This window comes from Nycticebus coucang, chromosome 7 (assembly GCF_027406575.1).
Source record: "Nycticebus coucang isolate mNycCou1 chromosome 7, mNycCou1.pri, whole genome shotgun sequence".
NCBI lineage: Eukaryota > Metazoa > Chordata > Mammalia > Primates > Lorisidae > Nycticebus > Nycticebus coucang.
The window spans coordinates 82,786,875-82,931,053 of NC_069786.1; the positions used below are offsets into that span (position 1 = coordinate 82,786,875).

Genomic DNA, 144,179 nt, shown 5'->3' on the forward strand with positions numbered 1-144,179 from the left:
CTGTATTCAGGGGTGGGTGGCGAGGGGGGCAAAGCAAAAGCCAGAGGGGCATACTTTTCAAAGCTTTTCCAGAAGCAAACATCTACTGACATGTTACAAATCTGTGTCCAGAACGTGGTGCATGGCCACACTAGCTGCAGGAGAGTCTGAGGAGGTGAGTAACACTTCTCTCAATAAAATTACTTATAGTAAAGAAGGGAAACACTGGAAATCACAAATGCAACCAGCATAGTCTGCCTAGCGTTAAAAATTCTCTTTCATAAGTTCATTCTGTGTTCCTCAGTGCAATCATAATATTAGAATTTCTTTTTATCTAGCAATAGCTTATGCTTTCCAAGGAATACAAAACAATCAGTTCTGCAAAAACATTACTCTCTAGGCAAAAATCTATGTAAGTCCACCCAAGTGTACCGTTCTTCTATCTGAGGACATGCATAAGTCAATATTCCTAAAACGCTCTGCATCTTTAAGAAAACTTAAGTGGATACAAAATCAGAACCCAGGTAAATTGATTTCCCAGGTTATTCTTTCCTCTGGACAATCATATTTCATCCACTCCAAAGCCTTCCCTCACAGATCTGAACTGTAAAATCCTCCATCTTTATCTAAAATTTCTTAGGTATGTTAGTAAGCTGCATTGTGAGAATTTAAAACTGTAATTTGCTTTATACATAGACATTTCCAGTATTGTAAAGTTCTGCTACAAAAAAGAACATTCATGATGTGTTTTAGTGAATTGTTTAAAATGTATAATATTTGGGTTATTATTTGACTGTTATTTATTATTCTTAATCTCAGCACTCACTTTTTCTTCATTTTTTGGGAGCTGATATAGCAAACAGTATGAAAATATAATAAACTTTTGACTCAAAGATTTTCTTCTTTATAATTTTCATCTCATTTGGCTATTTGACTATGGTTCTTTGTTTTTACTAGCTTTCCCATTAATTAATTTTTCCTTTTTCTGGATGCATTTGGAACTAAATGCAAATATCAGTATATCTACCTCTGAATACTACAGTAACGAGAGCATCTATTTTTACACTTGATCTTAGCCAAAAGGCTGAGAAGTGATGAGAGAGAATTTATTTTTATTTGAGTTTTTTATTGGTTGGTTGATGTAATGTTTACATACAATAAAGCACACAATTCTTGAGTTTTGATGAATGAATATTCCTATATGACTCAAATCTCTATCAAGGTAGAGATTATTATTATGACCTGAGACATTTTCTTAACTTCCCCTTCCAATCAACTCTTATCCACTCCCCTTCAAAGGAAATTATCATTCTGATTTTTCCCCCATAAATGTCCTTTTATATGTTCTAAAAATTCATAAAAGTTAAATCATTCAGTATGCATTCTGAAGAAAGCTTATCTTATGCAACAAAATATTTTCAAAACTTATTCATGTTGCTGTGCTGTATCAGGAACGTGCTCCTTTCCGTTGCTGAGTTAGCATGTCATTCTATGAATTAACACATTTGTTTAACAGTTCTATTGAAGGATACCTGAGAGCTTTCTATTTTTATTTTTTGCTTTTAGCTATGATGAAACAAAGTTTTTGTGAAAATAAATTTTTATTATTTTAAAATATTATATATTTTAAATAAATGTGCACCAGGGGCCTCGTTGTTCCATGAATTCCTATCAACATTTAATGTCAGCAGTCATTTTCACTGCTGACATTCTGATGGCCATGTAGTAGTATCTCATCGTGGTTGTAATCTGTATTTCTCTAATAATTAATGATATTGATCAGTGCTGCCTTCACTTGGCCTCAGGTATCTTGGTCCAGAGTCAGCCAGAGATTTTATCAACATTTATACATAGAATTTAGAACTCTTCATCTCTTATTTTTAAATCTAAGACTTCCAATAAATTCTCTTTTATATTTGCTACTCCTCTGCTGATATTTTTCTATATTTTCACTCATTACAAGAATATTTTCTTTCACTTCAAAGAACCTAGTCAAAATAGCTGTTTTAGTGTCTTTGATAATTAAAACATCTGAGTTAATTAGCAATTACCATCTGTTGATATTTTTCCTTTGCTACCAGGTCACATTTTCCCAGTTGTTGAATAATTTGATTTTGTTCTGAAAACTGTGAATAGAATGTTGAGTATATTCTACATTCCTTTATATTGCTTTAAAAAATATTGATGTTTTTTGTTGTAGTAGGAAATTAACTTATTAGACAAATTTCCAACTCTTGTGGATGCACTAAGTGGCAATTCTTATCTTCACTTTGTTCCTTATACTTTTGTTACAAACTGCTTTCAAGTTGACCTTCGGCGGTCTGGTTCAGGGATTGTGCAGTGACATGAGTTGGTGAAATTAATTGTCTTTCCCTCTTCTTACCAGGGACTCCTGTCCTTAGTTTCCAGTGGTTCTGGCTTCCTGGAGCTCCTTCACTTGGTTCCTCCAGCTTGAGAGACACTGTTTTATACTTCTGAAACCACATTTTGCCATTTTCGTGACTGGGTTTCTTCAGAAAAAAAAGCCACAAAAAAACACGGAAATCACTCCATGCTGATTGATTCTTCTAAGTGCTGCCTCCCCACCCACTGCTTTTCCCCTAAATTCTCTACTTTTCTAAGCTGCAAAATTCTTGGGTAGTGTTCTGCTTTGCTTGATTTTCCCCCCCAAATTGTTAATAACTTATTTGTGAAGGGGTTATATGTTACATGCTCACTCATCCATCCCACACATGAAATTCTGGTAGCATTATGTATAGACTTAACTGTGTCTGATTAAAACTCTGACACATAAAGTGTGACAGGTATCAGCCAGTAAGTAAAGGAGAGGCCTTACATAAAAATATTTTTACAAGTCTTTATCTTCTATTTAAATGACATTTTTGAACCAGTATTAAATGAATTCAGGGTATTTTTCCTATATCTGCTCTAAGCAACACCTGCATTAGTCCAATTATTCCAGTTATCTCTTTCATTTCAATTCTTGTACTGTTTAGACAAGTAATAAATTTGAAAAAATGATATATGAGTCAACCTGGGAGTCTAGATAAAACATCATTGTGTCTCCAATGTACTAAATGTTCTGTTAGAGAAACGAACCCCAAATATTTTCTCTGCCTAAGTTTATCCTAGCTATTGAATCTTTCTACATGGCTCTGATTAATGAAACCCTGGATTTTGAGTGCTCAAATATGATTTAAGCTAGCATAAGTTAAAAAAAAATTAAAAGTTCTCCCGTGACTGTCAAATAAAAATTTGCCATAGTAACTTTGTTTTGGAAAATAAAGTAAGTTGGCACTTTAACATAATTCAGAAGTCAGAAGAAAAAATAGGTGTATATATGCAAAAAGTGATTTGGGAAGATATGATTTTCTATGTTTGTACATAATATGATAGTAAGAATAAATATGTTTTAAATTTTTCCCAGGTTATTATTTTATAAATTTTTTTAACCTGCTAGTTAAAATTAATTTCAAAAGTCCTCTTTGTTTCTTTTCAGTTTTGTATTAAATGGTTTTATAGCTTATTAATTAGTGATTACACATCTACTTCAGATTTTAGAAATAATAAATATACATTATTTAAATTAAATAATGACTGAATCTAGATTCTCTGTGATTATTGTACAGGGATATCATTATATATTTTGTAATAAATTGAGTTAAATGAATGCAATTATTCTTTCAGGTTACTCTGTTAATATTTTAGTCCATTGAAAATTACAATAAATTTAATATCAGTATTTTCTGTTTAATGAAATCCAGTCATTCTTTACGATTCTGACAACTTTCATAAAGCCTTTCCCACATGCTCACCTCGTCTGATGGCATATCATTCATGTAGAATCCATGGGCTAGCTTTTAACATCACTTTCATTTATAGTATTATTTTCACTTTCTCAGGCATATCTATCTAAATTCCCCTAAATGAATTTAAATCTCCTCAGAAAGATTATGCAGCACTGTAAGTTATTCCTATCCAAGCCTATATAGCAAACATACAAACACGATCTGTTCTCTGCATACCAAAATGAAATATATATCTCTGTCTAAAAATAGGAAATATCTATTCCAATAATAGTTTACAATGGTTACATAAATTACTGTAAGTGAAAGAAAAACATGATTTGTTAATTGGTACTAGGCTAATGAAAAGGTTTGATATATGTAGATCGTTATGAAAGTTTTGAGACAGACTGTGGATGGTCCATTGTTTCACTTCGAGAAACACATTTAACAGTGTCTTTTCTGATTCACCTGTGCAAGTTTCAACTTGCTCAGCTTATCGGTGTTGCTGGGAGGGCTTCATTTATTTTCACCCACACCGAATTTGTCTCTTGGTTTTTGCATATCTCGACACTTTCAAATGATCCATGTTAAGTCAATGTTCCAGAAGGTACATCACAGGGAAGAGACCCAATCTGTCATTTCTAGGAAAAAAGACTCAAGGAAGTCAAGAACCATACTTTAAATCCGGAGATAAATACTTGTCTTATTCAAAAATATTACAAGTAAGCTCAAAGTCCACTAGATATTTCTTTGGAAAATAAACTAATAGGATAGAGTATAACGTTATTTTAAGACTTTTGTCTGAGTAATTCACAAATTCAATTTTTTCTGATTGTTTATCACTCTGATTAATAGTGATTCACACCAAAGGGGCCATAAAATTATACACAGACATACATTGCATAAGGAAGTTTTAGCCAGTGATGAACTTCATCTATGATGGTGGCCTCATAAAGTTATAATGGAGTTGAAAATTTCCTATTGTCTAGTGATGTCATAGCTGTCATAACATCACAACTTAATACATTACCTTTTTGTACTGACGCTAGTGTAAACAAGCCTGCTGTGATGCTCATGGTATAAAAGTATAGCAGTACAATTATGCTTGATGGGTAAAAGTTGGCACTGATAATAAACTAGATTACTATTTTAAGTATTTACTGTACTATCCATTGGATCATTATTTAAGAACTTACCCTTACTTTAAAAAGAGACAGTTAACAGGCTCACAATCTGGTACAGTTCCCTTAATCAGCTCCTCAGGCACCACCCACGCCAGCATTTGGTCATGAAGGCAGAGGACCTTTCCAGCAGATCAGATACTGGAAGTCTGCCGCAGACATGAAAGGAGCCAAGACACTTCAGCCAGCCTGTACGTGTTGTGCCACGTCCCTCGGGGCTCCTCGTCAGTCTCTGCCAGCCTCTCGCTTTTTTCCTTTTTGTGCCCCAGTTACTTCCCATGAGTTCTCTGCTATGCTCCAGTGTCTCCCCCACCCGATATTCTATTTGATAGAATTACGCTTAATTCTAAATCATGCTCAATCACTTGTAACTTTGGTTCTTTCTGAGGACTGATATCTTCCATCTCTATGAAAACTTCCAGACCCCATACCCCATCTTAGTTTTTAATAAAAACATTGAAAATGTAAAAAAAAAAAAATTGCAAAAATAGATAAAATCTTATATAATAAGGGTATAGGAAAGGAAATATTTTTGTACTTATTTATGTTTTACTACATGTTTACTACATTTAATAACCTAAGAGTTAGTACAAAAGGTTAGAAAATTTAAGAAAATAAGTATTGTAAACTAAGATTTATTATTAAAATGAAGATGTCTCAAGTTGACAGTATTTATGAAGTGTACAGTAATATCCTAAGCTTTCACTTTTACTCTCCACTCACGTATTCACCCAAAGCAACTTCCAGGCTAGAGAGCTCCAGTCATGTAGGTACTGTACATAGATGTACCATGTTTTGTTTTTTATACTGTAATTTTACTTTTCTGCTTAGATAGATTTCGATACGCAAAGATATACCATTGTATTCCACTTACCTATAGTATTCAGTACACTAACAAGCTGTACAGGTTTGTAGCCTGGGAACAACAGGCTATACCATATAGCCCAGGTGTGACGTAGACTGTACCATCTAGGCTTATGTAAGTACATTCTATGATGTTCATGTAATGGCAAAATTATCTGACAGCACATTTCTTGGAATCTACCCCTGTTAAAGGTCTGTGGATGCATACAACAAACCATGTTCTTATACTCTTAAAATATAAGTGAATATTTTGTTCAATAAAATATAAAATGTTAAAATATTACTAATTGTAAATGCCTGTCATTCAAAACGTTTTCCTTTAACTAGCTGAATTAAAATTTCAAACCACAGCATGATAAATCTTTGGGATATTTTGATATTAAAAAGTCCCATGTTTGGGTGGTGCCTATGGCTCAAAGGAGTGGGGCACTGGGTCCATATATGGGAGTTGGCAGGTTCAAACCCGGCCCCAGCCAAAAACTGAAAAAAAAAAAAAAAAAGTCCCATGTTTAAAATATTTTGAAATCAACTCTATTTTCTTTTTATCCCCAAGTGACTTTGATTATTCTTTATGTTATTTAGCTACCCATAAAAATTTAGTATTGAAAATAAAATTTAGAAATGTCATAGTTGGGCATATCAGAAAATTTACCTTTAAGAAAAATTAAACAAAATATGATGCTTTAGAATCAGTGGTTCTCAGCCCATGGGTCACGACCCACAGGAACTTTATTAAAGTGCTGTGGCATTAGAAAGGTTGAGAGCCACTGCTTTAGATGTAAAGTTTCTATCTGCATCTAACCTGAGGACTGCAAAAATATTTTTCTCTAGAAGTAACTGTAGTTATTTTGAGAGAAATCATTTATTCTTTTGATATTAAACAATATATCTTTTGAAAATCATTTTCTATTATAGAATAAGGACACTATGGAGAATTAGGTTCTTGGCCAGGTACAGTAGCTCACGCCTATAATCCCAACACTCTGAGAGGCTGAGATGGGTGGATTGTTTGAGCTCAAGAGTTTGAGACCAGCTAACCAGTTGGAACAAGAGTAAAACCACTTCTCTACAAAAAATAGAAAAAACTAACCAGGTGTGGTGGTGCACACCTATAGTCCCAGCTACTCAGGAGGCTGAAGCAAGGGGATTGATTGAGCCCAAGAGTTTGAGATTGCTGTGAGTTGTGATGATGCCATGGCACTCTACTGAGGGAAATAGAGTGAAATTCTGTTTCAAGAAAAAGAAAAGAGAAAAAGAATCAGGTTCATGCATCAGGTTCTGTGGGAAGGTGGTAATGATGAATATAAATGAAGAGATAGAAAACTGATTCTTCATGAGTAAAATTCAACTCCAAATGTTTTCAGTAGGGATACATATATATGTACGTATGTATATGTATATATATGTATATGTGTGTATATATATATATGGATGGATCTTCAGATTAAAGCAGCATTTTTTTTGTTTTAGAGAACACAAAAATAAGCATTTGCTTTAATCTATATTCTTAGAAGTGTAAAATTCATTTAAAAAATCAATTCCTTGCTTCAATAACTACATGTTGCATTTGTTTTTGTAAGTGGTTAATTTCTGGTATGCATAGTAGAGATTTAATGTCTATATTACACAAAAGAAGATCTGTTCTCATATTTTTCTCATTTAGAACTATGCCTAAAAGTGAGAAGTAAAAAGTTATGCTCCTCTACCCACATAAAAACTTGGCTAATTTTCTAGACTATGTACAAATAGCATATGAAATTCTGAAATATTATTGCTAAGTATACATTCATTGCTCACTTCTGTTAAAAAGTGCTGATAGATATTACTTAAAATGTGGATATTATAAAATGAATGTCTTTCATCATATAAAACCTCTCACAAACTACACATTTTAACAAAATAAAAATAAACTTGTTAAGGTTTTTCTTCACTATTGCTCATATCTTCTCATCTTCCCAGATTTTTAAGGGGTATTCCTAAATTATAGAAGAGCTCTGTGGTTACTCTTCTCTATAGGTCAGAAATTACAGTGTAACTGCTACAATAAAACTAAGATTCCTAAATGCAATGGGAATAATAATAATAAGATCCTAAGTGGTGGGGTCCAAGTGGCACTCAAGTACCAAACATAAGGCAACTGTGAGTGCAGCAGATACAAAGCAGTGATGAGAATAGACTTAGAGAGACTTAAGAAGTTGGCTGGGTGTTCATGGTTTCCCCAGGAAAAAATTTAGATATAAAATTCTTACTTGATCAGTATAAGTAGAAGATTTTTAGATTCAATGAACAGAAATGAAACCAGAGTCATCAAAGCAAACTCATGGCCCCTGAATCATTTCTAGAGTTGAGCAGTTTACATACCAAGAACCTGTTAAATGAGGGCACAGGTGGGTCCCCTTAAACCACTCACTCACTTATTCCCAAAGCAACCTCCAGGCTGGAGAGCTCTCTGCTCTCCACTCAACAATTAAGAAAGACATAACTGTTTTTACAAAATTAAATACCTACAAAAATAATAGGGTTAGTGATTATCAAGGTCACTGAAACCAGAACACAATAATTTAAAATGAGAATAAATCTAAGACATATTATCTATCTATCTATCTATATATATATATATATATTTAGACAGAGTCTCACTAAGTCACCCTGGGTAGAGTGCCATCGCATCACAGGTCACAATAACCTCAAACTCTTGGTTTCAAGTGATTCTTTTGCCTTTCCCTCCCAAGTAGTTGGGACTACAGGCTCTAGCCACAACACCCAGCTATTTTTTGGTTGCAGTTGTCATTGTTGTTTAGCTGGCCCAGGCTGGGTTTGAACCCTCCAGCCTTGGTGTATGTGGCCAGCACCCTACCCACTGAGCTATGAACACCTACTACTGAATAGTAAGATATTATTTGAAATGAAGTGTCTATGAAAATGAGGACACATGGCATATTTAATACACAAATGAAAACTTTCAATGAACTTGCTTGTCTTTCTGATGTAAAGAAAACATTTTATCTTATGTATCTTCAAAAACATAGCAAGAAGCAATAGCTGTGATGATCTTTCAAAACTGGCTAGACTTTTAAAAAATTACTCCCTTTTCAATATGTACTCCCTGGGCAAGAATGAAACTATTAAGACCACATCTTTGTGAATTAGTACTTAAAAATAACTTCCTTTTTACTTTTTCTGTAAAGATGTCAAAGAAATTTAGAAAAAGCATCTACAAGGCAGCTAAGACCTTTAACAGAGAGAAAGGTACCTAAAGAAACTTAGTAAACATAGCATAAAATAATTTGACTAACATATATAGTATTTATGTTAATTAAATTAGAACGGGCAAATTTATTATATTTAAAAAAATAAGATTTCAAATTAGCACTCATAGTAAAACATGACAGCTTTCTCTATGTAGGTAATATATCCATAACAAAATGATTCAAAAGATTTAAAAGAGTTAGGAAATATTATGACAAACATGTGCAAATTCTAATACAACAAGGGTGAGCTCCTAATCTCAGACAAGGTAAAATTCAGACAGAATTTCCTGTAAGGGGGTGGGGGGAGAAATCTCCAAAGGTGTTTTTTATTCCCACTTTTATTACTTTTGAAACCATACTAAATATAAAGCTTTTCTCAAGCTGTTCATTAATTAGATAAAAAAAATTAATCAACCAACCAACCAAACAAAATCCCCATAACTGATAAGCAGCTTCCTGAAATAACACTGCGATTCCCTCCAAAGCTAATATGAACAACCAGCTGGGAGAAGATGATAAGGATGCAGTCGTATTCTTAATTGGTGCCTGTTCTAAACATGTATATTAGAATAGTTACAATACCAATTCCATGAATAAGTGACAATTATTACACGTTAACAAAATGCAAATTTCTCTTAATTCATTACTCAAGTATAAAAAGTATAAAATTGATATAATCACAGAGACACCTTTTGAAAGGAATGTTTATTCTTTAAAAAAGTTGAAAAGAACAAATAAACTTCTATGGTAATTGCACTTAGTATAACAAGGGAGCAAGGGGGGGGGAGGGAGGATGGAAATTCTTCAAAGAACAAAAAGTAGATCTACCATTTGATCTACAATCCCACTACTAGGTATTTACCCAAAGGAAGATAAGGCACTTTTATCAAAAAGGCACTTTCCTGTGAATATTTATTACAGCACAATTCAACATTGCAAAGATGTGGAATCAAACCAGTGCCCATGAATTTATAAGTGGATTCACAAAAGGTGGTGTGTATGGTGTATATATACACACACACACATATATATATGTGTACAACACACACACACATATACACCATTGAATACTACTTAGTCATGAAGAAAGATGATGTAATCCCTTTTGCAACAATTTGGATGGAACTGAAGACCATTATCCTAAGTGAAATATCTAAAGAATGGAAAAACAAACAACACATATACTCACTGTTAAATTACAACTGAGGTGGCACCTGTGGCTCAGTGAGTAGGGCACTGGCCCCATATACTGAGGGTGGCGGGTTCAAATCCAGCCCCGGCCAAACTGCAACAAAAAAAATAGCTGGGTGTGTTGGTGGGTGCCTGTAGTCCCAGCTACTCAGGAGGCTGAGGCAAGAGAATTGCCTACGCCCAAGAGCTGGAGGTTGCTGTGAGCTGTGACACCATGGCATTCTACCGAGGGTGACAAAGTGAGACTCTGTCTCTAAAAAAATTAAAAAAATAAAAATAAAAATAAATAAATTACAACTAACCGGTCAGCACTCATGTGCATAGGCAGAAGGAAGTAAAACTCAACAGAAATCCAGCAGTTGGAAGGGGGGCAGAAGGGATGGGTGAAATAACACCTAACAGATACAATAAACATTCTCTGGGTGAAGGGCACAATTATAAACCTGACTAAAGCATTACAAATGCAGTCCATGTAACCAAAAACATTTTTACCTCATAATGTTCTGAAATAAAGGATAATAAAATGTTCTATGAATTAAAAAAATATAATAACCTAATCAAACATGCTCGTTTGCTGAATATTTTCTAAATTTTTTTAAACATCCCCCCACAAAAAAACCTAACATATGGTAATAGTGACTGAGACTGGGGGGCAATGCACTCCATTAATTATAATGTAAAGAAATACAACCATAAAAAAAAGTCTAGCCCAACCACTTACAATTTTTAAGCTAGAAAACAAGAGTCAGGAATGTATGGCCCTGGGGCTGATTGCTCATCATTTAATCATTGTTCCTATTGATGCTGCTCAATCAAAGATATCACATGGTATAATTTTAGAGAGGAAGAAACTGAAGCCAAGAGTTGAAATAAACAGGATTTAAACCAAAGCAGCCTTACACCTATGTCTGTACTACGAATGTTGTGCTATATGCTCCTAATGCCTCTTAATACCAAGAAATTTTTCCTACCTGTGATGGGTTATGTGTCTGGCTACCTTAAACTTTGATCCCACATTGGAAGTTTTTTTATGTTTAAAAATTACTTTTTATCTTTCACCTGTATTTGTTCATGTTATCACCTAACATGTATGTATGGAGAATATACGAAAACTCCCTTTCATTCTTTATAGTCTGAACTACTTAACAAATCAGAAATCTGTATCCATCAGTATCCATTTTCAACTTCACTAAGATAGATATGATATATATATTTAAAGAACAACACACAGTAAAACGCAAAGTGTTTTAAAGAGTGAGTTGTTGGTAATGTCATGTTCCTCATAGTATGATAAAGTACTGTGAGGATCTTACTAGACTTTTAATGTAAATTTTAATTTTCTCTTTTGTAACAATGATAATTATTTGAAAAATACCTGTAAAAAATCAACAAAGAAGTTATTTTATGAAAATACAAAAAAACCCTCCAGCTACTTTACATTTGATAAAATATGCATCTTTACTAGATGATTTACTTCAAACTTTGAGTTGGTTATGTCAGAAATTTAAGAAGTGGTTAATCAGAAGCAGCAACTAGTCAGAAGCTAAGATTCTATCTGGAAGAACAGACTACTTCAGGGAATACAGGTGGAGGATATTCATTTATGCTTTTTGCCTACTTTTAGAGGATCATATAAAGGAGGTTTGATTTCTTTCTATCTTCTCTTTCTACAAGTTCTAGGATCATTTAGAACCTAACATATATCATGAATATTTTGATATCTACATTTTTGTTATTACTATATAGGTTCTTATGTTGAGCCCTCTGTCAGACAAATATCCTTAAGAAAGCCTTTCTTGACATGCCAGTATATAAATCTAACACTTTGTAACACTTTGTTCTTAGTTGAATGGTGTCGTTCAAAAATTCATGTTCACTTAGCACCTCAGAATGTGAGATTATTTGGACATAGAATATTTATAGATGTTATCTGGCTAAAATGAGGTCATACTAAATTAGCACGGGCCCTAATCCAATGATTGGTGTCCTTATTAAAAAAAGAGAGAGAGAAATTTGGACACAGACACACACACACACAGAAGACATACATGTGAATGCAGAAGCAGACATTGCCATTTTTATATATCTCAAAAAAATACCAATATTGTTATCAATTGCAAAATCGATAAAGACAGAAGGAAAGATCCTCCAAGAGAGCCTTCAGAGAAAGCTTGGTCTTAACCAATACCTTTATTTTTAACTTCAAGATCCAAAACTATGAGAGAAAATAAATTTCAGCTGCTTTATGATATTCAGTCAGTTATACTTTGCTGCAGCAGCCCTAAGAAACTACTACATGGAGTGTATAAACACATAAAGCATTCTGGTTATTTCTTGACAAGGTCTATATTATTCTTCCCTTTATTGTATCTACATATACCTATTTTACAGCATTTCATTATATCCTAGTATTCCATTTTAATTACTATAGATTTATAAATCTCTTTTCTTTTTCTCCTCTGCCTGTTTCTCAGGCATTATTTGACTAAACTTCACATTGTAGTCAGAACTATACATTTCTGGAAAGAAGACTTAAAACGTTTCTTAAAACTTTCGCTGGAACATATTCTTCTTAGTAAAGTATCTCAAGAATGGAAGAAAAAGTATCCAATGTACTCAGCCCTACTATGAAACTAATTTATGGCTTTCACATGAAAACCATAACCCAGTTACAACCCAAGAATAGGGGGAAGAGGGAAAGGGAGGGAAGGGAGGGGGGAGGTGGGCAGAGGAGGGGGATTGGTGGGATTACACCTGTGGTGCATCTTACAAGGGTATATATGAAACTTAGTAAATGTGGAAAGTAAATGTCTTTGCACCATAACTAAGAAAATGCCAGGAAGGCTATGTTAACCAGTGTGATGACAATGTGTCAAACGGTCTATGAAACCAGTGTCTGGTGCCCCATGATCACATTAATGTACACAGTTATGATTTAAAAAAAAAAAAAAAAAAAGCTTTCTGGGTTTTTTAGAGTCATTTCGTTACTTTGCTTATCTTTGCCTATTTGTCAGAAAACTATGCAATGAAACCACTGTATGCCTTGGAAAGGACCTCTCAAAAAGAGATAGTGTTGAGCTTTCACAAAGTGCTTGTTCCCACCAGCCACACTGGAAAATCTCCTGACTGATAGATCATTGGTATGATATACAAGAAGGTCTTGTCTGACAATGAAGTCATAACTAATCCTACACTGAAGACTATTCTGGTCTTGTCTACTAGCTCTTAAAAGGAAGACCCAAGAGGAGCAAGCTGTTTACTGATAACTTTAGAAAGAGGTGATCCGGCTATCAGACTTCAAGTCTTCCAGGTGAAGTTCCAAACATCATAGAGAAAAGCAAAGTGTTTCCTCTGCGCCTCTTCTGAATCCCAAACATTGGAATTTACGAGATAAAAAGAGCGATTAATGTTGTTTCAGCAAATAGTGGTAAAATCTGAAAGTTTAGGGAGAATTTGTTACTCATTTACAGATTATTAGTGCAACTTCATGTTAAGTTCACAGGTCTTCAAATTGTTAAAGGCAGCACCTAAAGGATAAGGTGCTTCACCTAGACATAATTGTAGATTACAAGATACCAAATTTTAAGCCTTAAAATTATTGAATGAGATTTTGGGTAGTCTTTGGAGGGCATGTTTTAAATATGGGAGGAACATGAATCATTTGGATCGGAGTGTGATAGAATTTTGCTGCAATGACGGCCGAGGATGTAAGCATTGCTGTATATACAGAGTAGTTTCTGCCTATGCTTACTTTTTTCTTGGCTATGTAACTTGCTTTGGCCAATGGTATGACAGCAAATATGATGCAATCAAATACTCTAAAAGTACAATAAAGCCCATTAATGTTCATTTCTTCTTGATGCTGAGAATCCTGAGACTACCTTTAAAAAAAGTGTTGCCTAACCTCTTGAAGGATAACCAGCCTTTTCAGGTAAGGGCCCAGACATGTGAGTGAAGCCATGATAAATGATCCAGTTCTAGCAAAGCCTGGCCAGACCCATATGTAGCCTGCCAACTCAGAGAATTGTGAGAAATAATAAATAATTGCTTAAAGTCACTAATATTGGGAATAATTTGTTATGGAGCACAGGACAATAAAGTATTTGAAAAGACCTTCAAAGTCTGTAAAACCTGAGATACACACTCTTCTAACATTTTCAGGATTACAACAAATCCTTCTTTACATGTAACTACCACAGGCTTCCTGCTTGTAGATGTCTTCCTTTCCCATTGCTTTCCTTACAAATGAGCTTACCTGTTTGATGTGGGTTTATTTATTTGAGAGTTCGTTTATTCTTCTAGGCTACCTAATCCCTCTAGAATCTGTGTCTGTTATCCAAGTTTGTCAGCTTCCCACAGCAACCATTCCCCCCAAATCTGCTTTTGTAAAAGTGGATGAAATGAGGAGGATCCCAAAGTGTTGAAATATTTCTTCTTTAATGTTTCTCATATCCATTCTCTATGTGACTACAAGTTATCTAGTATCCCAGGCCTTTACTTTCACCTCCACAAAACTACCCTCTATAGCCTTGCCAGAGTGTTCTTCTATAATTAAAATTTACTCAAAATCCTTCACTGGGTTCTCATTTATGTCTAACTAGGTTAGACAATAAAAATATACTTAGGGTTCACTAAGTGCCAGCTAGCCTGTAAGCAAGGTGCATGTTGAATAAGCCAACTCTGCTATCAAAGAGTTTACATTCTAGTAAAGAGACACTGACAGGTAAATAGATATTCTGCCTATAATGTGATAATGCTAACATTGAGGGAAACAGAGAGGAAAAGAATTTGTCAAAAGCTTAGAATTTATCAAGAAGACTTTCTAGAGGTAATAACATTTGAGCTGTCTTAAAGGCTGATTGAAATTAGCTAAGCAAGGAAGTACAAAGAGCTGTCAGGTAGAAGGGACTGCATGAACAAAGATGTAAAATCAGGAATCATTAGGCTCTACATAGGGAACTGACCACAAACAGTTCTGTGCAATTTTGAGAGGTGTGTCTCAGTTGTGTCTCAGTGAATGGGAGGAGGGCTGTGGCAGGCAATATGATAGTACTTCAGAGATGTCTATTTCCTAATTTCCAAGACCTGTGAATATGTTATGCTTCATGGCAAGGAGGAGTTAAGGTAGCTGATGAAATTGAGGTTGATAATAAGCTGATTTGAAAATAAATAAGTGAGCTGGGATCACCTAGGTGGGCCCAATGTAATCATAAAGATACTTTAATTGTAGGAGAGAGGGAAGCAAAGGTCTAAGTCAAATGTTTGAAGATGCTATGCTGCTGGATTTAAAGTGGGAGAAAAGAAACTTTTAGAAGTGAGAAAGGGCATTGATTAGAGGTCTGCCAAGAATACAGTCCTTCTAACAACTTGATTTCAGCCCAGTGAGATTCAATTTGGACTACTGACCCCATTTTTGAAAGATAATATATTTGTGCTATTTTAAGTCACTAAATTTGTGGTAATTTGCTATAGCAGCAATAAGGTACTAATATAGGGACCAAGGACAAGGCATTACATACTTTGTGTAAGTCATCCTGAAGGCAATTAGCGGATTAAAACAAGGAAAAGAAATGGTCAGTTTGTTATTAAAGAACAAATTGATAAAAGATGGATTTGAGGGGTGGATGGTGGCAGGGAGATGTTGCAAGGTTGTGGCAATGACACAAACAAAAATCTGATGAGTGGCCTAACTGTGGGAGTAAATGTAGGAATAAATAGGGGGAAGCTAATTCATTTCAGTGATAAAAATCAACTGGATTTAGGAATCAATTGAATATGGGGGATAAGGAGAAAGGAAAATATCTGTAAGTACTTCTTAGTTGCTAGCTTGAGAAGCTGCTGGTATTATCACGCATGGGAAATGCAGGAAGGAGAATGAGGCCTTTGTTTCCTCCTTTTTTTGTTTTGTTTTGTGAAGGGAATGTGTGTGGATGCGGAGGGCTGCCAATAGACCATATTCCAAGCTCAGATTTCTAATTTAAGAGTCCTAAGCACATGACTGGAATGAAAACAAACAGAATAGACTGTACAGAAAAGGAAACGGTCTTTGGGGCAACTGTTTTTTAGCAAAATCAAATCTTTGGGGGAAAAAGGGTAATTATTGATAAGGCTGTTATAAGAAATAGATGTTTAAAAGGGTGATTAGCACAGTATCTGGAGTTGACAAATTCTCAATAAATGATGGGTGTTATTACCAGGCGGTCCAGAAACACCAAGGAATAGCAGCAAGCCAAAGAACTTAAGTGAAGGCCAATCTTGTGGCAGATCAAATAGTCTCTGCCCTGAACTTTGAGACAGTTAACTTCTCAAAGGCAGGGGCCATATTTAATCCACTGGCTGTATCCCAGTACCAAGCTCAATGGCTGGCCCAAAGGAGTCAGATGCTCTATAAATTTTGGCTGGATGGTCAAAAAGAGAAAGAGAGGAAATTAGAATAAAGCAGTGAGGAAGGTGTGAGATAGAGAGGTGAAGAGAGCTGGAAGGATAAAAAGACTAGAGGAGGGAGGAGGCAAGAAGAAAACAATGTTCCTATAAGGAAGCCAATGTAAGCTGTGTGCTACATGGGAACAAACAGTGGGAGCCTGGGGATGACGGTGCTCACAATGTCGGGGGTGGGGTGCTAAGATGTAGACAGAGCCCTACAAGTACAAACACTGGTAAATTTTGTGGAACAGAACCACACCTCCTTGGTGGCCAGAAGAAATTAGCCAGCTACTCACCAGCAAAGCTTTATTATACGTTTTTGGTTAAGACTGAAGGGGAATGATGAGAGAAACTAAGTTCCCACCGCAGTCCTCTTCCATAGGGCCTCTAGGTCCGACTTTCTCAACTCTGCAGACCGCGCCCAACCCCCCAAGCACCAGTCAGTGCCCCTCCCTAAGGGGGCGACGCCCTTCCGGCGCAACGCACTTCCGGGGCACCGGCCGTTCAGAGGCTGGAACACAGCGCGAGGGTCCCCTCAGAGACGGGCTCACTGGTCATTCTCAGTAGGGTTGGGAAGACCTAGCAGGGGTGTGAGGGAAAACAAGAGGGGAGGGCAGAGAGGGGGCAGAAGGGCTCGAGCCTGCCATGGAGCTGTACCTCAGTGCCTGCTCCAAGGCTGCCAATTTCGCCAACACCAAAACGACCACCAGCGGCCCGTCCACGGACAGCCAGCAGTGTGGAGATGTGAGTGGCCGCAAGGCTGGTGGGGAGGCGGGCCGGGCTTGGTACGTGAGGGTCAAGGGGTTCTTAACTGTCCAGCGTCTGGTCTCCTCTACCTGGCACCCGTGGGAGAAGCTGGGGTGTGCTGGCCTTAACTGCTGGGGCGCAACGTGGACAGCTGGTGACCTGGGCAGTGGCAGGATTTCGGAGTGTCCGAAAGGGCAGTCCCCTTCAACCCAACCCTGATTATTCTGTGTCTTTCCTTGGAGTGGGAGTGGATTGGCCTCAAGTAAACAAGTGCCATGTAAAAGGAAAGGCAAACCTCTCCAACTGTATCTGACAGGGCCCACACAAAGCCCACTTCGTGGGGGTCGGACCAGCTCAGCTACTGGACCTGCCTCTGGGAGTCAAGCTGCCTATGATCCCAGGAAGTGATACTGTCTTCTTTACTACGAAGTTAAGTGAAAAGGTAAACTTACTTCTGTTGTCTTAACATTCATTTCCTTTACCTTTTACTACTTGTTGTGAAATTCAGAGCCCACATTATACAAAGCCCATTAAGGGAATTTGCTCTAATATTCAGAGGAAAACAATAATCTAGTCCATGCCTAACTGAAGATATTGTTTAGAATGAATATGAAGCAATTTCATCTAATGTATTCGATTTGGACAGACTCGTGGGCCAGAAAGTAGTTCTTAATCCTTTCATAATTTACAGTTTGTGTCAGCAAATTAACATTGTTTTGAATAAAACTTTATATATACCTATTTAGTGAGTTTTGGTTTACTTAAAAACATGTTTGAAAGGTGAAAGATTATCATTACTGACTGCCATTTAATTATGTGTTATTTTAATCAGTAGTAACTTGTACTAAGCTCTTTAAAGATGCCTTTCTATGATTTTGTTATGAGCTGAATTCTATTCACAGGGTGAGGGAAAAAAGTGGAGTTTAAAAAAGTAGAGTTAAAATGAGTTAATGTATTTAGTACTTTAACCTCATTTTGAAGAAAGAAGGCCCTTCCTCAATGAGGAGATAGAATGATTTTTCCCAGCCTCTCCATCCAGAAGCCTCAGCTTCTTCCAGCCTAATGTCTTTTGTACATACCCACCCATGCATACCACACCAGTACTATCTGTGCTTTTGTGTGTGTTCCCCCAAACCTGACATACTCTGCCTTCTTCAATCTATGAATCTCAGTCATCCTCCAAGATTCCTTCTGAACTATTACAGCCCCCTTCCCAATTAGTTTATCTTTGCTTAGAATTCACATTACCCTTGGTTTGTATGATCTCACTTGACACTTTAGTGTGTTCTTCCCTTTTCATGTTTTTAGTACTCAGTGCTACCCTAAGCCCCAAAGCTCTTGGTTAAGTAGCCAGCTCTGAAGGAGGTCTAGTACATTCTTGTTGAGTGGTTGCTTGGAAATACACACATTGCAAAAAGTTCTACAAGAATGAATTCTCAGTGACACATTTACTCTTGTACTGTCTATGATGTCATCAATAAGTAGGATCCCTTGGTATTTGATACTTGCCTAATGTCTTAGTTAGCTTAGGCTGCTATAACAAAGTACCCATAGACTGGGTGACTTAAAAACAAAAGAAATTTACTTATCCTCTTCTGGAGACTCAAAGTCTAAGATGAAGGTGCCAGAATGGTTCTGATGAGGGCCCTCTGTGGTCTTCTTATTGCATTCTTGCATGGTGGAAAGAAAGCTAAAGAGTTCTCTGTGGTCTCTTTTATAGGGCATTATTCCCATTCATGAGGGCTGCACCCTCACAATTAAGCCCCAGTTCCGAATGCTATCACAGGGAAGGTGAGGATTGCAACATATGATTTTGAATTTTAGGTGAATTCAGTACATAACACCTAATAAACACGATTTCTTAGAGTAAATATTGTGTGTGTGTGTGTGTGTATATATATATATATACATATATACATATATATACATATATATATATATAAAATTTCCCTTTTCAAAAACATCCTTTGTCCTAGAATGAAGCAAGCTAACTAAAAACATGCTAGTCTCACACAAGTTGAGTCACAGCCACACAAACTTTCTTGTTCAAATATGTTTGTAACTTATTTCATTACTAGTGATCTAGTTTCTTTTGGGGGTATAAGCTTAGCTTTTTGTTTTTTCCCTTTCTCAAATATGTTGTTTATTGCCATTTTCTCTATCAAGCATTAATTTACATGTCTACCTTTTTTAAAAAAGATGTTCTCTTCTTTATTAACTCTCCTCAAACTTATCCACTTAATTATAAATTTGAAACAGACTGGTTTTTCTGAAGACTGACTTTGTGAAATTTTTTTGTCTCTTTCAATGTAGTCTCCCAGATGAAGTAATATTTTATACTTACAGATTTTAAGGGAGACCAATTATTTTAATTGACAGCAGTATGGTTACCTTGGCTCTAATAAATGGATTTGTTTAAAGGTATTCTTTGTTTAAGGGTCAGGAGCTCAGGTTTAATCTTAATAAACATACCTGTCACAGCTAAAAGTGGACATGTAAAAGAAGTTAGCAGCTAAATGCCAACATTTAAAAGAGATAATGAATCTACTCCTTGACTTATTATCATTGATTATACCACTTCTAGGAAAGATCTGGGCTTCATGTCTGGTCTCACTGAATTCAAGACTTTACCCTATAAACTTCCTTTCTTTGCCCTCTCAAGGAAGCATTGGTAATCAAGGAATCTAGTTTCTTACTAAACCCTTTGGGAGGGATTAAAGTGTAATTTTAAACAAGAGGTCTGAAACTCAACAAAGACTCTTTTGAATGCAAAGTGAGAATGAGGATTCTGTCCTGGTCCTTCTATCTGCCATTTGCCTGTATACAAAACATCCTTCTACCTATCTTGGGGGAGTTCTTTTCAGGGTCTTCCTCAGCCAGTCTTCATAATGTTCAAGAATTGCACTGCAATTGTGCATTTGTGGGCACAGGCAGAGTAGCTCAGAAGTAGCAAATTGGTATCTGTAGGCAAGTCTGGTTTGGTGCTCAGTGTTGTGGTAGCATAAATCAAACTGAATTCCTGCAAACAGGTTCTGTCTGGTTTGCCATATCTCCCACATATTCAAATTGTCTTTGACCTGAAGGAGCTTCTGATTTGATATTACTCTGAAGTAAAACTTACGTTGTTCTGGCCAACCAAACTCAGAAAGAATGCAAAGACAGCTTTAACACAACTTCCACAACTACTTGCATCCTCCACATTTTTCTATTCAGAGGTGGTTCTTAAGTGATTCACTGAGAAATTCCATCAAAAACATTCATGTTAGTAGTGTTTTAATTCATAGTTTCCATGAATCACGGTGAATGCTCTTCTTTTTTTTTTCCTTCATTTTTGGATGATTGATGTATAAAATCATAATTAGGGTTTTCCCTTTTGAGTATTTTATCTTTTGAGTATAGTGCCTTGAGCTGTGGGAGGAAAGAGGAAAAAGAGAATTTAGCATTGGCTTTATATCATACAACAAATTATTTTCTATACCCTTTCTTTTCTCTCCTCTTTTCTTATTGGGCTCAGAGCCAGGAATTGATGAGCAGTAGAGGAGGAACTAATGGAGTGAGGGTGAGTCTTTAGAATAATTCATGTAGATAAGGAAAAGAGGAAGGGAGAGGCAGGCTACCCAGCCTGAATCTTTTTTGTTTTCTTGATGTTTTTTTCTACTTCAGATTCTTGCTGTTTTATTTTTAATGAACAATCTAGTCATTTCAATAGATTATGTAAAAGTAAAAATGGATTAACTTTACATTTTTAATATTTTTGAATCTGTGTTTGCAGCTTTTTCGGCCTTCTTGTGGTTTTAACCTGACTGATCCTTACTGTCGACTTTTGGAAAACCAATATAAAAGTCTCCATGATCCACACTTACGAGCATACTATAAGCGCAAAGACATCCTGAGGAGATTAAAGAAAGGGGGATACGTAACCAGAAATAATAAAGTGGGTTGAAGATTATTTCTTTTTTAATCAATGAAAACCTTTAAATTTTGATAAAAGCTTGCTTCTCCGTTTTACTGGGGGACACATAACACATTTAACTTGGTTGCGATACTTAGTGGGCAATTCCATAAATTAATCAGTATTTCAGTTAAGGGAAATCAGACAACAGTTATTTCTAAATGAAACCAACTTTTTTCTTTACGTTTTTTCCTTTGTAATATAGAAAGGTTATTGACATAATTTGAAGGTGTACATTCCGAAAGATTTGTTCATTTTCACAGGAGTATTTTAGTCGTCTTTCTCTGTTTCTAATAATGCATTTGTGAAGGATTATGTTTCATACGCTTTTAAAAAACTTGAAATGAAGTAGTAATCTAGCAAAATTTATTCTGTTAGAATCCTGATAGAATACATTTTTCTGAGGTTGAACAATGTTATTACATTTATAATTATAATTCTATTGTAACTATACTAAGCATTGTACTAATTATTATAATATGTGTTATAAAAACTCTAATTATGTATATTAAACTATTGGTTATGGTATAGGTCATATTAATAAAGTAATATTTTGTATAGAAATTTATTTTTGATTAACAAACCTAGGGAGATACTATTTACAAAAATGTTTGCTGTGTATTTCTCTTGATAACAAAATGTCATCAAATTTTATGTCATTACTCTTTTTTCTCTGGAAAGTGCTCTGATTTTTAAATATTTATATATTTTTGTTTGTGTTTTTAGATTGTATGTACCTTGAGAGAATTGAATAAATACAGGCACTATCTTACCAGTTTAAAATTAGACTTTGAAAGAAACTATGTGAGAGAACAAGTGAGTTAAATACTTAAATTTGATTTATTTACATAAGATTTGAAAGAAATGGTTATAAGTAGAGTATGTTTTTAATAATGTTATTACCTTTAATTTATTGACAAAGTAACTAGATATTTTTCCAAATGAAAATTTAGAGCAGGAATAAACAATATTTGAAGGTTGCTATATTTGGCCAAGAAGGGAAAAGGGAATAGGTCATCCGTCATTATACCAGTGGTAATGAACATAATTCTGTAGTTAAATTGTTAGTTTACCTGATTTGTAATCAAAAGTATCTATTGTGGCAGCAAAATTCTTAGACTGGAATTCAAAACATTTTGAGCAATGGGAGAAGAACAGAATGAATAGCTGTAGTGTGCAATAGATGGTTCAAAGAACATGTATACTCTGTCTTTGTATCTACACGTATGAGCTGCGTTCATTCAGTAAAAAAAGTCCCTAAACGTGAAATGGAATGGTTAGATGTAGAATGAGAGGTTATAGATAGTGACTTCCTTTCAATTTTTAACTCAAAGTTGTGGGGTTGTGTGTATGAGAGAGAGTTAATTCAGATTTGAAGGTCAAGAGAATTGGCTCAAATAAGAAAAGTGTGCGCGTGTGTTTTTACCAATTATGTTCTAAAGGTAATATTTGGGTTGGATAAAAATGAGAATGATTTGCCTAAACATCTATGTTTTTCCCACTTCCCTTTTCTGTGCCCAGAGTTTCTCTTCTACTTCTTGAATATTTTCACTTAACTTTATTCAGAAAAGGTAGACAAGTAAAACAAGTAAACCGAAATATTTATCTTGTATTTTCAGAGAGACAAATATTTATTTTGGTGCAGTTATCCACGCAATTAAACAGAATCAATCTTTTCTAAGACATAGAAATTTAAATGGTTCTATTTCTGGGAAATTTAAAACTATTGCATATATATAATATACAAATTTCTTAAATAGAAAATGCTTGCAAAACAACTACATAAGCTACAGGAAAACAATCAAATTCCTGATTGTTCTGATGTTGCACAGCTCCAAAACTGGTTGCTAATGGAGACTCCTCAATCTATGAAGGACCAGGAGAGGTTAATAAGGCACAGGTAAGATTAAAGTTAATGCAAATTTTATATGTAAATGTGTGGTCCCAAGTAACTTGGAAAAATACTGGAAAGAATTAAAAGCAGTCTTTTTATTTTCGAAGTACTAGACACTAATTCCCTTGTAGTTCTCAAAGTGGAGAGCAAGGAAGGGAGACCAGACCAAGAGATGCAGGGCCTGGGAAACTTGGAGTCAAGGCTATGAAAGGTAATTTCTCGCAGAGAAGTCAGGCTTTCTGGGAGCTCAAGAGGTGAGCCAAACTGATAATAAAATGAAAAATCAGATCTAAAATTCTTTCTGTAGTGTGAGAGGGGGAAAGGTATCTTTAGGACATGCCTCAAACATAACAGGGTTTTGTACTTCATCGTTAAGGACTGAAAGCATTAAGTTTGAGGAAGTAAGTGTAAAGTTAAAAAAAAAAAAAAGGATGCTTTCATTTAACTATATGCCAATGTAAACGTGTTCTCTCTAAAAATGTGTGTTCAGCTGTTACCCAGTCACATTCAATCATTAACATTCCTTGGTCAAGCCCATTTCTCAGAAGTGAAGGGTTGTTATAGTTCTTTTTCCTTTACTAGGGTGGGATGAGGATTGGGCTGCATTACCTGACTTTTGTAATTCCATAGTTTCATTTTATGGTAGTGTCATAATACGTATTGATGTACGTGTACCAGAGACACAGACTACAGATGGAAGATTAGTTCAACTTACAAATTGCAAAGAACCTTATACCACTTTTTTCTTAGAAAATTCCAATTACTATTTTGCTTTCCCACATTTCTCAAGTTACTATTTCAGTTATTTCAGACTTCTTTGCAGACTCGTGTTCTTAAACCTAATGAGTTAGGAGTGCTTCTTGTGCAGAAGGCTTTTAATCACTTCATTCTGTGTTTTACTATTTGTCTTGGTCATGGTAACAGATACTTATATAGTTGAGAGATCTTATAATAAATGAGTAAAACATGGTGAGTTATTGGGTATTGGGTTAGGCCGGCTTAAAGGTTCATGAACAGGATTGATAGAAAAACTGTAGAAGTCCTATAGTTTAAAAAATGAAAAGCAAAGAGGTGGTTTGGGAATATCAAAGTAGATGATGCCATCATAAAGGAAACATCGTTTATTGTCAGTAATATTTGCATTCTTACCTAGATACCTGGATATGATAAGTAAGGAACTAGAACAACTTGAGCGCACAGCAGAAGAGCAACGTCTGCTCCTGATGAACAGAGAAGAAAGACGACAGCGGGAACACACGAGAAGAAAACTCAATCTCCGTCGAAAAATGGAAGAAGTGAGAGATGGCAAATTAAAACTACATAGAGAATAATCATGTACAGACATTTCATTTATAAGTAGTTATAAATGGGAGTAAATTCTTCAGTTCTTAAGAATTTGCTCCCATTAAACTTTCTCTATAGCTTTAGTATACAAGTTGTTACATAGAATAATGAAGCAGATGCCACAGTATATGTGTATGAGCCAATTTATGCCCATAAAGAACAGTTTAAGAAAGTTGTGAGACACTGTTTAACTCCCTTATAGCCTTCTATATGGACAGGACAATTTTTAAAATTTAGCTGTGGTGAAAAATAATCACATCTGCATTCCTAATAAAAGTGCAATAAGAAAAGCATATTGTTGGGCAGCGCCTGTGGCTCAAGGAGTAGGGTGCTGGTCCCATATGCCGGAGGTGGTGGGTTCAAACCCAGCCCTGGCCAAAAAAAAAGAAAAAACCTCGTCTCAAGAAAAGCACATTGTGAACCCCATAAATGACTTCTGTCATGCTTGACCTGACTTGTTATTCCCTGACTTGTCTAATTTGCTTGTTGGTAAGACAGAATATGAAGATATTATGGTGAAGGGAACACACACCAAGTACAGTAACATTGTGCTTTTCAGGAGTGGAAAACAAAAGAGATGTTACTTTTGACAAAGATTGGAGAAGATGTTAAAAGAGAACAAAAGATAGAAGAACAACGACGCAGAAGCAGAGAAGAGAGTGACAGGAAGGTAGGGTTAGCCTGAACCTCCAATTCAGGCTATTGCAAGACAATCTTTTATGAATTTTTATTTTTCAAAGTAAAAATTATTTTGTGAGATGGCTGTGGATCAGTTACCCCAAATGATATGCCTTATCCAGAACTGAATGTTATGAACAGTTTTTCTCTATTTTGACTATAACATATTTTGACTATAAAAAAGTACTCCCCTATTATATGATATATCTACTTAGGTTTATTTTCCTATCATTTTTCTCCTCTCCTCGGGTATAATAGGCTGCTTAAAATTCTTACATCTCACTGAAATATCATTTGTTTCTTTCCTCAGTGGTTTGTGTGTGTGTGTGTGGTTTCTGCTGCTGAATTCACATTAACTAATCTCTTCCACTGTGATGTCTATTCTGCCATTAATGAATCCATTGTACTAGTTGATTTTGATCCTTTTTGTATCTTCCATAGTTTTTCTTTACATTGTAAACATACAAAATGTAGTTTTGTTAACTGAATTAATTCATTTAATGTTGTTGTCTTTATTTCTAACCTTTGCGTCATTTCTGAGTTGCTGTTAATTGATTTACTTCTTTTATGGGTCATATTTCCCCGCTTTTTTATATGCATGGCATTCTTTGATTGGATGCCAGATATTATGAATTTCACTTGATGTAGTGAATTTTTATATTACATATTCTTTAGCTTTTTTGGATATAGATAATTTATTTGAAAACTTTTATCATACAGGTATTACTTTTTAAAACTTACTAGATAGGTCAACAGCCATGTTTAGTCTAGTATTTCCCTACTAATGATACAAGACCCGTTTATTACTCTACCTAAAACCCTGTGACTCATGAAGTTTTTCTAGTGAAGTTGGTGAGAATAGATGTAATTTCCACCTCTGGGGTGGTCCTTTCTGTGGTCTTTGGTAGTTCCCTTATACTCATGTGCTAATCCGTTTCTTGATGAATGTTTCATAGAGCCCTCTAAGGATCTCCATAGTTCACTGCTTAGTAAATCTAGGGCCAGTAGTAGCATGGGGATTCACAAAAGGAAGTTACATTTCTTCTATTATTTTATATTTGTTTATGGTAGGTCTGATTGACATTTGGTTAAGCCTTCAGGAAATCTTCCAATTGAAAATGAGAAATTGTTTAAACTTGCCCAGGATACCTGTGGGTGAGAGCCTCATTTTTATCCGAAACTGTCCAGTAAGATAAACTGCAATAAAGTGTTAAATATATTCTTTGTTGCCAGGTGCTATGGCTCAATGCTGTCATCTCAACATTTTGGGAGGCTGAGGTGGGAGGATCGCTTGAGTACAGGAGTTTGGGGTTGCAGTGAACTATGATGGCTCCACTGCACATTAGCCTGGGCAAGAGAGCCAAGACCTTGTCTCAAAAATAAAGGAATAAACAAGTAAATAACTTCATTGTGTTTAATCCCAGATGGAAAATTATCCTATTTCTACCCTCCATTTTTGTGACTTTACTAGCCACAAGATAGGAGTAACTGTCGAATTTCCAATATACAGCCACATTTAAAAGATTTATTTTACATTATTAAATGGTAAGTTGACGTTAACCTGTTTTCTTTAATTTTGTAGAAACAAGCCCTTCTAGAGAAAAAAATGGCTTATCATTTACAAAGAATGCAAGATATTGGCTTTAAAGGAGAAGATGTGGAAAAAAATACAGTTAAATACAAAGGACAAGATGGAACACAATACGACTGTGAGAAAAGTAGAAGATAATGTAGCTAAGTAGGAAATGCTTATCTATGTGAAAGTCCTTTTATAATACTCTGTGTACTTGAACTTGCTACACTTTGTGCCAGATGCTGTTGTAGGCATTCCCATTTTACACTCAAATTGAAAAGCGGACATATATGTAACAATTTTAAAAGACTCAAACAATCTAATCAAGTGGCTCAGGAGACAAGCAAGATTACCTGTGCTGCAGTTCTAACCAAATCCCTTAATTATATATATAGCTATTATATGTCAACAAGGTGTTCTACTATGTTGATAATCAGTAAGAATGAATAGTACCAGATAAAAAAGAAGGGAAGGAGGAAGTGAAAAGTTAGAGAAGGAGGAAAAAGAAGGAAGAGAAGAAGAAATAAAAAAAAAAGAAAATGACAAAGTTTAAAAGAAGTTATATGGAGCCACGACTTTTGCTATGTCCAATCTCTGCCAGCTTCTTTTCTATAACTTTATAAAACATAATGCCCCCCCCGACCAATAACAGTTAAAACTTCATTGCCAGAATGCAAAAATGTGGACTTGTTTTAACTGTTTTTGACTGTGAAGTACCAGGAAAGAAAATGATCATTTTCCATACAGCTATTGTCATAGTGTCCCATCAATTCTATTTCTGCTCCATCAAATGTATTCCTATGTCTGGACCCTCTGTGTCACTCCAGTATGTATGTTACTCTGTGATCTAGGCTGGTCCTTATTTTTTACTTACCTCAAAGTTATTTTGTGTACTTCTTCATAATTACACTTAAAACTCTGTTCTGATGGTTTCTTGCCCCTACCACTGTTACCTGTTAAATGAAGTTACAGTGCTTATGAATGTCCAGAGTCCAGTCTCCACCTAATTTTTTAAATTTATTTCACACTGCATCTTTTAAGATGACGGCTATGATCTAGGTGGGATCATCACAGGCCTCAAGCCAGTCTGCTAAAATTAAGTCCCATTTTATTACTTTCTATTCATGTAATGACTTGGGAAAATTATTTAACTTCTCTGAGCCGGTTTCATCAGCTGAAAACAAATCTAATACTCCTAAATAATTACCTAAAGAGCACAAAGATTCTAACATGTCGTAAAAACTTCTTTTATTTGTTGTTTAGTCAATGAGACTACTGGCCATTTCTTAAACACAGATTACCTTTCCAATTTTTCTGCCTTGCTTTATCCAATTTTCGCAGGTTAGAATGACCTGATCACTGCCTTTGTTTAATCAAATTAGTACTCTCTGCCTCATAAATGCATCAATGTACACAGTTATGATTTAATGAAGGAAAAAAAATCCTACAATTCTTTATGCCCTATGGTAAAGTACAATCTATAAAATCTTTCTTGATAACACTAATTAGAAAATCCCTCTCCTTTGCGTCTCTTCAGTAGTTTATACCATTCTTAATACATCATTATGTACTTCCCATTGCCTTAATGACTTATACTGGTAAATTCACATCTTTATGTTCAACAGAGAAACAAGAAAAATATATTATTTACTAAGTGCATGTTTGCCAAATAGATTAATTTAATCTGTTTGGTTTATTGAGGCAGAGGTAACCACATCATGCCTTAGATAAGAAATCAGATTAGGCTCAGTGCCTGTGGCTCAAGTGCCTAAGGCTCCGGCCACATACACCTGAGCTGTGGGTTCAAATCCAGCCCGGGCCCGCCAAACAACAATGATAGCTGCAACCAAAAAATAGCCGTGCGTCGTGGTGGGCGCCTTTAGTCCCAGCTACTTGGGAGGCAGAGGCAGGAGAATCACTTGAGCCCAGGAGTTGGAGGTTGCTGTGAGCTGTGATGTCACAGCACTCTACCAAGGGCGACAGCTTGAGGCTCTGTCTCAAAAAAAAAAAAAAGAAGGCAGATTAATGACTGTACATATTCCTACAACTTTATTAACTTTATCATGTAATAGGAAGAGTTTCAAATAGATAAACTTTTTTTACCTTCAATTCTCTTTTGAAGAATAAATCGTACATAAATTTAAATATTGGCAAAGTGATGGGAGAATAAGCATATTTATGGCACAAATTAAATTGAGTTATACCCTGTAATGCTGTTGTTATCTTCTATCAAGCATACAACTTGGAGAAGGACAGAGAGAAAGGGAGTATCAGAAGAATCTGTTTAGTGAGTAGTGAATGGAAAAAGGAAAAAGCAGATCAATCTTAGCATTTTACATCTCTACTAAAAGCTCATTGAGCACACATATAGTGAGGATCCTTTGCCACTTTTATATTTTATAGTCAGAAAAATATCCTATAGTCTGGTGGCTCTTCAGCCCAGTCTATTTGTATGCATCCCCACAGAGAGGAAATTACATTTCCCAGTTCAGGCAAGTATAGATTTTCCTTTCTGACAGAAAAAAACATATATTCCTTCAAGTATATCTTTTAACATGTAGTATTTCAAGAATACCTTCCCTAACTTATCCTCTCAAATCCCACATTTAGGTTAGCATCTGGCTCACCTCCTCTTTGGCATGAAAGGATAGTCTATTTTGGATAATTCTGTCATTAGTATTATTAAAAATAAATATTTTATTACATTTCTTTAAGATTCTCCAAAGAAGAAAAAGAAGTCTTCTGATGATATAAAGTTAGTTTATTCTGTTCCTGACCAGAAATCATGTAAAGGACCATATGGTAATGGAATATTGTAATAAGAAATACTAAATAGAAAATGCTATTTTGGGAAACAATGAGTTTGGTAGTGGCTTCTTTCACTTAAATGCAAATAAATCATCTGTTCTCTTTTTTGTCAAATAACTGGTTTGGAATGATGTTTACCAGCAACGACACAACCTTTAAAGTTTTCAGAATATTATCCCTAGATAACAGAATTAGTGTTTTGAACTTAACACTTTACTATCCTTTGAGAAAAAAAAATTTTTTAAGAGATATTTATTTATCTAAATTTATTTGCAGTTTTGGCTGGGGCCAGGCTTGAACCTCCACCTCTGGTATATGGAGCTGGCGCCCTACTCCTTGAGCCACACGAGAAAAATTAAATGAAGAGTTTGTTACTACTAAATAGATAATACAGGGTACCTAAAATATTGTAAAACAATTTTTAATTCTAAAAATGATTTTATAAAACTCTGAATGGTTCAGAAATTAAGTACTTAGCTGCATAGCCCCTATGGACCTTACTGAAATATTATTTTCTTTGTTATTTATACTTTGTCACTTAATGTTGTTCAAGAGAACTCACTTGATTAGACCATGAGCCCAAATAACAAAATAAAAATCCTCCAAAAATAGGGCGGTGCCTGTGGCTCAGTGGGTAGGGCACTGACCCCATGTACCATGGGTGGTGGGTTCAAACCCGGCCCAGCCAAACTGCAAAAAAGAATAGCCAGGCATTGTGGCAGGTGACTGTAGTCCCAGCTACTCGGGAGGCTGAGGCAAGAGAATCACCTAAGCCCAGGAGTTGGAGGTTGCTGTGAGCTGTGCGACCCCACGGCACTCTACCGAGGGCGATAAAGTAAAACTCTGTCTCTACAAAAAAAAAAAAAAAAATCCTCCGAAAATACGTTATTAAAAGTATAATATTATTCAATATTGAACAGTATTACTTCCTTTTTGTTATTAAATTTCAAAAGAAAAATAGAGGTATAAATATTAAATTGCTTTGTCCTTATAGGTTACAATCTAAAGAAAATAAAGTCCAAAATCTTTCCTCTCAGAATATGCAGTTTGCTTAGTCTCATCAAGACTTAGAAACCTGGGAAGAGATAGGATCGCCTTCCTTTAGGCTTTCTTCTTCCCTCAGGACCTCTAAGATTGTGTTTGTTTGACCCTAAAATTCATGGGTCTTATTTTTATAGTCCAAACAGTTTTTGCAACCCGCCAAAGGGTTATTATAGGTGTGCAAAATTATGGCAACATCAGCTCTACATCTTATAATAAATGTGGATAATAAAACCAAATTATCAGTTTTTGCAATGGTTATCTCAAAGTGGTCTTCCAAAAGTCGGGATTTTAATGTAGCCTAGATTTGTCTTGCTGTTGTTAAAGAATCTCTGTGTTATCAGAGGAAAAGATGGTAGATGGTAAGTACTGTTTTCAGTTTCATTAAGCTAGCCAGTTTGTCTGTGAAAGTGTTCAGAGACCAGACCTATAAATTTAATTAAGTATAGTTGGGAGATATAACTTATTGAAAGATCGATTGTGAAATAACATTGATTTATATCTGAGGGAGGGAGGATCTATCTGTAGCTACTCTCCACTCTCACTCAGCAAGTGGCATAAAAGTCATTCTGGGCTTTTTTGGTGAATTTTAGAAATGCACATTAGTGACCCCACAAATCATCATATATTATCATTCCATTCAGCATAATCAAAGCTTCTTGTTTTCCATGTCATTATTGAACTGTGAATGTGATTTCTGTTCAGTGCCCGTTTTACAGTAGGCAATTCTACAAGCAGAGTTTAAAGCCCTGAATTTCCGACAGCCACTGCTTCTGATCTTGTCTCTGTCTTTTTTGTTGTTTTTGAGACAGAGTCCCACCCTGTAGGGTGCAATGGCATCATATCTCACTGCAACCTCAGACTCGGGTTGTGGGCATCCTGCTGTCAGCCTCTGGAGCAGCTTGCTGTCAGCCTCCGGGCTGCGGTGCCCGGCTGGGTTTTTTGTTTTGTCTCTTTCTTTGAATTGGGAACTTAACAGATCCTGAGATATTAAATTTGGTTTTAAAATTACCCTAAAGCAAAATGAAAAATTTTTTTGTTTGTACAGTTGCATGTACAAACACATTATGGATTTGTGTAACTACTACCACCTCATGTACAGAACAGTCCCAGTCCAGCATTCCAAACACCTCTCTCAGCCTCTCCCTGTGCAGTCACTAACTAATACCCCTAACTAATCACGCCAGGTAACACAGATAAGATCTCTGATAGTATAGCTACCCTGTTTCCCCGAAAATAAGACATCCTCCGAAAATAAGACCTACTTACAGGAAAGATAAGATGTCCCCTGAAAATAAGACCTAGCGCATCTTTGGGAGCACACCTTAAAATAAGACACTGTCTTATTTTTGGGGAAACAGGGTACTTTTTTTCCTTTGGAGAATGTCACATAAATGGAATCACACAGTATTGAAGTTTTTGAAAATGGCTTCTTTTACACAGAATAATGTCTTTTATCCAACTTATTGAGTATTTCATTAATTTGTTCCTTTTTATTGCTAATGAGTGTTCTGTTTTCTGTACACACCAGAGTTTGTTTATTCATCCTCCTGTGGAAGGAAATTTGAGTCCTTTCCTTATTTTGGAGATCATGAATAGAATGACTAGAAGTGGAGTTAAACCTTGAACTTGAACATGGGGGTTTGGGTACTTACTTTTTTATTCACTCAAAAATCCTTGTATCCTAAATTTTGACTTCCTCAAAAATTTAGCTACTAATAGCCTACTATTGACCAGAAGCCTTACCGATAACAACTGTTGCTTAACACATATTTTGCATTTTTTTTTTTATTAAAAATCATAGCTGTGTACATTGATATGATCATGGGGCATCATTCACTAGCTTCACAGACCGTTTGACACACTTTCATCACACTGGTTAACATAGCCTTCCTGGCATCCTCTCAGTTACTGTGCCAAGACACTTACATTCCACATTTACCAAGTTTCACATATACCCTTGTAAGATGCACCACTGGTATGTACTAGATATTGTATTTTTACAAAAAGTAAGTACAGAAAAGTAAATATTACCGAGACAACAATGAAGAATAGAAAATATATTTACTATTTATTAAGTGAAAGTGGATCATCATAAAGGTCTTAATTCTCATGTCTTCAGGTTGAGTAGACAGAGGAGAGGTTGGTCTTGCTATGTCAGAAGTGGCAGAGGCATATAAGTAGACACACGCAGTTCAAACTCATGTCATTCGAGGGTCAACTGTGTTTGTATGTATTAGATTAGACCTTTCTTTGTGCATGAAGGGTTGTTGGGCCATATGCTAAGTGCATACTTAAATTTATAAAATATTGTCCAACTATTCTCTAGAGTGGCTGTAACATTTTGCATTCTCATCAGTAGTGCATGAGGAATCCATTTGCTATACATTTTTCCCATCACTTAGAATTTTCAGTGTTTTATTATTTCGTCATCTTACCATAGCTTTCCTTTGCATTTCTATGATGGCTAATGATGATGAATATCTTTTCATATGCTGTTCACCTTCTTTTGATCCCATTTGGTGAAGAGTCTGTTGAAGACTTACTTATTTTTAATTGAGTAGTTTTCATACTGTTGAACTTTGGGAGTTCTTAATATATTCTATATACGAGTCTTTTTCAGATATGTGAATTACAGATTTTTTTCTTGTCTATAACTTGCCTTTTCATTTTCTGTTTCACTGATGTATGTGTCTATCCTTTTTTCCAATAACTGTAGCATTTTATTATCTTCCCCCCCTTCCCACTTTTTTTATTGTTTGGGATTCATTAAGGGTACAAAGAGTTAGATTACACTGATTGTGGTTGCTAGGCAAAGTTCCTCTTGTGATTATGTCCCACTGTCAAGAGGTGTGCTGTACACTGTAACCTCCCATCCCCCTCCCTCCTCCCCCTCCCCTATCCGTCATTCCCTTACCCCCCACTTGTATTAGATCCTCTATTGCCTTCATATTAGAATTGAATACACTGGATTCTTGCTTCTCCATTCTTATGATGCTTTTCTAAGAAGAATGTGTTCCACCTTCATCCAAGTTAATACAAAAGATGTAAAATCTCCATCTTTTTTAAAGGCTGAGTAGTATTCCCTGGTATACATATACCACAGCTTGTGAATTCATTCCCGGATTGGTGGGCATTTAGGATGTTTCCACATTTTTGGTGATTATAAATTGAGCTGTGATAAACAGTCTAGTGCAAATGTCCTTATGATAAAAGGATTTTTTTTCTTCTGGATAGATGTCTAGCAATGAGATTGTGGGATAAAATGGGATGTTAATTTGAGTTCTTTGAGGTTTCTCCATACTTCTTTCCAAAAAGGTTGTATTAAGTTTGCAGTCCCACCAGCAGTGTAAAAGTGTTCCCTTCTCTGCACATCCACGCCAGCACTGCAGCTTTGAGACTTTGCGATGTGGGCTAATCTCACTGGGGTTAGGTGATATGATATCTCAGGGTGGTTTTGATTTGCATTTCCTGATGATCAGGGATGATGAGCATGTTTTCAAATGTTTGTTAGCCATTCATCTGACAAAGGGTTGATAACTAGAATCTACAGAGAACTCAAATTAATCAACAGAAAAAGAGTAAACAATCCCATCCACTTCTGGGCAAAAGATATAAACAAAACCTTTTTTGATGAAGACAGATGAATGGCTAACAAACATTTGAAAAAATGCTCATTTTGTTATCTTAAAATAAGGTAGTCTTGTTTCCCCAACTTTATTCTTTTTCCAAGATTATTATGGGTATTTTAATTCATTTATCTTTCCATATACATTTTATAGTTAGCTTATCTACCTTTTAAGAAATCATGTTAGATTTTTAAAAAATAAAGTACATTAAGTATATAGATTAACTTCAGGAGAAAAGACAAAGTCTCGGTTTTTTTTTTTTTTTTTTTTTTGAGATGGGAGTCTCACTCTGTTGCCCCAGGTTAGAGTGCCCTGACATCACCCTAGTTCACGGCAACTTCAAACTCCTGTATTCAAGTGATCCTGCCTCAGCCTGCCAAATAGCTGGGAGTACAGGTGCCCACCACAACATCTGGCTAATTTTTCTGTTTTTAGTAGAAACAGGGTCTTGCTTTTTCTTAGGCTGGTTTTGAACTCCTGAGCTCAAGTGGTCCTCCTGCCTTGGCTTTCCAGGGTGTTAGGATTACAGGCGTGAGCCACAGCACCTAACCTACACAGTTTTATAATTCATGAATATTGTATGCTTTTCTTTTTAAGTCATCCCTAATTTTTTAATAAGTGCTTTGTAGTTTTCAGTGTATAGATTTTAAATATCTTGTTTTATATTTATACCTAAGTACTTTCCTTTTCTGGTACTGTTGTACACGTTTTAAAAATAATTTGGTTTCCAATTTCCCAGAGCTTTTGTTTTTACTGTGTCTATTTATTTAGTTTTGTAATGTTCATTCTAGACTACAATGTACATAGGTCTTCCCAATCAACTATAAACAAATATTTTACCTCTTTAAGTGGAATGTAGTTATCTTACATGTCTCTTTTCTCCTTCCTCTTTTATAATTGTTTTAAGTATTACAGCTACATACATCAAACATTCAGCCCATGTAATAAGTTTCACATTTAATCGTCAAACATATTTAAAACAACTCAATAGGGGAAAATAGTCTTTACTATTTACCCAAATTGTTACCCATATGGTTTACCTTTTAAATCCTGAGGTCCCACATGTCCTTCTTGCATTATTTTTGTTCAGTCTATAGAACTTCTCATAGAATTCCTTCTAGAACAGATTTTATGGCATTGAGTTATCTTTTTTTTAATCTAAGAACTTTTTTTTTTTGAAACAGAGGCTCACATTGTTGCCCTTGGTTGAGTGCTGTTGGCATCACAGCTCACAGCAACCTCAAACTCTTGGGCTCTAGTGATTCCCTGAAGGACTACAGGCACCCTTCCGCACCACAATGCCTCACTATTTTTATAGGCGAGGTCTCCCTCTGGCTGAGGCTAGTCTCAAACTCCGCCTCCCAGAGTGCTAGGATTACAAATGTGAGCCAACACACCTGGCCTAATCTGAGAATATTTTTAATTTATCTTCATTCCTGAAGGATGTTGTTTTCATTTGACATAGAGTTATAGGTTGAGCTGTTTTATTTTTGGAACTTTAAAAATGTTGTTCCACTTGACTGTTTTCTCCAATTTTTTAACAATATTTTAACTATTGTTTATTTATGAAGAATGTGTCATTTTTTAACTGTTTTCAAATGTAGGGGGTTAGTTTTCAGCAATTTGACTACAGGGTGTCTAAGTGTGAATTTCTTTGTCCCTGTTCCCACTTTGGGATTCACTGACTGAGATTCTTTTTTTTTCACTGAGATTCTTTAAACCGTAAATATTTAAACTTTTGACAAATTTCCCTGAAACAGCTTCTTTTTCTCACAGAGGGAACTGCTATCTAAATATGGTTATTGGCATAATCAATTATATATATAATATGTATATATACACACATACATACATATATACATATGTATTTTACAATGTGTGTATCTTTAAGCTGCTTATATAGAGATGCACATATAGACACCATTATTAAGATGTTTTAAGATGACTGATACGATATTGTACTCAGTTTTCTGTGACTAACTTTTTACAATCAGCATTATGTTCCAAAAGATTTTTCCATATATTGCCTAATAGTGTATTTCACTAATCGCCATATCCTGTTGTGTGAACATACCAGTTTATTATATATTTTAAAACTATATACAATATGTGTAATATATATAAATAATTATATATTATATCATAATATATGATATGATATATACAAAAATATCTATAATATATTATATGATATATATATTTTATATATTATATGATATATATTTTTTATATATATATAATAAACTGTGGTATATTCACACAACAGGATATGGCAATTAGTGAAATATGTAAAAATAATAATAAATGCATATATAATATATAATAAATATACATATATAAAAATATATAATGTATACATTTTTTGATGGAAATATTTGTTATTTTGACCAACAAAGCACTGAAAATTCTTGTATGTATAGATAACCTGATACACATGGACAAGTGATTCTCTAGGAGTTTCTGAGTAATGTTTCTTCTGAGAAATTACTAAAATTACCATTTCTTATATCTTGGCCATTTTCGTACTTGGTAGATTTTCTTATGGATTTGGAAGAATTTTTAGTCATAGCAGATACTCATCAGTTGGATACATATGTATGGTATGGCAAATATCTCCCTACAGTTCCTGGCTTGTTTCTGTTCTCTCTGTAATCGAATGTGCAGAAGTTCTTTATTCAATATAATAAAATTTAACTTTTATTCCTTCATGATTTATATATTTATATTAGAGGTCAATTTCTATGAACTCTTTTGGATATGGCAAATACATTAATCTTTTATCTGTGACAAATATTTCCACATCTTTTTAATGCTATGTTAATATTTTCTTATTAAACATTTCTAACATAAACAGGAACAGAATAGGATAAGGAACCCTTATCATTCAATTTCAACACCTCAAGAACAATTTTGTATTGCCTGTGCCCTCAACAATTCTCTATTGCCATGTAGTTTTCAAGTATATTCCACATATAATATTATCTCATTCATCAATATGCCAATGTGTATCGTTAAAAGATAAGGATCATTTTTAAAAAATACATCACCAAAAATTGCATCACTACCATATCAGTATCACATTACTCAAACTAATAATTTCATAATGGTATCTATTCGAATGTTCAATAACTTTGTAATTGTTCCAAAAACAGTTTAATGTTTGAATGTACATTGATACACATTGCAATAGGTTGATATGTCTTTTCAGAAACATTTAATCTATAGGTTCCTCTTCTATACATGTCTCCCTCCTCCTCATCTTTCTGTCCTTTTTATTACAATTTTTTTGTTCCATTGAGTTTCTAACTTTTGCTGATTGCATCTGTATGATATAGTTGTTTATGTTATCTCCACTGTATTTCTATAGGCTTTTTGGTTGAATTTCTTTAGCTAGCCCGATTCATAAATGATGGTCTACCACTCCATCAGGAGACATGTAATATCTGAGTTTGTTCTTTTTCTCTTTGATTTATAAGCTGTTTGTGCTCAAGACCTAAATCTTTGAGTTAATTAATGGTAGCAAAATTAAGATATTTTAATTCTGTCATTCCTTCTTCATAGATTAGCTGGAATACTTTAACAAAAAAATTCCCCTCAACTACTATTTGGTTTCATTATGATACAGAGCAGTTAGGAATAACAGTTACATGTTTAATATTTTACTATCATTTGTCAGGTTTTTTTTTTTTTTTGAGACAGAGTCTCACTATGTCACACTTGGTAGAGTGCCATAGTGTCACAGCTCACAGCAACCTCAAACTCTTGGGCTTAAGCAGTTCTTCTACCTCAGCCTCCCAAGTAGCTGAGACTACATGCACCTGCCACAGTGTCCAGCTATTTTTGTTGTTGTTGCAGTTGTCATTGTTGGTTTAGCTGGCCCGGCTGGGTTTGATCCCGCCAGACTTGGTGAATGTGGCTGGTGCCTTACCCAGTGAGCTACAGGTGCTGCCCCATTTGTCAGTTTTCAAAATAATAAATTGTTTCAATGCCATCCTTCAACGGTGTACAGTCAGTTTTGTTTAGTTTCATAAATTCATGGATTCAAATAAATTTGATGTGTTTTAATACATTATAGTTACTGTGTTTATCAATGCTCAAATTTTCCATTTTGCCAGTGGAAACCTTCTCATGATAATTCTAGTCTTTTGTGGCATAACTCTTCAGGGTCTTTGATAGTTTTCCTTGCTATCTGGAAAAATAGGAAGATGCAAGTTTATCTTGTACACATACGGGCCTTTAACCCGTTGAGTTGCTTTGGCAAATTTAAAAGGCAAAATGCATCATAGGTAGGTGGGCTTACTTCTAGATGTCCTTTTCTGTTTTGTTGATCTGTTTATCTGTCCCTATTCAAATTCAGCATTCTCTTTATTACTGTAGCTTTGTAAGAAGTTTTACAATTTGGCAGTTTGAGTTATCTAATGTTTGTTGATTTTAGAAACACCTTGACAATTTCTACAAAATAAATCTGCTGGGATTTTGTTTGGCTTTACTTTATATTTCTGTTTCTCACTCGTTAGGACCCTCAGCACAGTGTTGAACAACAGTGGTGATTGTGTACTTACTAACGTTGTTCCAAAATATAAGAGAAAGTGAGCAACATAAATCAGGTCATTAGCTATAGAGATTAGAAGACCGCCTTTGTCAGAAAAAGAATATCACCTTTTATTCCTAGTTCACTAAGAGTTTTTTTTTTTTTTAATCATGAATGAGTGTTGAATTTTATTATATTTTTCCTATATCTCTGAGATAATTGCATGAATTTTCTCCTTTTTTCTGTTAATACAAAAATAACTTTGATTTTTGAATGGTAGATCAATCCTTCTTGAGATAAAAGCTATATATTCACAATGCATTATCTCTATTATATATTATTGGATTTTATTTGTTTTTGCTTATAATTTTTGCATCTTAGTTCATGGGATTGAACAAAGTTTCATTTTCTCATTATATCTTGTAATGATATTTTGTCTAAAATTAATCCTCTGAAAGTATACATTGGGAACTACTTACTCTTCTTTGGAAAAATTTGTGTAGAATTAGTTTAATTTATTTTTTAGCTGGTTAGTGCAATTAAGAAATGAAGTCATTTAAATAGGAGGCTTATTGTTTGTGGATAACTTTTAACTTGATATTCAATTTCTTTAGAAGACAGCTTTTGTCAGGTAGCTATAATGTTCTTCATATCATCTATTTGTGAATTAAATTTGGTAGTTTGAATTTTTCTAGGTAATTCTTCCTTGCATGTTTTTCAAATTTATTGTTATATATTTTCATGCCATTTTTTATTATAACTTTTAGAAATCATCTGTAGAGTCTCATGCTGTTTTGTGTACTCTCTTTTTCTTGATAAATCTGTCGTATCACTTTACTGCGGTGTTTTTCAACCTTTTTTTATCTCAAGGCACATGTGAACCTATAGTTAAACTTGCTTGGCACACTTAAATTATGTTTATCAATAAAAGAGTTTTTTTAAAAAGGGAATATACTTACTGTGCTTTCAACTTCTTTCAAAAATAATTTAATTAAAGATCTTTAAAAATTTTCATGACATACCTAAGATCCCATACCAATTGAACATCACTGTTTTACTGAATATCTTAAACAGCCAGCTGTTTCATAATTTTCTCTCTTGTTTTCTTCTGAATTTCTTACATTTGACTTTTATCTTTATTATTTACTGTCTTCTGTATACTAAACATTAGCAAGAATGTGAGAAAACTGAAACTCGGATGCACTGCTGATTGTTACGCACACTGCTGATTGATAGTAAAGTGCTATAACCACCTTGGAAATATGTTTGGTGTTTCTTTAAAGTTAAACATATGTATACCACATTACTTATGGTATTCATTCTACTTCTAAGTATTTGCCAAATAAAAATGAAAAAATATATCAACATAAAATTTGTGCCTGAAAATTCAAAGTTTATTTATAAAAGACCAAAACTGAAACAACCAAAATGTGCATCAACAAATGAGTAGATAAAAAAATTGTGACATATTCTAATATGATAGAACACTTCTCAGAAATAAAAAAGAACAAAATGTTAATAATTGCAACAACATAATCTTGAGTAAAAGAAGCCAAGAAAATCAAAAGAGTACATACTATATGATTGATTCCATTTTATTCTAAAAACTGCAACTAATCTTGAGTTAGAAGTGCAAATCATTATTGCTTGAGTATGAGAAAAGAGAGATGGATAGATTACAAAGTCGCATTAGAGTGTAGTGATGATTTCACAGTTATTACATATTTCAGAATTGATTCTAAATAATTACATTGTATTGTACTTCACTTATACTTAAATCAAATTGTTAACAAAAACTATAGTTTCTCTTCCATTTACTTTTAGCAAATGCTGTTCTTCAGTCTCAAACTAGTTCAAAGAATGTCATGAAAAAATCAGCAACATCAGTTTTTCATCAGTCAGATGTACAGGATAATGATACATATCAAAAGGTATAAAAAGACATTTCAATGTTTCATATAGTTATTATAAATGTATCTCTTAACTTTACTTCTATGAGTCATTTTCTTTAATATTAATAACATGGTACTGAATGTTTAGGAATATTGGGTTCTGTTCATGAGACCTACTTCTCATTTTCTGCAGAAGGTATCAAGTTACCTTTATACTAAATGCTTTGTGCAATGTAGGAGAAAATAATCCAAACAAACATTTAGCAATTATCATAATAACAATAGCTTATTGAGCATGTGATGTTGACCAGGTGCTATACTTAAGACAGAACGAAGGAAAACAAACAAAAAAATAAGTCACATAAGATACAAAGATGCATAAGACATTATCAATCTCTTCAAGAACTCATTGCCTAAACAGACAAAAAAACACTGGGGAAAGGGCACCCTGTTCAATAAATAGTGCTGGGTAACTGGATAACCACTGAGGAATAAAGCAGAATTCCTATTCCTTATTATATATAAAAATTAGGTCAAGATGGATTAAAGCCCTAAATATAAGGCCTGAAACCATAAAACTTCAGGACAAAACCATAGAAAAAGCTCTTTTAGACATCAATCTAGGTGAAAGCTCAATGACTAAGACCCCCAAAGGTAAATACTACAATAACAACAAGAAAAATAAATGGGACTTAATTAAATTAAAAAGTTTCTGCACAGCAAGGGAAATAATCAACAGAGTAAGTAGATAACATGTGGAGTGGGAGAAAATATTCACAAACTATACATCCAAAAAAGGGCTCATATCCAGAATCTATAGAAAACTGAAACAAATTAGCAGGAAAAAGCCAAATAACCTCATTAAAAAATGGGCGAAAGAAATGCAGGGAGTTTTTTCAAATGAAGATACACAAATGGCCAACAGACCTATAAAAAACACTCAGCATCACTAGTTTTCAGGGAAATGCAAATTAAAATCACAGTGAGATACCACCTTACCCCATTGGAATGTCCATTATTAAAAAATCAAAAAACTGGTGGCATGGAAACAGTGAAAAGGGAATACTTATACACTATCGAAGGTACTCTAAAGTAGTACAACCTTTATGAAAAACAGGATGCGGATTCCTCAAATAACTAAAAGTAGAACTATCATTTGATCCAGTAATTTTAATACTGGTATCTACTCAAAGGAAAATAAGTCATTTGATTTAAAAAAAAAAAAAATGCCTGTATCTGAATGTTCACTGCATCACAATTCACAACTGCAAAGATGTGGAGTCAACCGAAGTAGCCTCAATTAAGTGGATAAAGAAAACGTGTTTGTGTGTGTGTATGTGTGTGTGTTAAAAAATGTATGCATTTTAGGCAAGGGAAAAACTATTAAAATTGAAATATTCAACATATATTAATAATGTTATTACCTTGTCTCTTATATCTCTTCTAATTGCGGAAGTCAAACAAATATGACTTGGGTATTACAATCTTAATAGATTTTTTTTCCCTTTGTTAAAATGTGTATACATATTGTTGGAACCCTTTGTATATACCATAGAGTACTACTAAGACATAAAAAGGAATGAAATAATGTCACTCACAACAACTTGGATATTATCCTAAGTGAAGTATTTCAGGAATGGAAAAACAAAGACTTTACGTTCTCCCTGATGAATGGGAGCTAAATGATGAGTACGCATGGTATAAAGGACACTGGAAACTAAGAAGTGGGGAGAGTAGGAGGAGAGTGAGGGATAAAAATTACTAATTGTGTGTATTATACACTATTCTGGTGACGGGCACACTAAGAGCTCTGACTTCAGCATTATACTGTTCATCCATATAACAATTATAAGAACAATCATACTCCCTAATATTTTGAAATAAAAAGGAAAAAAAACTCACTGTGTAGTGAGGCAATAGATACACAAATATGTTATAACAAAATGTGTCTAGAATGATACATTTGTCTTTGGTTCTAAGCAGTGTTTTTAATAACACATTTCACTGGATTGGGTAGGAAGAGGGTGGATTGAATTCTGATGTAAACCAAATAGCTCTAAACATTTAGGAATGAACCATTGAATGGATTACTATGCCTTTAGACAAAATAGGAGATACTGGAGGAGGAGTGCTACAAACATGCTACATATTGAAATCAATTTTAAACAAGCTAAATTTGAAATTCTGTGGAAGATATCTGGAAAGTTGATAACATGTATCATTCTTTAACTTTTTTTATACCAAAATTAAAAGATAAAGGAGGAGAAAACATCTGTACTCATTTAGTCGATGGCAATAAGGCAAAAATTTCTTTTGGAAGCACATTTAGTAATAAAATTTTTCTCTTTCACATTGTACCATTTAGAGAGATGGAATGACAGCTAACAAATCAAATATTTTTGATGATAGAGGTAAGAAAATGGAAAATAGTCATAATTTTTCTGTTAAGTACATAGTTATAGTTTTATAGTTTTATCATATGGTTATATAGTTTTTAAAGTTGTTTTACATAATTATAAAATCATTCTTATTCTAAAATGAAAAGATGATATAGTGGTATTTATGAATATAGTCTTATATTTATCTCATATATTGAATGATTGCTTGATGAGTGTGCCCTTTATAATTTGCTAAGTGTGGAAAAATTAGTGCTCTTCCTGTGACTAGTTATAGTGATAGTTAAAGTAAGATATTAGATTCAGCAGGTTGCAATACAGAAAGCTGTTCCTAAGAATGTCCTTATACTCTCATCAGTTTCCCGCAAAAATACACCCTTTTCTCCATTTTCCTTTAAATGAGATATACATTACCAAAGGTCTTTGTGCCTTGCTAGCTTCCTTCAAGTCACTAAATATGCTCTCATGCATATTGTACATACATAGACAGAGAAAATGCTAGGTATGTCTAGCCAATGGTTAATGGTCACCTCAAATTCGGTACAAAACCAAATTCTTTATCCTCCTGACCCTCTTACTCTTACTAAAGCCCAAAGCCAAAGTTATCTTTAACAATTCTTCTTTCTTATATTTTGCATCTGAAATTTACCGCTTTTTGTCGAATCTACTTCCTCCTGAATTTACCTTGTCCTCCACTCTTTGCCATTCCCACTGTCCCTGCCCTTGTTTTCTCCCTTCTTTACTACTGAAATAACCTTTCTCCAATCTTTTCTTTCTCGCTCTCTCTTTTTTTGAGACAGAGTCTCACTTTGTCGCACTGGGTAGTGTGTGCACAGCTCACAGCAACCTCAAACTCTTGGGCTCAAGTGATTCTCTTGCCTCAACCTCCTGAGTAGCTAGGACAACAGGTGCCCGCCACAATGCCCGGCTATTTTTAGAGGCAGGTCTCACTCTTGCTCAGGCTGGTCTCGAACCTGTGAGCTCAAGCAATCCACCCGCCTCGGCCTCCCAGATTTTCTTTTTCTTTTTAATCCACTATAAATTTTGCTGTAAAAGCTATCACCTAAACCAAAGCTTTGTGTATTCTCCTATACAAGTCATGAGAAGTTTCTCATTGCTTACCGTGTGAATGCAAACTGTTCATTCCGGCAGTAGGCTGTGGTTCATGGTGGAAGATAAAGCTGGCATAATAAATAAATTAGGATCAGAGGTTAAGGATTTCAGACTTGTCTCTGTAGGTAATGGTGAACTGCTGGAAATTTGTAGGCAGCAAAAATTATAAAATCTTGTTAATTTTAGAGATTCTTCCTTAACTCAAATAAATCCCAATAGTGGTAATTACAATTACTGTGGCAGCTCAGCGGAGAGAACTTTGAAGCAATGCTATAGGTTAATATTCACCTTTGTTCCAGGAATATTATATTCTCATATTTAAATTTTCCTTGTTTTTCTCTAGGAACTGTAAACATGTCAGCTCAAAATTCAGTTGTTTCACCTAAAATTTCATCCTCAAGAAATTTCTCCAAATATATACCATCATGTACAGATCCTGCAAAGGAAGAGGTACATAATATTACTTTTACTTTAAATACAAAGAAAGTAAGTGAGGTATGGTTTTGTGGCCTACACTGATAGGTAAAAATACAATTTTAAGTGACTATACAGTAGCATTTCATTACTGAAATCAGTCATACTGTGAAAAAAATTTAATAGCTCTGAGACAGTTTGTCTCAATGTAAGTCACAAGGTGGTAGTTCACAGTATGTACCCACAGTCTTTATAGATTGGCCTTGTCCCTGTACTGATTCAGCACTTCTTGACCGTGATCATTTGCCTCTTGCTGGAAAGTTATTAGCAAAGAATCAAGATGTGACATGAAGTAGATATTCTGTGTGGGTTTCCAACTTGTTATTATTGTTGGTTTTATTCGTAGCATAATGTTAATAGCTTCAACTGTGCTAGGGAGTTAATTTGGTCTAAAATAGATTTCAGTAAACTAGAAATTTGCTAAATTATTTCTAAATGAATTCTTAATGTTTAGGGTAGAAAATGGTATCATTTTACATGTTTCATAATGCATAATAATTGATATACTAAATTATGCATAACTCCTGAAATGTAATATTTTGCCACAACATGCTTCTCTGTAGTGTAGTTTTATTATAAATAAACATTTATCAAGTGTGTATTGGTCTTACTTCACCACTTTACCATGGCAGCAGCCACATTAAATATGCTAAGAATCAGGACAAGAAAACTTTAAAAATTTTGACATTTCATGTAGTCATATTGCCGAACACATTTCAAGTTCTTAAATTAATAATAATAATAATAATAATAAAAACTCCTTTGAAAACCATGTCTAAATGTTACAAACCTCTTTTGGAGTAATGTATGTAGTAACTTTGCCATCCATGTTATTCTCAAATGAGTGCCTGATGTTCACAAATATCTAATTTGTTATGAAAGAAAGAATGAACATTTTTTTTTTTAATTTTTTTATTAAATCATAACTGTATACAATGATATGATTATGGGGCATCGTACACTCACTTCATAAACCATTTGACACATTTTTATCACAGTGGTTAACATAGCCTTTCCGGCATTATCTCAGTTACTGTGCCAAAACATTTATATTCTACATTTACCAAGTTTCGCAAATACCCCTGTAATATGCACCACAGGTGTGATCCCACCGATTCCCCTCCCTCTACCCACCCCCCCCTTTCCCACTTCCCCCTATTGTTAAGTTGTAGCTGGGTTATAGCTTTCATGTGAGAGTCCCAAATTAGTTTCATAGTAGGGCTGTGTACATTGGGTATTATTTCTTCCATTCTTGGGATACTTTACTAAGAAGAATATGTTCCAGCTCCATCCATGTAAACATGAAAGAGGTAAAGTCTCCATCTTTCTTTAAGGCTGCATAGTATTCCATGGTATACATATACCACAATTTATTAATCCATTCGTGGATCGATGGGCACTTGGGCTTTTTCCATGACTTAGCAATTATGAATTGGGCTGCAATAAACATTCTGGTACAAATATCTTTGTTATGTTGTGATTTTTGGTCTTCTGGGTATATGCCCAGCAGAGGAATTACAGGATTGAATGGCAGATCTATTTTTAGATCTCTGAGTGTTCTCCATATATCTTTCCAAAAGGAATGTATTAATTTGCATTCCCACCAGCAGTGCAGAAGTGTTCCATTTTCTCCGCATCCACGCCAACATCTCTGGTCTTGAGATTTTGTGATATAGGCTAGTCTCATTGGAGTTAGATGATATCTCAAAGTAGTTTTGATTTGCATTTCTCTGATGATTAAAGATGATGAGCATTTTTTCATATGTCTGAAGGCCGTGCGCCTGTCTTCTTCAGAGAAGTTTCTCTTCAAATCCCTTGCCCAGCCTGCGATGGGATCCCTTGTTTTTTTCTTGCTGATGCGTTTGAGTTCTCTGTGGATTCTGGTTATTAAACCTTTGTCAGAGTTATACCCTGCAAATATCTTCTCCCATTCTGAGGGCTGTCTGCTTGCTCTGCTTACTGTGTTCTTAGCTGTGCAGAAGCTTTTTAGTTTGATCAAGTCCCAGTAGTGTATTTTTGAAGCTGCTTCAATTGCCCGGGGGGTTCTCCTCATGAAATACTCACCCAGACCAATTTCTTCAAGGGTTTTCCCTGCATTCTCCTCTAGTATTTTTATAGTTTCATGTCTTAAGTTTAAATCTTTAATCCAATGAGAGTCTATCTTAGTTAATGGTGAAAGGTGTGGGTCCAATTTCAGTCTTCTGCAGGTTGCCAGCCAGTTCAGCCAGCACCATTTGTTAAATAGGGAATCTTTTCCCCACTGAATGTTTTTAATTGGCTTGTCAAAAATCAAATAGCGGTAAGTAGCTGGATTCATCTCTTGGTTCTCTATTCTATTCCAGATATCTACTTCTCTGTTTTTGTGCCAATACCATGCTGTTTTGATCACTATCGATTTGTAGTAAAGTCTGAGGTCTGGTAGTGTGATTCCTCCTGTTTTGTTTTTATTTCTGAGTAATGTCTTGGCTATTCGAGGTTTTTTCTGATTCCATATAAAACGAAGTAATGTTTTTTCAAGATCTTTAAAATATGACAGTGGAGCTTTAATAGGGAGTGCGTTGAAATTATATATTGCTTTGGGTAGTATGGACATTTTGATAATGTTGATTCTTCCTAGCCATGAGCATGGTATGTTTTTCCATTTGTTAACATTTTCAGCTATTTCTTTTCTTAGAGTTTCATAGTTCTCTTTATAGAGATCTTTCACGTCTTTTGTTAGGTAAATTCCCAAATATTTCATCTTCTTTGGCACTACTGTGAATGGGATAGAGTCCTTAACTGCTTTTTCAATTTGACTGTTGTTGGTGTATATAAAGGCTACCGATTTATGAATGTTGATTTTGTAACCTGAGACGCTGCTGTATTCCTTGATCACTTCTAGGAGTTTTGTAGTAGAGTCCCTAGTGTTTTCCAGATACACAATCATATCATCTGCGAAGAGCGAGAGTTTGATCTCTTCTGACCCTATATGGATACCCTTGATCGCCTTTTCTTCCCTAATTGCGGTGGCTAAAACTTCCATTACAATGTTGAAAAGCAATGGAGACAATGGGCAGCCTTGTCTGGTTCCTGATCTGAGTGGAAATGATTCCAATTTAACTCCATTCAATATGATATTGGCTGTGGGTTTGCTGTAGATAGCCTCTATCGGTTTAAGAAAAGTCCCTTCTAGACCAATTTTCTTGAGTGTTCTGATCATGAAGGGATGCTGGATATTATCAAAAGCTTTTTCTGCATCAATTGAGAGAATCATATGGTCTTTGTTTTTTAATTTGTTTATGTGCTGAATTACATTTATAGATTTACGTATATTGAACCAGCCTTGAGACCCTGGGATAAAACCAACTTGGTCATGATGTATAATTTGTTTGATGTGTTGCTGGATTCTGTTTGTTAGGATCTTGTTGAATATTTTTGCATCTATATTCATTAGTGATATTGGTCTATAATTTTCTTTTCTTGTTGGGTCTTTTCCTGGTTTGGGGATCAGGGTGATATTTGCTTCATAGAACGTGTTGGGTAGTCTTCCTTCTTTTTCTACATTTTGGAACAGGTTGAGTAATATAGGTACTAATTCCTCTTTAAAGGTTTGGTAGAATTCTGACGTGAAACCATCTGGTCTCGGGCCTTTCTTTTTAGGGAGGTTTTGTATAGTTGATGCTATTTCTGAACTTGATATGGGTCTGTTCAACATTTCCACTTGATTCTGGTTAAGTCTTGGAAGGTGGCGTGCTTCCAAGTATCGGTCTATTTCCTTCAGATTTTCATATTTCTGAGAATAAAGTTTCTTGTAATATTCATTAAGGATTTTTTGGATTTCTGATGAGTCTGTGGTTATTTCGTCTTTGTTGTTTCTGATTGATGATATTAGAGATTTTACTCTTTTTTTCCTGATTAGGTTGGCCAGAGGTTTATCTATTTTATTGACCTTTTCAAAAAACCAGCTTTTTGATTTATTGATCTGTTGTATTATTCTTTTGTTTTCAATTTCATTTAATTCTGCTCTAATTTTGGTTATTTCTTTTCTTCTACTGGGTTTGGGGTTGGAATGTTCTTCCTTTTCCAGTTGCGTGAGATGTCCCATTAAGTTGTTAACTTCCTCTCTTTCCGTTCTCTTGAGGAAGGCTTGCAGTGCTATAAATTTCCCTCTTAGAACTGCCTTTGCAGTGTCCCAGAGGTTCTGATAGCTTGTGTCTTCATTGTCATTTTGTTCCAAAAAATTGGTGATTTCTTTCTTAATCTCATCTCTGACCCAGCTATCATTCAGCATAAGGTTATTTAACTTCCATGTTTTTGTATGGGTATGCAGATTCCTGTTGTTACTCAATTCAAGTTTTATTCCATGATGGTCCGAGAAGATGCATGGAATAATTTCTATTCCTTTAAATTTACTGAGGTTAGACTTGTGACCTAAAATGTGATCAATTTTGGAGTAAGTTCCGTGGGCTGATGAGAAGTATGTGTATTCAGTTTTGTTGGGATGAAATGTTCTGTAGATGTCTGCTAAATCTAAATATTGGATGGTTAGGTTTAAATCTAAGATTTCTTTGCTCAGCTTCTTTCTGGAGGATCGATCCAACACTGCCAAGGGAGTGTTGAAATCTCCAACGATTATGGAGCTGGAGGAAATCAAGTTACTCATGTCTGTTAGAGTTTCTCTTATAAATTGAGGTGCATTCTGGTTGGGTGCATAGATATTAATAATTGAGATCTCGTCATATTGAGTATTACCCTTAACAAATATGAAGTGACCATTCTTGTCCTTCCTTACTTTTGATGGTTTAAAGCCTACTGTATCTGCAAATAAAATTGCAACACCTGCTTTTTTCTGATTACCATTTGCCTGAAATATGGATGACCATCCTTTCACCCTGAGTCTGTATTTGTCTTTTAAGTTGAGATGTGACTCTTGTATGCAACAAATATCTGGCTTGAGTTTTTGTATCCAGTCAGCTAATCTATGCCTCTTTAGAGGACAGTTTAAGCCATTCACATTGATGGAGAGTAAGGATAAGTCTGGTGGAATTTTGGGTATCGAGTTTTTCAAAGGTCCAGTGGACATTTTTAATCCTTTCGCCAGTGTGGAAGTTGGAGTTTGATCCGAAGTTTCTGAGTGAGTTTACTTTTGTGGTATAGGATTGGGTTGGTCATTGTGGAGGATAGGTCTGAGAACATCCTGAAGAGCTGGTTTACTTATGGCAAATTTTTTCAACATATGAATGTCATTGAAGTATTTAATTTCTCCATCATAGATGAAACTCAGTTTAGCTGGATACAAGATCCTGGGTTGAAAGTTTTTTTGCTTTAGGAGATTAAAAGTTGATGACCAGCCTCTTCTTGCTTGAAAAGTTTCAGCAGAGAGATCTGCAGTTATTCTAATATTCTTACCTTTGTACGTTATAGTTTTCTTTCGCCGGGCTGCTTTGAGAATCTTCTCTTTCATGTTAACTTTAGTGAAGCTAATTATGATATGTCTGGGAGATGGCTTATTGGGGTTGAATCGTGCTGGGGTTCTGAAGCTGTCTGCTATCTGAATTTCAGATTCTCTAGGCATGTCTGGAAAATTTTCTTTCATAATTTCATGTAGAAGGGCCTCTGTGCCCTTGGCTGCAACTTCATCAGTCTCCGAAATTCCTATAACTCTTATGTTATTTTTTTTCGAATTATCTGAGAGCTCTCTGAGTGAGTGATCCGTTTTTGCTCTCCATTTCTCTTCCTCTTTGAGAGATTGGGAGCGTTCGAAGACTTTATCTTCAATGTCAGAAATCCTTTCTTCTGCTTGCTCCATTCTGTTACTGAGGGATTCTACTGTATTTTTCATATCTTTGAGGGCTGTAAGTTCTTGTTTCAGTGTGTCTAAGTCTTTGGTGGTTTTGTCTTTAAATTCGTTAAATTCTTGAGACAGTTTTTGAATTTCTCCTCGAATTCCTAATTCCATTTTATTAATCTTGTCTGCAAACCAAATTCTGAATTCGACTTCTGACATCTCAGCCAGTTGTTTATGAATGGGATCTTCAATCACATCTGCCGTATCTTTTCTTGGGGGGGTTGATCTATTCTGGTTATTCATGTTACCAGAGTTTTTCCGCTGATTCCGCCCCATGGTTTACTCCCTTTGGTTTTTCCCCTGGGGTTTTATCGAGGGCCCGTACAGTGTTGTGGCCTGAGAAACTGGGGCCCTGTCTGGTGTGGTGGAGCAAAGTGGTTCTGTCTTGTTTTCAGCTGGTTTCTGTTCGATCCTATTGCAACTTCTACTCTGGCTTGAAGTCTCAGCTGTGTGGAAAAATCAGCAATTAAGTCACCCCGCCTGCCCACCTCTGGCCCCAGTTGGAAAAGGAGAATCAAACCTTCCTACAATCGCACACCCAGGGCACCACCTGAAAAGTCCTCAGTCTATTAGCCCAGTTCAAAAGGTCCGAATCAACTGTCTCAATCGGCACTTGTCTCAGGTGGAAGGGTTCAAGAGGTCTCTGGGAACTGGATCACAGGGGCCTGGTGACTCCTCTGAGACAGTTCACCCCAGTGCAGCGTGGAGTCAGGAGGAGCCACCCCGCAAACAGAGCAGTCTGGGAAGGTTGACGTCTCCTTCCCCACTTTGCCCCTCCGTCGGACCCAGTCACTGGTATCTCTGCAGATGGCTAACCCAGTTGCCTGCAGTGAACTGACACTCCAGGGGTTTGCACCTGCCTGAATCGCAAGGAAGTCTGCCAGGCCCCCGCAGACTGCCGCTATCTAGCAGGAGGAGATGGGGCCTGACATCTTTGAGTGTTTGATGCAGGTGATGGGAAGGAGGTGTTCACTCAGGCTTAGCCCCGTCCCTGATGGATGCTGCTAACAGAACAGAACAGAACAGACAACTTTGTGAGGTTCTGTCTCTGTTCCTGTCGTCGCCTACAGGAGACGGGCTGTTTTGAGTTCAAACGTCTTTGCTGCTGGAGAATTGCGTCTGAACACCTCTCTGGGTCGGCCCCGCCCTGGAGGCTTCCGGGTTTGTGAGCCGTGTCACCGGTGGCCTCCTCTGGTTGCCCAGGGAGACAGGGGGTGTGGCCTCAGAATATCCAGAAGTGAGCGTTCTGCCGTTAAAGAAAAAACGGCTGTTGATCTACCTCCAGGGAACTGCTGCTCTGGTGTGGGCACTCAGGTGACCCTTTTCTCCTCTGTCCCGCGCCCCAGAGTCAGCACTGAGCGGCCGCAGTTTGTGCTGGGTCCACACCCCTTAAGAGATCCCCCAAGAATCAGAACTCTTGGGGGATGGGCCCCCAGACCCGGATTGGGAGTGGGGCGGGGGGAAGCTAGAGTTTCATTCAGTTTCACGCAATACTACGGTCTGGGGAGGGCTCCTGCACTGCACCGCAGGGAAGTGCCGCCAAGGCTTGATTTCCCCTCAGCGGAGTGCCCTCTCCTCGCTCACGTGTCCCAGAGTCAGCGCTGACCTGATGCAGCTCAGGCACTGTGCACTCCCCTCGAGAAATCACCCAAGGAGCCGAACTCCTGGGGGATAGGCCCTCAGACCCCGAGTGAGAGTAGGGGTTCTCAGCTCTCTGCAGGGAGGCCAGAGTCTGATTCAGTCTTGGGCCCCCTATGCCCGGGGAGCTGCACCGCAGGGAAGTGCCGCGAGGTGTGACTCCCCCTCAGCCCGGTGCCCTCTCCTCACTTGGCACGCCTCAGAGTCAATGCTGACCAGTCGCAACTCGGGGACTGTCCACTCCCCTTGAGAAATCACCCACGGATCCGAAGTCCTGGGGGACAGGCCTCCAGACCTCAGTGGGCGGGAGGGGAGCGCCGGGGATTCAGGGTTGCCGGCAAAGGATTCCCAAAGTTTTATTCAGCCCTATGTCCGGCAGGAGAACGCCACGGCACCCCAGTAGGGGAGGTAGGTCGAGTTTTTAGAAGGTCTCTCCCGTGGAGTGTAGTGGGAGGGGCTTTAATTTCTGCCCGCTTGTTTGTTCAATTGTGGGGCTCTAGAGCCGGTCTCATGGGGGAGGGGGACTCCCGTCCACTTGGTGGTGGATTTTGTACCTTTTGTTTGCGTCCTTGTGATCACAACTTGCCTCAGCAGTGTTGATGTGCGTTCTTCAGCCTTCTCTCTTGGTGAGGCTCAAGTCCACCAGGATACTTACTAAATTCCTGTCCCTTAACTCTCCTTCTGGACAGGAGCCTTTGTTGAAAGCTGGCTTCAGTCCGCCATCTTGTCTCCCCCTCCAAGAATGAACATTTTTATTGTAACTACAGTAGTTCCTCAGTGTCCATGAGGGATTGGTTCCAGGACCTCTACAGATATCAAAATTTGTATTCACTCAAATCCCTGACTTTAAATGGCATATTATTTTCATATAGTCTAATGTACATGCCCTCTTATATACTTTAAATCATCTCTAGATTACTTATAATACCTAGTACAATATAAATGCTAATTTATATTGTTATACTATATTGTTTAGGGAATGATGACAAGAATAAAAAGTTTATACATGTTCAGTACAGATGCATTTTTCCCTGAATATTATTTTAAAAGTAGAGATTAATATAAGGGTACATATAATTAAGTTACATTGTTTCCATTCTACAATCATTCTACAATTCTGATCCCACAGTTGTGAAACCTGTGGGTTTGGAGGGCTGACCGTATTATGTTATGTTTTCTAAAATGTTGCACACAGCCTACCTCTATGAGAAAATATATTTCTGGTGGCATGTTTTCAGCTCTCAGATCTAGGAAAAAAAAGAATTTTATTATACCAGATTTGCTTTCCTGAGCAGATTATGTTCTTTGACAAGACCAGAGAGCTACATCGAGTTCTGAAAGAAATATGTTCTCTGCCTTTCAACTTCACTTACACTTTTCCCCTTTATTAAATAACATACCTACTGCTGAATAGTATTCCATGGTATACATACATATACCACAGTTTATTAATCCATTCATGGGTTGGTGGGTACTTGGGTGGTTACCAAATCTTGGTGATTGTGAATTGAGTTGTGATAAACATTCAAGTATAAATGTTCTTGTGGTAAAATGTTTTTTTTTTTTTCTTCTGGGTAGATAACTAGTAATAGGATTGAAGGATCAAATGGAAGTTTTGCTTTTAGTTCTATACTTTTTCTATACTTTTTTCCAATAAGGCTGTATTAGTTTGCACCTCCTGGGAGAAGGGCTCAACTACAACTTGGACTTTACCTAACAAATTTAAACAATGTAGTCCAATCATATGTACCCTTGTACTAATCCAAAATTTATAAAAAAAATGCCTTATTCTTTTTCCCACTGAGTTGGTTAACTTCCTTGCTAATTAATGTATTCCATGGGCAGTTAATTTTAGGATACCAGCAAATACTATTGTGCAGAAAACAAAGGTAAGATAGCAGGCTGGAGACTTGCATTGTTAAAGAGGCCTTTGCACAAGGTTGGCCTTTGGCTGGTCTGTGGGAACTTGACCGGGAAACATTTTTCTACACATGAAACTTGTCCTTACTAGGTAGGCTGGTTGACTATACCTAGATAGGACACACAATGTGATTCTTGCTGAACACATGTTTTTCTTCAGAAAGTCTGGAATTGTGACATGTGCTAAGCAGAAGGTGTCTACAGGAAGGGCCTTCAATAGAAACATTGCTGAATTTCTAAATGATTTCCCTCGGCAAAAACACTGTACACATGTTACTGCATCTTTTATCACTGTAGAAAAGAACATAATCAAGTTTGTCATTTCACAGAAGAAAGAGAGCATAAGGAAGACTGTGCATGGATTTCTCTAGACTCAGCTTGGAACTTTCCCCTTTACGTAACCTATCCATATCCTTTCATTGTGATAAATCTTGTCCATGAATATAAATGTATGCTGAGACCCAAAGCTTAACAAATCACTAAATGTGTGTTTGGTCTTTCAGACACTTTCTAATACAACTATGAACTTTTAAATTCTGTAAATAATACATGTGATACAAACATAGTAAAAATGTGTACCTTTATTATAAAAGATTTTAAAAATCTTAAATTTCTCTATCTTATATATAGAAATAATCTTTGGTGTTCAAATTTTGAAAAATAATTCTCTAAGGATCTGTTTTTTATTGTTAATTATATAGAAGGATATTAATACTTATTGGAATGGAAGACCAATCAAGAGATCAAGCTACATGTGTGACCCAGGTAAATATCAGCAAGAATTATTGAGTAAATAATGTGATCTGTCAGTTTATTCTTTCATTTAACATATATTGAGATCATGATTCATGGTCATATACATTGAACATACAAAGAAGAAAAAGCCTTAATTTTTACTAAGGGTTATTACCGGGTGGTGGGGACGTGATTATGGCAGTGACATAGCCCAATATCTAAGTGCAACAAAGAAAGTATGTATGTTTAGAGGGAAAATAATACAAAGAAGATAATACTCAGGGTTTTCTAGGATCTTCAGAGAAGGCTTTACAGAAGAAACCATAGCTGAGAAGTGAAAGATGAGAAGAAATATTTTATTTTTTTAATCTTTGCTATTTTTTGAGTTTGTACTATTACTAACATCTTCCATGAGTTTGGTATCTTTATTATAATTATGAACCAATACTGATGCATTATCACTAATTTAAGTCCATAGGTTACATTAAGATTCACTCTATGCATTTGTTAAAACCCACAGAATTATAAAAGACAATTATGAAAGAATATTATGGATTTTGACAAATGCATAATATCACATAGGCACCATTACATATTTACAGAATAGTTCCATTGCTCTAAAATTACAAAAAAAATTGTTGAATTTTTTGTACTCATATCACTTATTGTTTTCTGCTTTTATAGCAACTTTTCCTCCTCAACTTTATTGAAATATAGTTGACAATTGAAAAGTGTGTATATTTAAGGCTCACATAGTCTCCAACTTACCATGGCTTGACTTGTGATTTTTTAATTTTACTGTGGATGTGTCGGGATATACTCCATAATAAATTGAGCATCTGGGCTTAGGATGGTTCAACTTAGAATTTTTCAAATTTGTGAAGGATTTATGGGGCATTAAATGCATTTTTTAACTTATTTTTGGCTTATAATGATTTTTTCAAGATAAACTCATTCAATTGTAAGTCAAAGAACATCTGTATAAAACTTGATGATTCTTCTATGCTGTGAAGAACCTGGAATTGCAGATAACCTCTCAACATACTGATTTAATTTCCTTTGGATGTATTCCCAGAAATGGGATTGCTGGGTCATTGTGTAGGTCTATTTTAATTTTTTTGAGGAACTTACATACTGTTTTCCATAATGGCTATACAGATTTACATTTCTACCAACAATACAAAGGTTCTCTTTTCTCCACAATCTTGCCAACAGTTGTCTTTTGTTTCTTTAATAATAGCCATTCTAACTGGTCTGAGGTGATGCCTTGTGGTTTTGATTTGCATTTCCCTGATGATTAGTGATGTTGACCATGTACAGTTTGATATAATTTTTGCTATTTGTGTTTCTTTTTTTGAGAAATATATTCATGCCTGTTCAGGTACTTTTAACTAGGCTATTTATATTTTTTGCTATTCACTTGTTAGAGAGCTACATGTATTTTAGATGTTAGCTCTTTATCAGATATATTGTTTTTAAATATTTCCTATAATTCAGTAGATTATTTTTACTATATTGATTGTTTCCTTTGTTATGCAAAACTTTTTTAGTTTGATACAATCCAATTTGTCTACTTTTGCTTTTATTACTTGTGTTTTTGGTGTCACATTCAAAAAATTCTTCCCTGGATCTATGGAAAGAAGCTTTTCTCCTATATTCTTTTAGTGTTTTATGATTTCAGGTCTTACATTCAAGTCTTTAATCCATTTTGAGTTGTTTTATTTATTTATTTTTTCTTTGAGACAGAGTGTCACTATGCCACCCCGGGTAGAGAGCCATGGTGTCACAGCTCACAGCAACCTCAAACTCTTGGGCTTAAGTGATTCTCTTGCCACAGCCTCCCAAGTAGCTGAGACTACACATGCCTGCCACAATACCCGGCTAGGTGTTGTTGTTGTTGTCATTGTTGTTTGGCAGGGCTAGGCTGGATTCGAACACCCCAGCTCTGGCGTATGTGGTCGGAGTCCTAGCCATTGAACTACAGGTGCTGAGCTGAGTTGTTTTATTATATATAATGTGAGATATGTTTGCAATTTAATTCTTTGGCATGTGAATTTACAGTTTTCCCAACATTATTTATTGAAGAAACTGTCCTTTCTTGGTCTTTTTTTAACTGATAAATAGTAATTGTATATATTTATGGAGTACATTGCAATGTTTCAAAACATGTATACATTGTGGAGTGATCAAATAGACAAAATTAGATTATCTATAACCTCAACTATTTATCATTCATTTGTGATGAAAACGTTTTAAAATTCTTTTTTCAAAATACCCATTGTATTTTATTGGCATCCTTTTCAAATATCATTTGACTGGAGCTGCATAGATTTATTTCTGGGTATTGTATTATATTTTATTAATCTATATATCTGTTTTATGCCAATATCATATTGTTTTGATCACTGTGGTCAAAATCAGAGTGTTTGATGCCCATAGCTTTGTTCTTCTTGTTTGAGATTACTTTGGCTATTCAGAGCCTTTTGTGATTCCATATGAGTTTTAGGATTTTATGAACTTTAGGATTTTTAAAATATTTTTGTGAAGAATATCATTGGAAATATAATGGACACTGCATTGTATTTATAATTTTAGGTAGCATGGACATTTTAACAATACAAAGATGTCTGTCTGTTTATGTTTTTAAAATTTTCTTCATCAGTGTTTAATAATTCTTGGTATAAGTGTTTAATCTCTTAAAGTTTGTTTCTAAGCATTTTATTATTTTTGCAAATAGGATTGATTTCTTAAGTTTTTTTAGTATTGTGTCATTTATATATAGACATTCAGTTGATTTTTCTATCTTGATTATGTATACTGTAACTTTACTGAATTAATTTATTCTAATTGTAGTATTTAGAGCTTTTATGCATGTGAGCAGGTCATCTGCAAATAGACATAATTTGTTCCTCTACAACAAGTTAGCCTAATAAACTTACACAGAATTGAATACACATTCTGCTCAAACATACATGAAACATTCTCTAGAATAGATGCCATGTTCACTATAAAAAAAAAAACTAAGCAAATTTAAAAAATGATTTCAGTCATTCCAGTTATATTTTATAAACACAGGGAATTAAACTTGAAATCAAAAAAGCAAGAAAGCCAGAGAAATCACACATTCTTGTGAACTAATCAACACACTTTTGAAAAACCACTGGGTCAAATTGAAAATCAAAAGGAAGCTTAAAAACTATCTCTAGACAAAAAACAAACAAACAAAAACACAACATACAGAACCTATTGAATGCAGCAAAAGCAATAGTTTCAAGTAAGTGTATAGCAAGAAATACTTAACATTAACAAAAAAGAAAGATTTCTAACAACTTAACTTTATACTTAAAGAAACTAGAAAAAGAAGAACAAACTAAGTCCAAAGTCATCAATAAAAGGAAATAATAAATGTTAGGGTAGAAATAAATAGGGTGAATGAGTGAGATCTAGTATTTAGTAGTATAATATATTAAAAATATTTTATTATATATTTAAAAATAACTAAAAATATTTGAGGTGATAGAGACCCCTATTCTCTTTATTTGATCATTATACATTGTACATAATATAATATAATAATAAAATAATAACATGTAATAATGAAAATACATAAATAAGAGCAATGGAAAAATCAACAAAACAAAGAATTTATATTTTTAAAAAAGTAAATTAAAAAACCCTTAACTAGACAAAAACAGAGAGAAGACTCAAATAAAATCACAAATAAGAAAAGGGGACATTAAAATGGTTGTCTCTAAAGTAGAAAGGGTCATAAGGGACTATTGTGAACAATTATACATCAACACACTGAATAATCTAGAACTGCATATATTTTTGGAAACATACAGCCTACAAAAACTGAATCAAGAAGAAAGAGAATATCTGAATAGACCAATAACAAGTAAGGAGATTGAATCTACAATCAAAAATCTTCTAATGAAGAAAAGTCCTTGGACAAGATGGCTTTACTGGTGAACTCTACCAAACATTCAAAGAGACAGTGTGAATACTTTTTAAATTCTTCCCCCCAAATAGGGTGCCAGCTCATCCTTGGGCTGGCATCTCCTGGATATCCAAATCAGACAAAGACACTGGAAAGACAAAAAACTACTGGCCAATATATCTGATGAGTATATATATATATATATATATATATATATACATATACATATATATATATCCTCGATGAAATACTAGCAACCCATATTTAAAAGCACAATTAAAAAATTATACTCAATGACCAAGTAAGATTTATCCCCAGGTTGTATGTATGTGTCAACATATGCAAGCCAATCAATGTAAATCAGTACATTAACAAAATGATTGAACAAAGTACATGATCATGTGAATAGATTCAGTAAATGTATTTGACAAAGTTTAATATTAATTCATTATTATTACTCTCAAGAAAATATGCACAGAAGTAACTTACCTCAGTGTAATAAAAAATATATATGAAAATATCACATATAACATGAAAATTAAGGAGGAAATCTTAAAAGTTTTCCCTCTAAATAAGATCAGGTACAAGTCAAAGATGCACACTGTCACTTCTCCTTTTTGACATTGTAATGGAAATCCTAGCAGAAGAATTAGCAAGAAGTAAAGACCATCCAAATCAGAACAAAATTTTTGACTTTGAGAAAATTGATACTTCTTAATATTAAGCACTCTCTTGAGTGCCTTTACATTTGAATATCATTTTATAGTTTGAATATATTCCCAAAGTTTACATGTTGAAAACATACTCCCAAATCCAGCAATATTAAATTTTGGGACCTTAAGAGGTGATTAGATCATGAGAGTTCTATCCTCATTAATGGTTTCTGTATATACATCACTTTCATTATTTGAAGTCTTTGGCCATTATGTGAGAATTTGCTTTGAACATACGTTATTTATTTTGGCACATGTGTACATTAATTTCCATCAGGTATATTCCTAGTTGTGTAATTGCTACATCATGTGTTATGTTTATGTTCAGCTTTAGTAGGGACCGACAAATGCTTTTCCACAATGGTTTGCATAAATTTTTATTTCCATTGGCATTATGTGGGAATTATTATGGCTCTACATTCTCAGCAACACTTTACTATTTTATTATAGCATGTATTTTAAGCTTTCCATTCATGTGGATGTTTTATGGTTTTAGTGATAAATTACCTTATGACTAATGAATTTGAATGTACTTTATGTGTTTTTTGACTAGTTGATCATTATGTTTTCTAAAGGGTCTGTTCCATTTTTTTCTCTTATTTTAACTGGATGGTCTGTCTTTGTTAAAGATTTGTGTGAGTTATTTATATAATCGAGATTAGAATCCTTTGTCTGTTGTATTTATGAAAATGTCTTCTTCCGTTCTTTAACTTGTATTTTCCCTTTCTTTACTGTATCTTTTTATAAATGGAAGTCCTTCTTTTTAATGTAGTCCAATATCTTAATCTTTTTTGCCTCATTTAAGACATCTTTGTGTACCTAAAGTCATACAGATTTTCTATATTACATTCTAGAACCTTTATTGTTTTACCTTTCATATTTGTATTTGAAATCCAACTAAAATTGATTTTTGTGAACAGTCTGAGAGTAAGTGCTGTATATTTAATGTAATTATCAATTTTATTTGATTTAGGAATAAATTTGTTTTTATTTTCATTTTCCCCTCATTTCCTCATTTCTATTGGATTGAATATGCATTGGCTTTTCATATAATCTTCTCTGTTGGGTTAAAGAGTACAGTAATTCTTACTGTTGTTGTTTATTATTGTTGTTCTCAATAATTTGTCTGAGGCTCAGCATATTTGTCTATTACTTTTTACATTGTACTTCCACATAATATCATACCACTTCACATATAATGTAAGAATTATCACAGCACTATATGTCCATTTTATCTCTTTTGAAATTTCATTATGTCATTATTAATTTCACTTTACATATTTTGAATGTATGAATGTATTATTTTTGCTTTAAACAGTCATGTACCTTTTAAATATGTGTAAAAATTATTTAAAGGAATGTTTTATATTTAGCCAAGTTTACCATTTCTGTTATTCTTGCATCCTTTCTGTAGATCCAGGTCTCCTAAGAACTTCATTTAACATTCCTCTGTAGAGAAGGTCTGCTGGTGACATTTTTTAAAATTTTACTTTGACTAAAATTTAATCTGCTTTCCTTTTCTTAAGTGTTTTATCTCTGGGCAGGAATACTAGCATAACAGCTTTATTTGCTGTCCATTTTGCTTTTAGCATTTTAAGGAGATTATTCCATTGTGTTCTAGGTAGCATTATTTTTTAAGGCGTCAGAGACATTTCTTGTCTTTGTTCTCTTCTATGTGTCTTTTCCCTCTATCTAGCAACTAGTAATAATTTATATTTATACTCTATATTATGATATCAATTATTATTTGACCTAATGTGAATTTCTTTTTATTATACTGCTTGGGATTTCTTAAGTTTTTGAATTTCAATGTTTAAAGATTTCATCACATTTAAGAAACTTTTGGCTATTATTTCTTTAGATATGCCCACTCATTCTCTTCTGGGATACCAACATAAACTTACGTAAAATCATTTTGTTGGGGACCAGCCCCAAACAGAAAACACTGTGAATTCTTTCCCAGTGACTGGCAGGTCAAGACGATGAGAAAAAATTAAAGAGTCAAGGCACAAGAAGAAAATTTTAAGAAGCTGTGTCAGGGGACTCTCCACCTCCAAGCGTGAGGACTGGTGGAAGGCCTTAGCTCCAGGCTAGGTTCATTTTTATTACACACATCACTGTTTTAATCATCAATCTAATGGGAGAAGGCTAAACCCTTATGTCATGGCTCTTGCTGGACTTGCATTTTCTAATCAACTATTTACTTAACTAACTGTCTTAATTAAACTGATTTACCTCTTTTATTACTCTAAATTATTCAAGATCTTAACACAGAGCATATGACAAGGAACACAGACCAGGAGCAGGATGTCAAAGCAGATCCCAATCAGCCATGCACACAAATCTCAGGAGTGGCAATTAACCCCCCAGTAAGCTTTGTGTACAGCCAAATGGGCGCTGCTGCCAATACCAAGATGACAGAAGAAAGGAGATATTTTCCTCATCTTCCTGAGAAACTTTTTCTCTCTTGACAAGGTTTAGATGCCTGCCCTGTCTCCAGCAAGTTCAGCATTTCCTTGCTAACTCCTCAAATGCACTAAGTCCCTGAGAGGGCATCCCCACCTGCAGATAGTCTTGTCTCTCTGTGCTCAGGGACCTCAGAGTTGAGTCACTTTGGGGGAACCTCTGGCAAGACAGTCTGCTTGAAATCTCCAAGCTTCAGGCTGTCACACTTTGCAACAGATTTTGTGTTTCTCTGATCCGCTTCTCTTCTGTCTCTGTTCCCTTTTGCCCATCATCTGCAATCATTTTCTTAATTCAGTTCCTAACCTACTTATAATATACGATTGAAAATTGTAGGCATTTAGGCTGTTTCCGCATTTTGGCAATTGTTAATTGAGCTGCAATAAACAGTCTAGTACAAGTGTCCTTATGATAAAAGGATTTTTTTCCCTTCTGGGTAGATGCCCAGTAATGGGATTACAGGATCAAATGGAAGGTCTAGCTTGAGTGCTTTGAGGTTTTTCTCCAGACTTCTATCCAGAAAGGTTGTACTAGTTTGCAGTCCCACCAGCAGTGTAAAAGTGTTCCCTTCTCTCCACATCCATGCTAGCATCTGCAGTTTTGAGATTTTGTGATGTGGGCCATTCTCACTGGGGTTAGATTGTATCTCAGGGTGGCTTTGATTTGCATTTCTCTAAAAGATAGGGATAATGAAAATTTTTTCATATATTTATCAGCCATTCATCTGTCTTCTTTAGAGAAGGTTCTATTCATGTCTCTTGCCCACTGATATATGGGATTGTTGCCTTTGTCCATGTGGATTACTTTGAGTTCTCTATAGATCCTAGATATCAAGCTTTTGTGTGATTCAAAATATGCAAATATCCTTTCCCATTGTGTAGGCTGTCTATTTGCTTTGGTTGTTGTCTCCTTAGATATACAGAAGCTTTTCAGTTTAATGAAGTTCCATTTGTTTATTTTTGTTGTTGTTACAATTGGCAGTCTTCTTCATGAAGTCTTTCCCCAGGCCAATATCTTCCAGTGTTTTTCCACTTTATTAGCAGTTTCCTTCATTGTTTCCATCATTTCCTTCATTGTTTTCATCATGTGTATTCTAAATTCCCTTTCTGTCATTCCTAACATTTCTTTATAGGTAGAATCCTCTGCAGTAGCTACCTCGTGGTCCCTTGGAGGGGATGCTCTGGACTGGTTCTTCATGTTGCCTGGACTTTTCTGCTGATTCTTCCTTATGAGTGATTTCTTTTATCTGTTTCCTTGCCCTAATTTTCCTTTCACTTCCTCTTGCTCTTTAAGTTCCCATGCCTGTGGACTAAGTTTTGATTAGTCCTTTTGGTACAGGCCAGAAGGATGAGAAGGATGAGGAGCAAGAAGGGATAAAAGAAATAAAAAGAAAAAAAGAACTAAAAGAAAATAGAGAAAGAGAGGGTGTGGGTAAAAGGGAATATTGACAGAAAGAGGGAGACAGAGCAATATAGGTGTACAGTAGGGTACTTTGACACAACCTTTAAAAAGCCCCAACCTCTGGGGGTGCCCGGTTGGGTGGTTCCCTTGAGGTCAGCACCTCTTTGCTAACCTGATTCAGACACTGTACCCTACCTCCACCAAGTAGAGAGGATAGACAAAAATGCTATAAATCAAACCAAAACAAGCAAACAGAAAACTTTACGGGATAAAATTGTGTGAAAAACCAAATAATAGGGGTAGAAACACTGGCAAAAATGAAGTTCTAATTTTTGAAAAAGGCAGCAATGGGAAATTGTATTTAAACTAGAAAAATGGAGAAAGAAAAGAAAAAATAAGAAAAGAAAAAATCTGTTCGGAAAAGGTTGAAATTAAAAAACAAAACGAAACAACAACAAAATAAACAAAAAACAACCAAAAAAAAAAAAGAAAGCAGTATATACATCTTGTTGAATATTGTCTGGGCAATAGGTCGTCTTCTGGGGTATGAAATGTTAATCACAATGCTGATACAACTGGAGGCCTCCCCTGATTTCTCAAACCCCACAGGATGGACACCCTAAATCTCTCCTCAGCCCTCTTAAAAGGCACTTAAAACTTCTAAACTTGGCTAAGCAGAAGCTTTCCAAGGAATGTGATTGTTGCTGGGATCACTGCTAAAGTGGCTATCCACTTACCCCATGCACCAAAACCAGTCTCACTCTGCCCCTGAGGGTTGAGGCTGTAAGGCGGCTCTGTCCTCACCTTTAGGTTGCTCAGTAGTCACTAGGTTACCAGCTCCCACCTGATCCTTGCTCTGCGACCCTGAGGGCGGAGCTTGCAGGGGACGTACTCTCACAATGGCTCCCTGTAGCCCACAGCCAAACACCATTAGCTCCATCTGGCTTAGCGGCTCAGTCTGATCCCCTAGACAATGCCCAAAGTTCTCCTCACTCTTGCTCAAGCTCTCCCCAAGGCAGTTCAACTGAGTGCCAAGTCGAAAAACACCAAAACAGTCCATAGGTAAGGCCTTTCCGGTTTGTAATCTCGCTGCTGCTCTACTTACAGCTGCTGGTGGGATTAGATAGATCAAACACACTGACCACTTGCCAGTTTTCCCCTGTTTTTGTCCTCCTCTTGGGGGCCAGAAGTCTCTCACTGACTCTCTGTATCCTCAAAGGGATGATTATAGGCAGATCCCACCAGCCAGAGATGCCTAGATTCTTATCTCACCAGACTCACAGTGCCCAGTTGCAGGTAAGCTGTTACTTGGCCACCATGTTGCTCTCACTCTCCGGCATGCACTTTTTTATTCAACCAGCCAGCCTGTGCCTCTTCAATGGTGAATTTAGTCCATTGACATTTATTAAGAGAATTGGTAAGTATGGTAGAGTTCTATTTATCTTATTTTGTGAAAGTCCATTGTGTAGTTTTATCATTTGTGCCATTGTGGAAGCTAAGTTTTGACCTTTAGCTTCTGAGTGATTACTTTGCTGGTAGCCCATTGTGATGGTCAGTGTTGAGAATAGGTCTAAATGTCCCCTGTAGAGTTGGTCTTGTTGTGGTGAGTTTCTTCAGTGCTTTTATATCCAAAATAGATTTGATTTTTCCATCATTTTTGAAGCTTAGTTTAGCAGAATACAGAATTCTTTGCTGAAAATTTTGTTTAAGAATGTTGAAAGTGAATGACCATACTTTTCTAGCTTGGAAGGGTTCAGTTGAAAAGTTTTCTGTCATCCTAGTTGCTCTGCCTTTGTAGTTCAGTTGGCACTTACCCCTGGCTGCTTATAGTATTTTTTCATTCATCTTGACTTTGGGTAGGTTCATTACAATGTGTCTTGGAGAGGCACTGTTTGAGCCATCTGAAAGGCGTGTATTGGGTCTTTAGTAAAACTTGGGAAGTTTTCATTTATGATAGTCTCTAGAAGGGCTTCCATTTCTTTGGGACATCTTCTTCCCCTTCAGAAATCCCTATTTTTGTATGTTTGAATGCTTCATGGAGTCCTGTAGTTCTCTAAGTGCCTGTTCTGCTTTCTCTCTCTTCTTTTCTGCCTCTTTAACCACCTGGGTTAACTTGAAAACTTTATCCTCTCGCTTTGAGGTTCTTTTTTTTCCATGGTCTAACCTATTTTTGATACTTTCTACTGCATCTTTCCGTTCCCTGATTGTCTCCTTCATTTCCTTAATCTTATCCATGTCTTTGCTATATTCTATATATCTCACATCCAACTTTTGTTTCTGTCTTTCCATTTTCTTATCCATTCCTTTTATTGTTATATCATGCATATTTTAAATTCCCTTTCTATTCGGGTTCCTTAATTATTTATAGGTGGAGTCTTCTGCAGTAGCTGCTTCATGGTCCCTTGGTAGAGTTGCTCTGTTTTGGTTTTTCACATTGCCTGAATGTTCTCTTTGGTTCCTCCTCATGTGTTCTTTCTTCTTATTCACCTCCTTATCCTTTTTTCTTCTCATTGCCTCCTTCCCATCGAATTACCTTATCTCAGAGCTTAGAGTTTGGAGTGGCCTCAGCCTGAGCAAAGCCAATCTCCTCTTTGTGGCCAAGTAAACAGAAGTCCTTGCTCCTGATGACAATATGTTGCAATATATTGTCACTGGGTCACTAGGTGGCACTATGGTTTTTTTAGGAGACAGACAGCATAGCCAACAACCTGAGGTCCTCATTCCAAACTCAATTGCCTTTGGCAATTGCCTGATTATTTCCTAAGCATTCAGGCCCTGCCATATTGGGATCTTAAACTCACAAGAATCCTTCAGAGGCAGGTCTCACAGTGCTCCCTGACTCTAGTTCCTGTGGGGTGCAGGAGTCCCTCAGCCTCTCCCAAGAATGAAGTTTTGATTCCTGACAGGCAGAATTAAGACTGCCATGATTTAGGCTCCTGCTATGACCTTTTCACTACCTTCCCACAATAGCTGCCCTGGGCTGCCAAGACCTTCTCAATATGGCTGCCTTGCTAGCCACTAAACCTATGGCAAGTCCATTATAACCAGTATTTAATGTGGTTGGTGTATACTGCTTGAGTCCGCCTACTGTTCCAAGCTTTCCACTCAATGTGCAGCTTCCCCAACAACTGAAAACTCCAGAAAGGCTTCCTCCTGCCCTGGGCCACCATGGGGGTGGGGTGGGGAAGCTGATCCGAGCCAGTTGCAATCACTTACCTAATTCATCAGGTCTCCACTGCTCTAGATCATATGCTGTATCCAGCTCACCACCTCCTCACTGTGTTCTCTGAGCTATGACTTTGGGTAAGGTTCCCACACCAGGTATGGCTGAGTTCCTTCTTTTTCCACAGTCATTCTACGAAAGCTCAGCTGAAAGATCCTTTTGGTCCACCATCTTGCTCCTCCTCCAATTATTTGAAATATTTGAGGTCTAATTCTAATGTGTTTTCCCTGCTATTTTTTTTCTGCTAAAAGCCATGAAAGTTTGTTTCTTTATGTTTATGGATGTGGGGGGGCTTCAATTTTAACAGAAATATATTATTGGAAATTCTGTAATATTTGGATGGGTTGTATTTTTTCAGAAAAAAATTTAATATGCTGGTGCCACATATCTGGAAGAGCTATAAACACTGGCTCATTTTGTGTTAAATTCTCACTTGAAGTTTTATAAACAATACACGTTCTCTGAACTTGAAATTCAAGATCACACAAGACGTAATCTGTGGTTATGAATTCTAAGAAATACTCTAATCTTCTTTTCCTTTACTCAAGAGCCAAAAGCTAAGAAATAACTTATTTGTGTTGCTTTCTTTGTAGCATGATTTCTTCTTTAGGTGACTTTCTCACTGAGGGTGTAGCTCTTTGGCATCCCACATAGATAGAGTGGTTGGACATAATTATTTGGCTTTAGGATTCTGTGAAAGCAATACATTCTCTGTAGAAACCATACTTCATATATCCTTACAACCAAAGTGTTTTTCACAGTTAGCACAATATGCAACAAATTATATATGCTATTGAACACTGTATTATGAAATGGCCTGTGTGTGAGATGATGTCACCTAACTTCAGGCTAATATAAGTATTCTGAGCTTGTTTAAGGTAGTCTAGGCTAAGATATTATTTTGGTAGGTTAGGCATATTAAATACATTCTTAACTTAAAATATTGTCAACTCACAATGGGTCTAATGGAACATAACCCCATCATAAATTAAGGATCATCTGTATAATCTTTGGAGTTCTTTGTTTTAATTCCCCATTTGCTTTTTATTTGAGCCTTATGTCTTCTTTTAAAACCTTTGAACAGATATTAAGTTTCCCTGTAGCGCTAATACTACTAGGCAGACATCAGCTTCAGCATTTGCTTACCACTACTGGTTTATGTTACCACAATTGTTTTATCTTCAGAAAGATCATCTCTTACATATCTGAAACCTTCGCTATTTTTAAGAGCATAGTTTTAATGTTCTTCACAGAGTTCTAGGCTAAATTTTTTTTAGGATAAATTTTTAAGATATTTCTTCAGAATATTGCTAGAACCAACAGAGGACTTTTAGTTTATTTGAAAAATAGTATTGTCTTTACAGTTAATATCTCAGGTTTGTGCACAGTTAATCTCAGTTACTTTCTCTCTAAAACTGAACACACCTAAAAATGCCTACATAAACTCAAAAAGGTTCATAGAATTTAAGACTTTACATATGTCATTAGTAACTATTGATTACTTATTTTGGGAGAGAAACAAGAGTTACCAGTTAAACTTGGCTTTGAACAGGTTCTAATTATTAACTTTGCATTCTGTAGTGAGAGCATTCCATTTGTCTAAGACTTATATTTATTTGTGTAATTGACATACATCAATCCAATATACCAGTTCAAATGTTTTGCACAAAGACTTCCTAAGTCTTTTGTATCCAGAATATTGACTAAAATCTGTAATGTAATCCGTCTATATTACATGCAAGGCAAGTTAGTTATATTTGATGGCAGACAAATCGATGAACAAATCTTAAGGAAACACATGAATGAAATAATGTATTGAACAAATAAGTGTTATTGAGTACTTACTATGTTAAGTGTTGAGGATATATTGTGAATCACAGCATAGCCACGGATAAACATAAGTAAAATTATAATGATATTATAGCATAATGAGTTTTATTATGTGAGCATGTTCAGAGTGCTTTGAGAGCATTCAGGAAAGGATATTTATTTATTTAGGTAGATTTTCAAGAGTAGTTAACACAAGACAAAAGGGACCTAAAAGATAAGATATTAAAAGGGTACCTCAGACCAAAACCAAAAGCAAAACCACAGTCCAGAGATATGAAAAACATGATATATTTAAAGACCTGCAAGATTCTCTGTTTCTCTGGAACATACGATATGTATGAAATTCAAGATAGATGAAACACTGGAGAGATAGACAGGATGTCAGACCTTACAGCATAGTTTTTGCTTTGCTAAAGCCTTTGGACTTCAGTGTGAAGAGTCTCTAAAAGCCTGTAAACAAGGCTGTGACAATAAGACCTACTTTCAAAGACCTACTGGATGTTATTACCATTCAACAAATTGCTGAAGACTTATGCAAATTATTGATATAATTTTATTTTCTGATAAATAGACTCTCAGGTCCATGCTGTGGCCCCTGGCATTTTTTCTTCTCCTGTTTGCTCAAATATGTAAGTATCTAAGAAATTAATCCATAAGAGTGTTGCTTATAAGCAGATGATTACATGAAAACCCTCATTCTTGTAATTGTACTTGGATTTAGTGGAATTTAGTCATTTGAAAACATTAAGCAGTAAGTTTTAATCATACAGAGTAAATCTTTGTTGTCCTCTTTATGTACCCCCTTCTCCTCACTGTGATTCTATCATCTCTATATATTTGGAGTCTTCATACCATTTTCAAGTATGTCCCCACTATGCCCTGGCCTCTTAGCTTCCCATGATCTAGATTTGTCCTTTTGTTTTCCTCCTCTTTGAAACATGTCTTTTGAAATTATTGGCTTCCTACAGATGGCAAAATAGTTGGCTATACAGTATTAATGACATAATCAGCGAGTGCCCCCCAAAGGGTATTTTAAGTTTACAATAATAGTGTTTAATGATGGAAACTGCAGGCCCTTAGAAGAGACATTTTTACACTGAGAGAATTTTCATTCCTTGGTAACCACGTAGTTTGTTAGTCTGTTGATGCTTATGTTTTTCTCAACTCAAAATGAGGGAGAAAAACCATTACTTTTGGCTCAAAGACATCATCTTTAAAAAATCAACAGAACAAATGAGGTCCAAGATAGACTTTGTAAACCCAAAATTCCACACAACTATATGTATGAATTATAATTAAAAATTGAAAAAAAAATTGACCCTAAGTAATAACACAATGATCAACCTTTCATTACAGACAACAGAGTTTCCAAAGAAATTGCTTGCAAGAAAAAGTATGTATCATAAAATTGACTGATAAAGCAATATGTTAGTCATACTTTCTAATGTGTCATAATAGAAAAATAAATTGTGAATTATGTAACTAGGAATAATCTATTGATATTTATCATCCCCTCTCTCTGCTATTTTCTTTTTTATGAAGTTTACTACCAGTTAATATTTAGATCTTACTGTGTTCCAAAGTTATCAAGTAGTAGCGTTCTCATAGGTGTAGAATGGTAGAGCAGTAACAGATCTAGCCATCGTAAGAATAGCATCAATTTCAACAATCCATTTTATCATAGGAAGCCATTAATCAGTATGGCTTTGTCGACCTTACTGGTGAACGCAATAGGAGCTATGTCAAGATGCCTAGATCTGTCTTTAGCAGTTTTTATAGGAAGAAACCTGGTCACCCAAAAAGGTCACATGAAAAATTATCTTGTCACCTATGAGCTGACACTTGAAATAGGCCAAGATAAGATTGTATATTTTTATAAGGCCCCACTCTGGAATTTAGACAGATTATTCAGAGAAAGGGTTTGGGAAACAACAATATAATATGTCATATGGAAATCTACTCAATCCTTAGAGTATGCAGAAATACAAAAGTTTTGATCTGAGGGAATATTTTTCAGTTTAATATTATAATTGAAAGCAATTAGAAAATAGGATTCTATCACATCTCATGACAAAGAAAACTTTAAGAATGTCCACCTTTTATATACTGAGGTTGTAAACTCCTATGTCTAGTCCAAGAGTTGTGGGTTAGTTGTTTATGTACTCAGATAATAAGAAAAACAATATGCAGAGAATATTTTAGCTTATACTTTATATATGTTATAGTTGATTTATAATAATTATCTTCTCTATTAAATTTTAAGATTTATTCTTTGATCTAGGGTCTTATTTCCATGAGACAAGTATTTTACAGCATAGGCTGTCATCTCAAAATACATTTTAAAAACATCAGCTGTGGTTTAAACAATAAGTTAAAAAATACATTAAGATAGTTGCGGATTAGAACTGAAAAAATGGCTTTTCTTAGGGTGTGCCCTGAATGCTCTCAAATGAGTCAGGAGTGTACTACAGACATGTTAACTTTGTTTTGAATGTTGCCTTAAGGTATGACTAATTTCAGACTGATTTAGGCAGTATTTTATATGTGAACAGCCCTCTTATAAGAATCATTTTATTTAATTCATGTCACACGTGTGTTAAATAAATTCCGATTTCAATTCCTCAGCCTTCCAGACATTACTGCCAATTACTTGCGTATAAACTGCATGTTTTAAGTGTTATAACAATTTAAAAATAAACTACTAGTTTAATATAAGAAGATGACTTTTGTAAACCCAAAATATATTTGCAATAAGTAGAGGGTTTTAAAATCCCATAGATGTGTTCTATTTCTGTCACCATCCGGTTCAAATCATTGACATCAGTAAGGAAAAAGATCACTCAAAACTGTTCCTTGCTTCAACTCAAAGTGAGGATTGTTATCCTACCCTTATTCAATTATCTTTGATTCTCAGTTCTAGTTTGGCATTTATTTTTCTATCTAAATTATTTTTTTTACTTTGACATTTTGTCCTCAGCTTCCCTAAGATTATTTATATTGATTTTTTTGCTGGGTACAAAGCCCTTCCATCTCTAGAAAATATTATCTTTTATTGTTGCTTATCAAATAATTCTTACTGGCTAAGTAGTTATTTCCATATATACAAACCACAGACTCACCCTGCATCAGGGAATTGAGAGGAAGCAGGGCTAATTTTTCATCCTTATATCCTGGCTGGACAGATGCCTCTGAAAGTTTACAAACACTTTGACTGCATTAGGAAATAGTTTTTGTTAAAAATAATTTTATACATATATATGTTTAAAATTTTAACTGCCTCATGAACATATTCTTGCCAAAATATTTTGATGCCATGTGCTCGGACAGCAATTTAGTGATTATTTTTTTTTCTAAAAAGTTATTTATCCCAGTAGTAAATGCTGGAAGTAAAGGGGTATGCTTTGAAGGGAATATGAATAAAATATTATGCACAAAATAATCTACTGTAGTACAGAATAAATCAACTTAAAATTAATCTTAAATTCTATATTTCTTTACTTTTTGTGCCAATTTTTAAAATAAACCATGATAATAATCTATCTATGCAGTGTTTCATAAGAAAAATTAAATGTTATCCTCTGCCCCTCCAAAGTAGAATAAATTGTCACATGATTTTTTTCACCCCTGATGATCCACTTTCCAGGTAACTTCTGAAGAATTGAATAGTATAATTCAGAACATAATGACCTGGGTTGTGGCTACAGTAACTAGCATATTATACCCAGCCATCACAAAATATGAAGAAAGGTTACAAAGTAATACATATCCACTGTCTGATGACTCCATCCTCTCTTCAGATAGTTCAAGTTTCTGCAGTACATGCAGTGAAGAGTTTACATACAGAAGCTACACACCTGAAATAGCTAGAACATTTCAGCCAGATCCCTGTGCATTTACAGTTGATGTGTCAGTAAAAAGAACAAACACAACTTTAGATCCTCCTTCTGCATATATGGAAAGAACAGCTGTTGGGAAAACATATAGCACAAAAGGACAGCCCATAAGCTCTAAACTCAAATACAATAAAACCAGCTTCCAATGTTCGCATCTTAAGCTCAGAAATAGTAAGTCTGACAGTCACTTATTAGCATCATTTGAAACAGGCACTAAAATATCTAAGGATGCTACCACTGAAACTGATAGAACTGACAGCTTGGGGAGTTCATTTTTTGGTGATCAAAAAGAAAAAGCCATGGATGAAATAAAGAATTTAAAAAATGTTTTTGTTAACTTTAAATGTTATTTGAAAGAAGAAACTCAATTGATTTTAGAAAGCATTTTCCAAGAAATAATGTCGGATTTAACCCAGGCAATTCCCTCTCTTTCTTCTGTTACTGCTGAAGTTTTTGTTGACCAAAATGAGCCTGAAAAAGATGATGTGCTCTCCAATGTTGATATCTCCTCAGTAGCTTCTGATATTGTGGAAAACATGCTTGAGAAATTAGAATCTGCAGTTGAGAAAACATATGTTGAAATGTATTCACAGGAAGACTTGCCAGTTGACATTAAACCAAGCTTAAAAGCCTGTGAGGAACCTGCATCATCAAATGAAAAACCTTTAAAAGACTCACTGCCTTGTAGTTCAGAACCCATGTGTGATATTGCAGAGAACATGGTACAAGATATTTTAGAAAGGCTGAAGACTCTTGCATCTTATAAACAAAATGAACTTCCTCATCCTGAAGACACAGCGAAACTTTCCTATCAGCAACTTACGACAGAGCCAACATATATATTCCTTCAAAGAGAGGACAGTAAAAAATCTAGTTCTGAACCTGATGCAGCTAATTTAGCTGTCAAAGAAGAAATACAGAATTTAATATCAAAAATTTTTTCCCAGTCCTCTTTGGTCGGTTATATAGAAGAAGCAATCAGCACCATACTAGGCTATGTACAAACTGAACTTAATGATGAGACACTTATTGCATCTGAAGAAACAGTAGTACTCCTTCAGCTATTTGATGATATTTTCACTCAGCTCCATCAGGAACCTGAAAATGCAGGTGTTCAAAAAAGTAGACAATCTAGAGTAAAAACGACTTCTGACACTGAAGAAAAGTACAGACTTGCTGGCACTAGATTATCTAATCATGCTAAGCCTGGAAGATCATTTTCACCTATTAATGTTCCAGGCATGGCCCTTTATTCTGAAGATGATAATGAAGAGATAGATAAGATGGTAAAAAGTGTGATTGATTCATCTTTCAAGGAGGAGAAAACAAAATCACAAAAACAGATTCCTAAGCAACAGTTGACAAAGGGAAACACTGGTTTTGAACACAAAACAAATATTGAACCACCTACAAAATCTGCTCCTAGAAGCAAAGTTGTATTTCATGACTGGGAATTAAAGTCTGAGCTACCACCTCTTAATAATGATGGCATTGTAAAGAAAAAGGTCCGCTTGAATAAAGACGTTTCCTTTTTTGGCCAAGATCAAAAACATCAAATACAAAAGGCTTCAGAAAACATAGTTAAAGTTGTTTTAACAGAAATGCTCAAGGAGGTACCTTCTGTTCCTCCTGGTCAGTTAGATAACAAAGGACTGTCATATCAAGAGGGGATGGACCATATGTTCTCTGTATCAGAAATTAATACAGTAGCCCAAGAAATAACAGATGCTGTGTTAAATATACTTCATAAGGCATCAGGCTGCATTTCTAATACCATTAAAACTTCCATTTCATCATCAGTTCATCAAACTTCACTAAATAATTTTGAAACTCATCCCACAATCAAGGAAACACCAAATAAAAAGCCATTGAAAATATGGTTTGACAGTGAAAAGAAAATGAAATACTTATCTGTAGATCCTACAGATAGTTCCCGGGTAAAATTTCAAGGAAGTGACTCTCAACCCGTAGAGGACATTAACGACAAGATCATAGATACAATTTTTAAAAGGCTGAAGTTATTTGTTTGTCCAAAATTGCAAAGGGACTTCAAAACTTCACTTGCCAAGCAATCTTCATTACAATCTCAACTTAGTTCTTATACAGCTAAAATAGTAAACATCGTTTTGAGTGCTATCCAGAATGAATTGGAACTCAGTAAGGAAAATCTAAATCTTAGGGAAATCAACCATACCAAAATCCTTCCAAAAGAGAAAAGATATTTTGATGACACTGATAGTAAATTAAAATCTGTTGCAACAAATGTCAATGATGACATTATGGCAAGTCCATTATTAACTTGTATTTGTGAAATGTTATCAAGTAAAAATGCAGACCAAAGAAATGCTTCACTTCTTTCAGAGTCCACAACTTCATATGGATCTGAGAACACTGATAAACAAAATACTTTGCCAAGTAGGCAGGATAAAAAAACTGTTTACAAAAATCTGTCTACTCCCTGTGCTCTCCACAGTGTCATTGATGGGAAAGATCTCAAAGAGAATGGCAAATTACAAGTGCTAGACAGAATTGCAGAGACACTACATGAAATGTTAAGCAAGCTCACAGAAACCCACACTCACTCTCAGCCATCTTGTAGTCACCAAAACAGAGAGAAGATTAATGGAAATCAGCAAACTGCTGCATCGAAGTCTAATATTCATCTCATTTCCAAAGCCATTTTGGAATATATTCTTGCAAAATTATGCTGTATTGACATGGACACCAGTTGTGCAAATTCTGGACTGAAAGCTCTCTCTGAGTCGCTTGACATTGACAAACTATCTTTTACTTCAATTATTGAGGAAATGGGCAAATGCACCGACATCATCTCCAGCATTGTTTCCATAATGATTCAGGAAGACAATAAAGAGGCAACCAAAAGCAATGCAAATATTGCTCCTGTGTCTTCCAAAACAGAGAGAACTAAAGAAACACACCCAAATAAACTGAAAGCTGCAGCTTCAGATATTGTTAATATGGTCTTTGCTGAACTGGAAGGGTTTGCCAGTGGAAATTTAGGAACTAAAGATGCTGTTAATGAAGAAAATGAGAAGATCGGTAAAATGGATTGGGAGTATGAAAATACCAGTATTTTCACAGACACAAATGTGGAATCATTGCAGTCTGCTTTATACATGCATGCAAAGAAGATATCAAATGCTATTTTGAAGGCTATTCAGACAGAATTAAATGAGAATTCATCAGATTCGAAAAGAGGTGTTAAAAATCCACCACCTGAGGCACAAATTTTTAAGGATATAGTCAATTTAGTTTTAGACGCAGTATCCTCAACTATAATTAATGAAACTGAATCTGCAGAGTGTGGCATTGAAGATTATCACTACAGGCCAACTTATGGAAATTTTCTTCCTGGAGGAGCTGAATCAGATTCATTTCTAGAAGATGATGCACATACAGAGAAAATACTTATCAGACAGACATCACAACTAAGAGGAGAAAATAAAACACGTTCTCTTGAACAATGGGTTCTCGAAAGAGCCTTAAATGAAATTGAAGTAAAACTCAAAGAACCACATAAATCTCCAGTTGCTCCCATTATAAGAAATATTTTGAAGGAAATTTTTCAAAATGCTTTAATAAGTCAATTAAGTGTGCTTTCTCTCTCCCACTCTCCTTTTAGTGGTATGTCTCACAATGTTGATGAGCCAATTGCTCAGACATCTGTTCCATTTATTGATAAAATGATGGGTCCTTTTGTGTCTGAAGGTGATGTAACCATAGTAACAGATAATATTGTTAGAACTGTATTTCATAAACTTTATTTAGCTGCCATGAAAGGAAGAAATGTAAGTAAAAATAAGTATAAAAGTATTACCTTTTCAGCAAATGATTCTTTTCCTGAGCACACCTATAAAAGAAAGTCTTCTGTCACACTTTTGGACAGAAACCCACATATTCTCCAATCCAGATTCAGTGTTGATAAGCAGACCAAGGTAAATGTAGTTGAAGACATTGTACAGGCAATATTAACAAATTTAGAAACTTTTGCTACTTCCAAAGTAACATCTCTCTTTTTTCCCCAAGAGAACTTCACAGTTCCCATGCCTTTATCTATTGAGGAAAATAAGACTACATCGAGGAAAGCATTATTAGCTAAAGATTCATATTCAGATGAGCAATCTTCCTGTTCCTCAGTGGATCATATTAAGTTAGGAAATACCAACTTTTGCCAACTGCCGTCATCTAAATTAAATTCTTATGCAACAGAAGTGGCTAGAAAAATTTTACAAGGTATAAAACATGAGTTAGATAAAGAAAGGAAAAATCCTTTCTCAACTCCTAACATTGTGGTTTCTGATAGCATTGCAAGTCAAATTGTTAACACAGTGTTAGATATTGTATCACTTAAAAGCAAATGTGACAGAAATTCTGACAAAAACAATTCTGACAAAAAACTTGACTCAGGTCAGCAAGAAGGTATTATTGAAACGCTGTTCAATAAGACTGAATATCGAAAAGTACTTCAGTTTCAAATACAAGATACCATTGAAGGTATCTTGTGTGACATTTATGAAAAAACAGTGTATCAGAATAATCTCTCATATGCCACACCTACTCTGAAATGTAGCACAGCCAGTAAACATTCAGAAGCAAATTCTGAAATGTTCATTGAGAGTGCAAATAAGATTATTCCAAAACTTTCAGTTCCTAAATCAGATGTCATTTTGATATCCAATGATATAGTGAACCTTGTTCTTCATAATCTCAGTACGTCTCTAATGCTTGTCATGAATGCAAAGACTTCTCCTTCAGCAAGATTGCCCCTGACCTTTTGTGATACATTTCCCCAAACAGAGTGTCAAGACTTTCATCTTAAGGCTTCAAAAAGTGAAAGAAAAACTGTGTCTTTTCCATGCTCAAGAAATCAGAAGTCATCTTATGCTGATGATAATCAGAAAACTGTAGTAAAGAAAGAGGACATCAAGAAATCTGCTCTTGACCTATGTGAGGAAAGTGTTAATTTCATTGCTAAAACTGTTTTCAATCATTTAGAATCTTTTGCCACAGAAAGAATAGATTCATTAATTACTTTTGCTTTCCAGCCTAATGAAAAGTCATTCGTTAGCACAGAATTGGGGAACTGTAAACAAGATCAGAGCATTTTTCATGAATCAAGCCAAGTAGAATCGAATGTGAATGTCTGCAGACTATCAACAGCTGAAACCATTCTCAGTCAAGAGCTCACAGACTCCGCTTTTGCCAGTGACAGGAAAAAGGCTGGATCCATAATTCATGTATCACAAGCTATCCTTAAGAAATATGCTAATATCATTGCCAGTGCCACCTTGAAGCTTATTAAAAATGATTTAGACTTAGAAATCCAAAAGATATATCCATATTCAGATAATATTTTATTCCAAGAAAATACCATTGTGAGTGAAATCATCAACACTATGCTAAAGATTTTAGATAGAAGATCTGTAAAGGAAATTGGTTTTTACTCAAAAGAGAATCCCAACTTTTCACAATTAACTGAATCAAATGCAATATCACTGCAGAAGGAAGGAAAACAGAAGGAAGGAAAAACCAAACAATCTGTGTTTACAAAGAATCAACTAGAACAAAATCAAATGATATCAGCAAAGAAAACCCAAAGAATTGTTTTGGAAGAAATATTTATGAGAAATAAAGACTCTAAACAAAAAGAAAATAATGAATTGCTGACTATAGTGGAAGAACATTTGAATAAATTGTATCAAAGAGTAATGGAAGTTATAGGCCATTTGCCTCCACCTAATGAAATTTCAAATTTTACATCTAATTCCAAAGTTAAAACTTCAGGCATAACACAAAAAGTTTTTCAAGCACATATTAACACTGTAGCAAATGACATAGTTGAAAGTGTCTTGGGAAAAATGTACTCTGTAGTTGTGACATCAATATATGAAAATAATAAAAGGAAAGAAACAGAAATGACTGACAACAAAGATCCCTCACTATTGAAACCATCAAGGTGCAGAGAAACTAAACAAGCAGGAGAAAGAAGTAACTCTCCCAGATACGCAGTATCACAGGTTCGTTCTTACGCAGACAATCAAAATGTCTCTGTGTTGGAAAAGCTTTTTTTGCAATATTCACCATCGCAAGTAGAAAAAGATTTAGTTCAAATAGTTCTCGATAAAATCACAAATTTTGTCTCACATTATCTAGATGAAAATTTGGCCTCTGAAATTTGTTCTGATGAGACACATCTTCTAAGGCTACCCGTTTCTAAAGACAGCCCTAAGAACAGCCCTAAGCCAAGTTTTAAAACAAGTTTGAAACCAAGATCAAAAGGTAGCTCTTTGCCTAAAGTTACAATAAAACCACACCTAGGCCCAAATGGTGCTAAGGCCAAAAGCAAGACCAAGTTGGGTCCCGGGGAGAAGATTACAAAAGACAGCCAGTCCAAGACTGCCACTGGACTGCCAAACGTTCAACCAACAGGAGACGCCAAAAATTTACTGGAAACAAAATTACCCACTTCAGAATTAAAAATGTTTGCAAAAGACATAATAAGTAATATCCTGGAAGCAGTTGTGAAAGAATTTGAAAAGGTGAAAAAAAACAGAGCAATGGTAAATATGAAAGCTTTGCCATCTGATCAAATTGTGGCAGCAAATAAAATAGTTAACATGGTTTTACAAGAATTACATGTTACAAAAAAGCATCCGTTAGATTACCCATTAAAATTCTCACATTTGGATGACCTCAAACTTTCACAGGGGAATATAGGTTCAGAGACCCTTACCAATCAAGCCTGTTTTTACTTGGAGAATGTTTCTTCACAGCTAGAACAAATTTTTCCTAAGGAAGGTATATTTAAAAAAATGTTTGACAAATGGCAGACAGAATCAAATGACATGGAAAATGACAAATGTAAGCTATTGACAATTGCTGAAAATGTTTTGACTGAAATTTCAATAAAAGCAAAAGAATTAGAATATTCTCTTTCACTTTTAAATTTGCCACCTCTTGAGAATTGTGAAAGCAGGTTTTATCATCGTCTTAAAGGAGCTTCGGCTAGAGCCGAAGATACCAAAGCACAAATTAATATGTTTGGAAGGGAAATTGTTGAAATGCTATTTGAAAAATTACAGCTTTGTTTTTTGGCTCAATTGCCCACTCCGGATTATAAAGAAATTCCAGCAAACACTAAAGAACACATTTCTGCTAAAAGTAAATATGGTTTTCCATGCAAGCAAATCCCCAGCAGTTTACCATTCTCTACTACGAGGACAAAAGACAAATTTTCTGTGAGCTCTAGCAACCAAATTGTTCAAGACATCATAGAAAGGGTTTTAAATATATTAGAGTCATTTGTGGACTTGAAGTTTAAACATATCTCTAAATATGAGTTTTCTGAAATAGTGAAAATGCCTATAGAAAACCTTTTTCCTGTCCAGCAGAGACTATTAAGCAAAAAGATGTTGCCAAGATTACAATCACTAAAAATACTTTCTGATGAATCCAAGTTAAGTACTATTTCCAAGGAAAATATACAGAATACCCTTCTACAGGTTCATTCATTCCATTCAGAGTTACTTATATATGCTGTCAGTATTGTCAGTGACATGCTTGGCATGATTAAGAACAAGCTAGACAAAGAAATAAGCCAAATGGAACCATCTTCAATTAGTATTTTGAAAGAGAACTTTGTAGCAAGTGATATCATTGGCACACTAATGGACCAGTGTACTCATTTCAATGAGTCTTTGATCAAAAACCTTGCACAGGAAAATTTGTTGCAAGGAGCTGAAAATGCGTACATTGTTAACCAGGTTAGATTTGAAACTCATATGAAAATGCCCACATCAAAGTTAAAGGAAACTAGTTTGGGTAATAAGTCTCCACAAATGAGTGTCCCTGGCTTGGTGTTTTATTCAGAGGAAGATAGGGAAAAGAAATGTAAGATTTCATCAAATTTACCCTCATATGTCAGATCCGCTGTAGATGACACAATCAAAAGCTTAGAGCCAGTGGAAAGGCCTGATTCAGAAGCTACACCATCATATTCTGTACACAAAGTACAAGATCACAGCCCAAGAAAACCTAACTTTGGCTATTTTGATGAAGTGGTGACAGGAAATAGCTTCCTTCCTGAAGGCAGTGTCTTACAAAAACTTTTTAAGAAAGCAAATGATTCCACAGAAACAGCATTAAAGCAAGTCATGTCATTTATGGAAATAGGAAAAAGTGAAAATCCCAGAGTGTTTCATTATGAGACCCTAAAAGAAGTTGTTGATCCAAATCAAATTCAGACAACTGTTCCTCCACTCAAAATATGTTTAGCTGCAGAAAACATTGTCAACACTGTGCTGTCCAGCTATGGCATTCCAAGTCAACCCCACACTAATGAAAGCGAGGCAATGAAACCATTTTTCATATCAAAGCAAAGCCCTTTTTCTGAGGTATGTGGAGGACAAAAGAATGAGGAGAACAGTTTGCTTAGAATGTGGCATAGAAGAATCAGCTGTGTACCTGAAGAAGAAAACAACAACCCTGAAGTCAGCAGGATAGATTCTTCTTTATTGCACAAATGGCATAAAAATAAGTACCCAAAGAAAACAGAATCACTGAATGAAATTGAAATCATTGCTTTTGCTGATCATGAACTGGGTCTCAGCGAAATTCATTCAATAGCAAGGCATGTCACCACATCTGTGGTCACACATCTAAAGAACTTCAGGACTAAAGGTAAGAAGGAGATAACTTACTCTAAAAGTTAGCATAATTTAGGAAAAAAGAATAAAAGATATGTTTAAAAGAAGTCCTATGCAATAAGCTTGCCTTCAGTGTTTTTCTGAAATAGCCTTGGAAGTGGAGTGATTATTTAATTGCTTTTTAACCTATCACAATGCTAAAAGAAAAATAAAAGGTAAATATTTGTATCATTTGAAACTGAATGTTGTGTTGGTCAGTATTTAATATCTGTAGATGAAAGAAAATGAGATAATTTTGAAGCAGGAGATTGTGGTTGTTGAGCATGAGGCATGAATTCCAATGAGTTTTTAAAGTTCTTATACTTGAATTCTGTAATCGTAAGTCATGTACAGTTTAATTGATTTAAAGTTATGCAATGTTTTTTCCAAGTGTATAATTGAAGCTTTTGCTGTAATTATTAACATTTTATGAGAACAGTAGAAATAAATATCTTGTTTTGTTTGCATTCTAGTATTCTCACTTAAATTCCTTTATAATACTCTGTATATACCTTTACAAGGATTATATTTACATTCCCATTTTCAGTATTATTTTCTATCTACGTTGGGTTAAACTATATATATATTAGCTATTTTTATGTCAAAACTATTGACTATTGGTAGTTTAATCAAATTTAATTTCATAATACTATCATAACCCTAAACTGGGCCAATACTTCCAGTCACCAATAACTAGTTGCTACATTACTGGTCCAGATATATCCCTTGCCCACCATTCAAAAAGAGATATTAATAATCCTTTCCACCTGCACAAGGAGATTGTTTCCGACCCTTAAAGCTAGGATTCTCAGGGTGGGAAGTTAGTTATGCATCTGCAATTACAAACTTGCCCAGGCATGACCTAGCTTATCTTAGAAAAATAAAGAAAAACAAAATAAGCAAAAGTAGACCCTTGATCCCATCTCATTAGTACTTGGCTCTTTCTATCAAATTGATTTTCTAATCAGAAGTGAATATGTAGGATATGTACTTATCTTCTATAAGTATTGGTGAGGAAATTTAGCTACAAACAATATGATTCCAATAGAAATTAAAAAATGATGGAATGGAAAAAAAGAATAATCAAGGCTCTGTATTCAGACATGTCCAGGGCCTTCTAGTGACTTCACTCATGTGCCTCCTTCTGCTTGGAATACTATTTTCTCATTCCCTACATCTCAACACAATCACATTCTGTCTAGAAATGAAAGCTTAGCTTAAAGCCACCCATCCCCCAAAAATCTCACCTGATTCCACATAAAGAAATACAATATACAATTAGGTTCTGAATAATTTTAAAGAAAAAATAGTTTCTCTAGCTGCCACTCTCGTAAGTTGGTCGTCCCAAATAGGTAATGATTTGTAACAAAGAACAGAACAAAAAACAGTGTCCTTTGGCTAGTTAGGTTGACATTTCTTTGTGACAAATTGTTTTCTAGTAGTTAAAATATGACTGCCATTGCAATCTATCGCTAATCTTTCTGGTGTTGCCACACTTTTATTTTAGTCAATTTGCTATTGCAGCACCTTCTTTAGAATGCTAAAAGTAAAGCACAGCATTAACATTAAATGTTTTATCTAAAAATATTTTGAAATACAGACATGAGATCTCTAGAAAGCACCAAAGATGTGATAGGACGTATCTCTAAATCTGAAAATCATATCTCTGCCTGAAGCTTATCAGCTTCGTAGAGCCCATAATCATCCAATCAAGGCAGACACCAGTAACTGGCTTGGAGATTTGAATTCTTTGGAGCTATTTTCTCAACTTTCTGGCTAAAATTAAGATTCTACAAAATAAGAAATAAATATTTGAAATTTAAAACTCAATTTATTTCTGCAGTAGTTTTTTTTTTTTCTTTAGTGGGGTGCTCCCCAGGTGAAATATATATGCAAATAATTACCAGTATATTGCATTTTCCATGTTTCCTTTAATGCATACTAAAAATGGTAACGTTTTCTTTTTAAGTTTCCAGTGAGGAGAAAGTGTCTATTATTTCTACATTGTCAAGGAAAAAATATGAATCAAAACAGCCTCAAAAAAGTACATACAATGATGCTTTGATTTATCAATTTTGTGAGCATCTCACTGAGTCAGTCATTTACCATTTAATATCAAGCATTTCTGATGGCACCAAAGAAAGAGAAAAAGAGAAAGTATCAGAAATCCAAGAAGCAGCATTTAACAAGATTCTGTCAGTGCATTCTCAAGTGTTTGAGAGCAGGTCAATTTCTATTGGAGAACTTGCTTTAAATATTTCTGAAATAATTATTAAAATACTTTGTAATAGTAACATTATAAAGGCTGACAATGTACAGCAAATATGTTCCATAAAAACAAATTTCATTTACTGTCCAGGAGTAGCTTCTGCTGACTTTGATAACCTCTTTCAGGATCTCTCAATAGGAGTAATTCATGTACTGTCTAAAGAAATTGGAATAAATCAACACTTTGAAAACAACAGAGGAAACAAATTATGTTCCATGGTTAGGAATAATAGTGTGTCCATTTGTGACAAAACCAATACTGTGGAAACAGAGACAGGCCCTAGAGATTGGCAGTCATCTATTCAACAAATGGAGCAACTAGTTCAAAAAAAAAAATTAAAGCATCTTGCACATAAGTTAGACAACCTAGTTGGTAACCTAAAAACAAATGAATCCAAAGAAGTAGTCAATAAAGTTTTTAATATTGTTTTAGACTTATTTTTGCCTGATGAATGCCCAGATAGGGCTACAGATTCTGGAGAAACAGCAAGAACATTTTTCTCCTCCCCAAAGAATCAACAAAATAATAGCATACTTACGAATAACCTAGGGCTCTCCCCCAAATCTGTTTTTCTTCTTAATATTGTGTGTGAGAAACTTATTAGAATACTTTTGGAAAAATGTACAAATGCTGTCTCTCTTGATAACGATCCTATTTCTAAAGAAATACCAGCAGAAGAACGCCAACTTTTAAAAATACTTCAAAATGTAGAAGATGGAAAATTTGATTTTTTAAAGAGAGCAACGGATTGTGAAAAACTTCATGGCAATTACATGCCAGACCCTTTGGAAAATATGGAAGAAATTGATCAAGATTTATTGTCATCAGACTCTGTCCTTACTGTTATTTCCCACAGTTTAGTTAAATCTTTGATGGACAAATTAGTTCACAGTATACAACAAACTCCTGAAAGTCCACCTTTTACAAATGAACATTTGAACTGCAGAACAAGAGAAATACAATCTAGTTTCACGAAAACAAAAAGGTCAGAATTAATAGAATCAGGACAAAGTCAAGGTTCTTTAGGATTTGTGAGTTATGACAGTAATTCTTTGAGAGAATCCCTAAACAATACCAGTGTGGTAGGCTCCAAAATGAAAGCACCATTTTGCAAGAAATCCAAAGTAAAATCATCTTCTGTGTCTCCTCTCAAAAAACATGGAACAAAGAAAATGGATACAGTAGGCATTCACAACAAGCTACATCAAGGAGGTGTGAATACAGGTGTTTATTCAGCCACATTTTTGGAAGAAATAATTTCAGAATTGTTTTCTAATCTCTCTACCTCATTGTGGTGCAAAAATAAGAACATCACTGAGGCCCGGCTGTATGAGATGAATACATTATTTATTAACAATGTAGTGAATGAATTTAATAACATTCCAGTCCCTGTTCTCCGATATGCTGAAGAAAGGTTGTGTTTTCCACCAGTCCCTAAAGAAACTGTTAGTAAGATCGTTGACTCAGTTTATTATGATGTTTTACAGCAATATGAAACAAAAGTGACCTGTAGTAATAATCTATCATATGACAATACCTCACTAGCAGAAGAAATAACTAATGGCATATTGTTAGAGATTTTAGACTACCAACTCCCATCTTCCTGTAGGGCACAGCTCATGCCCCACTCTTATTACCCTCTCCAAGCTGAAATTATACTGCAAAAGCTTCAAAATAACCTGAGAGAATTTATTTCCCTACCCAAGTCTTCAGCAGGCTATCGTACTATGTTATCACACTCATTTTTAGAAGATGTCGTCAGAAAGATTTTATCTCAGCTCATTTCTCCACCTCATAAGGCTTCCTTCTTTAGAAAGCAGTATTTACCGAGTGTGGATTTTAATGAAATGTCCACCCGTATAACAAATAAGGTTATGTCAGCCATTTCAAAGCATAAAATATGGTTCACTATATATGATAATCAAGATCTATGTACTGGAACAAACCTCCAAAAGATGGTGGATGCTGTTTATACTAATATTTTGCAAATGTCTGACTCTCTTGCTTCAGTACAGAGAAGCATAATCAGCCGAAGCCCAATGATAGTTGACCGAATAGCCAGTTTTATTATCCAAGAGATTATTGAAAATCATCTTCAGCCATTTTTGTGTGGAGAACTTTTACCTCGTCCAAGGACTCCACTGGATGCAGTCTCTAATATGGTGAAGCAGGTTCTCAGTGAAGTCATAGAATCAGACAGACCCCAGAAGCCATTGCCCTTGGGTGTTTACCCAGATACATTTGTAGGGGAGATTGTTGCCAGACTTTTATCAAAGATTTTCAACCCAAAGCATAACACTGCAGTTGAGCTGCAAGGCATGACCAAAAAAATAGTAAACTCAATAAATAATCATTTTGATGAAGCTAAAATTCATATTCCACGTGATGACAAAGAGCAGTGTTTCCCCTCTGCCAATACGGATATTATAGATGAACTTGTCACCTTAGTTTACGGAAATGTTTTAAAACAGTATGGGCTCGATCCTGACATTGATAAAGAGCCAGAAGATACTGACAATTTTGTAGAAAATATTACCAATTTAATTATAGCAACTATTTCAGATTACCTTCTTCATCCACTATTTTCTGGGGATTTGTCTGCTTCTTCCTATTCTATTTCAGTGGCTGAGACTATTGTCCAGGAAATTCTCAGTAACATCAGTAAATCTATCAAGTCAAGCCAGAGTTTACCTCTGTATAACACCTTGCTGCCGTACACATTTTTAGAAGACATGATCAGAGTACTGTTATCTAAATTCTTTCCTTCTGCATCTAGCATGGTTCCTAACAAAGAAACTCCTAAACATAGAACAAAATTGAATTTCAATGAAATTGCTTCTAACCTAATTAGTGATATTAGGATGAAAATTTCCCAACATGAAATTCGATTTTCAAAAGATGAAGAAGAAACCAAGTTTGTTTATTCAGAAGATGATGTTCAGCATCTTGTTGACTCAGTATTCAAAAATATTTTACAAAATTCTGAGTCTCAAGAATCAGTTGAACAAAGTATCACAAGCAGTAGTGATTCTCTTATTGATAAGATAGCAGGTTTTATCATCAAATATATCTGTCAACAACATCTTCAGCCGTTTGTGGATGGAAAGGCACTATCTTCTTCATCATATACATGTTTTGGTGATGAAAGAAGGCAATTATTTTATGGCAGTGTTTATTCCTCAACATTTTTAGAAGATGTGGTCTCTGGAGTATTAAGCAAAATATTCCACAGAGTAGTAGGCATTGTACAAACAAAATCAGTAAGAGATTCAGAAGATGAACTGTTTGATAAAGCTGAAAAACTCATACACTTTATAACAGAGGAATTCTCAAAAGCCCAGGTTAGTGTTTTAGATAATGCTGAGGAACAATTTTGTTTGCCTCCAGTGGAGAGAGATGTGGTAAATAAAACTATTGACATGGTGTACAGCAAAATTTTGCAAGAATATGAAATGAAAATAATGCCCAATAAAGATTTTCTAAATGACCCAAAGACATTGGCTGAAAGGGTAACTAAAATCATCCTGTCCGAAATTATTATTTTTCAAATACATCCAAATCTTATAGCAAAACTACCTTTTAGGTCACATTCCAAACTCAATGCAAATGTTTTAATAAATAAAGTCCAACACAGTATTAGTAAATCAAGATTCCGAAGACAAGCTTCAACAATATATACAACTATGTTATCACATACTCATTTGGAAAAAATAATCACTCAGCTTGTATCTAAGATGAGTCCATTGGCCTCTGGTGAAGAACATTTAGGTATTTCTCAATCAGATTTAAGTAATACAGTCATAAAATTGATAAATGAAATAATGTCAATAATTTCGAAACATGCAATATGTATTGTCAAACATGGGAATGAAAAACAAAGTATGATTTCAGAAAAAACTATCCAGTCTATGGTTGATTCCATTTATGCTGATCTTTCTCATTCAAATCTGTACCAGTCTCTTACAAAAGATAAAAAAGGCATAAGTAATATACCTGTGTCACAAGTAGCAAGTTTTATAATAAAAGAAATTTTTAACCATCATCTTCAATCATTTGTATCTGGAGATAAATCTCTTCTTTCAGCTGCAGTTGATCAAACTTATCAACCGACAGCAGTAGATTCTAAACAAAGGGAACTGTCTCTTATTGTGAACTCAGCTGTCTTTTTGGAGGAAGTGATTTCTGAGCTTTTATGCAAAATCCTGTATGCATTTTCACATAATGTTTCAGCTGCTGAAAACCCAGATAGAGCAAAAGCCAAAATCACTGAGATTGTTACAACATTGGTAAATTTTATTGTTACAGAATTCACTACATCAGAGATTTTTGTTGCAGATAACTTGGATAAAAATCTGTGTTTTTCAGAAAAATACAAAGAAATGGTTCAAAAAACAGTTTATTCAATTTATGAAAAAATTTTAGATGAATATAAATCTCTGATTAACATATATAGAGTTATACAAAGTGACACTCTCTGTTTTGGAAGGAAAATATATCATTTGCTATTGGAAGAAATTTATGATTACCAGGTACAATCATTAGTTTCAGGAGAATTAGAGTCTTCTTCCTATTCTTCCCCTCAAGCTGATAATATCATCACACGTGTGCTTAACGTCATCATGAAGGACAGTCATGCCTTGCCATCATGTATGACTGTACTGCCTCGTTCTCTTTTAGAAGATATGATTTACAAGCTCCTACTGCACATCTTCCCTTCAGCTCACAATGAAAATGATCTACAAGAGGAAGATGTTCCAACAGATTATGAGTTTGAGGATGCAGCTTCAAATCTAACTGAAGAAATTATAAAAGAAATTTCTGAACATGAGATCCGACTTTCCATGGAAGAAGATAATGCTGAAAGTACACCATTAGAAGCTGTTGAAAATTTGGTTGACTCCATATGTAATAATATTCTGAAAAAATCTGAATTCCAAGATGAAGTACAAAAAAGTGAAGACACAAATGGAGACTCATTCCTCAGTAAAATAGCTGGCTTCATTATGAAAGAAATCATGGATCATCATTTACAGCCATTTTTACATGGTGAAGAATCATCTTTCAGTGATAAGGACCATGTCTCTGAACCTTCCAAATCTGCTAAAGAAAAGACACAACCTTCTCTATATTCAGCTACATTTTTGGAAGATGTAATTGTTGACCTTGTTCATAAATTTTGTTCTCTCCCCATTATTTCTGAAGATTCTAAGGACAAAGAAACACCAGAGCTAGACACTGTGGGCTTGGCTGTAAAATTTGCAAATTCTCTGATTGGAGAATTTAAGAAAAGTAAAATTAAAGTTTTACCAAATGCTGAAAAACTATTTTCTTTCCCACCAATTGAAAAAGAGACAGTGGATAAGATATCTGATTTTGTATATGACCAGTTCATAGGAAAATGTGAATCCAATGGTGTGCAGAAAAATGATAAAAATGACATGTTTATAGAAATGATTTGTGATTTAGCTCAGAAAGCAATCTCTGCATTCAAGATTCAACCTCTTTTTTCAGGGGACTGGTCTTCCATCTTCTTTTCATTTCTAAATCCAGAGAACATCACCCAAAGAGTTCAACACTTACCGCGAAACACCTCTACACAGGTAATCAGTTGCTTGAAAGGGAATGAACTTACTCTGCCACAACAATCATATAAATCCACTTCTTTAACCTCAGACCAGAAAAATATGACGGACACTCTGGAAATAAATAAAGGTACAATGAGTAGAAAGCAAAGTTCTAAAACCAAGACCATCTCAATGAAAAAAGATGACATCCAAAATCCAATACTTACTTCTATAACTGCCATTATGAAAAGCAACATGTTTAACCTGATGTCAGGGTCAGCTGCAGATACGACAAATAAAAAGAAAGAAGATAAAAATAAAATGGGAAGTTCTAGTCAAAAATATAGTGAGAATGTATCAAAAGTTTCTTCTCCAACTAGCAGTATGAAGAAAAAAGATCCTGTGGAGACAGATTGGAGTGAAAAACTTAAAAATGATGAAATGGACAAAAAAAGAAAATTAGCTCCAGAAGATAAAGAAGATCAAGGTGATGATGTGCATACACATTTTTCAGTAGATTTTGATGATCTGGAATATGAGAGGGAAGTACTTGAATCAGATTTCAAAAAAGACAATGATAAGATAATTGACAATACAAGAGAAAGATCATTTAAGCAAGACAAGAAGTCCTTTCAAGCATCTTCTTTGGAATCCCAGGAGAAAAACATAGAGACCCCCAAAGTGAAGAGTTTAGAAATAGTATCCCAAAAGTCAAGCAATGAGGACAAGAGAGAATTTGCAGTTCAAACAGATATGCACGAGGTACAGTACTCAGATTATGAACATGTTCAAAATGTCATTGAAAATATTTATGATGATGTTTTAGTATTATCTTATCAAGAACCATCAGATATTTCAAAATTAAGATACAATAAAAGCCCCTCACATGATAAAGCATTAAATGTAATTCAAGAAGCTAGCAAGGATTTAGTAGAGCCTGTTACAGTGGAAAATTTATCCTTCTCAACTAACACAAATGTCCCTTTCAAAGAAAAAGATGAGAGAGAGGAAGAGAGAGTAAGAGAAAAAGAGGCAGAGAAAGAAAAAGTAAAAGAAAAGGAGATTCAAAGTAAACCTAGTATACAAGACTTTCCTCAGAACTCACCAGAAAGTAAACCTGGGATTTTTCCTGCTAAATTGTTAGAAGATGTTATTACTGAGTTGGTTAACAAATTGATTTTTTCTTCCTTACCTGAAACCCAAGCACATGACAGATGTCAAAATATAAATGACGATGAAAATCAAGCTGAACTCTATGATACTGCTATGAAACTCATTGATTCACTGCTCAAGGAGTTTTCAGATGCTCAAATTAAGGTATTTAGGCCAGATAAGGGAAATCAACATTCTCCACCTGTAGGCAAAGAGTCTTCAGTTTCTAAAATGCCTTCCAGCTATAAAGAACCAAGTACAGATAAAACATCACCCAGCATTATGACAAAAACTGAGGATAAACTGCCATGTCCACATAAAATGTCTAAAATATCCTCTTCAGATAAGATATCTTCCATAGATAAAATACCATCAGTTGATAAATCATTTGTCAATAAAGTTGTTCATTCCTCTGTTTGCAGTATTTTGAAGGAATATAAATCACAAGACTCCATTTGTAAGAATATAAATAGTGATGGAGAAAATCTAGCAAGGCAGCTATCTAGTGCAGTGATAAATGAAATTTTTCAACATCAGCTTAACTTGATATTTTGTGATGATATTCCAGTTTCAGCATGTCTGCCTCTGGAATCGAAGGATGTTTTTAAAAAAGTCCAAAGGGTGGCCAAAACAGCCAGCAAAGAATGTCAGACATCATCACCATATACCATAATGTTGCCTCATAAATTTTTAGACAATGTGATTTCTGCTCTTTTATCTAAATTTTTCTCAAGAATATCCAGTACCAAAGCAAAACATTTTGAAAGGTATTTGTTCACAGAACTGGATGTCCTTCATATGAAGTTAGTAAGTACAGTTGCAGCCCATATCTCGAAAAATGAAGATATGACTATACAGTATGTAGAACCCTTACAGTCCAATGATGATGAAATTATTCAATTAGTGGCTCAGTCTATTTATAATAATCTCTTGCCACAGTTCGGATCAGAAGAGATTATACAAAATTGCATAACTAGTGGATGCAAAATCCTTTCAGAAACCATAGTTGACTTAGTTCTTCAAGAAGTGGCTAGCAATCAGATGCAGAACTATTTTTGTGGAGACCTAACACCAAATCAGTGTGCGGAAGTTGAAAGTGTTGTTGAAAATATCCTTAAAGAAGTTATCAGAACTCCCAACATTCCCCCACATGAATCATCACATGCTCCTAAACTGTCTTACAACATAGTGGAAGCAATCGCTGTAAAATTTTTATCGAAGCTTTTATCTGTGTTTCCAAACATGCATAAGGAACGAAGCAAATCCCCAGAAACTGAAATGCAAAAAATATCCTCAAAAATATTAAATTCAGTCCAAGAATTTATCTCTAAAAGTAAGATTAAACTTGTAGCAGCAGCCAAGGAACCACCTACTGTGCCTTTGGCTGACAATGCAGTTATTGACAAAGTAGTGAATTCTGTTTATACAAGTGTTTTAACGCACTCTGGTTCTCTAGCTTCTGTATTTAAAGATTTAATGGGTCAGAGCAATGCCCTCTCTGATATAATAGGTTTTTTAATGGTTAAGGAAATTTCTAATTCCAAATTTCAACCTCAAGTAGAGGAAGACGTATCAAGTACAGAGTTAGTTCTGGAAGCTGTCAAAATTATGGAAAAAGTGGTCAAAATTATTGATAAATTTAACTTCCAGGAAAAGTCTCCATGCAGAAAAGATTCTACATTAGATGCCAGGTTTTTAGAGGAAACATTGGCCTTGTTCTTGGCTAAACTAGTGAAGCTTCCAGGCATCTCAACTGAAGATGAAAAAAACTTACCACAGCCTGAGTTAAATAAAATTGCATCTCAACTGACAAAATCTGTAACAGCTGAAATCTCTAGAAGTAACATTAGTCTTGTTGCTGATGATTCTAAAAAACAAGTTTTAAATACAGAAAATATAGAAATGATTTCTCATGTTGTTGATTCTGTTTATAGTGATGTCCTACAACAATCTGGAACCCCAAAAGAACTTTATAATGATATAAGAAATACAAACACAGTCTTCCCTAAAAAAGTGGCTAGTTTACTTGTTGATAGAGTTTCAAGTTTTTCATCAGATACAGTTAGCTCAAAAAATCTAACTGCTGATAACTCTGGGAAGCTAGACATTAATAGAATTGTTCAAAAAGCACGAACACACTCTGATGATACGATCTCTGACTTAGACAAAGAGGAATCGGACCAAGATTTACCGGAAGAGAAATTTTCAGCTGAAATAGTTCCACATGTTGGGAAAAAACCAATTAAAATAGATCCACGTATTGTTTCTGAACACTTAGCAGTCATTTCTGTAAAGACTCAACCTCTTGAGAAGCTTAAGATGGAGTGTTTAAAAAATACTGGACATAGTATAGCAGAATTGCGAAGAGCTTCAATAACTGGTAGAAATTACTCAGACACTTCTTATTCGGTAGAGAGAAAGAGGGAAAGACGCACCTCGTTGGATAGGACTGGAAGACTGGATGTAAAACCCTTAGAGGTGAGTGCAAAGGTGATGGCAGTGATTTCCTTTCTAAATAGGCAGATGAGAATGCATTTTTTGTTGCTGTTGCCCAGCCCAACAGAACTGGTTGCACCAGTTCATCCATATAATTTACTGTGATTACTTGGACTTGCCATATTAGTTTTGTGGTTCACTGGAAAAGTCTCAGTTTGGTTTTCCTAAGACAACCCATTTGAACTGACTTTTTTTTTTTTTTTTTTTTGAGACAGTCTCACTACATTGCCCTTGGTAGAGAGCCGGGCCATGACGTCACAGCTCACAGCAACCTCAAACTCTTGGGCTTAAGTGATTCTCTTGCCTCAGTCTCCCAAGTAGCTGGGACTCCAGGTGCCCCCCACAATGCCCGGCTATTTTTGTTGTTGTTGGAGTTGTCATTGTTTAGCAGGCCTAGGCCAGATTCGAACCCTCTGGCCTTGGTGTATGTGGTTGGCGTCATCACCATTGTGATACCAGTGCCGAGTCCCATCCAGGTTGTTACAAAAATTACCTGATCACCATTTTTTATGACTGTGTAGTACTCCATGGAATATATATACCAAATTGTATTAATTCACTTGTATTGATGGGTAGTTGGGTTGTTTCCACATCTTTGTAATTGTGAATTGTGCTGCTATAAATATTTAAATATCTTTTTTACAAAATGTCTTTTTTTTGAGGAAATGAAAATGTAAGAACATATTCTTAACAGTAAAATCAGATTGACTGAAGTTATAATTGTCATTTGAAATGCAGAAGAAATAATTTTGTATAATTCAGTTATCATACAAATTTTGAATAAATTATACAAAACTTTTATTATACTGACTAAATTATATAAAATTTAAGGGCCAGTTAATAGACTATCAGGATATATAGAATAATCTAAAATAATTTTCATTCTCAAACGTAAAGCTCTACACTAGTACTCTTTTTTTTAAGCAAGACTCATTAGCAACTCCATCCAGGTAAATACAAAATGTGTAAAGTCTCCATAATTTTTATGACTGAGTAGTATTCCATGGTATACATATACCACAGTTTATTGGTCCGTTCATATGTTGATGGACACTTTGGTTTGTTCCACTTTTTGGTGATTGTGCATTGAGCTTCAATAAACATTCTGGTGTAAAATGTCCTTATGGTAAAATGATGTTTTTATTTCTGATAGATACCTACTAATAGGATTGTGAGATCAAATGCAAAGTCTACTTTTGGCGCTTTGAGGTTTCTCCATAGTTCTTTCCATAGAGGCTATATTAGTTTGCAATCTAGCAGTGTAAAATGTTTCCTTCTCTCCACAGCCATGCCAGCATCGTAGGTTGGGACATTGTGATGTGAGCTATTCTCACTGGGGTTAGGTGATAATCTTAGGGTGGTTTTGGCTTGCATTTCTCTGATAATGAGGGATGATGAGCATTTTTTCTTGTTTGTTGTCCATTCGTCTGTCTTCTTAAGAGAATGTTCTGTTCAATTCTCTTGCTCACTTCTAAATAGAATTGTTGCTTGACTCTTTTCTTATTGATTAGTTTGAGTTCTGTGTAGATTATAGTTATCAGCCCTTTGTCACATTTCCAGCATGCAGATATCTTCTCCCATTCTAATGTTGTCTGTATGCTTTAGTTGTTTTGCCCTTAGCTGTACAGAAGCTTTTGGTTTGATCATGTGCTATTCATTTATTTTTGGTGTTACTGTAATTGCCAAAGGGATCTTCCTCATAAAATCTTTTCCCAGGCCATTATGGTTAAGTTTTTCCCACACTTTTCTTCTAGAATTTTTATTAGTGTCTTAAATTTAAATCTCTTAAATAGGAAGAGTAAATTTTTGTAAATTGTTAAAGGTATAGATTCAGTTTGAGTCTTCTACATGTGGCTAACCAGTTCTCCCAACATCATTTATTAAATAGGGATATTTTTTCCCCCAGTGCATGCATTTATTTAGTTTATCAAAGATCAGATGGCAATATGTGACTGGATTCATCGCTAGGTTCTCTCCTCTATTCCATATCTTTATTTGTGTGCCAGCAGCAAGCTGTTTTTTTTTTGTTTTTTTTGCAATTTTTTTTTTTTTTAACCATTTGACACATTTTTATCACAGTGGTTAACATAGCCTTTCCAGCGTTATCTCAGTTACTGTGCCAAAACATTTACATTCTACATTTACCAAGTTTCGCAAATACCCCTGTAATATGCACCACAGGTGTGATCCCACCGATTCCCCTCCCTCTACCCACCCCCCACCTTTCCCACTTCCCCCTATTGTTAAGTTGTAGCTGGGTTATAGCTTTCAAGTGAGAGTCCCAAATTAGTTTCATAGTAGGGCTGTGTACATTGGGTATTTTTTCTTCCATTCTTGGGATACTTTACTAAGAAGAATATGTTCCAGCTCCATCCATGTAAACATGAAAGAGGTAAAGTCTCCATCTTTCTTTAAGGCTGCATAGTATTCCATGGTATACATATACCACAATTTATTAATCCATTCGTGGATCGATGGGCACTTGGGCTTTTTCCATGACTTAGCTATTATGAATTGGGCAGCAGCAAGCTGTTTTGATCACCGTCGAATGATAGTATAACCTCAAGTCTGATAACGTCCTGCTTCCTGATTGTTTTTTTTTTTTTTTTTTTATTTCTTAGAATTGCATTGTCTATTTGAGTTGTTTTCTGGTTCCATCTGAAACAAAGTACTATTTTTTCAAGAGCTTCAAAGTATGACATTTGTGCATTGAAGGGGATTGCACTAAATCTATAGATTGCTTTGGTTAGTATGGACATTTTAACAATGTTGATTCTTCCCAGACATGGGCATGGTATGTTCTTCCATTCATTAATGTCTTCTGCTATTTCTTTTTCTTTTTTTCTTTTCTTTTTTTATTTTTGGTGATTAATTGAGGGTGCAAGAAACCAGGTTACACTGATTACATTTGTTAGGCAAAGTCCCTCTTGCGTCTTCTGCTATCCTTTTCTAAGGGCTTCATAATTCTTTTTGGAGAGATCCTTCACATCTTTTGTTAGGTACATTCCCAGGTATTTCATTTTCTTAGAAGCTACTGTGAAGGGTATTGTGTCTTTGATTTGATTCTTGGCTTGACTGTTATTGAAATATATCAAAGCCACTGATTTGTGCACATTTATTTTGTATCCTGAGACATTACTATATTCCTTGATCACTTCTAAGAGCCTTGTGGTTGAGTCCCAGGGGTTTTCTAAGTATAAGATCATATCAGCAAAGAGCAATTTGAATACTTTTGATATTATCCTCTTGCCTGACTACATCAACTAGCATTCCCAACACTATGTTGAATAGCAGTGGCAATAGTGGAATTCCTTGTCTGGTTCCAGTTCTAAGTGGAAATGCTTTCAGTTTTACTCAATTTCTTACAATATTGGCTGTGGGTTTGTTGTAGATGACTTCTGTTAATTTAAGAATTGTCCCATCAATGCCTCTTTTCTTAAGTGTTCGTATCAGGAATTTTTCTGCATCTATTGAGAGGATTACATGGTCTTTGTTTTTGCTTCTGTTTATATGGTGAATTTATTTATATATGTTCAACCAACCTTGCATCGCTGGGATAAAGCCCACTTGATCATGATGCATAATTTTTCTAATGTATAGCTATATTCTGTTTGCTAGGATTTTAAATATTTTTGTATCAGTAGTTTTCCCTTTTTGTTGGGTGCTTTCCTGGTTTTGGTATTAGAGTGATACTTGCTTTGTGGAATATATCAGGAAGAAGTCCTTCCTTCTCTGTGTTTTGTAATAGGTTCTGCAAAATAGACACAAGCTTCTCTTTGAAGGTTTGCTAGTATTCTGGTGTGAAACAATCTGGCCCATGACTTTTCTTTTTTGGAAGATTTTGTATTGTTAATGTAATTTCAGTGCTTGATATTGGTCTGTTCAAAATTTCTACTTCTTTCTGGTTGAGTTTAGGGAGGGGGTGTGATTCCAGGTATTTGGAAGTCCATTCCCTCAAAGTTCAAATTTCTGAGCATGGAGTTTTTTGTGGTAATCAGGATCTTTTGTTTCTCAGTGATAATCTGTTATTTTTCCACATTTTTATTTCTTATTCAGGTTATTATAGATCTTACTTTTCTATTTCTGGTTAATCTGGGCAAGGGTTTAACAATTGTATTACTGTTTTCTAAGAACCAACTTTTTGTTTCACTGATCTTCCTAACGGTTCTTATGTTCTCAATCTCATTTAATTCTGATTAATATTGGTTATTTCTTTTCTTCTTCTAGGTTTTGGATTAAATTATTCCTTCTTTTCTAACTCCTTGAGATGGTTAATTAGGTTGTGGATGTGTCCTCCTTCTGTTTTTTGAATGTGGGCATTTAATGCAATAAATTTCCCTCTTAGGACAGGCATTGCATATCCCACAGATTTTGATACCTTGTGGCTTCATTTTCATTTTTGTGTAAGGAATCTAATGATTTCCTTCTTTATCTCTTCTTTGACACAACTATCATTCAGCATAAGGTTGTTTAGTTTCCAGGATCTTATGTAGAAATGCAGATTTTTGTTGGAGTTAATTCTACTTTTATTCCATGGTGGTCCAAAAAGACACAAGGTATAATTTCTATTCTTTGAAATTTTTTGAGTTTTCATTTGTGCCCTAAGATATGGTCAATTTTGGAGGATAACATGTAGGCTAAAGAGTTGTTCATATACTCAGTTTTATTGGAATGGGATGTTTTTATATGTCTATTAAGCTCATTTGTCCTAAAATTGTGTTTAAGTTCATTACTTCTTTGTTTAGCTTCTGCTTGGAGGATCTGTCCAGTTCTGTCAGTAGAGTGTTGAAATAACCAGTATTATGGTTGTAGGATATCATATTGTTCAGATCTGTTAGTGTTCATTTTATTTTTCAAGGGAGCATTTAAATTGGGGCATAAATATTTAGGATTGAAATGTTTTCTTGTATTGTTCCCTTGACCAGTATATAGTGTCTATCTTCATTTTTCTTTATTTTTGGTAGTTTAAATCCAATTGTATCTGCAAATAAGATAACAGCCCTGCTTTCTTCTGATTTCCATTTGCCTAAACAATTGTTTTCCAACTTTTCATCCTGAGTCTTGTTTTATCCTTAGAGGTTAGATGTGTTTCCTGAATACATCATATATTAGGCTTGTGCTTTTTCATTCAGTCAGCCAGCCTGTGCCTGTTCAGTGGGGAATTCAAGCTATTCACATTTATTCGGAGAATTGATAAATATGGTGGAGTTATTTTCTTCTTATTTTGTGGCTGTCTGTTACTTAGTTTTATCACTTGTCCCATTGTGGAAGATAGGTTTTGTCCTTTCATTTCTGTATGTGTTACTTTGGTGGTGGTCCATTATGCTAGTCAGTGTGAAGATTGAGCACTTCCTCAGAGGTGCAGAATTGCAGAAAAATTGCACAATGTTTACATGTCAATAAAAGATTTGATTTCTCCATCAAATATGAAACTTACTTTAGCAGGGTACATAATCCTGGGCTGAAAATTGTTTTGTTTAAGAAGAGTAAAGGAAAATGGCCACCCTCTTCTGGATTGAAAAGTTTATGCTGAAAAGTCAGCTATCATCCTGATTTTTTCCCCCTTGCAGGTAAAAAGTTGCTTACATCTGGCTGAGGAAACAATTTTCTCTTTCATTTTGACTTTGGCCAAGTTAATTACAGTGTGTCTAGGAGATGCTTTGTTTGAATTGAATTGTGCTGGGATTCTGAAACTACCTAGTATATGAATCTCTGGGTTTCTTGCAGTCCTTGGGATGTCCACTTTGGTGTCCTGAGGTAGAGATCCCATACTTTTATGACTCTCTTTTTCTCTGTCAGGAATCCCTATAATTCATGAATTTGTGCATTTGGTATACTCTTGTATTTCTCTCAGTGATAGTTCTGCTTGTACTTTCCTCCCCCTTTCAATGCTTAGTTCAAAAGTCTTGTGTTTGATATCTGATATTCTACCTTGTCCATATTCTACTCTATTGCTGAGACTCTCTATTGTGTTTTGAAACTCTTTGTGAATGCTTCTTTCAATGTCTTTAATTCTGCTATATCTTTCTTAATTTTATGTCCAGATCCTTGGTGACTTTGTCTTCAATTTCATGAATTTCTTGAGATATATTTTTGACTTCCTTTTGGATTTCTTTTTCCATCTTCTCCTCAGTTCCATTCATCTTATTTGCCGTCCATATTCTGAATTCTATTTCTGTCATTTCAATAATTTCTCTATGGATGGCATTTTTAGCTGAATCTCCCTTGATATCTGTTGAGGGGTTGACCTGCTCTGATTTTTCATGTTTTCAGGGTTCTTCTGCTGATTCCTCTCCATGTCTACTTTCAGTTTATTTATATATTTATTCTAATTTTTCAGCCAGAATGTTAAGTTGTCCCTAAATTGTTATTGGGAGATAATCTCGTTGGAGTGCCTTAGGCAATACCCAGATCTGTTTTGAAACTAAAATTGTCAGGCTAGAATCATATCCAGAGACTCCGGGATATAGAGCTAATCACTCCCCTTCACCGCTGACTGGTCAAATGAGCTGCCACTTACACACACAGCGTCTGAAAGCTACCCCTTAGGGCTGTGAAGTGTGAAGGTTTTTGAGAACTGGTCTTGCTATTTCCAGGTTGGGCAGGATGTAGTTGAGGCAGGAACCCCCAGGTGACACAGACCAGGGGCAGCTCCTGGATAGCAAGCTGAACTGTTCCAGTCCAAGTGCAAGTCCTACCCTTAAACAAACTAACAGAGCCTATTTTCACCAGAGTGCAGGATGGTACATATTCAAAATTCTGGAGCTTTGCAGTAGGGGAAGAGGAATCCATGGCTTGCTGAACTGTCCAGCCATAGTTCCAGACCCATGGACAAACAAATTCACCAAAGTCCAGGCTGTGGCTTTTGCCCATGCTTGGGGGAGGGAGATCTATGGCTTGCTGTCTGCTACCAAGGAATTTCCCAGAGTGGGAATGCCTGAGGCTGGACCCATCCCTCTTCAAGTCAGCAGGAGGGAGGTTGGGGGACAAAACATCAGGAAGAGCCTTGCTGGGCACAGATGTTGCCTACTGCTACTCCAGAGGATAGAGAAAGCTCCACCTTCCCCAGCAGGAGGGAGACTCAGGCGAGACCTTGCCTTACCAAAGTTAGTGAAATTAAGCCATGATTTCCTCCTACAAGGAGGGGCAGGGAGCGTTCATTTCACTGGGCCACACAATGCAGAAGTCTCTCAGAGATCCTGCCAGACACATTGAAGGTGCAGGACCTGTCTCCCTTTCCTCCCTGCTTATTACTAGTGACAGAGCAAGAGGCCTCTATAAATTTTACTTACCCAGTTGCTATGGGAGCTGTGTAGGGTTCAAAGCTCCTTCTGAGCTTGGCTAGCACTCCAACTCGCCCATACTTGAAAGTAGGCCTCTGCAGGGAGCAGTCTGTAGGGCAGCCCAAGAAAGAAGGGGGATGGATTGTGGCAGTGTGACTGGGTCAAAATTGCTCAATATTGTGCCATGCAGGAGGGGACCCAGAGGAACATATTCCTAGATACAGGAAAAATGGGTCTTTCTTCCCCTGTGGCACTCTCCCATGGGATGACAGCTCCCATGGATCATTGCTCAGAGAGCCCCCAGGGGGCGGAAGGGTTCTCTTACCCTTCCACTATTTTGGCTTCTCCAGTAATTTGCTCCGTAACTGTCCTCTTTTCTCTTCTCTCAGTTTGTCTCAATGGGGTTGCTGAGTGCTTTGATTTCTTCTCCTTTTGATGTACCTCCCAATGCCAGCAACTTCAAGTTCACTTCAGTCTAATTTTCTTCCTTCTAGATGGGAGCTTCTGATAATAGCTGCCCCCAGTCAGCCTTCTTTCCCCTCTCTCCCTTTTACCCACTTTTTAATCGGTTGTTTGATTTTTCCCTTGCTAGTTTGCCTGAGTTCTTTGTTGATTCTGGTTGTCAGCCCTTTGTCAAATGTATAGCATATGAGTATCTTGCTGTATATTGGTATTCTCTCATTCTGTAGATTGTCCATTTGTTCTATTGATTGTGTCCTTAGCTGTACAGAAACTTTTTAATTTGATCTGGTCCCATTTGTTTATTTTTGTTGTTGCTGTGATTGCTTCTGAGGTTCCTTCCCTAGGCCGATATCTATAGGAGTTTTTCCAACATTTTCTTCTAGAAATCTTATAGTTACATGGTTGAGATACTTATATTCATAACACCCTAGACATGTGCGTATTGAAACCACACATGGCAAAAAAACCCAAAGCCATGTAAAATGATTTTGTATGTTCTAAACCATTGTTTTTATCTACTACCAGAGATACTCAAAATTGATTATTTTAATTTTTTAAAGTAGTTCTTCAATGATTTCATTTCAACAAATATTTCTTTAAAGCATCAATTTCTGAAAATTTGTTTACAGTTTTACAAAGGGAAGTTGTGTAATACTATTAAGTTAAATCAATTTTTAGGTTCTGTGGCACAGTCAAAAGTTATAGAAATGGAGAACTTATTTAATTATAATTACCTTTTCTTTGATCTGTATTTAACATTGACAATGAAAATTGCAGTTCAACTAAGGAAACAAGAAGAAATGTGGAGTCTTTTGGAAAATATATCTAAAAGATAAGTAGTGGAAAAATAGGGAGTAAAAATTTAAGACCAAAATTTTGGCTATTCATTATTTTTAGAAGTCAAAATCAGGGGCTTTCTTTCCTTTATTCTTGAATATATGTGTAGTTAGATTTCTTTATAATTGTTTACGGAGGATTTAGGAGAATTAGATTATCATGTTTTTCTGTTGTAAGATTTTCAAGATAAATGACAAAAATATAAAGTTACTAAATTATTTTTGCAACAAAACATAAATTGTATACAAAAAAAGAACCTATATTAGACCTTCCTCTGTTTTTTGGAGTAAGTTATGTTTGGAGTAAGATAGATTAATATATCTGAATGTAAAAGAAATGATGAGCTCCAAAAAGTATTATTTATGAAACACAAAGATAGTCTAGCAATAGGGAGGGGTGAGGAGAAAGAGAAGAGGGGAAGGCAAGCAATTGGTGGGAAGAGGGAGGGTCTTTGGTAGGATCTCACCTACTGTGCACATGCAAGGGTATTTAGCACACCCCACCTGGGGTAGAGGACCCTCCTACAGCTTAAACTTTACCTTGGGAGTGAGAACAATGTAACCTTAAAATTTATTCCCTCATAGCAATGGGAAGTTTAAAAATATATATTATTTATGATTTTTAATTTATTTCTTCATTTAAAAATATTGCTAATATACAAATAAGTGGAATTTGAACATATAACTTAAATTGAAATCAGAAATCACAGAAAAAATTGCTATGTCACCATAGAACTACAGGAAAAGTGATTGAAACATATTTTTTAAAAAGATAATTATTGTATTTTTAATTTCAGGCTGTTTGCAGAAACTCATTTCAGAATATAAGAAAGCCTGATATTAGCAAGGTGGAGCTTTTAAAAGATGTTCAAGGCAAAAAAGATCTTATTATTCGCTTAGTAGCTCATGATATTGATCAAGTTAATGCGGAAGATTACATAGAAGAGGAAGCAAATTCTGAGGAAGAAGAAGTCATTTTAGGAGAGGTGTTTGCCCAAGACCAATTTATAAATCATGTGAAAAAGGTCAACAAGCCAGTAGAAAGCAAAGTTTCTCCTAAGCCAACTCCAAGCACCAACAGCCTGAAAAAATTCTTGTCACTAAGTAAATGTTGTCACATATCTAGTGAAAATATTGAAAGTATTGAACCAATTTCAAATCAGATAATAGAATCTAATGAGACAAATGTTAAAAGAGCTGTTGCTGAGCTTGACATGGCCACAACAAAAATGATGCCTGAAACAGTCTCTTCTTGGGAGAAAAAGCCACAGTATAAGGTAAGTGAGAAACATGGCTATCAGTAAAAGGGTGGAGAGTTTCACAAACTTGGTCCAAGAATGTACTTTGATTAGATGCAAAAGAATACTAAAATGAATTGTCTCCTCCTAATATTTGGTGATATTTACAATATAAAGGAAATGCTTCATAGACACAGCCATGAAACTCAATTGAGGGAAAGCAGATAATGAATAGAAACCTAGATTAATTAGAAGCCCATGGGAAAAAGAAAATGGGAAAAGTAGAGAGAAATGTAAGCTAATTACTGAAAACAACAGATTCCAGCCCTTTTATGTTTTTGACCAGTAAATACTCATTGAAATTTTGTATGGAGATCCTCATGCCAGTAGAACAGTTCAAGAAGTTTGGCTGAGATAGGTGGAAATACAACAAGATCCATGGAAATTTAGATTCTTCTGTGTTTGAATGCTAACTTTGACTCAATAGCTCAGTGACCTTTGGGCAAGTTACATAGCCAACTTTTTCTTAAAAGTCTCTTAGTCAACTTATCCAAGCTTAAAAAGTTAATTAAATTTTTAAATAACATCCTACAATTAGCTCATAAACTCAAAACATGTAAATGATAATATAGGCCTAGGTAACCCTTTGAGGTTTGGGTTTTTTTCTGTCCAAATATCTATATCATAAAATGTTTTTGGAGAATATGTGATTCAAAATTTCCTGGTAAAACAATTTTTTGATTATTCATTTGATGACAGCACCAGGTGAACACAAAAGCTGACATAAACCAGAGAAAAGAACAGAGACATAACTATCCTGACTTCCCAACAAATAGACTGAAGTATTTTTTAAAATAATAGACCTTAAAACCTTCCTAATAGGTCAGTGTTGAGTTGAATCTCTGTTCTTTTTGCTTTTGAACTCATAAAAATATGATTAAAAATACTTTTAAGTTTATAAATGGAAAATTAGATTCTTTAAACATTGTTCTAGGTTTATGTTTAAAATGTACTCAAAGACCAATATCATAATTTAAATCATCTTCACTGAGAAATTTCAAAAGAATTATATTGGAAGAGACATTTTTATTTATAATTATAGGATACAACCACCTTTTCAGTACTCTCTAAAACTTTTTCTATGTGTAGATTAGACTGCATAAAAAAGTCCCAAAATGAGAAAGTACATATCAAACTCACTTTGTGTGATATCTGATTTGCATTTCCAGAAAGAAGAAAAGAATCTTGTTACTGAACCTACACATTACTACATACATAGAATTATGAGTTTATCTTCATACAACCAAGACGATCTCCTTTCATCTATGAGGTACATAAAATTAAGGCAATGCAAATGAAGAAATCTGAGATTAAAACAGGGTTTATGAGAAGAATGGGGCCCTGGTAAAACTGTAGCCAAGCAAGCATTCAGTGTCGACCCTTTCCTCACTTATTCTGCCCTCCTTTGGCTTCCCACTGTGGAAAATTTCTACGCTTCCTCTTGTCACCTGCTCCCCTATTTTTAGTTACCTGGCCTCTACACGCTTGTTTTGAGACATGTTTCTAGAGAAACCATGTCTTTAATTGAGTATTTGCTAATATATTTGGGTATTTTTTAACCTGAAAGACTGGCACTAAGTAGGCAATGGCATATGCACTATCAGGACAAAAGACTTCTTGCAACAGCTCTCTTAAATAAGCCAAATATTCTAATGTCTACTTCCTATAAAAAGAATCCAAAGAAGAGAGGGAGAATTGTAAGTTGGATCATTCAGAGATGAATTATAGAAAGTTGAAGAATTTGATGTGGGCTTTAAGAATGATTAGCATTTCATGAACAGATGACAATACAAGTTTGTGTGACTATAGACACAAAATATGGACTGTATGACAGAAGGGACAGAGGGGACAAAGTGCACAGTAGATGTGGAATCTGATAACTCTATGAAGAACAATTAAAACATCTAAAATTTTTCTTAAGTTTATAAAATATAATGCAAAAGAGGTGTGTTGTTATCTCACAAGAAACACTGGCTATACAGAGAAAATGTTCACATTTTTTTCTATTTAGCATGATTAGATTATTACTTTTTTTGACATTACAGTGTTTATGATATTAATATTTCTTTTAACATACATAACTAATAATGAAAGCACCTCTCTGTTTATATCAGCAAAGTAGAGAGGGGGCACAGATAATAATAAATAAAAATAAACTCGGAGTAAGATGATAGATACCCAGCTTCTTGTTTTCCCATAGAAACAAAAAATAAGCAACTACAAACTGACTATATCAATGTTATCCCCCAAAAGAGGCTGGAAGCCAAAGATCGGTAGCAGCCAAATGCACACTCAGTCAATGAAACACCACATTAAAAATGAAAAAATAAAAAAAGTCTCTGGATTTTACCTTGCTCAACATCTTCACAGCATGGTACATTACAGTAGGGATGTAGGGATAAAGAGGTTAATTCCCAGGTTTTTAATTTTTTTTTTCCATTATGGTGAAAAGAACAGAATACATGACACTAGTTGGCAATGTTCTGGACATCTATGTGTTTCCTGAGGAAGTTACTTTTGTCTCACCTGAATAGGAGCTCAGGATAAGTGATGGTGGCATAGTTTGAATCTATGGTTTAAACAAATTATGGTTTAAAATGGATACTTGATGGTGGCAATGATGTATCAAAAATTCACACATGAATCAGTCTGACCAAAGTCAAAGTGAAAGAGGAAATCGTACATATTGTGAGATGAAAGTAACAAATTACCTACCAAGGAAACTCAATCAGATTGACAGAAGACCATTCAGCAAAGAACTTTAAAGCCAGAAGGAATTGGGTCCTGTTTTTAGTTTCTTAAACAGAATCACTACAAGCCAAAAATTTTGTATCCTCCAAACCTAAGAAACTTATAGAAAGGAGAAATAAAGTCTCACCTAGGCAAGCTAACACTAATGGAATTTGTCACCACTATGCCTGCCCTACAGGAAATGCTTAAAAATGCTCTATACATGGAAAAGAAAAATCAGTACCATTTAAAAACACCCCAAAGTTAAAGTTTCCAACCTTTACAAAACAGTTACAGAAGAGAGAAAACAAAGTAACTAAGTATCATTCAAAAGGATGAACAGAAGAGTATCTCACATATCAATACTAACATTTCAGGTAAACAGTTGCAATTCTCCCTTAAAAAGATATAGGCAAGATATAGGCTGGGTGCAGTGTCTCATGCCTATAATCCTAACATTCTGGGAGGCTGAGGCAGGTAGAATGCCTGAGCTCAGGAGTTCAAGATCAGCCTGAGCAAGAGCAAGACCCCATCTCTAAAAAAAAAAAAAAAAAAAAATTTCTGGGCATTGTGGTGGGCACCTATAGCCTCACCTACTAGGGAGGCTGAGGCAAGAGAATCACTTGAGCCCAAGAGTTTGAGGTTGCTGTGAGCTATGATGCCATGGCACTCTACCAAGGGTGGCAAAGTTGGACTTTGTCTCAAAAAAAAAAAGAAAAGATATAGGCTGGCTGAATGGACTAATAAATATACCCCAAAGTTCTACTATCTCTATGAAACTCATTTAACTTGTACGGATTCTGTGTCTACTCAAGGTAAAAGGGTGGAAAAAAATATTTCATACAAATGAAAACCAAAAGCAACCAGGAATAGCTAATCTAAGATAAAATAGACTTTAAATCAACAATTGTAAATAAATAAATAAAGATACTGCAATTCAGCAATAAGGTGTAACAATCATAAAAATATATGTACCTATCACAGGAGCTCACAGGTTCATAAATAAAATGCTACTACATTTAATCAAAGAATAACCAGCAGACCATAATTTATAGGAACTTCAACATTCTGCTAACAGAACTGGACAGATCATCCAGGCAGACAATCAGCACAGAAACACTGGACTTAGTGATTAGTCTATAGGACCCTAGAGAAAATGCATCTAACAGATATCTACAGAACATATGACCCCTAACAGAAGAATATACATTTTTTTTTATCAGAACATGAGGAACTTCCCAAGATACGTGTGTTGTGCCATAAAAGAAGTCTCAGTATATTCAGAAAAGTCAAAATCATTCCATGTATTTCAGACCATAGTAGAATAAAACTAGAAATCAATTCCAAGAGACACACTCAAATCTACACAAAGTCATGGAAATTGAACAACCTTCTGCATAATGATCCTCTTGGGTCAATGATAAAATTAAGATGCAGATCAAAACATTTTTCAAGACATTCATGACACAAGTGTCCAAAATTTATGAATATAGCAAAATAAGTATTGAGAAGGAAAGTCATAGAAAAATTTATGAATATAGCAAAATCAGTATTGAGAAGGAAAGTCATAGCCTTAGCTTTTCTTACATCAACAAGAAAGATCACAAATTAACGAGACAATGTCACACCTCAAAGAGCAAGAAAAAAAAAGAAAAACTAAACTAAATTCAAAGCCAGCAGAAAAAAGAAGTAACAAAGCTCAAGGGGAGACCAAAATGGAAACCAAAAAACTAACACAAAGGATCAATGGACAAAAAGTTGTGTTTTGAAATGATAGAGAAAATTGATAGCTGTCCAGCTAGATTAACTGAAAATAAACAAGAAAGGGACCAAATATGTTCAATCAGAAATGAAAAATATGTTATAAATGATGCCACAGAAATACAAAATATTATCCATAAATATACATGAGTCTCTATGCATACGAACCGGAAAACAGGAAATAAACAAATTTCTGGAAACACATGACCTCCCAAGCTTAAATCAGGAAAAAACAGAAATCTTGAACAGACAATAAGAAGCAAGATTGAAACAATTATATAAAAAAATCTACCAATGAGAAAACAGACCCAGACCAAACAGAGTCACAGCCAAATTCTACCATATATACCATGAAAACTGGTACCTATCCAACAAAATTTATTCCATAACATCGAGAAGGAAGGCATCGTCCCTAACTCATTCCACAAAGTCGGTCTAACCTTCATGCCAAATCCAGGAAAGACAAAACAAAAATGAAAACTGCAGACTAATATCTCTAATGAACATAGATACAAAAATCCTCCACAAAATACTAGCAAACTGAATTAACAGCACACCATAGAATATACATATATTCTTCCATGATCGAGTGGGTTTCATCCTAGGGATGCAAGGATCATTTAACATATGCAAATAAATAAATATGACATACCCCATAAGCAGAAGCAAAAAAAAAAAAAAATCCCAAGATAAATAGATACAGAAAAAGCATTTGATAAAATCCAGCATCCCTTCTTAATAAAAACCCTCAACAAACCAGGCATAGAAAGAACATACCTCAAAAATATAAAAGCCATGTATGACAGCCATATAACCAACATCATAATAAATGGAGAAAAGCTAAAACTATTTCAACTAAAAAACTGTAATAAGACAAGGGTGCCCACAGTGATCACTTCTATTCAACATAGTACTGGAAGTCCTAGCCTGAGCAATCAGGCAAGAGAAAAAATTAAAGAATATCAAAATTGGAAAGAAGTGAGAGTACCCTATTTGGTGATGAGATGATCTTATATCTAGAAAATCCTAAAGATTCACCACAAGACTGACTCCTAGAATTAATGAATGAATTCAGCAAAGTCGCAGATTACAAAATCAATGTACATAAATCACTTGCATTTCTATGTACTACCAACAGTCAAGATGAGAGTCAAATCAAAGACTCAACACCATTTACAATAGCTTACAAAGAAAATAAAATACCTAGGAAAATACTTAACCAAGGAGGTGAAAGACTTCTACAAGCAGAACTTCAAAACACTGAGGAAAGAAATTCCAGAGGACACAGACAAATGGGAAAATAACTCATGCTCCTAGACTGGTAGAATCAACATTGTTAAAATCTCCAATGCCTAAAATGATTTACAGATGTCAATGCAATTTCCATCACATACCAACATTACATTTCACAGATCTAGAAAAAATAATTCTGTGCTTCATTTGTAACAAAAAGCCCAAATAGTCAAAGCAATGTTAAGCTCGTGTAAGGTATCACATTATGTGACTTGAAATTATATTAAAAGGCTATAGTAACCAAAATATTGTGGTACTGGTATAAAAATAGAGAAGTAGACCACTAGAACAGAACAGAGAACCCAGAAATAAAGCCATCTACCTACAACCAACTGATCTTTCACAAAGCAGGCATACACTGGGGAAAGGAAGTCCTATTTAATAAATGGTTCTGGGAAAACTGGATAGACAAATGCAGAAGAAAGAAAAGGGACCCCTATCTCTCAGCATATACAAACATTAATGTTTGTATGGATAAAAGCTATGGTTCCCCAAACCCTGAATGCAGAATGGTATCAGTCTGTGTTCCGTTAGGAACTGGGCCTCCCAGCAGAAGGTGAGTGGCAAGGTTGCTAGTGAAATTTCATCTGTATTTAAAGCCAATCCCCATCACCCACATCACCACCTGAGCTCTGCCTCCTGTCAGATCAGGGACACCCTTAGGTTCTCATAGGAGTATGAACCCTGTGGAGGCAGGCTGGAAAAATTGGAAAAAAAAAAAGCAGTAAAGCATTTGTGAGGGATTCAAATGAAAGAATCTGGCTCCTTATCTTGAAAGCTGAATACAACCATAAGAATAAAACACTTAACCGGTTTTGAATACATTAAAAGGTTAGATTAGAAAGCAGCTGTTTGGGCTGGATGGAATAGATTAGCAGTATAGATTAAAAGGGAACAAACATCTCCTCCCTTCCACAATATATGTTACCTTCTAAATGTATAATTCTAACCCAGGCTCTTTGTGCACTCCCTTATACATTATTTCCCTTAGGTCTTACACAAGACCACCCATAGGTCACATGTGGTGACATAGTTTCCTTGACTCCTAAGTAATCATGATAAATCAGCTAATGCTATATTGTTAATGATTGTGGAAAAACAATAAAAAGCTTGGTGAGATTTCAGACTAGGTGGCGTTCCCCTGGTGTGTCTTTATGCTGGTCAGAGTGATTGCCTCTCCAAGCCTCATCAGTTATTGCTCCGGCAATAGCTGAGTGTGAGAATCTTTATTTGTTACACCTACCTCTTCAGCTTCAGCCAGGTTCCAAGGAAGTCAATGGAGGCAAACAGCAACAAACCCTACTGTAAACCGGTCGCATGAGGGATCTAGGTTGCAAGTTCCTCATGAGAATCTAATACCTTCCCTCAAGCCCCACTTCCTTCATGGAAAAACTGTCTTCCCTGGTCCCAAAGAGGTTGAGGACTGCCAGATAACAGAGTTAAATGTAAGGTATATAACCACAGGAATTGTAGAAGAAAACAGAAAAAACTATTCTTTACATTAGCCTAAGCAAAGAATTTATGACTAAGATCCCAAGGTAAATATAAGAATAGCAAAAATAGAGGTCATTTAATTAAATCAAAAAGCTTCTGCACAGTGAAGGAAATAACCAGCACAGTAAATAGAAAACCTGTAGAATGGGAGAAAATATTCACAAACTATACGTCTAATAAAGGGCTAATATCCAGAATCTACAAAGAACTCACACAAATCAGCAAGGAAAAGAAAAACCCATTATAAAGTGGGCGAAAGACATGAACATAAGTTTTTCAACAGAAGATAAGACTAATGACTAACAGACATATTATCAAAAAGTGTTCATCAGGGAAAATGCAAATAAAACCACATGAAATACCTCCTTATCCCTGTCAGAATGGACATTTTTGAAGAGTCCAAAAACAATAGATGTTGGTGTGGATGTAGAAAGATAGGAATGCTTATACAAATAAGCAAATTAAAATAACCTCCATGTAATGCAAATTTCAACACCTTTCATGATAATAGCACTCAACAAATTAGAGGTAGAAGAACACAGTTAAGGCCATGGATGAAAAACCTACATGTAAAACAGTACATAAATTCCTCAGAGAAAAACATGCAGACACACCGCTTGATCCAGGAATCCCACAACTAGGTATATACCCAAAAGGTATATTTTATCAAAAAAAATTATACTTAAATATTTATTGCATTACAATTCACAATTACAAAGATGTGGAGTCAACATAATTGCCCATCAATTTATGAACAGATTACTGTACATACACATGCATGAGTGTGTATTAACCATGAAGTACAACTCAGCTATAAACAAGAATCAAATAATGTCCTTCCCAGAAAATTGGATAGAACTGGAGACCTTTATTCTAAGTGAAATATCCAAAGAATGAAAAAACAAATAGCACATGTACTCTCTAATAATTGGGTGCTAAATGATGAGTACACATGGGCATAAAGAGATGTAGAAGACATTGGAAACCGAAAAGGGGGAGGGGGCAGGGTAAAAAAAATTGCATATCAGGTACAATGAACACCATTCTGATCATGACCACACTAAAAGTCCCAACTTAAGCAATATACAAAGTATCCAGTAATAAAAACATTTGAATTTAAAAAAAGAAGAAAAGTATTTTATCAATAGTCTAACTTTACCATTTCACCAACTAGAAAAATAACAAAGTAAACTTAATAGGAACAAGACAATAAGAATTAGAGGAGTAATAAATAGAGGCTAGAAAAAGAAAATCAATAGTACCAAAAATTCGCTCTTCAGAAAGATCAACAAGGTTGAGAAGCCTGTAACATGGTCACCTAAGGAAAGAGAGAAAAGCCTCAAATAATTAAAATTATGAGTGAAAGAAGGGACATTACCACTCAGTTTAGAAATAAAAAGTATTCTAATAGAATACTATAAAAGATTGTATGCCAACTACAAGATTGGATCAACTGCATGAAGTGGAGAAATTCCTAGCAACACTCAATTTGCCAAGATTGAATCATGATGAATTAGAAAAATCTGAGCAAATCTACAGATAGTCAGGATATTGAATAATAATCAGAAATCTCCTAACCACAACAACAAAAAAAGCTCAAAGCCAATTCTATCAAGAAGAATTAACACTAACCCTTCTCAACATTTTTTTAAAAACTTTAAAGGAAGAAATACTTCCAAATCATGAGGCCAGTATTACCTTGATACAAAAGCCATATGAAAACTGTATAAGAAAAATACACTATAGATGAATATCACCAATGAACACTGATGCACATTAAAACGCTTATAGATCACGACCAAGTGGAATTTTCCCAGGAATGTAAAAGAGTTTCAACATACAAAAAACAGTCAATATAATATACCACATTACCAGAATGGAGGGGACACACACACTCCTCAATTGATGTAGGAAAATTGGCAAATTTCAACATAATAGTGCTTTCATGATAATAGCACTCAACAAATTAGAGGTAGAAGAACACAGTTAAGGCCATGTATAAAAAACCTACACCTAAATTTGTCCTCAGTGGTGAAGAAAGGAGGCTTTTTCTCTAAGATCAGAGATAAAAAAAAATGAGAGTATCACTTTTGCCACTTCCATTTAACATAGTACTGGAAGTCCTAGCCAGAGAAATTAGGCAAGAAAAAGCAAAAAGAAATTAAAAGGGTAGAAGTAAAATGTTTTCTGTCTATAGATGACATTATCATATATGTAGAACCCCCCCCAAAAAAAATCCAGAAAAAAATCCTTTTAAAACTAATAAATGAATTTGGCAAAGTTACGGGATATAAAATCAACACATACAAATAAATTGTTTTTCTATGTACAGGCAATCCCCAGGTTACAAACAAGATAGGTTCTATAGGTTTGAATTTGTATATAAGTTGGAACAGGTACAATTATTTATTACTTGTAGAAGCCTCCATTCCGAAGTGCAAATCATATGTCAGTCAGATGTTTGTAACTTAGGAATTTATTGTAATAGCCTCTGCTCGTAAGTGTCAGATGTATGTAATTTGGATATTTATAAATTGAGGGCTGTCTGCACTTACAATGAACAATCTAAACAGGAAAGCAAAGTCAAATATTGCATTTACACTAGCATCAAACAGAATAAAATTAATAGAAGTAAATATAATGAAGGAAGTGAAAAACTTGTACTGTGAAAACTACAAAACATTACTGTATGAAAGTGAGGAGGACACAAATAAATGGAAAAAAAACCTTCCACATTTATGGATTGTAAATCTTAATATTATTAAGATCTGAATACTACCCAAAGTGATCGTCAGATTCAGTGGCTTACACCTATATGCCAGCACTTGAGAGGCCGAGCCAGGGGTATTGCTTGAGCTCACAAGTTTGAGACCAGCCTAAGCAAGAATGAGACACCAGCTCTAAATATTAGCCAGGCATTGTGGTGGTGTCTGTAGTCCCAGCTGGTATTTGGGGGGCTGAGGCAAGAGAATCACTTGAGCTCAAGCGTTTGAGGTTGCTGTGAGCTAAGACACCAAGGCACTGTATTGAGGGTGGCCAAGTGAGACTCTGTCCCAAAGAAAAAAAAAAGAAAAGAAAAAGCAGCACATTGAAAGGCCTATAGACCACACCTAAGTGAAATTATTTTTATAAATAAATATAAGAGCAACAACTTTACATATGACTCTTACATAAAGACAAAAAAGAAAAGCTTCATGACATTGGATTTGAGAATGATATTTATGACCAAAAGTATAGGCAAGAAAAGAAAAAAATAAATTGTACTTCATTAAAATTAAAGCCTTTTGTACTTCAAAGGACACTATAAATAAAGTGAAAAGTCAACCAGTGGAATGGAAGAAAATATTGCAAATCATATACCTAATATGGCATTAATATTCAGAATATATATAAAAAAACTAAGACTCTGCAACAGTTAAAATGGATGCATTAAAAATGTGCAAAGGACTTGAATAGGCAATTCTCCAGAGAAGATATAAAAATTGCTAATAACAAAGCACGTGTAATGGTGGTACATGTCACTGATCATTGGGGAAACACATGCGTGTATCATAATCATTAGATACTACTTTAACCCAATGGGATAACTATAGAAGGAAAGAAACAGAAGAGGAAGGAGGAGGATTGGAGGGGATAGTAGAAAGAAAAAAAAGAAGTGTTGATAGAAGTGTAGAGTAATTGGAACCCTTGTGCGTTTATGGTGGAAATTTAAAATGTTGCAGTCACTGTATAAAACTGCATAATGGTTTCTCAAAAATTAAACATAGAATGACTCTATAATCTAGAAATTCCACATCTGGTATATAGCCAAAATAATCAAAAGCAGGGACTGAAACAGATACTTGTACACAGCAACATTATTCCCTGTAGACCAACATTGCAAGTAACACAAGTGTCCATCAATAGATGAATAAACAATGTGTTTTATGTACATTCAGGGAATATATTATTCAGCCTTAAAAAGGAAGAAAATTCTGACATGCATGAACCTTGAAGACACTATGCTAATTGAAATGTCAGTCACAAAAGGACAAATACTGTGTCTCCTAGGAGGTCCCTCCCTAGAGTAGTCAAATTCATAGAGACAGAAAGTAGAATAGTGGTTTTCAGGGGTAGAGAGAGAGGGACATGGGATGATAGTGGGTATAGAATTTAAGTTGGGGAAGATAAAAAGGTTCTAGAGATGGATGGTGGTGATGGTTGCATAACAATATGAATGTAGTTAATGTCACAGTACTTTACACTTAAAAAATAATTAAGACAAGGCTCAGTGCTCATCGCACAGTGGTTACAGCACCAGCCACATGCACCGAGGTTGGGGGGTTTGAACCCAGACTGGGCCAGCTAAACAACAAAGACAATTGCAACTAAAAAATAGCCAGCATTGTGGCGAGCACATGTAGTCCCAGCTACTTGGGAGGTTGAGGCAAGAGAATTGCTTCAGCCCCAGAGATTGAGGTTGCTGTGAGCTGTGATGCCTTGGCACTGTACTGAGGGTGACATAGTGAGACTCTGTCTCAAAAATAAATAAATAAATATTTAAAAAATTAAGACAGGAAAAACTAAATTTGGAATTTAGTTTGGAATTTGATTTGGAATCTCAGTGGTATACTATTACAGGTTTACTCCTATATGTATAAAGACTGTTCTTTTACTTAACCTGTAATTTCTTCATTTAGTAAATACATTGAAAATGATGTGCTTTTTCTTTTGTTTTAGTGATTTTGAAGAATATAAAACAGACGGACGTGCTAAAATATTAGAAGGTTGGACTCTTTTTATCTTAAATTACAGAATATTCTAAAGGAAACTTTATTTACTACTTTACTCTCTTTTTTAGTATAAAACTTGATGTTAATACTTTTTTTAAATGTGAGTTTATCTACTTTTGCAAGTCCTAGTATTACCTCACTCAGGTATTAAAATTAGGCTAAATTGCTGTAAGATTTCATTAATTATTTTTGTATCAAATATATGGGGTGTTATTATGAATTTATATTTAAGTATCTTGTGGGAAATATCCACAAGATCAGATGTATATATCTGGGTCAGAACTCATGCTACTAGGATTTAACGATTTCCTTGAAGGGTTATACTTCCTTTCTGTCATAGCTTAGCTCTATAAGCTTGTGCAAAAAGGCTCTCAGAGCTCACTTTATTTGCTCACATTAAATTTGCTCACATCTGCTACAGATAGATGTCACTTTCTTGATTTTTTATCTTTGTTTAGTATTGACTCCTTTCACTATGTGTAAGGACTTTTAGTTCTCTATTTGTTGAGACCTCAGAAGACCAATGTGGTCTGACAAGGACAGCATATACAAGAGGTAGAGAGTCATGTTTACGATAAAGCAGTTTCGGAATCAAATTGCAACTGAAACACAGTCTCTTAATTTGGAAGCTAAAATCTTTTTTATTACATAATTCATTTAGCACTTAAGTATGCCAGAAGTGTACAAACATATTACAAACACAATAATCACTGATGATCTCTAAATCGTGGAATCAAAGACTTCTACAGAAACTGTCTCATAACACTCTGCTCATGTGATAGATGAGGAAACTCAAGCTGAGAGTGAGGCAGTGACTCGTACATTACTCAGAGTCAAAAGCAGAGTCTAGTCTGGATCCCAGATCTTCTGCCCCTAAATTTAGTCTCATCCCAAAGTAAAGACATAACAAGATAATTCGACTTTTAATTAGGCATGTAAAAAGAATGTTACACCTAGAAGTGCTCTTAGGAATCATCTGAGGAGTATGCCCTCATTTTACAGGTAAACAACCAGGTGCACAGAGATCAAATAGCTGTGGGTAGATGCATGGCTACTAAGTTGAAGAGCCTGCCCCTTCTACTAAATTACACTCCATCTTTCATAGTGCCTAGGTGAAGAGCTAAGACATGTCTCAAGACTCTAGCACTCTCAACCTATTGTGGTCTTATTCCCATTGCCTATACACTATAAATAATAACTTGTATCTGCCTAGTCTATAACTCTTAGGAGAAAAAAATATTAGATCAGATGTATGTCAGTAAGTGTATATGCTTCAGAACAAGACTATTTTCCTTTTTTTCTCCACAGAAAATTCTCAGAAACAAAATCTAGAGCATGCCAACAGTGTTAAGGTAAATGTTTTTAGGAGCCAAAAATACATTGGGGTCTAATTCAGAGTAACCCAATTTTCAAAGTCCAATCAGGGACTATATGGTATGATTCAAGGGAGTTTAAGAAGCATTACCTTATTCACATTTCTTTGCATTACCTTATTCACAATTCTTCCACAACCAGATCCCTCCCCCAAGCTGAGGTCTGTCCCTGGTACATGAAAATCTCTTAATCAAAATTCCTACCTTTTGGTTAAATTGGTGTTCCTTGTTTAAATGCAGAGTAAGGCACTAATTCTTTCTAGCACCTAAGAATGATTCCATTTATTAGCTCTGTTCCTTCACTCTCAGAGGAAAAGTCTAGAGAGGATAGACCCAAGTAAGGGAGTTGGGAAGGTAGAGATAGAACAGAAACTTCAAGGATGGAGGAGCATTCCTTGCAGGAAATAAGTGCTAATTCCACTTGTTTGCCTGCATTCCTAAAGACTGAGTCTTTACAGGAGGCTTTCAAAAAAGCCTGCCTACTCCACAGTGTGAACCCATGAAATGTCCTTTTCTTTAATTCTTTTTACATCTTCCAATGAGGAATTAAAGCTACAGATCCTTTCCTAGCTTTTTTTTTTTTTTTTTTTAAGACAGAGTCTCACTATGTCACCCTCAGTAGAGTGCTATGGCATCATATCTCATAGCAACCTCCAACTCTTGGGCTCAAGCAATTCTCTTGCCTCAGCCTCCCAAGAGTTGGACTACAGGCACCCACCACAACACCTGGTTACCTTTTCTGCTTTTTAACACGTTATTTTTTTTCTTGGTTCAATTAATCACCATTCAATCAGGACTTCCCACCTCTACATACACAATTACCCAATCATCTAATTATCCATCAATTATCCAGTAGCTTCTCAGTATCTCCATATAGCACAACTTTTACAACTCATTCTTAAAATCCTGCCTAAGATAATTTTTGTCAAATTTCCGAATATCATGGATTAGTCTCCCTCTCCACTTAATTTTCACTTAAGAATATAAAATACCCATTTAACACCCTCATACTCACTTAAGCCACATTTTCCAAAAAGCAAAATCATAACAACAATAAATGGGAGACACCAAGGTCCTAGTTTAGAGACCTATTGATACTCCTTGTGTCTTGTGGATTTTCTGGCTAATGTGAACTCTTTTCATTCTTTGCCATTTTTCTCATTTGCTACCTTTTCCATGATAAAACTAAGTGGATATTTCATGCCTCATTACCAAGCGAGGTAGAGTTAGCATGTTCCACCCTATCTTTCTCACTGATGACAACTAAAACTTTGGAAAGCTGTTAAGGATTCTAAAAAATAAATAATAGGGATTTGGAAAGGGAGACCAAAACTTAAAAAGAACAACCAGTAATATTGTGAGTTTCCTGGATATTTTTTCTTTGACTATTTCCTGGCTCAGACTCAGGGCAGCTCATATCCTGGAATTGCATAGATGGAGTGAATAGAATAAAGATCAAAAAAAAATTGCTTTCTGACCTTTGTTGAAGAGGAGTTTCATGTGGCATATGGCAGGGGGACTCCCCACTTTATTTCCCACTGTTTCTCCCCTATGGGCCCTGCCTCATGTCAACTTTTAGTCATGAAGCTGCATGGTAGTGGGAGCAGAGGCTGCTGTGACAGCACTTAAAACTCTAAAAGAAAATTCTGTCTGAATAGAGGAAATATGAAAGGGGTCCTCAGTAGCATTAAGAGTTTTGATTGTACCTGGTATATTTTTCTCTGCTTTTTCTTAGCACTTTACCCTGGAGGTGGCTATAGTCATGAGAAGTTTGAGACAGCACACACAGGGAGGCAAGAGCCATGGCCTTCTAACCACGGAGCTAGAAAAGGGGGTTTCTGAGAGCCAGAGACACTGCAAAAAGTCACAGAGAGTAGGAATATAAAAAGGAGTTTTTTATACTCCATTGCTCAGGGAATAACAAGAACAAAAACATTTGTACATGTTCTATGACCATGAAATCATCTGCTTTTTTAAAAAAATATTTTTGGTCTTTGGCTGGTTGAATCCATGGATGCCAAACTCACAGATAGAGATGGCCAACTACATAACTACTCCTCCCAGACACGTGATAGAATCTGTGCTCTGCTTTTAGATCAGGGATTCTCAGTTCTAATTCTCCCATACCACCATTTTATGCAACATTAAAAAAAAAAAAATTATCTGCTCCAACCTTGTTATAGGCCCCAGGGATTCATACTTTAAAAAAATATGTTTTCACAGATGCCTCAATTGTATAAGTCAAGCTTAAGAAGCAGTATTTTAGATTGCCTCTGTTTTATTATACTTTATTTTTCAGGTAACTTGTTTGTAATAGCTTAATTCATAAGCCCCCTCAAGTCCTCTTAGAAGAAGTATGGTTAAACTCTAATAATAGTGTCTGTCAGTCTTTACATGATCTGTACACAACACAATTCTCTTATGTTACATGTATATAGGCCTCACCTCACTGATTATTTCACTTCCTTTTTTAACTGATAACATATTAGAATAGTTACACTGAAGTCCAACCACCTGTCTCAGGCTATTTCATGACTTTCTGGTACAATTGCAGTTGCTGCATTCAAGGAAATGATAAAAGTCTACATTGTAGAGTAAAGTCAATATTTGAGCTATGTTCCCAGCCACTTTAAGGTACACACAATTGCTTTCTTATTCCAGACCCCACAGTGGCTAAGATTTCCATAAAACAAAATTAGAGGTTATGAAGTGAACATACTTTTTCCTTCTCCCCTTACTATTATATCTATTCTCAGAAAAGGATTTGTAACTTATCCTGATTCAGTCAATGGTGGGGAAGGGCCAGTAAGGCCAACATTTTTTATTGAATTAACATGGCTGAGCCCTTGATTATCATTTACATGTCAAGCAAAAATTATGAGCCTAAGTGTCACAGAACAATTTTTGAGACTCTAGAGCACACATACCTTTAATGTAAGATGCAATTATGGTTGTGCTTCATCCCTTGAGGATTCCTGTGTATATCTAGCATTTACTGTCCAATTAAAGACTAAGTTAGTATTTTAATTTGCCTTGGCAGTTTATCACCATCTTTGAAGGATCCAAGGATGTTCTTGGCAGTGCATCTTCCTCAAAGGAAGCTATTTCAGGTACGTGATATATTATCCTTTTAACAATTAGTGTAATAAAACTCTCAATTGCCTCAACTTGTATTTAGAATGTTTATTAGCCTCCTGGAATGAGTGGTGCTTCCCTTGCATATTATCAATGTGGGATTGAAATAATATTCTAACTATTAATATTTATATAAATGGTAACTTTCTCTGTATTATACAGTTCTCCTGATTTAACTTCACACCAAGAGGAAAAAAGGATAGTTAACTAACATTTATTTGGCACCATCTATCCATATTTTGTTAAAGATAAAAGTGAAAATATTAAGGAGAAAAATGACAGTAAGTTATCCAAGGTCATCCCACAGCTAGTAAGGTGCAGAGCTGTGATTCAAACACAAATCTGTCTGATTTCAAAGTCTAAGTTTATTCAACGTCATCATAGTTCACACACTCAAAAGGTTATAGAAGTGAGATAGGCACAATAAACAAGAGCTACAGTTTGAGCAGGGCCCTGTGGACCACTAGCGGTGGCAGACGCCCTCTGAAGGTGGAAAGAACTAATCAGCTCTAATCACTGGCATATTACATTGCTGCCAAGTCTTCCAATGTTTCAAGAGAAGCTGCATATGAAAGTTCTATATGAAAATTCCAGACTTTAAAATGTCATGTACTGTGATTAAGAAAATAGGGTTTTTAGTATTCTGTATGTTTTCATATCCCATCACAACCTATCATGAAGTATCAGAGAAGTATGTAAATAATTATTTATATCTTTTTATACATAATAATTCTTTTGCTATACTGAGATAATGATGTTCTCTGAAAGCCTCACATGCTGAATGAGTGGGTCAAAAAAATCCTAATAGAGACTCTTTTATTATCTCTATAGTAATATCTCATGTGACAAAAATAATTACTTTGTACTAGTCAATGGAAAATTTATTCAAAATAGATGAGAAGTTATGATGTTTTAAATATACTCTTAATTTCACTTGAGCATTCTGAAATAGTCATCTTCACGGTATAGAATTGAAAGTTACTTTTTTATTTAGCTCCTTAGACATATTCAGAGAGTTTTGAGCTAGAAAAAGAGAGGTAGACGTTGCACTTTGCATACCTGACCAGAGAGGTTTTATAGTACAGTGGACATAATGAAATCAAGAAAGTCAGAAAGTCTGGACCCATTTCCAGATTGGTCACATTTTACTCTTATGACAATAAACAAGGTATTTGACCTTGCCAACTTCAGTATCCAAAAATGAAAATATCACTCTTCCTATTTCATAGGCATGTTGGAATAATCAAATAAAACATATAATTGCAAATGATTTATAAATTCTATGACTTATTTTATAAATGTCAAATTTTGAATTTTAAATCAGTAATGCTATAGCATTACTGCCTCAATTAAAATGTCTAATAAAAGTTCATATGATTTTTTGCTTTGTCCACAGAAACTCCTAAGCCCAGTATCTCCAAACAAGGATCTAAAATGCTAGCAAAGGTATCTTCAGCTCTGTCAAAGGTGTTTTCTAGATCTAACCCTACCATTTCTAAATCTTCTTCACAACCTCACCAGGATGAACACTGAAGTTTCTTTACCTGATTTAAATATGCTTACTTCTCTAATAAATAAAATGGTTTCTAAAGCATAACATAGTGTCGTATAAGGTGATTCTTACGCTACTGAAAAGGAGAGCAAAGGAAATTATAAAAAGGCACCTGGGTAAAAGAAGGGTTTAATAAATGTTTTTGGTAAGAATTTTGATATAAGATGTTAATAATTAGTATTACCTGTGTGCAATGAGACTATGTGACTAAAAGCATGAGCAGCAAACCAGATAACTCACAGCACCCACTATAAAATGAACTTAGATTTTTTGTTAAATTTTTAGAGGATGCTATTACTTAGACTGTCATCAAATTGAGAAGAAAACCAAGCTATGAAACAGATTGGTTCACAGTCAACCGCATATTTAGATGCTCAAAAAATACTTGTATCAGATAAAGAAAATCAGCATTTCCCACCTGCAGATAAAGTTTCATGAGTTTATAAAATGCCTTTCAAGCAAAAGATACAACTATAGATACAGCATTATCTGGAAGTAAATAATAACTATGAATATAATATGATAAGGCACTTTTCACTACAAAAAGAGACCTTTCAAATAAGGTACTTTTTTGGCAAAATATCACCAATCAAAAATCATTGTTCAATGATAAAATAAATTTTTCAATGTTATCTTCACTTGCTTATTGTCAGATTGTTCTAACTTCAGCATGTTTGCCTCTGACATCCAAGGATGCTGATAAAAAGATCCAAAAGATGGACCAAGTAGCCAGGAAAGAATGTCAAACATCATCATCCAAAAGCTGACTTATGAATTTTTAGAGACTGTGTCTTCTATGTAAAATTTTCTTACCAATAGCCAATGCTAAGGCAGAAACATCTGACAAAAATTTTTTTTTACAAAAATGAATTCCCTTTAATGAATTTATCAGTGTAGTCATGACAGGGAGCTCTAAAGGAAAAAAAGTGATTATTTAGTCAAATTGTTACTTACAAATGGTAATGAAATTATTCAATTGATGGTTTATAATAATCTCTTAAAATTAGTTAATCTCAAATATCACATGAAATTATGTAATCTGTGGATGTAGACTTCTTTAAAAAAGATAGTTGCTAAGAAATAGAAATCTAGTTCAGAATTATTTTCAGGAGAGCTAATTTATATCAGGGTGCATTAGTTGAGAGTGTTGCTAAAAGTATCATTATAGATGTTTTCCAAATCACTGGAAACATGCTTTTAAGGTGTTTTTCGACATAGCAGATTTCACTGTGAAAGTTTAAGGAAGTCTGGTTCATATGCTTATACATTTAAAGATTTAATACTACAAAATAATGTATTTTCTGACATAAGTGGTTTCTTAATGGTGAAGAAGTTTCATGCTTTCTTCAACTCACGTAGAGGAGTAAATATCAAGTTCAAAATTAGTCCTTGAAGTTCTTAAATTTTTGGAAAGAAATATTTAATGTTATTGATAAATGTAAATCCCAGGAACAACCATTCAGAAAAGATGCATTAGATGAAAAACTGTCCTTATTCTCAACTAAACTAGTTAGAAATACTGTACAGCTATTACAAACAAGTTACCTGAAAATTCACTAGAGTGAATATGCTGAAAGTATCAAAGACTTTATTGGCAAAAAAAGCATATTACCTCATCAAATAAGTAATAGCTGAAATTTCTAGAAGTGGCATTAGTCTACTTACTAAAGACTAATGCTAAAGAAGAGAGCTTTCTAAATTTGTATTGAAATCACTTCTTTGGTTGTTGATTCTTTTAATGTTGTACTGAAACAGGGGTAGGAAAATTTTTTATGTGAAAAGCTAAATAGTAAACATTTTAGGTTTGTTGGACTATGATATTTGTCAAAACTACTCCATTATGATGTTGTAGCACAAATACAACCTATAGACAGTACATAAACAAATGAATGTGAATGTCATCCAGTAAAATCATATTTATGGACAACTAAAATTTAAATTTTATTTAATTTTAATGCATCACAATATTTTATTATTCTTTTAATTTTTTTCACTAATTTAAAAATGTGAAAACCATACTTAGATTGGTAAAAGCCAGGTGATAGGACAGATTTATGGTGTGCTGACCTCCAAACTGTGAAAATTTTGAACCTATGAAGTTTCTTATGACATGATGGTTACAAATTATTGCCTAAAAATAATGACTTTTACTAGTAAAGGTTCAAACTCCATTGCAAAAACTTGGTTTATAAAATTCAAATGTTGATCTCTGCAGCGATTTGGTTATTGAATACACAGTTGAAAAGGCACACAACCATGATGTTAAAATATACCTTGAGTTAGAAAGAGAAGAGTTAATATGGAGATAAATATATGGGTTAATATGGAGATAAATATGGAGATAAAGATTTAATATGGAGATAAATTTTTACTTAAAAATTCTTGGGCCAGGTGTGGGGGTTCATGCCTGTAATCCTAGCAGTTTGGGAGCCTGACGTGGGTGGAACCCTTGAGCTCAGGAGTTTAAGACCAGCCTGAGCAAGTGCAAGACCACATCTCTACCAAAAAAAAAAAATAGAAAAGCTAGCCAGGCATTGTGGTAGGCACTGGTACTACCAGCTACTTTGGAGGCTGAGGCAAGAGGATAGCTTGAATCCAAGAGTTTGAGGTTCCTGTGAGGTACGATACATGATAATCTGACCAGGGTGACTGAGTAAAATTCTATCTCAAAACAAACAAAAAAAATTCTTTCCTACTTTTGGAATAGTCAAAGTGGATCAGATGCAATATCAGAACACATGTAGTCATTTTCGTAAGTCAAACAAACAAGATCCCAGTTTCACTGTAGCAAAATGAAGTAGGAAACTCTAAGCTTTTATCCTCCCACAGAAGCATTGACAAGTAAGCAAAAATTGTCAAAAACAACTTTTCCAGAATTCATGAAAACAGTCAAAGGTTTATAACAGCTAATCAAACATTACATCAAGAAAAGGATAACTGCAAATTACTGGAAAGATTGGTAGTACTTTTTCTTTCCCTTTCCCAGCCCTCTTCTCAGCACAGCAGTAGTCTTAAAGAAAGAGGAGTCTATATTCACAGTATGGGGCCTTTTCAAGAGAGTAGAACAGCAAAATTATTGGGTCTGTTCTAAACTGTTCAAGGGCTACATGAACAACTGACACAAGGCATGTGTCTCCATTTTGACTAACTGGGAAATCAGACTTGAAAAGCTGTGAGCATTAAAACACTGCAAGCTAAATAACAGCCTGCAGATTCCTGAGACAAAAGATTATGATATAAACATAAAACAAATGCCAAAGCCCTGAAAACAAAAGCTTAATTCTTTAGGAAATTAGAATGCTTAAAATCTATGTGGAAGAACGTATAATGCCATGCACGTCCCCAGCAGAAGACTTTCCTTCAAAATAATTGAACTCTAAGATTTCACCTCAAGTTGAAATGCTCAGTGCAAGCTTAAATAAGAATTTAAGGAGGGCTTTGGCACAGATCCTATTGATACAGGATTTCCCAACTCAGGGCTGGATAGGGAATCACCCATTCTGTAGGCCCAGGTGAGCTCGGAAATCAGACCCCCATCTCTAGACACAAACAGGCTGCCCTTTTCAGGCCACACCCACAGGGCTCTAGCAAGGTCATGAACAAAACAGCCTGAAATGTTTTGAGTGGTTCCACCTTGAGTAAGTAGCACACACCCTAATCCCTTCTCTGAGACAAAAACTGCAAAGATCTAAGAACCTTGCCCTAAGTGGAGAGACTACATTCATTTATTTGTTAATGCCCTCATTAACTTTGAAAATATATTTTCCACCTACCAACTCATGGCCAAAATGTTAATATAGACTCCCCAGACTAGTGGTTCTCAACCTCACTAATGCCTTATTGTATTTTCATTGTTACAAAGACGTTGTGACCCACAGGTTGAGAACTGCTGCCCTAGACAAAGGCCCCATGTGAAAAAGACTTCCAACTTGGATATTGCCCTTTGCCAGAAGCTCTGGTGCTTTTTTACTCCTTCCATATTGTTTTCTGTCTAATAAAATGGACAAGTTCCACCCACTTCATGGCTCCCATCTATGGTCCATGGTTTTATTCTTTGACCAAAGACCTACTGAAGAAAGAAATTCTGGTAACACTACCAACACAGACTGAGTGATGTAGTTTTAGTTAGTTTCCTTCTTTGTTTTGTTTTTGCCTTACTTTGCATTTTAAATCTTGATATAGAAGGATATCTCTGTCAAAACTCTAACTGAACAAATGAAAACGATGTATTCAAATGAACAACTGAACAAATGAAAACAATTTCAAATTAATCTGAAAAAATAAAACAAAACAAATAAACAAAAAACCCTCTAATTGGAAACCAGGTCTGGAAACTTCAGTGATGCCACAAGATAAGGAACAGAGTCTTTTAAAAAATAGAGTGTGGAACCTTTGCTAAACAGTTGGACAACTATAGCCTTCAACAATAAAACCCAACACCACCCTCTGGAAAAGAAGAAGATGTTGTTTCAGAATCATCACATAATACTCTTATGTTTGATTTTTAACAACAAAAAGTCACAAAGAACCTAAATGCAGGCCCATTTAGAGATACAAAATAAATAGCTAGAAGCCATTCCTTACAAGTTTATACTCTGGACTAATTATACAAAGACTATAGAACAACTGTTCTAAATATACATGAAATGCTAATGTAAAATAGAAAAACTAAAGAAAATCAGGGAAAAATAAAGTGTAAACACTAATACAAAGATAACATTTATTAAAAAAGTAAACATCCACTGCCAAAAAGTTAGGCATTTCCTAAAAAAGTTTAACATAGATTACTACATAATTTGATAATCCTTCCTCCCTCCCTCCCTCCCTCCCTCCCTCCCTCCCTCCCTCCCTCCCTCCCTCCTTTCTTTCTTTCTTTCTTTCTTTCTTTCTTTCTTTCTTTCTTTCTTTCTTTCTTTCTTTCTTTCTTTCTTTCTTTCTTTCTCAGACTTTTACTCTGTTGCCCTCCATAGAGTGATCTGGCGTCACAGCTCACAGCAAGCTCCAGCCTTTGGGCTTAGGCAATTCTCTTGCCTCAGCCTCTTGAGTAACTGGGACTACAAGTGCCCACCACAATGCCTGGCTATTTTTTGTTGCAGTTTGGCCAGGGCCGGGTTTGAACCGACCACCCTCAGTATATGGGGCTGCACCCTACTCACTGAGCCATAGGCACCACCCAATAACTGGTTTTCTAAGTATATACCCAAAATAATTGACTCAAGATACTTGTATATGAATTTCTTTTCTTTTTTTTTAATACTATTTTTCTTAGTCACAATAGAAGTAGTAGTAATAACAGCTTTTTGCCCAATGCTTTACATATATTTTATAGATAATAGTTATTTTTATGCTGTGTACTTTCAAAGTACATAATGACTTTATTTTAATTTGGTAAAGTAGAAATTAAGGCCATTGCAATCATGATTATGTTTTCTTATGGGGACTTTTTGTTCTGAAATAATTCATTCCTCTGTCAATCCTCAAGGAGGATTAAATTTTTTTTATTTATTATTAAATCATAGCTGTATACATAAATGCAGTCATGGGGCACCATACACTGGTTTTACATACCATTTGACATATTTTCATCACACTGGTTAACATAGCCTTCCTGGCATTTTCTTACTTATTGTGTTAAGACATTTATATTCTATATTTAGTAAGTTTCACATGTACCCTTGTAAGATGCACCATAGGTGTGATCCCACCAATCACCCTCCCTCTACCATCCTTCCCACACCCCTCCCTTCCTTCTCCCCTTTCCCCATATTCTAAGGTTATAACTGGATTATGGCTTTCATGTGAAAGCCATAAATTAGTTTCATTGTAGGGCTGAGTACATTGGATATTTTTTCTTCCATTCTTGACATACTTTACTAAGAAGAATATGTTCCAGTTCTATCCATATAAACATAAAAGAGGTAAAGTCTCCATCTTTCTTTAAGGCTGCATAATATCCCATGGTGTACATATACCACAATTTACTAATGCATTTGTGGATCGATGGGCAATTGGGCTTCTTCCATGACTTAGCAATTATGAATTGGGCTGCTATAAACATTCTGGGACAAATATCTTTGTTATAATGTGATTTTTGGTCTTCTGGGTATATACCTAGTAGAGGAATTATAGGATTGAATGGCAGATCTATTTTTAGATCTCTAAGTGTTCTCCAAACATCTTTCCAAAAGGAATGTATTAATTTGCATTCCCACCAGCAGTGTAGAAGTGTTCCCTTTTCTCCACATCCATGCCAACAACTCTGGTCTTGGGATTTTGTGATATGGGCTAATCTTACTAAAGTTAGATGATATCTGAAAGTAGTTTTGATTTGTATTTCTCTGATGATTAAGGATGATGAGCATTGTTTCATATGCCTGTAGGCCATGCGCCTGTCTTCTTCAGAGAAGTTTCTCTTCAAGTCCCTTGCTCAGCCTGAGATGGGATCACTTGTTCTCTTCTTGCTAATACGTTTGAGTTCTCCGTGAATTCTGGTTATTAAACTTTTGTTGGAGACATAATCTGCAAATATCTTCTACCATTCTGAGGGTTGTTTGCTTGCTTTACTTACTGTGTTCTTGACTGTGCAGAAGCTTTTTAGTTTGATCAGGTCCCAGTAGTGTATTTTTGAAGCTGCTTCAATTGCCTGGAGGGTCCTCCTCATAAATATTCACCCACACCAATTTCTTCAAGAGTTTTCCCTGCACTCTCTTCTAGTATTTTTATAGTTTCATGTCTTAAGTTTAAATCTTTAATCCAGTGAGAGTCTATCCTAGTTAATGGTGAAAGGTGTGAGTCCAGGTTCAGTTTTCTATAGGTTGCCAGCCAGTTCACCCAGCACCATTTGTTAAATAGGAAGTCTTTTCCCCACTGAATGTTTTTAATTGGCTTGTCAAAGATCAAATAACTGTAAGTAGCTGGGTTCGTCTCTTGGTTCTCTATTCTGTTCCACACATCTGCCTCTCTGTTTTTGTGCCAGTACCATACTGTTTTGATCACTATCAATAGTGATCAAGACTATTGTATAGTCTGAGGTCTGGTAGCGTGATTCTTCCTGCTATGTTTTTATTTCTGAGTAATGTCTTGGCTATTCAAGGTTTTTTTCTGATTCCATATAAAAAAAAGTATTATTTTTTCAAGATATTTAAAGTATGATAGTGAAACTTTAATAGGGATTGCATTAAAATTGTATATTGCTTTGGGTAGTATGGACATTTTAACAATGTTGATTCTTCCCAGCCATGAACATGGTATGTTTTTCCATTTGTTAAAATTTTCAGCTATTTCTTTTCTTAGAGTTTCATAGTTCTCTTTATAGAGATCTTTCACATCCTTTGTTAGATAAACTCTCAAATATTTCATCTTCTTTGGCACTACTGTGAATGGAATACAGTCCTTAACTGTTTTTTCAGCCTGACTATTGTTGGTATATATAAAGGCTATTGATTTATGAATGCTGATTTTGTAACCTGAGACGCAGCTGTAATCCTTGATCACTTCAAAGAGTTTTATAGTAGAATCCCTGATGTTTTCCAGATACGCAATCACATCATCTTCGAAGAGTGAAAGTTTGATCTCTTCTGACCTTATATAGATACGTTTGATCGCCTTTTCTTCCCTAATTGCGATGGCTAAAGCTTCCATTACAATGTTAAAGAGCAGTGGAGGATGGGCAACCTTGCCTGGTTCCTGATCGGAGTGGAAATGATTTCAATTTAATGCCATTCAATACGATATTGGCTGTGGGTTTGCTGCAGATGGCCTCTATCAGATTAAGAAATGTCCATTCTATACCAATTTTCTTAAGTGTTCTGATCATGAAAAGATGCTGGATGTTATCAAAAGCTTTTTCTGCATCAGTTGAGAGAATCACATGGTCTTTGTTTTTTAATTGTTTATGTGCTGAATTACAATTATAGTTTTACATATATTGAACCAGCCTTGAGACCCTGGGATAAAACTGACTTGGTCATGATGTGTAATTTGTTTGATGTGTTGCTGGATTCTCTTTGTTAGGATCTTATTGAATATTTTTGCATCTATATTCATTAGTGATATTGGTCTATAATTTTCTTGTTGGGTCTTTTCCTGGTTTGGGGATCAGAGTGATGTTTGCTTCATATAACGTGTTGGGTAGTCTTCCTTCTTTTTCTACCTTTTGGAACAGGTTGAGTAATATAGGTACTAATTCCTCTTTAAAGTTTTGGTAGAATTCTGATGTGAAGTCATCTAGTCCTGGGCTTTTCTTTTTAGGGAGGTTTTGTATGGTTGATGCTATTTCAGAACTTGATATAGGTATGTTCAATATTTCCACTTGATTCTAGCTAAGTCTTGGAAGTTGATGTGCTTCCAAGTATTGGTCAATTTCCTTCAGATTTTCATATTTCTGAGAATACATTTTCTTGTAATATTCATTAAGGATTTTTTGAATTTCTGAGAAGTCTGTTGTTATTTTGTCTTTGTCATTTCTGACTGATGAGATTAGAGATTTTACTCTTTTTTTCCTGGTTAGGTTAGCCAAAGGTTGATCTATTTTATTGACCTTTTCAAAAAACCAACTTTTTGATTTATTGATCTGTTGTATAATTTTTTTGTTTTCAATTTCATTAAATTCTGCTCTAATTTTGGTTATTTCTTTTCTTCTGCTGGGTTTGGGGTTGGAATGTTCTTCCTTTTCCAGTTGCTTGAGATGTACTGTTAAGTTGTTAACTTCCTCTCTTTTCATTCTATTGAGGAAGACTTGCAGTGCTATAAATTTCCCACTTCGGACCACCTTTGTGGTATCCCAGAGGTTCTGATAATTCATGTCTTCATTTTCGTTTTATTCCAAGAATTTGGCAATTTCCTTCTTAATCTCATCTCTGACCCAGCTATCATTCAGCATAAGGTTATTTAACTTTCATGTTTTTGTATGTGTATGCAGGTTACTCTTGTTACTGAGTTCAACTTTTATTCCATGGTGGTCTGTGAAGATGCAAGAAATAATTTCTATTCCTTTAAATTTACTGAGGTTAGACTTGTGACCTAATATCTGATCGATTTTGGAGTATGTTTTTGGGCTGATGAGAAGTATGTATATTCAGTTATCTTGGGATGAAATGTTCTATAGATGTTGGTTAAATCCAAATGTTGGATGATTAGGTTTAAATGTAAAATTTCTTTGCTGAGCTTCTTATTAGAGGATCTATCCAACACTGCCAAAGGAGTGTTAAAATCTCTGACTATTCTGGAGCTGGAGGAAATACAGTTGCTCATGTATGTTAGAGTTTCTCTTATAAATTGAGATGCGTTCTGGTTGGGTGAATAAATATTAATAATTGAAATCTCATCGTATTGAGTAGTACCCTTAACAAATATGCAAATATGTCGTGACCATCATTATCCTTCCTTAGTTTTGTTGGTTTAAAGCCTATTGTATCTGCAAATAGAACCTGCTTTTTTTTGATTACCGTTTGCCTGAAATATGGATGACCATCCTTTCACCCTGAGTCTATATTTATCTCTTAAGGTAAGATGAGATTCTTTTATGCAGCAGATGTCTGGCCTGAGTTTTGTATCCATTTAGCCAACCTGTGCATTGTTAGAGGACAGTTTAAGCCATTCACATTAATGGAGAATATTGATAAGCCTGGTAAAATTTTGGGTATCAAGTTTTTTTTTTTTTTTTGTAGAGACAGAGTCTCATTTTATGGCCCTTGGTAGAGTTCCGTGGCCTCACACAGCTCACAGCAACCTCCAACTCCTGGGGCTTAAGCGATTCTCTTGCCTCAGCCTCCTGCGTAGCTGGGACTACAGGCACCCGCCACAACGCCCGGCTATTATTTTTTTGGTTGCAGTTTGGCCGGGGCCGGGTTTGAACCCACCACCCTCGGTATATGGGGCCGGTGCCTTACCGACTGAGCCACAGGCGCCACCCCGTGGGTATCGAGTTTTTTGAAAGTCCAGTGGACATTTTCATCCTTTTGCCACTGTGGAATTTGGTGTTTGCTCAACAAATTCTGAGTGAGTTTACTTTTGTGGTAGAGGATTGTGCTGGTCATTATGGAAGACATGTCTGAGAATATCCTGAGGAGCTGGTTTAGTTATGGTAAATTTCTTCAACATGTGAATGTCATTATAGTATTTAATTTATCCATGATAAATGAAACTCAGTTTAGCTGGATACAGGATCTTGGGTTGAAAGTTACTTTGTTTTAGGAGATTAAAAGTCAATGACCATGTTCTTCTGGCTGGAAAGTTTTCAGCAGAGAGATCTGCAGTCATTCTAATATTCTTACCTTTGTAGGTTATGGTTTTCTTCTGTCTGGCTGCTTTCACACTTTTCTCCTTCATATTAACGTTAGTAAGTTAATTATGATATGCCTGGGGGATGTCTTATTTGGGTTGAGTCCTGCTGGGGTTCTGAAACTGTCTGCTATCTGAAATTCAGCATCTCTTGGCATGTCTGGAAAATTCTCTTTCATAATTTCATGGAGAAGAGCCTCTGTGCCTTGTGAAGCCACTTCATCACTTTCAGGGATTCCAATGAGGCAGATATTATCCTCCTTTGAATTATCCCAGAACTCTCTGAGAGAACAATCCACTTTTGCTCTCCATTTCTCTTCCTCCTTGTGAGTTTGGGAGCATTCAAAAGCTTTGTCTTCAATGTCAGAAATCTTTTCTTCTGCTTGCTCCACTCTGTTACTGATGATTCTACTGTATTTTTCAGATCTTTGAGGGCTGCAAATTCTTGCTTCAGTGTGTCAAAATGTTGGGTGATTTTGTCTTTAAATTCGTTGAATTCTTGAGACAACTTTTGAATTGCTCCTCGAATTTCTAAATCCAACTTTTCCTCCATTCTATTATTCTTGTTTGCAATCCAAATTCTGAATTCGATTTCTGACATCTCGGCCATCTGTTTATGAATGAGATCTTCAGTTACATCTGCCATATCTTTCCTTGTGGGGGTTGATTTACTCTGGTTATTCATGTACTAGAGTTTTCTCACCGATTCCACTCCATGATTATTTGACACCATTTGACTAGATGAGTGGATAAAGAAATGGTGGGCTTGGGGCTCTAGGAGTAGTGATTAACCAGCCCTTTGCCCAAAAGCTGGGACTGGTGTCTATACCTTTTACTGTGAAGCTTTGCTGAGCACCTGTACAGTGCTGCGGCCTGAGAAACTGGGGACCTGCTTGGTGTATTGGGGCTAAATGACTCTGTCTTGTTTTTAGCTTGTCTCTGCCCCACCATATTGAATCAGTTACTCTGGGTTGAAGTCTCAGCTGTGGAGTAATACCAGTAATTAAGTCACCCCACCCCACCTCCACCCCCACAGGTAACAATTGGAAAAGGAAAATAAAACCATCCTACAACCACACACCTAGGGTACCACTTAGATAGTCCTCGGGCAATTGGCCCATTTCAAGAGGTCCAAATCAATTGTCTTAGTCAGCACCTGTCTCATGTGGGAGAGTTTAAAAGGTCTTTGCAACTAGATTGCAGGGGTTTGCAGACAACTCAAATAGGACTTACTCTAGTGCTCCATGAGGTCAGGACAAACGACCCAGCAAATAGATTAGTCTTAGAAAGTTGATGCATCCTTCCCCACCTTGCACCTCTGTCACAACCAGTCACTGATAACCCCACAGGGCTGCGACCCAATTGCCTCCAATGAGCAGATACTCCAGGGGGTTGCACCTGCCTGAATCACAGGGAGAGCTATGTCTCCTCAGCCAGGCTGCTGCTCTCTGCCACTATCTGGCAGAGGGAGGTGAGGCCTGACAACCTCAGGTGCTTAATGGAGGCTGGTGCTGTTCACTAAGTTCCAGTCCCACCCCTGCTTGATGTCACTGACAGAACAGAACAACTTGGCAGAATTTGTTTCTGTGCCGGCTATCTTCCCCTGCAGAAGAGAGGCTGTTAGAGTTCACAGAACCTGTGCCTCAGGCCCTGTATGTGCCACTGCCTGGTCTCCAGCAGCAAACAGTTAGCTGTTTGCTAACTGTTTGTATTCCAGCAGCGCACGGTTAGCTGTCAGTTCCAGCCTCTGCCTGCCCTCCTTTGTCTGGCCTAATAATCACCTGAGGGCTGGGTGCGTCCCAGGCTCAGTAAAGCAGTCCTCTGGATCAGCCATGCCCTGGTAATCTGCCAGCTCTGCTCGTGTGTTTTCTAGTTCCCGTGTTCCACCCAGGCCGATACCACCTCAGGCAAACCCTTTACTCATAGGGCCTGAGTTTCTATCCCACATCTGTTCTTCCAGTGGCTGCCACCAGAGAAGGTGCCCAACCTCCTCTGGTTGCCCAGAGAGACAGAGGGTGTAACTCCGGGACATCCAGGGGTGAGCCCTATTGTTGCCAAAGGTGGCTGCTGCTCTGTACCTCGGGGCACTGCTGTTCCTGTGTGGCGACCATCCCTCTCCTCACTCCCATGTCACAGAATCAGCACTGACCAGCAACAGCCCATGCCCTGACCACACCTCTCAAGAAAATACTCAAGAATCTGGACTCCTGGGGGCAGGCTTCCAGACCTCAGAGTGAGAGTGGAGGGGAGTTCTGGGAACTCAGAATTGCAGGTAGAGAATATATACAGTTTTATACAATTTTGTGCCTGGAAGGAGAACACCATGGCACCCTAGTAGGGGAAGTAGGTCCGTTTTTAGAGGGTCTCTCCTGTGGGATATAATGGGAGGACTTTTGAATGCTGCTCATTTGTTTATGGAGTACTCCGAGCCTTTCTCATGGGGGAGTGGACTCACATCCACTTGGCGATGGATTTTGTACCTTTGGTTTGTATGCTTGGGGTTGCAGCTCACCTTAGCAGGGTTGATGTGCATTCTTCAACCTTCTCTCTTGGCGCAGTTCTAATCAGCCATGTTATTTGCTAAATTTCTGTCCTTTAACTCTCCTTCTGGATGGGAGCCTCTGTGGAAAACTGGCTTCAGTCGGCCATCTTGTCTCCACCCCCGGAAGATTATATACGAATTTTATAGCAACATTATTCACAAAACCAAATGTGGAATCAACACTAATTTTGATCACTAGAAAAATGGATAAGCAAAATATGATATGCATATAATGAAATATTATTCATCCATTTTTTTAAAGGAATGAAATAACAATCTGGAAGACCCTTGAAAACATGCTAAGTGAATAGGCAGACAAAAAAGAGCATATGTTGTATTGTTCCACTTGTAGGAGGTACATAGAGTAGGAAAATTCATAGAAGAAGAAAGTAGAGTAGACATTAGCAGGACCTGGGAAGAAAGAGGAATGGTAAATTAATGTTTAATGGGTACAGTGTTTCTGAAAAGTTATGTCACAGAAATGAGGAGTGGTGGCAATGGCACACAATTATGAATGTATTTAATGTTAGTGAATTATACACTTTGGTGAAAATAGTAAATTTTATGTAATGTATATGTTACCAAAATAGTCTAAAATGGAAATACAAAGAAATTCTGAAGCTGAAAATTCAATAACTAAAATGAAAAATTTACTAGAGGTGTTTAATAGCAGATTTTGAGAATGTGGAAGAAATAGTGGACTTGAAGATAGAACAATTAAAATTACATAGTCTGATGATTAGAAAGAAAAGAAAATGAAGGAAAGTAGACAAAGCCCTAAGGACTTATGTTACATCATCAGGAGATAAGAAAAAAAAAAGGAATCCCAGAAGGACAGGAGAAAGAGAAAGTAGAAAACAGAATATTTGAAAAAATAATGGAAAATGTCCCAAATTTGACAAACGATATAAATCTACAAATATAATAGGCTCTAAAAAAACTCAAAAAATAAAATAAAATAAAGGATATTCATTAAGAAACATTATAATGGGTAATTCTGGGAAGATGGCCAACTGGTAGCAACCCTCGTCAGAGGCTCCTGAGCAGAGGAAGAAAAACTGGATGGAATCAGAATCTACGAAGCCAAAGATGGAATGCTGAGCCAAGAAAGAAGTTCAGAAAGCTGTAACTCCAAGGAAGAGCATTCAAGAAAACAAATTACAAGGAGTGTTGACATTCAAGGACGTGTCTATAGAATTCTCTATGGAAGAGTGGGCCTGCCTGGACCCTGCTCAGCAGCATTTGTATCGGGAAGTCATGTTAGAGACCTACATAAGCACAGTCTTACTGGATCATGCTGTCTGTAAGCCAGACCACATCACCTGTCTGGAGCAAAGGAAAGAACCCTGGAAGGTGAAGACACGGCCATCACTAGTCAAGCACCCAAAGGCTCCTCTCCAGAAGGAGAGTTAAAGGACATAAATTTAGCAAGAAACCTGGTCAATAAGACCTGCACCAAGAGAGAAGGTTGAAGAACACACATCAACCCCGCTGAGGCAAGCTGCGACCACAAGGATACAAACAAAAGGTAAAAAATCTATCACCAAGCGGACGGGAGGCTACTCCCCCATGAAAATGGCTTGGAGTGCCCCAAAACAAATGAGCAAAGTTCAAAGGTCCTCCCACCACTCTCCACGGAAGGGAGCCTCTAAAAACTGTACCTACCTGCCCTATTAGGGTGCCACGGCATTCTCCTGTAGGCATAAAACCGTATAAAACTGGATATATTCTCTACCTGCAATTCTGAGCTCCCGGCACTCCCCGGCACTCCCCGGCACTCCCCTCCACTCTCACTCTGAGGTCTGGAGACCAGTCCCCCAGGAGGTATAGGCTCTGAAAACTCAAAACAGCTTCTCTTTTGCAGGGGAATTTAGCAGGGCTAAAAACAAATTCCCGCAAAGTTGTTCTGTTCCATTCTGTCAGTAACATCAATCAGGGGTGGGCCTGGAACTTAATGAACACCCCCGAGCCTCCATCAAGCATCCGAGGTTGTAAGGCATCACCTTCCCCTGCTAATAGAGGCACAGTGCAGTGGCCTGGCTAAGCAAATATAGATTTCCTTGTGATTCAGGCAGGTGCAAACCCCTGGAGTATCTGTTCACTAGAAGCAACTGAGTCACAGCCCTGAAGGGCTATCAGTGACTGGGTGTGACAGAGGTGCAAGGTGAGGAAGGAGGCATCAACCTTCCCAGACTAATCTATTTGCTAAGTGGGTTGCCCTGACTCCACAGAGCACTGGAGCAAGTCATATCTGAGTTTTCACCAGACCCATGCAATCCAGTTGCCAGAGACCTTTTAAACTCTCCCACCTGAGACAGGTGCTGACTGAGACAATTGATTTGAACCTTTTGGACTAAGCCAATCACCCGAGGACTATTCAGGTGGTGCCCTGGGTGTGTGGTTGTAGAAAGGTTTGATTTTCCTTTTCCAATTGTGCCTGTGGTGGGTGGGGTGACTTAATGGCTGGTACTTCTCCAAAACTGAGACTTCAACCCAGCGTAACTGTTTCACTAGGGTCGGACAGAGACTCGCTGAAAACAAGACAGAAACACTTAGCCCAACCACACCAAACAGGTCCCCAGTTTCTAGGGCCATAGCACTGTGTGGGGCCTTGACAAAGCTCCAGGGGGAAAATCAAATGGTGTAAAATAATCATGGGATGGAATCAGAAGAAAAACTCTGGTAACATGAATAATCAGAATAGATCAACACCCCCCCCCAAACCCCCAAGGACGTATATGGCAGATGTAATTAAAAATCCTATTCATAAACAGCTGGCTGAGATGTCAGAAATCAAATTCAGAATTTGGATTGCAAACGAGATTAATAGAATGGAGGAAAATTTGGAATTAGAAATTTGTGGAGCAATTCAAAAGTTGGAATTAGAAATTCAAGGAGAAATACAAAAGTTGTCTCAAGAATTTAATGAATTTAAAGACAAAGATGAAGCAAGAATTTGCAGCACTCAAAGATCTGATAAATACAGTAGAATCCCTCAGTAACAGAGTGGAGCAAGCAGAAGAAAGGATTTCTGACATTGAAGACAAAGCTTTTGAATGCTCCCAAACTCTCAAAGAGGAAGAGAAATGGAGAGCAAAAACAGATCATTCTCTCAGAGAGCTCTGGGATAATTCAAAGAAGGCTAATATCCGCCTCATTGGAATTCCTGAAAGTGATGTAGTGGCTGCTCAAGGCACAGAAGCCCTTCTCCATGAAATTATGAAACAGAATTTCCAGACATGCCAAAAAATTCTGAAATTCAAATAGCAGACAGTTTCAGAACACCAGCATAAGTCAATCCGTATAAGAGCATTAATTATGAACACAAGCGTATCATAATTAATGAAGTTAATATGAAGGAGAACATTCTGAAAGCAGCCAGACATAAGAAATCCATTACCTACAAAGGGAAGAATATTAGAATGATTGAAGATCTCTCTGTTGAACCTTTTCAAGCCACAAGAAGGTGGTCATCGACTTTTAATCTCCTAAAGCAAAATAACTTTGAACCCCAGATCCTGTATCCAGCTAAACTGAGTTTCATTTATGATGGAGAAATTAAATACTTTAATGACATTCATATGTTGAAGAAATTTGCCATAACCAAACCAGCTCTTCAGAATATTCTCAGACATATCCTCCATAATGACCAGCCCAATCCTCTACCACAAAAGTAAACTAACTCAGAAATTTTTCATCAAACTCCAACTTTCACAGTGGCGAAAGGATTAAAAATGTCCACTGGACCTTTGAAAAACTCAATACGCAAAATTTTACTAGTCTTATCAATATTCTTCAATAATGTGAATGGCTTAAACTATCCTCTAAAGAGGCACAGGTTAGCTGAATCGATACAAAAACTCAGGCAAGATATTTGCTGCATACAAGAGTCACATCTTACCTTAAAAGACAAATATAGACTCAGGGTGAAAGGATGGTCATCCATATTTCGGGCAAATAGTAATCAGATAAAAGCAATTATTTTTGTAGGCTTTAAAGTGACAAAAGAAAGAAAGGATAAGAATGGTCTCTTCGTATTTCTTAAGGTTAATACTCAATATGATGAGATTTCAATTATTAATATTTATGTACCCAACCAGAAAGCACCACAATTTGTAAGAGAAACTCTAACAGACATGAGCGACTTGGTTTCCTCCAGCTCCATAATAGTTGGAGATTTCAACACTCCTTTGGCAGTGTTGGATCAATCCTCCAATAAGAAGCTGAGCAAAGAAATTTTAGATTTAAACCTAACCATCCAACATTTGGATTTAGCAGACATCTACAGAACATTTCATCCCAACAAAAATGAATGCATATACTTCTCATCAGCCCACAGAACATACTCCAAAATTGATCACATCTTAGGTCACAAGTCTAACCTCAGTAAATTTAAAGGAATAGAAATTATTCCCTGCATCTGCTCAGACCACCATGAAATAGAAGTTGAACTCAGTAACAACAGGAATCTGCATATTCATACAAAAACATGAATGTTAAATAATCTTATACTGAATGATAGCTGGGTCAGAGATGAGATTAAGAAGGAAATTGCCAAATTCTTGGAGCAAAATGACAATGAAGACATGAACTATCAGAACCTCTGGGATACTGCAAAGACAGTCCTAAGTGGAAAATTTATAGCACTGCAAGCCTTCCTTAATAGAATGAAAAGAGAGGAAGTTAACAACTAAATGGGACATCTCAAGCAACTGGAAAAAGGAAGAACTTTCCAACCCCAAACCCAGCAGAAGAAAAGAAATAACCAAAATTAGAGCAGAATTTAATGAAATTGAAAACAAAAAAATTATACAACAGATCAATAAATCAAAAAGTTGGTTTTTTGAAAAGGTCAGTAAAATAGATCAAACTTTGGCTAAACTAACCAGGAAAAAAAAGAGTAAAATCTCTAATCTCATCAATCAGAAACAACAAAGACGAAATAACAACAGACTTCTCAGAAATTCAAAAAATCCTTAATGAATATTACAAGAAACTTTATTCTCAGAAATGTGAAAATCTGAAGAAAATTGACCAATACTTGGAAGCACGTCAACTTCCAAGACTTAGCCAGAATCAAGTGGAAATATTGAACATACCTATATCAAGTTCTGAAATAGCATCAACCATACAAAATCTCCCTAAAAAGTAAAGCCTGGGACCAGATGTCTTCACATCAGAATTCTACCAAACCTTTAAAGAAAAACTAGTACCTATATTACTCAACCTGTTCCAAAATGTAGAAAATGAAGGAAGACTACCCAACACATGCTATGAAGCAAACATCACCCTGATACCCAAATCAGGAAAAGACCCAATAAGAAAAGAAAATTATAGACCAATATCACTAATGAATATAGGTGCAAAAATATTCAACAAGATCCTAACAAAGAGAATCCAGCAACACATCAAACAAATTATACATCATAACCAAGTTGGTTTTATCCCAAGGTCTCAAGGCTGGTTAAATATACATAAATTTATAATTCAGCACATAAACAAATTAAAAAACAAAGACCATATGATTCTCTCAATTGATGCAGAAAAAGCTTTTCATAACATCCAGCATCCCTTCATGATCAGAACACTTCAGAAAATTGGTATAGAAGGGATATTTCTTAAACTGATAGAGGAGATCTACAGCAAACCCACAGCCAATATCATATTGAATTGCGTTAAATTGGAATCATTTCCACTCATATTAGGAACCAGACGAGGCTGCCCATTGTCTCCACTGTTCTTTATCATCGTAATGGAAGTTTTAGCCGTCGCAATTAGGAAAGAAAAGGCGATCAAGGGTATCCATGTAGGGTCAGAAGAGATCAAACTTTTGCTCTTCACAAATGATATGATTGCATATCTGGAAAACAGCAGGGTTTCTACTACAAAACTCTTAGTAGTGATCAAGGAATACAGCAGCGTTCAGGTTACAAAACCAACATTCATAAATCGGTAGCCTTTATATATACCAACAATAGTCAAGCTGAAAAAACAGTTAAGGATTGTATTCCATTCACAGTAGTGCCAAAGAACATAAAATATTAGGGAGTTTATCTAACAAAGGACGTGAAAGATCTCTATATAGAGAACTATGAAACTCTAAGAAAAGAAATAGCTGAAAATTTTAACAAATGGAAAAACATACCATGCTCATGGCTGGGAAGAATCAACATTGTTAAAATGTCCATACTACCCAAAGCAATATACAATTTTAATGCAATCCCTATTAAAGCTCCACTGTCATACTTTAAACATCTTAAAAAATAATACTTCATTTTATATGGAATCAGAAAAAACCTCACATAGCCAAGATATTACTCAGAAATAAAAACAAAGCAGGAGGAATCACGCTACCAGACCTGAGACTATACTATAAATCGATAGTGATCAAAACAACATGGTACTGGCACAAAAACAGAGAAGTAGATGTGTGGAACAGAATAGAGAACCAAGAGATAAGTCCAGCTACTTGCCGTTATTTGATCTTTGACAAGCCAATTAAAAATATTCAGTGGGGCAAAGATTCCCTGTTTAACAAATGGTGCTGGGTGAACTGGCTGGCAACCTGTAGAAGACTGAAACTGGACCCACACCTTTCACCATTAACTAAGATAGACTCTCACTGGATTAAAGATTTAAAATTAAGACATGAAACTATAAAAATACTAGAAGAGAGTGCAGGGAAAACCCTTGAAGAAATTGGTCTCGGTGAGTGTTTTATGAGGAGGACCCCCGGAGCAATTGAAGCAGCTTCAAAAATACACTACTGGGACCTGATCAAACTAAAAAGCTTCTGCACAGCCAAGAACACAGTAAGTAAAGCAAACAAACAGCCCTCAGAATGGTAGAAGATATTTGCAGGTTATGTCTCCAACAAAGGTTTAATAACCAGAATCCGCAGAGAACTCAAACGTATAAGCAAGAAAAGAATAAGTGATCCCATCACAAGCTGGGCAAGGACTTGAAGAGAAACTTGTCTGAAGAAGACAGGTGCATGGCCTACAGACATATGAAACAATGCTCATCATCCTTAATCATCAGAGAAATGCAAATCAAAACTACTTTCAGATATCATCTAACTTTAGTAAGATTAGCCCATATCACAAAATCCAAAGACCAGAGATGTTGGCATGGATGTGGAGAAAAGGGAACACTTCTACGCTGCTGGTGGAAATGCAAATTAATACATTCCTTTTGGAAAGATGTTTGGAGAACACTTAGAGATCTAAAAATAGATCTGCCATTCAATCCTATAATTCCTCTACTGGGTATATACCCAGAAGACCAAAAATCACATTATAACAAAGATATTTGCACCAGAATGTTTATTGCAGCCCAATTCATAATTGCTTAGTCATGGAAAAAGCCCAAGTGCTCATCGATCCATGAATGGATTAATAAATTGTGGTATATGTACAGCATGGAATGTCATGCAGCCTTAAAGAAAGATGGAGACTTTACCTCTTTCATGTTCACATGGATAGAGCTGGAACATATTCTTCTTAGTAAAGTATCTCAAAAATGGAAGAGGAAGTATCCAATGTGCTCAGTCCTACTATGAAACTAATTTATGGCTTTCACATGAAAGCTATAACCCAGTTATAACCTAAGAATATGAGGAAGGGGGATAGGGAGGGAAGGGGGGGGAAGGATGGGCGGAGGGAGGGTGATTGTTGGGATTACACCTGTGGTGCTTCTTACAGGGGCATATGTAAAACTTAGTAAATGTAGAATATAAATGTCTTAACACAATAACTAAGAAAATGCCAGGAAGGTATGTTAACCAGTGTGATGAAAATGTGTCAAACGGTCTATAAAACCAGTGTAAGGTGCCCTATGATTACATTAATGTACATAGGTATGATTTCATAATAATAATAATAATAACTAATATTAACAAAAAATAAAAAAGACACATTATAATAAAACTGCCGAGCACCAAAGACAGGATTCTGCAAAGATGGCAAAATAGAAAATACCAGAAATTACTTTTCCTAGCCAGATAACAATTATATTGGCAGACTTTGTTTGATGTTACTATTTTGTAACTCTGAGGTCTACTGAAGGATTTCAGCCTTATAGTGGAAAAATGGATGATAAATTGCCATTAATTTCAGTCAATTTCAGCCCTAACACATTAGCAGCTACCCATTAACCAATCCCAGTCTAGTGCCAAGCATCTATGTACATATTCTTGGAGCAGCTTGCCAGAGGCTTGTGGGAGCAAAGCAGGGAAAGAAGGACTCTTTCCTCGAAATATCAGAAGTGTTTTCTCTGTTGCTGCAAAGAAGTGCAGACAAAGAAGTGGGGGGCCATCATTGTTGAAGCTACTCCAGTTCAAGCTCAAGTGATTTCTAGGATTACAAAGGCTGATTCTCCCTTCTCCTCTTCAATTTTCTCCCTTTTGGGGAGCTAAACACATTAAAGACTAGGACATTACAAATTAACTGCATATACAGGGAAAATTAGAAAGTGCCTGCAAATGTCTAGGGAAAGGTACAAGCTCTGAAAAAACCGTAAGTTTATGCCTCAGGCTGATCCTTGTCACAGAGAAAGCCTACAACAAAGCGACCTCCTTCCCAAAACAATAACAAAAAAATAGCTACCTTGGAAGAGAGTAATCTGTTTCAGAGTTACTACATTATTAGATTCAAGTGTCTATTTTTTCAACAAAATAAAACACAGGCTCGGTGCCTGTAGCTCAGAGGGTAGGGCACCAGCCACATACATGTAGCAGGCGGGTTCGAATCCAGCCCTGGACTGCCAAACAATGACAACTACAACCAAAAAATAGCTGGGCATTGTGGTAGGCACCTGTAGTCCCAGCTACTTAGGAAGCTGAGGCAAGAGTATTTTTTAAGCCCAAGTGTTTGACGTTGCTGTGAGCTGTGATGACACTGGCACTCTATCAAGGGTGACAAAGTGAGACTCTCTCTCAAAAAACAAACAAACAAAAAAAGAAATTGTGCATATAAGGAAACTTGACAGTATTGACACAGTGTTCCCCCATTCAAGGCTGGACAAAGGCACCCATTTTCCAAGCCTAAACAGATTTTTCTCTCCAAACTGCACTCTCTGAATACAGGAGAAAAGCAGTTTTCCAAGATTCGTGGAAGCTAAGCCCATTTATGGAGTGTACTTCTTGTTGCTTTTTCCTGGAGCTAAAGGAATTACATTCACTTGTTACTCCTCAATTGGTTGCTAATCGACATTCTCTCATTCAGTCACTAATCAACATGTCAAGTCCTGGCCAAGTGCAATTCCCAAAACAGCATAAAGCTCCTAGACTAAAGACTCACACAGGTTTTCTTGCTTGGGTGTCCCCTGCTGCCAGAGGCTCTGGTGCCTTTCCTTCCTTTTATTTTGTCCTATGTAATAAATTCTTTCTTATCACTGATCTCTGTGGTCCCTGGGTCCATTCTTTGAATCTCCATAGCTCTTCCAGTCTGTACACCTGAAGACTTACTACCATACAGAAGCCTACAACACTACAAGATGTACCACTTAGTCTTCCAGATGGTGACCTGAGCTGTGCCTGGGGCTCTGTTAGCCACAGCTGCACTAACCAGAATGGTGGGGATGCAGGAAGCAGCATCCAGAGGCAGGACAGGACAGCGGCACCCTGGTCCTGTCTCCTGAAGCCATTCTGTACTCCTCGACCTCTGGGCATGTGATAGGAGAAGCAATCTCAAAGATTTCTGAAAGGCCTTTGATGTCTTTTTCCAATTGTTCTATTGGAACAATAGAACAATGAATACAAGCTGGCTCCCTTGTAATCATTCTAATCTATGTAGTAAGTGATGGCTTGGCCACATCCTGAGATTCCTGCTCTGAAATATGCTGTTTTGTTCTGTAATACAGAACCAGGCTACTTTTCCTCCCTTTTAATTATAAATTCTCCTTTAAACTATTCCTTTACAGTTGCAAGTGTTAAAAGTAACCATGCAAACTTCTTGAGCACTTTGTTACTTAGAGATTTCCTCAGCCAGATACTCTAGTTTATCACTCTTACATTCAGTCTTCCATAAAGCCCTACAGCATAGACATAACACAGTTGAGGTCTTAGCATTGTATAACAGGGATAATTGTTGCTCAGTTTACAAATAAATACTCTTCATTTCCATCTGAGATATCATAATAATGGCCTTTACCATTAATATTTCTATCAGCTTTTTGGTCACAACCACTTAACAAATTTCTGGGAAGTTCTAAACTTTCCTTCATTTTTTTGTCTTCTGATCCCTCCCCACCTTCACCCCTAATGTTCCATTCACTGCAGAAGAGATTTTTCTTACCTTCTCCTCCAAACTCTGTTGACCCCTGCCCATTACCCAGTTCCAAAGACCACATTTTCATGTATCTGTATTAAAAAAAAAAAAAAACACTCTTCTGTACCTATTTTCTTAGTCCATTTAGAGTTGCCAAAACAGAATACCTGAAGGTGAATAATTTATAAAGAAAAAGGGGTTATTTTGTTTGCATTTACACAAGCTGTGAAATTCAGTTAGGGCTTTTGTGCTATGTCTTAAAGTAGAAGTGAAATCTGGGAGTGGACAAGTACAAATAGGCAAAACACAAGAGTGTAAGCTGGCTTTATACTAATCCACCCTCATAGAAATGAATACATTCTTGTGAGAACTAATTCAGTCTCACCAGAGTAGGAATGCACTACCATAAGACAATCACCAAGCCATTCAGGAGGGAACCAGTCTCATCACCTAAACACCTTCTTCTAGGTTTCACCTCCCAGTGCCATCATGCTGAAGATCAAATTTCAACATAAATTTGATATTTGTAAAACTGTATCCAAACTATATGCATGGTGATAGCTGCACAATATTATGACTAT

General features: G+C 35.7%; 1 protein-coding gene across 1 annotated transcript; it reads left to right on the forward strand.

Moving 5' to 3' along the window:
• Positions 1-17,322: 17,322 nt before the first annotated feature.
• FSIP2 (fibrous sheath interacting protein 2) lies at positions 17,323-120,488 on the forward strand. Its single transcript, XM_053597752.1, has 24 exons — positions 17,323-17,421; positions 17,741-17,866; positions 21,197-21,358; positions 22,103-22,192; positions 23,137-23,276; positions 24,424-24,565; positions 25,174-25,284; positions 26,875-27,001; positions 29,581-29,652; positions 32,566-32,592; positions 40,699-40,805; positions 43,132-43,177; positions 44,619-44,725; positions 54,836-54,899; positions 69,011-69,068; positions 69,796-69,832; positions 72,083-81,032; positions 83,007-92,500; positions 101,897-102,376; positions 103,567-103,667; positions 114,395-114,441; positions 115,756-115,799; positions 118,861-118,930; positions 120,352-120,488. Exons 1-24 carry the CDS (start codon positions 17,323-17,325, stop codon positions 120,486-120,488), a joined length of 20,838 nt encoding a protein of 6,945 aa, XP_053453727.1.
• Positions 120,489-144,179: the final 23,691 nt, after the last annotated feature.

Excerpts from the sequence above, each read along its gene's own strand:
- FSIP2 (XM_053597752.1), top strand. The coding sequence starts at position 17,323 with ATGGAGCTGTACCTCAGTGCCTGCTCCAAGGCTGCCAATTTCGCCAAC. Across the intron at positions 17,422-17,740 it reads ACAGCCAGCAGTGTGGAGAT|GGCCCACACAAAGCCCACTT; the intron begins GTGAGTGGCCGC and ends TGTATCTGACAG. Across the intron at positions 25,285-26,874 it reads GAGAAGAGAGTGACAGGAAG|AAACAAGCCCTTCTAGAGAA; the intron begins GTAGGGTTAGCC and ends TTAATTTTGTAG.